Below are 143,631 nucleotides of genomic sequence, written 5' to 3' on the forward strand. Positions count from 1 at the left end.
GGTAAATGAGTCTGTGTGGAAGGAGCTATGCTGTTTGCTGTATTGGCCCAAAAAGAATGTGGGAAGATCAAGTTTTTGTTCTGTTCTCATCACAGTTTGGGACAGAAGCAGCGGGGCTTCTTTCTCCTATGGCTTAGACACCATTTTTTTCAACTGGAAAGAGCTCAGTGAGAGAGGCTTCCCTGCTTCCTCTGTGTATGAACAGAGATTTTCAATGCAGCAGTTAGTTGTCGTGCCTATTATAGACAGGCAGACACAGTAATGTAGTCCAATCTCATTCTTTTCAGTCCAAGATTCATTGTATTTTACTGTAGCCATGGTTCTGTTGCATCCTGTTCTGTCACCAAAAGCTTGGGTTTTTCCACCTATCTATTGTCTTCTTTGTGGAGATGCTGCTAGAAAATTTCCAGCTATTCAGAGGATGACATGAAAAGAGGTGGCATAAGCAGACTTTGTTAATAGAAGCTTCTTTCTCAGGGTTTTGTTAACGGAGTGTGCCCCTATGTCAAGGTGTCAGACTTGTGGTCTTCCAGGTGTTTTGCACTTCAACTCCCAGAAGTCCCACCCAGCTTGTTCAGTGGTCAGGAATTCTGGGAGCTGAAGTCCAACACACCTGTAGGCACACAAGGTTTTTTTTTCTTTTTCATCCTTCTAGGATGCGTCAGCCTTTACAAATTAATAACATTCACAAATATGGCAGTCCGATTGTTCACCTATGATGCTACACCACACATGACAGGGAGCTCTGGCATGGGCTGGTCCATGAGGTCACAAAGAGTAGGAAGTGACTGAATAAACAACAACAAACTATACACAAATGAATTTGATTCCAGCAGTCCAGTATAGATCACTCAGGGAACATCTCTGATGTTGGTCAGCATCTCTGATTGAGGAGGAATGATCATGGTTTAGGCAAAGGAAACTCTTCCCTCCTCAAACGTTGAACATTTTTCAAGTATAACAGATCTTTGGTAAATGTGCTAGTAATCCTTTACTTCAGTTCTCTACTATATTGTGAACCGATATTTTTCTGAACAAGATCATTTGGTGCCTAGTCTTATATTTGTTTTGTTTGGTATTTTATTTGTATAGGTGTGGCCAGTTCCTCATTTTTATAGTCCTACTTTACTGTATGTTTCTGTTTGCCCAGTACCTCCCTTTGTTTCACTGCACACAGTAAAAGAGATCCACAGGGTAAGTGAAGGGGCAGATCCTCCTCCTATCTGCATGTCACAAGTATCTGTTTCACCAGGGAAAGGGAGGTACTGGGTGAAACAGAAACAAGCAGTCAATCTGCCTCCCAAACAGTCACTTCCTAAGACTTAACTGCTCCAACTTTGAGAGTTTGGGGCGCCATTTCAAACTTGTGAATAATTAAAACTGTGGGTGTGAAATCCACTAAAATGGGGAGATGATTGTAAATAAAATAAAAGTATAAATTGAATGTAATGTGTGCTTTGAAGTGTGCAAATATACTTAAAGAATTGATCTAATTTGATATTACTTTAGTTGCCATGGCTTAGTACTTTGGAAAATTGGGAGTTGTCATTTGACAAGGCCTTCAGCCTTCTCTGTCAAAGATGCTGCTGTCTCATCAAACTACAACTCCCATATCTCCATAGCATTGAGCCATGGCAGTTAAAGTGGTATTGAACTGCATTAATTCTACAATGGTAATGCAGCCGAGGATAATGTTTATCCTTCAATTCACATTGTAGGTTATTTCCATAATTCCCTTCCACCCCTAAAATGTAGTATTACCACAGTGTAAAGTGGAAGGGGAATCTTCTCAATGGTTGTGTGGAAGATGGAATTTCAGCAGTTATTGCTTGTTTCACAATTAGGTGACAAAAAACATATCTGCTAAAGTTGTATCTTTCTTACAACCTTGAAAGTAACAGAAGCTCTTTTGGATCCAGCAACTCTCTTCTAAGGGGATAGCATGTGTGATTTCTGTGAAAACATTTTATGTATGTGTTATTCAGCCCTTTCTGCTTCTCTTGTTTTCTTTCAGCTTTCCTTCCTTCAGTAAAATGTTTTAACTCAGCTTGTTCCTTCCTAACCCAGTCTGATGGTCGTAAAAGTGTGAAACATGGAACTGAGCCTCAAGACCTGCATGATAATCCTAAGAAATTCAACAATCCCATGTATGTGCTCAGGCGCAAGGGCGTAACAACAAATGTTTATGCTGAGAGATTTGTTAAGGGAAGGGAGGGAATCTGGCCTGTTGTGGTGGCCACCAAGTCTGTGAGAGGAAAAGGTCATGTTCCTAAGGAATTGATTTGGGCTATGGGCAAGTGGATAGGTAGTTATCCTGATACCAGTCTCCCTTGTTGCTCTGTTCTGTCCTTGAGTGAAAAGACCAAAGAGGTCCAAGGATATCTAAACAATGCTGCAGACCAGGTGGGCTTTTTTGATGTTGAAATGGGAGCCCAGATTGAAGCAATCTTGGAAGTCCCAGTCTCTGGAGTCTCTGTCCAACCGTTCTTTTACGTGTAGGACAAGGGACATCTCAACATCTCTCCTTACAGCAGATAATCTTATTTCACAAGCCTTGTTCTAATTTTGAAATCATTTTTCAATGTATTTAAAGATCTTATATTGACTATATCAACTGAAGGTGGGTTTGAAATAATTCAATAATAAGTAGAAATCATTATTGTTGGCATAAAATAATTCATAGAATCATAGAGTTGGAAGAGGCCTCGTGGGCCATCTAGTCCAACCCCCTGCCAAAAAGCAGGAATATTGCATTCAAATCACCCCCAACAGATGGCCATCCAGCCTCTGTTTAAAAGCTTCCAAAGAAAAGCCTACACCACGCTCCGGGGCTGAGAGTTCCACTGCTGAACGGCTCTCACAGTCAGGAAGTTCTTCCTCATGTTCAGACGGAATCTCCTTTCTTGTAGTTTGAAGCCATTGTTCTGCGCCCTAGTCTCCAGGGCAGCAAAAAACAAGCTTGCTCCCTCCTCCCTATGACTTCCTCTAACATATTTATACATGACCATCATCATGTCTCCTCTCAGTCTTCTCTTCTGCAGGCTAAGCATGCCCAGCTCTTTAAGCTGCTCCTCATAGGGCTTGTTTTCCAGACCTTTGATCATTTTAGTCACCCTCCTCTGGACACATTCCAGTTTGTCAATATATCTCCCTTCAATTGTGGTGCCCAGAATTGGACACAGTACTCCAGATGTGGTCTAACCAAGGCAGAATAGAGGGGTAGCATGACTTCCCTGGATCTAGACACTCTACTCCTATTCATGCAGGCCAAAATCCCATTGGCTTTTTTAGCTGCAGCATCACATTGCTGGCTCATGTTTAACTTGTTGTCCACAAAGACGCCAAGATCTTTTTCACATGTACTGCTTGCGAGCCATGCGTCCCCCATTCTGTATCTTTGCATTTCATTTTTTTCTGCCTAAGTGGAGTATCTGCATTTGTCCCTATTGAACTTCATTTTGTTAGTTTTCGCCCATCTCTCTAAACTGTTAAGATTGTTTTGTATTCTGTTCCTGTCCTCTGGAGCATTGGCTATCCCTCCCAATTTGATCCAGTCTGCAAACTTGATGATCATGCCTTCTAGCTCTTCATCTAAGTCATTAATAAAGATCCTGAACAAGACCAGGCCCAGGACGGGGTTCTATGGCACTCCACTCATCACTTCTTTCCAAGATGAAGAGGAAGCATTGAGGAGAATTACCCTCTCAGTTCATTCATTTAACCAATGAGAGATCCACCTAACCGTAGTTTTGCCTAGCCCACATCTGACTAGTTTGTTTGCCAGAATTACAGTTTAAGATTATGCTGATCTGTTTTAGTGCACCTGGTTAAATTCATCTTGAGAATTGATGGCTTTGCCATTTCTGCTATGCTAGAAATGTTAAAACTATAATAATATATTAAGGTTATTGTTATATATGATGCCAGATCCTGAGAAATCTTAAACAACAAACATGTTATTGATACAGTCCGTGCTGATCACGAGCCCAGCTAAATATTATTACATCTGCATTAGACACAGGTCATGCACATTTTGTCACTGTTTACTTCCATATTAGAAAATAATAGATATATCACACTCTATATAAGTTCTGTAAAATACTGGTTCCTGAAATAAACTTTTATCTATCATGACCAGGGCTGTGAGTAGGTAGAACTGAAAGCAATGCTGGGACTAGTAGATGCTTTGGAAAAAGTTGTCATTTGCTGTCTGTTTGCTGTAGGCCTGATATTTCAGATCCTACCCCACAAAACAGAACTCATATGCACTGTACAATTGATGTGGTCTGATACAACTTTAACTGCCTTGGCTCAGTGCTATGGAGTCAAGGGAGTTGCAGTTCTACAGAGTCTTTAGTCTTCTGTCAAAGAGTGCTATTGCTTCGTCAAGGATTCCACATCATTGAGCCATGGCAGTTAAAGTGGTATCAAATTACATTAATTTTTCAGTGTAGATGCACCCATTAAAGGATGCCCTCCTGTTCTGCTCAGGTGCTTTTGAAAGGGCTGCTCCATCGCCTGGCAATTTCCTTCTCATGTATTTTCAGTTTATAATAGGTCCAGATTATGTGAAAGACTGAGGCCTCTTCTACACCACCATATAATCCAGATTATCAGAGCAGATAATCAGGATTTTATATGGCAGTGTAGAAAGGACCTGAATCTCTTTATGCTGTATGATCACCTGCAGAAGGCTTCTCAAGTTTGTTTGGTGGGAATAAAAGAAACAGGGCCTTTTCCGTTGCTGCTCCCAGATTTTGGAACTCCCTCCTTATAATGGACAGGATGGCTCGGTCCCCGCTTTGCCTTTTGCCAACAAGTGGAAGCATTTCTCTGCCATCAGGGACAGAACAGAGCTAAAAATGAGACAGGTATCCGGATAGCCACCTGTCCACTTGCCCATAGCTCAAATAATTTCTCTGCCAGCATTTATAAATTGGATTGGGCTTTTAAAGATAGTGTGATTATAATTTGAATGTTGCTATAATGTTTTAATATATTTTAATATTTGTTATGATTATTGCTTTTATTAGCATAACTCAGGGGTTCTCAAACTTTTTCAGCCAAAGAGCAATTTTTGAAGCCAACATTTTTCATGGAGCCCTATATATAGAGAGCAAACTTTTGGACACAGGGGCTGCATTGTGTTTTAAAATTTGACAGATGGGCTGGGTCAGTGGCAGATGGATGGACAGTGTTTGTGTGAACTAATTGGAAAAAAAGAGCAAATTCCTGTGCACACTGCACATATCTTGTTTGTAGTGCAAAAAGAAAGAAAGAAAGAAAGAAAGAAAGAACAATACAATATTTAAAATGAAGACCAATTTTAACCAACATAAAATCATTTCAGTGAAAGACTCCAGGGGCCATCCAGACCAACCCCCTTCTGCCCTTCAAGAAAAACATAATAAAAGTACCCAACAGATAGCCACCCAGCCTTTGTAACAACAACACCTAAAGACCTTGGCCTGCACTTAAACACAAACGGCGCTGACAAAATTACCATCTATAAGCTACTGGGATCTGCATGCATTATCCGCTGATATACATCACACATTCTTAGACACCTGGGAAGTGTCCGATGTTTGATCCAATACAACAGCCAGCATAGTGACCTTGTTTGCTGTGTACTAATCTTGTTATATTTCAAATAATAATAATAAGAGCAACCCCACGGACCATCCAGTCCAACCCTTTTCTGTCATGCAGGAAAAGCACAATCAAAGCACACCCAACAAATGACCACCCAGCCATTGTTGTAGTAATAACAACAGCAGTAACAACAACAGAACAACAGTGGTACCAATAGTGGTTGGTACTCTTGGAGGTATTCCAAGAAACCCCGAAAAGCACTTAATTTGGACAGAAATTCAATCCACATACTGCAGAAGGCAACATATCTTGGAACTGCGCACATTCTACAAAAATACCTAATATCTTAGGCCCTTGGGAAGAGCCCAGTACTTGGAGACAAATCCCAGGCACTTGGACCTAATATCATGTGTGCTGTGTTGCTATGTACATGTAAATAAATAAACATAGCAACAGCAGAAACCCCAGAGGCCATCCAGTTCAACTCCATTCTGCCATGCAGGAAAAGCACAATCAGACTTTAATAGGAAGCAGCATGGTGTTGCAAAGCCCTTCACTATCACTCTTGGAGACCCAAGGGCTCTGTGGAGCATGGTTTGAGAACCCCTGATATAAATGGTTATTTTTTTTTACAAAATTCATACTGATATTTTACTCTCTTTCCGTTGTTTTTAATTAGCAGGCTTAGACCTCTGTATGGAGAGAAATGAGACATAAAAATAAAGTAAATAAATTTTGTCAGAACTGAGTTGTTGGATTTGGATTCTTCTTTTACAGCTGTCTTTTCAAATCTATACAGTTCTCATGTGTCCCTGTGTTCTCAGCTGTATATGTGCCACATCAATCCTCTTGGAAAATGTATTCCTATTACAATTGTACACGCGCACACACACCCCTCAAATTTCTCCACCCTTCAGCTGTATTTATTGCCCTGGATGTTGTCATCCTATTGTCACTCTCTGTGTCTTTAAATGGCATTATTGCAAGCTTTTACATATGGCAACCAACTTCTCATGCTTTCATGCTAGTCTTGTGCTTGGACACCTGGTTTTCATACTTCACTGCTAAAAGGAGGAAGAGAACAAGGAAAGACAGCATACTGAAATCTTCTTCCCTTCTTCCCTTCTCCCCAGTTCTCCTTTCTAATATTTCTTACATCTAATTGTATGTCATGAGAGTTATTTCCATTCAGGAGAGAAAAAAAGAAGGGGACGGAAGAAGAAGAACTAATTAAAGTCTTTATAGTGAAACTTACAGCTGCTATCATGGGGACAGAGGCCACCAGTGCTTGACCCACATTGACGATAGTATTTACCATCATGTCCTGGAGGGACATATCTTTTTTTTGGCAAAACCACAGATCTGCTTCATAATGTTGCATCAAACAAGAATGTAGCAATCCCTTTGAAATGAAACATTCAAATACAATGATTCCCAGGGTATTTATTCTTTAATTCACTATTAGCCACAAGAACTACATTGCTCTTAGCCATTGCCTGGTATCTCACAGAATTTACTACAGGCAGCTTTCCACATTTGCAGCTTTTTCAGTTACGGATTTTATTATTCACAGATGGCCTTGGGCTTCAGGGGAAGAAAACACTACCATGGAGATTTCCAGAGGTGGTAGGCAGACTGTTTCTGCTGCTTCACCTCCACCCCATAACTTCAAGATATGTGGAGCAATAGTGATCTCTTTTGCCAATCAATTCTGGAAACCAGTTGGTGTACAGCAGTGGTTCTCAACCTTTCTAATGCAGTGACCCCATTATTTATTTATTTATTTATTTCAAATATTTGTACCCCGCCCTTCTCAACCCCCCCCCCCCGGGGGGGGGGGCAGGGCAGCTTACATCTGGCACAATTCGATGCCATTACATAGAAATAATACATACAGTAATTACATATAAAAACACAGTAAATTGGTTTTAAAATTAGTTTTAAAATAAAAAGTACATTAATAAAAGCGCAATAATACTGGCTGTCTAACCTTATGTAGAAACAAATTCAGCAAGCACAACACAATCGGAAGGCTGTCCATAGTCTATTTTCCATAACATTACAATAATAACAATGGTCAATTAATAAAAATAATAATAAAACTTTATTTATACCCCACTACCAACTCTCCAAGGTGACTCGGAGCAGCTTACACGAGGCCAGGCCCAATTATCTGCCAGCTACCTAAAGGCCTGGTCCCATAACCACGTTTTCAATTTCCTCCTGAAGGCGAGGAGGGATTTTGTTGAGCTGATTTCGCTGGGGAGCGGGTTCTACAGGCAGGGGGCCACCACCAAGAAGGCCCTGTTCCTCGTCCCTGCCAAGCGTGTTTGTGCCAAAGGCGGGGCCGAGAACAGGGCCTCCCCAGAAGATCTTAAACTTCGAGGTGGGACGTAGAGGGAGATACGTTTGGACAGGTAAGCTGTCCTAAATGCAGTTCTTCATGTTGTGGTGAATCCCAAACATATTTTCATTGCTACCCTGTTTCCCCGAAAATAAGACTTACTCATAAAATAAGCCATAGCAGGATTTCTAAGCTTTTGCACAATATAAGACGTGCCCCGAAAATAAGACATAGTGATTGGCGTGGCTATGCAGTGTACAAGGTCCCCCTGTCAGGTCCCCGTCATTCTGTGCGCACTCCAAGCTGAGGCATAGAGGGAGACATAGAAAATGAAAGTAAAAGTCTCAGTGAAGTGAAGAGCAGGATGCTACTTTAAGTATTGTGTGTCCTCAAGAGGAAGAAGCAAAGCTGTGGCTACCGTTTTACTCAGCACTTGTGGGTCTCTCCAGCACCAACCAGCAACAGTCTGTGAGTCTTTCTCACCCCCCACAAACACCAGTAAAGCAGACTTCAATAGTAGGGAGACATAATAGAGACTGAAATAATAATACCAGGAAGGAGGGGAGGAGGAGGAGGACGAAGAGGGAGGAGGAGGAGGAGGAAATTGTTATCTGCTTCTCCCTATGGCTCGAGGTCAGATTCAACATGATTAAAACAGACAAACAAATACAACACGATTAAAATGCATATATCACAACAAAGATCGACACAATATCAATACAATTCAGAATTTAAAATTCACGGGAAGGCCTGCTGAGAGTGGTTTTTAGTTGTGTCTTGAACTCTGACAGCTGGTTTAGCTGTTGAATTTTTTCTTGAAGATCATTCCACAGTCTTGGAGTTGATGATGTAAGTGTCATTTGGGTGAGAGTTGCCAGTTGGGCTCTGGCTGGCTGGCTGGTGAAATCACCACTACTCAAACCTCTAAAGTTACAGAGTAGTGGCTAACTCAGCTGCCAATGCCCCAAGATTTGCTGGTCTGTAGACTTTGGAGGAAGAGGTTGGTGATAGAAATCATCACTACTCTGTGATGAGGTTGTGAAGAGGTTGGTGATAGAAATCATCACTACTACCAACGCTCGGCAGCCATGATTTTAACAGGAGCGGAGCGCAGAGAGCATACAACCCCCCTGTTGTGCCAACTCCACTGGCTACCGATCTGCTACCGGGCTGAATTCCAAGTGCTGGCGTTGGCCTTTAAAGCCCTAAACGGTTCTGGCCCAAGCTATCTATCTGACCGCATCTCTGCCTATGAACCCACCAGGACTTTGAGATCTTCCGGGGAGACCCTGCTTTCGATTCCGCCTGCTTCTCAAGCTCGGCTGGCGGGGACGAGAGATAGGGCCTTCTCGGTGGTGGCTCCTCGGCTGTGGAACGCCCTTCCTACGGACATTAGACTAGCACCATCTCTAATGGTATTCCGCAAAAAGGTGAAGACCTGGATGTTTGTGCAGGCGTTTGAGTAATTTAGTGCATTCTGGTAATGGAACATAGGAATGGAACAATGGACGACGAACCTGGACTACGCTTGGATGATGAGAAGATTGGGTACGGTTGTTTTTCGTAATAATTGTGCATTGTAATTGCTTATTGGTAATTTATGGATAATGTGTTAAGTCAATTGTTATATGTTGCATGGAACCACTGCTGTTTCTACTGTTTGTGAACCGCTGTGAGTCGCCTTCGGGCTTGAGATACAGCGGTATATAAGCAAAGTAAATAAATAAATAAATAATACTCTTGTCCCCGATGCTTTGGGGAATGCACATTGACACTGCCACTATCCAGCTAAACAAGGAAGCCATGTCCCCACCCCTGAATGCTTTCTGTCGAGACACAGACGCCTTAAAGGGCCACACACAGGGTTGGTGCTAAAGCAAAGTTTATTAAATCAAACACAAATAGAGCCCACAGACACTTAACCTCGGTGCCTCTGGCTAAAACTCAAAAAGTTTACCAAACCTGGTGTAAAGAAAGCAAACGGAGATCTAATCCGGATTATCATTAACAGTAACACAGCGACATTTAAAAACCTATGGCTGGGCCAAATGTAATAATTAAAATTTAAAAATAATGCTGAGCATGAACAGATGTTATAGATTTAAATTTCTATAAAATACTTACGCATGGAATAAACTTTAACAGTCTTAACCAGTGATGAGTACATCAGGGACTGAAAGAGCCAGTGGGCTTAGTAGTTCCCTTGGCCAATGTTATTGTTTATTTGTTGACCTTTTGCCTTCCTGCTGTTTCAGGCTCATCCCACTTATGAGGATAACAGGAAGGTAGAAAATTAATTTTCAATTACTGGCTTGCTGTGAGTTTTCCAGGCTGTATGGCCATGCTCCAGAATCATAGAATCATAGAATCAAAGAGTTGGAAGAGACCTCATGGGCCATCCAGTCCAACCCCCTGCCAAGAAGCAGGAATATTGCATTCAAATCCCCCCTGACAGATGGCCATCCAGCCTCTGTTTAAAAGCTTCCAAAGAAGGAACCTCTGACGCCGGACTTAGCGCGGTGGGGCAGAGTTCCACTGCTGAACGGCTCTCACAGTCAGGAAGTTCTTCCTCATGTTCAGATGGAATCTCCTTTCTTGTAGTTTGAAGCCATTGTTTCGCGTCCTAGTCTCCAGGGCAGCAGAAAACAAGCTTGCTCCCTTCTCCCTGTGGCTTCCTCTCACATATTTATACATGGCTATCATATCTCCTCTCAGCCTGCTCTTCTTCAAGCTAAACATGCCCAGCTCCTTAAGCCGCTCCTCATAGGGCTTGTTCTCCAGACCCTTGATCATTTTAGTCGCCCTCCTCTGGACACATTCCAGCTTGTCAATATCTCTCTTGAATTGTGGTGCCCAGAATTGGACACAATATTCCAGGTGTGGTCTAACCAAAGCAGAATTGAGGGGTAGCATGACTTCCCTAGATCTAGACACTATGCTCCTATTGATGCAGGCCAAAATCCCATTGGCTTTTTTTGCCACCACATCACATTGTTGGCTCATGCTTAACTTGTTGTCCACGAGGAAGCATTATCTCCCAGTATATCCATTTGGTTTCAGGCCTCATGATCAGGCCTTAGTTTTTGGTCAATAATTTTAGGGGTATCCATTTGATTTCAGACGACATGATCAGGCCTTAAGCCTTTGCCAGTATTTTTGAGGGTATTCATTCGATTTCAGGCCTCATGATTAGGCCTTAGGCCTTTGCCAGTATTTTGCGGGAGGGGGGTCCATTTGGCTTCAGACAAAATGAGCAGGCTTTAAGCAGTTTCCAATATATTTGAGGATATTAGTTTGCTTCTAGGCTACATGTTCAGGCTTTAAGCGTAGCTACTATGGTAACCATATTGTCTTCTGCTTTGCACTTATTCTTAGGCTGCCATTTTAGGTTCTCTTTAACACTTGATGTGGAGTATCCATATTGTCTCCTTCATTCTTGTTCTTAGGCTGCCATTTTATTTATTTATTTATTTACTTATTTACTTTGCTTATATACCGCTGTATCTCAAGCCCGAAGGTGACTCACGGCGGTTCACAAACAGTAAAAACAGTAGAAACAGCAGTGGTTCCATACAACATATAACAATTGACTTAACACATTATCCATAAATTACCAATAAGCAATTACAATGCACAATTATTACAAAAAACAACCGTACCCAACCTTCTCATCATCCAAGCGTAGTCCAGGTTCGTCGTCCATTGTTCCATTCCTATGTTCCATTACCAGATTGCACTAAATTACTCAAACGCCTGCACAAACATCCAGGTCTTCACCTTTTTGCGGAATACCATTAGAGATGGTGCTAGTCTAATGTCCGTAGGAAGGGCGTTCCACAGCTGAGGAGCCACCACCGAGAAGGCCCTATCTCTCGTCCCCGCCAGCCGAGCTTGAGAAGCAGGCGGGATCGAGAGCAGGGTCTCCCCGGAAGATCTCAAAGTCCTGGTGGGTTCATAGGCAGAGATGCAGTCAGATAGGTAGCTTGGGCCGGAACCGTTTAGGGCTTTAAAGGCCAACGCCAGCACTTTGAATTCAGCCCGGTAGCAGATCGGTAGCCAGTGGAGTTGGCGCAACAGGGGGGTTGTATGCTCCCTGCGCTCCGCTCCTGTTAAAATCATGGCTGCCGAGCGTTGGACTAGTTGGAGCTTCCGAGCTGTCTTCAAAGGCAACCCCACGTAGAGAGCGTTGCAGTAGTCTAAACGGGATGTAACCAGAGCGTGGACTACCGTGGCCAAGTCAGACTTCCCAAGGTATGGGCGCAGCACTTGCTGTGGCATCCTATTTGGAGGTCTCCATTTTGTTTCAGGCTTCATGTTAGGCTTTAAGACTTTGCCAGATATTTAGAATCAGCTATTTGGTTTTAGGCCTCATGGTGGATTGAGGATTTTCCCATTTATTACTTTCTCTGAGGCGGAGAGAGTGTGATTTGGCTTTTTATGAGACAGAGAGTAAATAAAAACATCAGCAGTCCTGGTGTCAGGACGCTGGCGAGTTTTTCATAAAGCCTTATCAGTGTAATTTCAAACAACATTATAAGATCAAATATTACTCCGGATGCTAGGTTATTTATTTATTATTATTTATTTACTTCACTTGTATACCGCTCTTCTCAGCCAACGTCGACTCAGAGTGGTTAACAACCAGTATCAACAATACAGTACAAAATCATTAGTCATTTAAAACAGTAATATCAATTAATTAACATCAGAACATCAATACAACAATACAGGAAAACAACAATCCATCACGTCTCATCAATAGAATCAGCATCCGATCTCGTTGTCCATTAATCCATATTCCAGTAATCAACCAATTGCACTGCTTAGTTGAAAGCCTGTTCGAAGAGCCAGGTCTTCACTCTCTTCCTGAATGCCAATAAGGAGGGGGCCGATCTAATGTCTGTAGGAAGGGTGTTCCACAGCCGGGGGGTCACTACTGAGAAGGCCCTGTCTCTCGTCCCCGCCAGGCGTGCTTGTGAAGCCGGCGGGACCGAGAGCAGGGCCTCCCCAGACGATCTTAGGTTACCATTATTAACGGACACCACGATGTTGAATTTAGAAATGAGTAAGAAAGAATTGGTGATTATTTTGCTCACAGTGGGAAGAATTATAATAGCAAGGAACTGGAAAATAATAACTAATCTAGCATTGGAAGCATGGTATAGGGAGGTATGGAACGTAGCCTTAAATGATAAACTAACAATGGAAATGAGGGTATTCAGGGGGGAAATTAACAGATCGGATTTTGAGGCATACTGGTCAGTCTTTATTAAATATGCTTTAGAGAGCAAAAATGGAAAACAATATAACCCTGTTGGTCAGGAATTTTGGATATGACACTTGATTAATGGTTGATTTATAAATATATGGCGAAGGAAAGGATCCGTGTTCAGGCTTTGGTGGTGGGGGTTTGTGTTTGTAAAATGTTCACTGTTTTGTGTTTTGTTTACACTGTAAGTTGTTATTGCATGTAAATAAAATATTTAATTTTTTAAAAAATAATCTTTGTAATTTCAATATCAATGGACACACAATGACTCCTGGCCCGTGACCTCTTACCCCTTAGGTCAGTGTTTCTCAACCTGGGGGTCGGGACCCCTGGAGGGGTCGCCAAAGACCACCAGAAAACACAGTATTTTCTGTTTGTCATGGAGGTTCTATGTGGGAAGTTTGGCCCAATTCCATCATTGGTGGGGTTCAGAATGCCCTTTGATTGTAGGTGAACTATAAATCCCAGCAACTACAACTCCCAAATGTCAAGGTCTATTTTCCCCAAACTCCACCAGTGTTTACATTTGGGCATATTGAGAATTCGTGCCATGTTTGGTCCAGATCCATCATTGTTTGAGTCCGCAGTGCTCTCTTGATGTAGGTGAACTACAACTCCCAACTTTCAAGGTCAATGCCCACCAAATCCTTCCAGTATTTTCTGTTAGTCGTGGGAGTTCTGTGTGCCAAGTTTGATTCAATTCCATCGTTGGTGGAGTTCAGAATGCTCTTTGATTGTAGGTGAACTATAAATCCCAGCAACAACAACTCTCACAGGACAAAATCAATACCCTCCCCCAATCCCACCAGTATTCAAATTTGTGTGTATTGGGTATTTGTGCCAAATTTGGTCCACTGAGTAAAATACATCCTGCATATCAGATATTTACATTACAATTCATAACAGCAGCAAAATGACAATTATGAAGTAGCAATGGAACTAATTTTATGGTTGGGGGTCACCATAACATGAGGAAGCGTATTAAGGTGTCGTTACATTAGGAAGGTTGAGAACCACTGCCTTAGGTCCTATAATCAATGGGTTAAATAAGATAAAAACAACCCTCATAATGTCAGAAATTAAGCCCTGAACCAGCCAAAGATGTAGAGTCCCCTGGGGCAGACAGCAATGTTGGTAAATGCTGGCTAATATTTCAGAATTATGAATAGTGGCCATAGTGTTGGCGGCAAATGGGAGCAGGTCCAAGCATCGCTAGTGGGAAAGGCAACATGTTCAGGCTTTAAGCCTTGCTAGTATGGCCACCATATTGTCTTCTACTTTGCACTGATTCTTAGGCTGCCATTTTAAGTTCTCGTTAACACTTGATGCAGAGCAGCCATATTGTCTCCGTTCTTGTTCTTAGGCTGACATTTTAGGTTCTCCTCAGCGCTTGCTGTGGCATCCTATTTGGAGGTCTGCATTTCGTTCCGGGCTTCATGTTAGGCTTTAGGGCTGTGCCAGATGTTTAGAATCAGCCATTTGGTTTCAGGTCTTATGGTAAGTTGAGGACTTTCCCATTTATTACTTTCTCTGAGGCGGAAAGAGTTTGACTTGACATTTTATGAGCCGGAGAGTGAATAATTTGACTATTGGGTGCTGAGAGAGTGTGACTTTAATCTGTCTGATGTGAAGAGAGTGTGGCTGACTTTTTCCAAGGCTTCAGAAGGATAACTTGACTTTTTCAGGGGCTGAGAGAGTATGACTTGCTCAAAGATCTGATCTCTTTCCTTCAGGAGTGTAGGCCATGCTCAAAGCACTGCACTATTTGCTTTTTTTTGCTTGAGGGTTCTATAAATCTACCCAATAGGGCTTACAAAATAATAAAACAATTTAAGCAATATTATATTTTTAAAAGTCAGAATTGAGCTGAAGGACAGTCAAAAAATCTTACTTAACTTGTGGTCACACCAAAGCCCGTTCAAAACTCCAAGTTAAATATAATGTAACAATACCCATAGGGGACCTTAGAACCTATGATGCTCTTTTATGCCCTACTCAAACAGAAGGCAGGGGGTCCTTAAATAAATAAAGACAATATTTGGGAAATGTTAATGAACTATCAACAACTTGAAAATATAACACTGTGCACAACAAATATTAACATTGTAATAAATCATCATCATCATCATCTGGCACAAGCCAGTAAAAGTGGTCCCAGTGGTGATCGGTACACTGGGTACAGTGCCTGAAGGCCTTGGCCAGCACTTTGGGAGTTCTGACAGACCTGGATTTTCGAAATCAAAATTCATCGAAATGTTATCAGTTTCCGCTTTTGGGCGTAGATTATTAATGCAAAACTGTAGGTTGTTTGCAATGACCCCAATTCCAAGATTCCATATTTTCAACTTTGAGGTCGGATTCTTGGAGACTTTTGACTGTTTCCTCCAGCTTCTTGGCAATATCTGCCAGCTCAGCATTCTTCCTCTTTAGCTGCTTCACTTTGTCTTGCTTTTCTGAGCAGCTGCTCTTCTTCAGTAGGGTGTTCTCTTTCTTGGGATGAGTGCATCTTGAAACAGATGCTGGGAGGCTATCTGTCAGGGGTACTTAGATTGTACTTTTCCTGCATGGCAGGTGGTTAGACTATTTCTTTAGTTCTTTCTTAATTTCCTATAATTATACCCCATCCTTCTTCCCCCGAAGGGGGACTCAGGGCAACTTAACAAAAGTATCATACGATGCTATCCCTCACTTCCCCCTCTTCACAGCCCCATTTCCATGGGAACCCTCTGCCTTGCTTCAAGTGAGCTACAGGCCAAGGCATGACCTACTTTCATGGTTACCCACAATACCTGGAAAGGAGGTCACGACATATCTCTCCACCTTAAAAAAAACCAAGAAACAGTAAAATTGCAAATGAAAAAAACATTAACAACATGAACTGAAATCCAAGTAATTGTACATATACATATACTACCGCAGCTGGGTATTTTTGATGGAACACCATCCACAAATGTAGGACACTAACACGTTGGCTATCCAGCCACTCTGGCTGGGCAAATGATTTCTCTCAGCACCCAATAGTCAAATTATTCATCATCCGCCTCATAAAAAGTTGTCTCCATCGCTGTTGGTGCTGCTGGAGAGCATCAATACATCGTCTTTGGCTCCCGGCTGAAGCATGGCCGTCTTGTTGACTGGCCACTGGACCCCTTCAGGGATGGCTGGGTTGGGATTGTAGCCGTAATGCCTTTGTGGAGTGGTCTCTTGTGCGGGCTTGCTACCATCTTCAGATCCTCTTTCTTCTTGACCTTGGTCTCTCCCTCCGAGCCGCCAAACATAAACGCCCCGGGCTTCTCACTCTCCACCACTTTGGCCTTTGGAGTGGCTCCCATTTCGTGGAGGCGCAAGGAGGAGCAGCTGTCCCCCATCTTGTATCCCGTCCACCATGGGGTTGGCGATCAGCCAGGACACCACCTTGTTTTTGGAGGTCTCCTCTGAGATGGGGGTCTTGCAAGGCAGGCCCTCCTCGTTGCCAGCCTGCCGGACCACCTCGGAGTCTTTGGAGGCAGTTTCCGAGAGGCCGTTCTTCCGCTCGCTCTGGGTCTGGCGGCAGGTGGCGTAGCTGTGCCAGACGGAGCTGGTGCTGAAGTCCTCATCTTTGCAGAAGTTGTCATCAGAGCTGTCCTCGTTGGACTCATCCTGATCACCCCAGCCCTTGTTGTCGTCCTTAAGGTTGACCCTGCTGCTGTTGAAGGAGCACTTGGCCTCGCTCTTGTAGTTCTCCATGCTCTCAATGTGGTCCAGGTTGTAGGGCTGGAACTTGCAGTCCACCATGACGTAAGGGTCCAGGCAGAACATCTCCAGGAAGAGGAAGTCGCAGTTGGTCTCGAAGAGGTAGTGCTCGATCTTGGCCATGCTGCACAAGCAGAGGCCACAGGGGCTCTTGTAGATGACGTGGAAGCCGGTCTTGTGGTTGATGCACTGGCGGGCGTTCATATGACGAAAGTCATAGAGCAGCAGGACCAAAAGCAGGTTCTTGCTGCGGAACTGGCCGGAGCAGAAAGGGCACATGCAGGAGAGGCAGGTGTAGCTGCAGACACGGGGCAGGTAGAACAGCTTCTCCACCGTAGGAGGGCTCATTGGGCACCTGGTCCAGCATTCCATTGAAGGACTGGGCGGGAACACTGCAGGGCTGGGCACCCAAATAATGGAACTGCGGGGTGAGGCCTGTCCGTCCAGCCGGAGTTGTTTCAGTCAAGACGGGAGATGAGGGTGGTGACAGCCCCGATCCCACAGATCCTGGATGCAGGAAGGAAATGCTTTTCTTGGCCACCTGCTGCTTCTTGGTCTGAGACAGCTGGCTGTCGGGGCTATCCACTTAAATCAAAATGGACCCCTGGTTGTTGAAAAATAGGGACTCTGCTGAGGAAAGGAAGGGGCTATGTCACCATGGTAGTAGACTATATGTTCTACAAAAGTTGCGAGTGAAGGAGTTGGGACAGTGCCACAAAAAGTGACTACACCAAAACTTGGAAATTACTCAGCCGGCAGTTTTGGTGACTGAGAATGCAGAAAGATGTAAAAAGTTATCTGCAAGAATGCCAAATCTGTGCATGGGTTAAACAAAAAGGGGGAAAACCCCACAGGATTATTGCAAACAGTAGCAGAGCCTCACCAACCTTAGAAGCAGATAGTCATGGATTTCATAGTAGAATTGCCAAACAGCAAGTTACAACACTATATGGACTGTCATTGACTTGTTCTCAAAGCAAGCCCACTTGGTCCCTCTCAAAGGCTTACTGCTTGCCCAGGAGCTAGCTAAATTGTTATTACTTCATGTCTACCGCTTCCATGGCTGCCCCGAACGAATAATTTTGGACCAGGGCCCACAGTTCATAGCCAAGTACTGGAGGGCAGTCTTGAAACTGTTGGGGATAGAGCAAGCCCTCAACTCAGCATTTCACCCCATGATGGATCGGACCACCGAGTGGGTGCAGAAAACCTTTCAACAATTTTTGCAGTGTTACAGTATGATTAGGTGGATTTGTCAACAGGGTTGTCCCCTTTTAAAGTGGTACAAGGATGTGACTTCACCCCAGTACCAGAGTTTCAGACGGGGGCGTTCGAGGGGGAGTCAAAGCTGTACCAGTTGACAGGGTGGATAAATTGGTAGCATCTTGGCCATGATTTGGCAATCAATAGAGGTTGCTACAAATGGGTACAAATGGTTTGCAGACAGAAAAAGGCAAAGGGAAGGGCAACGGCAATGACAACGACGGAGGCGGAGAGAGTGTGACTTGGGTTTTTTGAGTCGGAGAGTGAATAATTTGACTATTGGGTGCTGAGAGAGTATGACTTTAATTTCTCTGAGGTGGAGAGAGCGTGGCTGACTTTTTCCAAGGCTGCGTAAGGATAACTTGACATTTTCAGCGGCTGAGAGAGTATGACTTGCTCAAAGATCTGATCCCTTTCCTTCAGGAATGTAAGCCATGCTCAAAGCACTGCACTATTTGGTATGAAGAAAATCTGATATTTAAATCAGTAAAATTCTGATTGGCAGCCAGTTTGCTGCAGACTTCCAGGACAGCTAGCACATTGTAGACTGATTTCTGTTTAGATCATTTCTGCTTGTGTAGCCATTTAAGTGCTTTATTTGGCTTTGGTGACTATGCTGTATTCTCCTTAGCACCTGGTAGCCATTTGTTCCTCATACAGTGCCATCTTCCCTATACTTCTTGGTATTTGTTGTAAGGCAGCCAGTTTGTATGTGCCTTAGGCCATATTGTGTCCTCCAGCATTTGTCCTAGGGAGGCCCTATTGAGTACTTCTTGCACTTGTCTTTAGAGGGTCATTTTGTGACAACTTTAGTACTTGTCATTGAGCAGCCATATTGCCTCTTCCTTGGCATTTGGGGAAACAACTCTTCAAAAGGAGCCTGAGTTTCTACATTTATATTTTACTGCCTGTTGGGTTTTAGGTTTAGGAACGAGTGCCAATAAACCTCTGCTTCGGTTACATCATATTCTTTCTCACTGAAACGGCTGGTGGGAATGAGGGAGAAACCCAGCAGCAATGGTCAGTAAGCGTCTGAAAGAATCAGCCTCCACACACCACGATGGAGATTCACAAGAGCAGCAAGAGGGCATCTGAGCAATCAGGCCAACTGTTGGCCCTGGAGGGAGCGGTCGTTGTCACTGTGATGGTGGCTGATGGCGGCTCAAGATCCGAGGCTATCGGGCTGTGAGAAAGGGGCCTCAGGCAGCAGTGGCGATAACAGTAATAGCCAACTGCCAAGGGATGACCGGCCCCAAAGATGTTCGAAGGTGGAGAAAGGCAGTTAGGAAGAAGACATGGGCCCTTTTAAACTGATCATCAACGATGGTAAAGTTGGTGACTGGTGGAGGCATTGATGGCAAGTTGGTGAATTGTTAAATAGAAAGAGGGAGTGTGATCTAGCCATGATGTAATGGCAGCAACAGCAGTGCTCTATCTCTTTTCTCTCCTGATTTTCTTTTTCTCTTTTCTCGCTAAGATCAGCCCCTCAAGGTATCCTCCAAGACCCTGGTTGACTGAATAAAGCATCCAGGCTGAAAAGGTAGTTCTAGATGGGAGGTTTAGTTCAGATTGATGGTTTCTTCTCGAGCTGTGGTAAAAGCCTTGTTACTTCTCCGCCATCTTGGTTCACTGGTTATCTGGTACTTGTGGTGAAGCCCAGCTGATAATGATGGGTTTAGGAAACTGGCTGATAAGAGTCAGGTTCTGGTCATCACACATTTCGGCTCCGAATTTGTTAGACAAGAGATTAACACAGAGATCTTCATCAGTGTCCGGATCTGTAGCTTTCTGGTGAAATAATTACCTCACAACCAAAGTTGGAAAGATTTAATTCAGAAGCATGTATTAGTGAACACAGCAAAGTCCCATCTGGCAGGTCATTTCCCTCACGCCTCATCTTGGCTTCTTCTCCTCTGCATTGTTCCCATTTCCATGGCAATCATCTCCAAGATTACAAATATACACATGACAGTTCTAAGGCATGGCCTAATTTCCTGGCTCCACACAAAACCAGGAAATAAGGTCATGGCATATCTCCTCATCAACCCCCCCCCCCCCCCCCGAAAGTGTAAAATTGCAAACTCCAACTTTTATAGTGTCAAGAGTGAATAGAAAACATACTGCAAGTCACTTCTGGGGTGAGAGAAGCAGATGTCTACAAAGACGTTTGCCCAGGGGACGTCTGGATGTGTTACCACCTTACTGGGAGGCTTCTGTCATGTCTCTGCATGGGAAGCTATGGCTGACAGACAGGAGCTCACTCCGTCTCATGGATTCGAACCGCCAACCTTCAGATCTGCAGTTCAGCCAGCACAAGGGATTGATCCATTGCGCCAGTCTGGCTAAAATAATACAATTGCATCAACACAGTTGGAGTAACAATGAACACAAGTCAAGCCAAGGGTCCAAGTAGTGCAGACAAGTCAAGCACTGCAGATCCAGGTCAGGAGCAAAAAGAAACAAAAGCCAAGGTTACAGTCCAATAATCACATTCCAGGAGTTCATTCAACAGAGTTGAGAGAATAACAACCAAGAAATCAAGAGTACAAACCGAATTCAGAGTCCCAAAGTCAAGCCAGAAATTCAGGGATACTGTAACGAAGATAAGGGTCTCTTATTACATGTGACAGGGAGGAACCTTTATTTTCAATCCCACCGCTGCCACCAATGTAAAAGAATATATGAGGGTGTTACAGGTGATGAGAGAGAACGGTGTGTATGTAATGGTAGGTTTGCTGCCACCACCCCAAATTACAGTTTGAGGAGTTGTCTTGTTGTTGTACTTGAGGTAAAAAGTCCCTATACACCGGTTCTTCCTTTCGGCTCCCTTTCTGGTAACTGAACTGTAGAGATGTGGAGGCTTAGTGGATCTACCCTTATATGATGAAACAAGGCTGAGGCAGATTAACAGTAAACTAGAGAACAGGTTTATTGAAGTATTTGAAGCAAACAACTGACTACTGAGAGGTACATACACGTAGTTTGTTTCTGAAGCACAGACTTATTAAGCAAATGATTTCTTTAGAAGGAGTAACTTTTCCTTAACATGAGCTACTTTCCTCACACTATCCTGTAATTTGTAACAGTGCGTTTCTTTGACCAGCCGCTCCTGGCTGCCTTCCAGAGTATCTAGGTCTCCCCTGGACCACTCTGAACTTTAGGGAAATAAACCCACTTGTATTCTATCCCAATACAAGTAAACAAGCCTTCACTTTGACTGCCCTAGTCAAACTATACAGACGCACTTGCTCTTTAATTATTCCCTAACAGTCTAATTCCTAGCTCACTAAGAAACTCTCTTCTCCCTGTCTGAAATCCTAATCTTTTCTCTGCTAGATCAAATCCTTCTCCCTCCCTCCTGTCAGAAATGACAGCCTCTTTACACTCTCCTTCAACTCCTCCCCTTGGGGTCTGAACCAATCAGGAGTTAGCTGACTCCTCCCCTTGCCTCTCTGCCTATACCAACATGTCAGCCATCCTGAGCTGCCTTCCCAACATGGAGGCCAGCTCACTGACTTCCAGGCTGTGGCCTACGAAGAAAAGGTATGAGTTCATTACAGATACCAACAAAGTTCTGGTTCATAAACGAAACCAGGAAGTCAGTCCACAATTTAGAGTCAACTATTCAGGATAATAGTTGTTTGATAAGACTGCAATGAATGACTGGATGTATTCATTTTAAGCCATGAGAGAGCTGGAGTCGTACTTTGACTGAGTTAATTATCTCTATTATGGGGGAAGGCCCTACAAATCTAGGGGCCAATTTTTTTGATGGCAGTACAGTTTTTAGAAATTTGGTGGATAAATACACCCAATCGCCTACCCAGAAATGAGGTTGCTTAGCCCTTTTCCTGTCTTTAAACAATTTCTACCCATTCGTAGTAGCCTCTAGTGACTGCCAAATCATTGACCAAGATGCTACCAATTTATCTGCGCAGTCAACCAGTACAGCTTTGACTCTCCCTCCAATCCCCTTTTGTAACTCTGGTACTGGGACGAAGTCACATCATTTTACCACTTTAAAAGGGGACAACCCTGTTGACAAATGGTCCAAATTATTATAAGAAAACCCAGCAAAGGAAAGAAAATCCACCTAATCATACTGTAACACCGAAAAAATTGTTGAAAAGTTTTCTGCACTCAGTTGAGGGTTTGCGCTATCCCCAACAGTTTCAAGAATGCCCTCCAGTACTTGGCTGTTAACTTTGGTCCCTGAGACAAAAAGATTCGCTCAGGGTAAACATGAAGGAATAACAATTTAGCCAGCTTCTGGACAGCCAGTAAGCCTCTGAGAGGACAAAGCGGGATATATATCTATATATAGAAAATACCTTTGTCCATTATGTTATTTTTGCACCGGGATTGTGGCGCAGCTGGCTGAGTGTCAGCTGCATTAAGATCACTCTGACCAAAAGGTCATGAGTTCGAAGCCAGCCCGGGCTGGAGTGGGTGTCCAGCCATTGTGTAGCCCGTTGTCGACCTTTGCAACCCGAAAGACAGTTGCATCTGTCAAGTAGGAAAATAAGGTACCACCTTGTGTGGGAGGCTAAATTTAACTAATTTATGAGGCCATAAAGAAAAAAGACTCCGGGGAATGTGGAATGCGGAAGAACTTCATCGGTGTCGTTGATGGACGATGGAAAGCAGCAGCTCACCCTGGCGGCCAGAAAAAAGTTAAATAGCCTCGGTGTATTTGTCTGTTAAATGTGTTTGTCAAACTGGCATTGAATGTTTGCCATATATGTGTTTACTGTAATCCGCCCTGAGTCCCCTGCGGGGTGAGAAGGGCGGAATATAAGAACTGTAAATAAATAAATAATAAATTGTGGTCCAGTCCGTTTTCTCTGAGTTACTAGATTAAGAACTTTAGCTTGTTTTCTTTCATCCATTCTTTGAACGGCCTCCAATCAGTCCTAAGTTTACTTTTTCCCTGGGACTCGGCCAACCTATAGGACAATTCATCCATATTCATAATGTCCAACATCTTCTCAATCCAGTCTTGTTTCTTGGGTGTATGTTCATTTCTCCATTCTCTAGCATAAACCGTTCTTGCAGCTGTGGTAATACAGTATATGTGAAGAGTTTATCGGTGTTTGTGAGCCACTCTATATTTGTTAGACCTAACAAGAAGCATTCTGGTTTTAGAGGGATTTTGACCTTTAAAATTTTCTGGGTGGTTTTGTGTATTCCTTTCCAGTACTGTTTGGCTTTGTCACACATCCACCAAAGATGATGAAAAGTGCGCTCTATTTTGCCACGTTTCAAGCAGTTGCTATTTAAATTCTTTGACATTTTGGCTAATTTATGTGGTGTTATATACCATTGATATATCATCTTTACTAAATTTTCTTTTAAGTCCTATGAGGATGTGTAATTCATTTTTCTTTTCCAAATTATCGTCCTATCGATCTTCCTATATTTCTCGCCCAATTGTTTAATAGATTCTTTTTCAGTGTTCCATTCCAGTAGTGTTTTATATATTCTTATTATTATCTTCTTATTTTGACTCATTATCATATCCCAGGGTGCAGGCATGTAGCCCGGGGGGGGGGGGGGGGGGCTCGGGGGGCTTCAGATCTGATCACCATACTCAATATATCCCATATGCATGGGGTTATTGGGGTAATGATACAAAAGGTTTGCTAGGCTAGAGCCTCTTTCACTCAGACTCAGCCCCCCCCCCCAAAACTCAGCCCCCCAACCCCCCCTGAAAAAAATTTAGCCCCCACCCCCCGAGATGAAATCCTGGCTACAGGCCTACCAGGGTGTTGACTGTTTCCTCCAGCTTCTTGGCAATATCTGCCAGCTCAGCATTCTTCCTCTTTAGCTGCTTCACTTTGTCTTGCTTTTCTGGGCAGCTGCTCTTTCTCAGTAGGGTGTTCTCTTTCTTGGGATGAGTGCATCTTGAAACAGAGGATGGGAGACCATCTGCCAGGGGTACTTAGATGGTACTTTTCCTGCATGGCCCAAGAGGTCTCTAGTGTTTTGCAGAGATTAAGAACAGGTCCATTGTAGCTTAAACTCATCGGGGGGGGGGGGTGCCTCTGGTAGGGACAGCCTGCTTTTGGGCACCCTTTACAGCAACCCATTAATGTTTCTCAGCAGCTGTTCATCGTCACTGTCTGAGCTGTTAAGCTCCCCCTCAGCAGGTAGTGGCTCTAGTCTCCATGCTGTCTCTGCTCCTGTGTTGGCTATCTCCCTTCCAGCTTTCATTAGTGGGGATCGTCGGGGTTGGCCTTCTCTCCTTTACTTGCTGCCGTGGACTTCCAACACTCTGATGCCACGTGGTCCTTTTTCCCTCTCTCTTACCTCAAACAGACAAGAGTTCTTTCTCCCACCCTGGACATTCCACAGATATATAAACCCCATCTTCCTAGTTTCCAACAGATCTCACAACCTCTGAGGATGCCTGCCATAGATGCAGGTGAAACATCAGGAGAGAATGCTTATGGAACATGGTCATACAGCCCAGAAAACTGACAGCAACCCATTTAAAATATAATCACTAATCTTTTTGTACAAGAAAATATTGGATTCATACCTAATTGATATAATAAATTGTTTGATCCTTGTAATTAAATTGTTCTTTTTATTTTATTTATTCATAGTTTATTAATAAGATTACAGTCCTTCTTTATATCAGATATTCTGACCTAAATGCTGACATACATTGAAAACAAGTCCACATAAGAGACATGCTATAGCTGTTTGTAAAGTCTTCAGCGAACGGGTTGAAAACCCTCCAGGACTTCTGCCATGGTTTTCTTATCTTTTTCTTTAAAGTCTTCAGGGTGGTGCCTTATGTACTCAAAGATGTCTCTGCCTCTTTTTGCATTTGTGTAATTGACTCGTTGCCAATGGACCCCGGATCCGAGGGCGGGCCTCCGGTTGACGGCGTTGTTGCCCAGGGCGGCGACCCAGCCCATGAAGGCTACTGACTCCTGCCTTGTCCTTGGGCCCTTGAGGGAAGCATCCATGGTCTTCCACCTGAGGCTGCCGGACGAGGTCTACTCGCTGCCACCCCCTCCGCTGCTCAACCACGGCTCGGTAATTAAATTGTTCTGAAATTTGGCTTCATGTCTTTTTGTGGCATCCTGGGATTCCACAGAATGGGGAGCTGAATTGGAATGCTGGTATCCCAGAATTACAGTCAAAAACTGCACTAAAGCACTACTTTTAATCTTTGCAGGAGACCAATCCAAATCTTACAGGATGTAGGGTGTATGTGGTCAACTTGTTTTGCTGCCTTAAGGAGAAATTCTCAGATGCCCTTTTTTGTACACATTAAAAAAAGGAAGAAGTGTCTCTCCTATGAATGAAGCCTCAGAGAATGAATGGAGATGGACTCCCGTGTCAGCATCATAAAAGGCCACTTGACCTCCAGCATAGTCCAGAGACACTCGGATTCTTTTAAGCTCATTGTTCAGAGGCAAGGTCAAGTGCTCAGGACTGTTAGCAACTCTATATGCGCCGCCCCACTTCCCTATAGCCCAGATTCCTCCCTTAGGCCCATAGACAATGTCGCCCTTTCTCTCCATAGACTTTCTGGCAACCCCTACCAGCCACTGATCCTCTTCTCCCACACAGATATCCCAGAAATGTCTGCCTGATGTAAATCCATCACATCCCAGGACAGAAGTCATTTTGTTGAACCTCCCCAAGTTGTCTGTCAGGTTTTGAGATTCGTCTCCATATGTTACACTTTTACGATCCTCAGACAGGATAAGGTGCCCATGAGCTGTGTCTGGATCCAGAGTTACATTTGCTGTTGGGAATGTGGAGAGAAGAGGAAGAAAAGATTTAAAAAAGCATCGCCAGCTAGGTGAATTACTAAAGCCCTTTATACACATCCATTAGTTTTAGTCAATCTCAAATCAATAGGATTTCCTTTCTTATTTTTTTTAATGTCAGGACTACTTGAAAAACTGCAAGTCACTTCTGTTATGAGAGAATTGACCGTCTGCATCAACATTGCCCAGGAGACAACCCAGATGTTTTACCATCCTCTGGGAGGCTTCTCTCATGTTCCTGCATGAGAAGCTGGAGCTGACAGGCAGAGCTCACCCTGTTTCCCAGATTCAAACCACCGACCTTTCAGTCAGCAGTCCTACCGGCACAAGGGTTTAGCCCATTGCGCCGCTGGGGGCTCCTTGCAAGGAGAATTTCCATGCATTGCAGTTAATTTTCTTTGATTTATCTACTGCTTTGCTCCCAAATGGGACCCAGACTTGCTTATACTGTACATGCAGTTTGTGGAGGCTCTCCGACTGATACTTAAAATACTCAATGGCAAATCCCAAAATCTCAATGGCAAATCCCAAAATTCTGCAGAATGTTGCCATAGCAGTAAAAGCGAAACTATAGCACTATAATTGTGCAGTTTGAATGGATCCATAGTGTAGACTGACAATCCCCCTTGAGAACACTCCTGTTGGACCCATTGGGCAAGAGCTATGGCATCACTTTCCTCTGTCCAGACGGGCACCATGAGCTTGCTGTACACCATGCTGAGATTTTCCCCTTTCCTGACTTTTTCTTCTTCTCACCCATTCTTAGCTTGTAAACTATTTAACTGTGAGATACTTTGTTGAGGTGCCCTTAGTCAAGGTGCCTTCAACATTTAATATGGGTCAGTTCAGGGCTACAGGTTAATGAAACATGAACAATGTTTAAGGATCCCACAATCCTCTCAATTAGGGACCTTCCACACAGCCCTATATCCCAGAATATGAATGCAGGAAATCCCACATTATCTGAGTGTGGACTCGGATAACCCAGTTCAAAGCAGATATTTTGGGATTTTCTGCCTTGATACAGAGATGTGTGGAAGGGCCTTTACTCAGCTGTTTGTCATCAAATGACTGATGCTCATCTACAGCTTGTAGCGACCTGCTTTTCTTCATGATGCTTTTGAATCCAGGAAATTGAGGAAATTGATCAGGAGCCACACTGGAGCATGTGTACATGCCATAGTACCTCCAATTCTTTGTACCCATGACCGGCAAAGTTCCTGCTCATTTCCCTATTTCTTAGATGCCAATGAAACAGCCAAAGAGGAAAGGAGAGCAAGATGCAGTGAAGGGAGGGGAGGTGGGCCTGTGTGAGTTCATAGATGACCACTTGAAGCACCACAGTGACGAGCAAGCAAAACATGTACTTTAAGTAATAAATACGGGGCATCCATGAAACCTTGGGTGTTGGCTATGTCAAAGTGCATTCTCATCAATATGCCTCCATTGACGGAAATTGTTTGCTTTCTAAACGCAAGCAGGACTGGGGACCTCTAGTAAAAAATCAAAAGCAACTCTCTGAGAAGCCCTCTTCCTTTGTGAGAATTCATGTTTCCAAATCTTACCTTTCTGTAGTGTAAATCCAGATTTTAGCTCCTCTGGGGAAGGAAAAGGAAGAAAGGTAATATGATGCATTGTTAGCTGTTACAAATCCTTTGTCTAAAATGACTGCATAGGTACAACAACATAATGGCTATCTACACGTTTTCGCTGAAATCTTCAAACTGCTTATCCTTGCAAGTATGCAGATTTGTTTATGTGATTTCTAATGTAAAGTTTTTCAACATTCCTAACCATGGCTGCTCTTGGAATTTGAAAACAAAAGGCTGTTTTCAAGCATCACTGAAACTAGCACCCTAAGATAGAGAGCATGCAATCTTAAGACTAAAATGCCCTGTCTACTCTGTATGAGAAGATCTCAAGATAAGACACTGTTGAAGAAATATAAAGGCTGCAACTATCCAAATGTATCGGCATCAAGCTGTGTTGGTTAGTCCAGCCACAAAGCTAACTCCTTCTGTAGCCAAAGACTTTCTACAGTGTGTTGTTGAAGACTTTCATGGCTGGAATCACTGGGATGAAGTATGGGCTGTATGACCATGTTGGAACTGACAGCAACCCACTTTCTACAGTATATAAAAGAGTTGGGTTGTTGTAGATTTTTTTCAGGTTATATGGCCGAAAAAGCAAGGAAGAAACAAGGAAAGTGAGGGATTAACCCTTAAATGCCTACAGGTTCCTTATTCCAGCAGGCATTTTCTTTACCTCTGACTTGCTTCATGACACCTTCCAGAAACACAGCGATATCTCCATAGTCCCAGATCTTCCACTTCAGCTCAAGAGGAAAAAGATCAGATTTCTTGAACTCCTTTTCTGCTTCACACCTGAAAGGACAGTATGTTAGCTTATATCCTGTTATCTCTTCAGTAATGGCTAGTGAAACCTGATATTTTATGTAATGTCATTATGTATGGAATTTTCTTACTTCCACTCCATCACCTGCCATGTGCAAGAATTATGGAAATCTTGAGCATGATGATTCAATATAACATAACTTCTTAGGCCCCTTTCTACACTGTCATATACAATCTAGATTATCTGTTTTGAACTGGATTATATGGCAGTGTAGACGACTTATATTATCCAGTTCCAAGCAGATGATCTGGATTGTCTGCTTTGATAATCTGGATTATATGGCAGTGTAGAAAAGGCCTTATCTTACAGGCAAAATTGTTGCCCCAATTTGAGCCTAGGTGTTATTTTTAAAATAATAATTATAATATATATATTCTTACTCGCCTCTCCTCATAGCTTGAGATGGGTTACAGCGTTGTTAAAACACAAAATAAAAACACATAATAACTTAAAAACACTCTGTAAAATACACATATTAAAATATATTCATATACAATACATATTAAAATACACATGGCAGGTGATGGAGTGGAAGTAAGAAGTGGCTTGGGAGGGAAGCACAGTGGTGAGGGATAGATAATATGTATAAACAGAAAAATAACAATAGATGCCCAAAACTAAAGTATGGTAGGTTGTATTGAATAATATGTATCTGCTGTAAAATAAACAATGTATAGAAGGAGAAAAAAGAAGACATTAGGATCTCAGCCAGATTCTACATCTCTTCTGACTTGTTTTTGTTGTTACTCTGATTGTCAAATTATTAATAACATACCAATTTGGGGGGGACGACGACACACAAACTCACTTCTGCAAATTAGTTCAGGATAAATATTGCTGAGTAAACAAATACAACAAACAATGAGATCCCATTATGACAGTGACACTAGCTATGGGAAAGAGTGCCATAAAGTCCAAAGCAAGGCAATATCTTTATCTGTGACTTTTTAGAAGCTTTCATTTAATTCCACAGAGCATCAGAGGATCACAGTGTCCACCAGTGACGTTTAATAGAAAGTCTTGGGATCCACTTACCTCTGCAAGAGGCTCCTCACATCCTAGAGGGCAGAAGAACAAAAGAGATATGTCATTGTTCATATATCCGACTCTTTGCTGAATGAGAAGGCAGTGTGTCCCTCCAAAAGGACACTTCTGTAACTTCAAAATTGGAAATAGCACATCTAATCCCAATGCAAAGATTACATGTCCTTGAGAGTAACAGAGGAGAAAGGGACCATTAGGGCCCCCTGGTGTGTTCTCCTTTTGATTTGTCTGACATCTCAATTTCGTGCCTACAGATAGACAACCTCAGATTTGAATTCCTTTCTGCCAAGTCCTCCTCAGACTCCTTCTTGAGTGCTTTAAAAAAGCAAAAAGGAAGAGTCGAAATTCAGGACATGCAGGGCTGACAAACAGGAAACAGGTGTTAACAAGTTGTTGTCCATGAAAATACTAAATAAGAGTTTTGATTTCAATTAACTTATCCATGTAATTCTCGGTAAATACAATTGAGTCAAAATCCTAAACATTTCTGAGGAGGTTTAGGTCTCATCCATACACTAGGTGCATCTTGGAAACGCCTATATATGGAATAGAGTTGTCTCTCAGTACATGAGGCTTGGTCATTTTACTCCTTCTGTACCAGGGATGTAGTGGAAGACTTTGGGGGCCCTAATCAAAATAGACAAATCTAATGGTTATTTCACTTTAATTGCTATGGAACCCCAGTATGTTTGGTTTGAAAAAACACCACACTGCTCTGGCTGAGACTTCTACATCCCCCATGCTAAATTGGAAATGCAGGATTCAATAGGATGTTGCCATGGCAGTTAAAAGGAAATATAGTTCTATATTCGTGTTGTGTAAATGGGCCCAGGTCCATTTGCTGTGGCCCCGTCTGGTGATCTGGAAAATAAAGTAATGAGAAAGTGTTGGTTTCTAATATAGGTAATTTATTTATGCTTGTGGGTAAACAGTATTTCTTGTTGTTGCTTTGTCATTGTTGATGTGATTTGCCTACTCTGGAATATGCAACATATCATTGTCCTTCTTTAGGGGTCCCTTTCAAATCTATGATACTATATCTCTGTGTATGAATAATATATATTTAACTCTATCTATGGGTGGATGGCTCTTTGTCAGGAGGGCTTTGATTATGTTTTCTTGCCCTGGTGAAGGGAGTTGGACTGGATGGCCTTAGGGCAGCATTTCTGTTGGTCATGAGAGTTCTTTGTGGGAAGTTTGGCCCAATTCTCTCGTTGGTGTGGTTCAGAATGCTCTTTGATTGTAGGTGAACTATAAATCCCAGTAACTACAACTCCCAAATGTCAAGGTCTATTTCCTCCAAACGCTATCTGTGTTAATATTTGGACATATGAAATATCCGTGCCAAGTTTGGTCCAGATCCATCATTGTTTGCGTCCACAGTGCTCTCTGGATGTAGGTGAACTACAACTCCCAAACTCAAGGTCAATGCCCGCCAAACCCTTCTAGTGTTTTCTAGTGGGAGTTGTGTGTGCCAAGTTTGGTTCATTCCCATTGTTGGTGGAGCTCAGAATGCTCTTTGATTGTAGGTTAACTATAAATCCCAGCAACTACAATTACCAGATGACAAAACAAATTTTTTTTGAGTGATGGTCACTCCTTGGGTTAGTAGGTGTCTTGTGGCCAAATCTGGCGGCAATTCATCCAGTAGTTTTTGAGTTATGTTAATCCCACAAACGAACATTACATTTTTATTTATATAGATCAGAGCAGATTCAAAATGCAGGCAGCTGTGCTTAACCAAAACAATGCCGAGTTCATTCCATAATTACCAAAGAGTAATTATGTAATGGATCTTGTCCATGCCAGAAAAATTACTTCCAAAACATTACAGTTTTGTATCTTTTGTAGCTTTCTCTTGGCCCACATCTAGTTTCTTTTGCCCAGTCTTACCTGCAGCAGTTCTGCTGGTGGCTGCTGACATTTCTCTTTCAACTCCTGGATGAGACTTTCCAGAGAAGATTGTTCCTTGGAAAGGAAGACCAAGTGTTCATCTCTTTTCCTTACAATCTGAATCTCCAGCTCCTCCATCTGGGCCAGGAGATGTTTCTCCTGTTCTTCCAGAAACTGCCGTATTTCTGTGATTTGTGCTATGGCTTTTTCAATTTTTGCTTTTGTCTGCTTCTACAGTGAGCAGAAAGAAAAGCAAATAAATGAGTATCACATTAAAATACAGTTGCTGAAATAAAAAAATAGAGAGGGTTTCTGGCACATCAATGGTTGCGTAGGAGGAGGAATTTCATGACAAACAAACAATCAGGTAAAACTCCCTCTTTTTGTTGTTGTTGTGTACCTTCAAGTCAGTTCCCCCTTATGATGACCCTAAGATGAATCTATCCTGGGGTTTTCTTGACAAGATGTATTCAGAGGGTGAGTGGCCTTGCCTTCCTCTGAGGTTAAGAATTGGTGACTCCTCAAGGTCACAGTATGGGATTCATGATCAGTCTTCACACCATCCAAACATTTATATGATGAAGCTGCATTTTATAACATTTTTTTTACATATTGTTTTAAATTTTGTTCCTTCTGTAATCATATTTACTCCTATACTTACAAGCAGGTCTTGGGCTTCCCTTTCTGTCTCTGCTTGATATTCCAGAATATTTTCTCTCTCCTTCTCCAGACCATCCTGACGAAGGTCCATCAAACGCTGCAGAGAAAGAAACATTCCATTTTCATTGGAAGGTAACAGCCACATTTCACACACACACACACACACCAAGTGCAATGCAATTCTTGACAAGATGTATTCAGAGGGTGAGTGGCCTACATTTCTCTGTGTTGAAATTCATTTTCTTAGTTTTGGCCCAGCTCCCTAATACGTTAAAAGTCACTTTGGATTCTGGCTCTGTCATCTGGGGTATCATCTGCAAATTTGTTACGCATGCCTTTTATTCAGTCATCCAAGATTGAGCCCTGTGGAACTCCCACTAGTTCCTTCTCTCTAGAATCTGCTTTGGTTAGACCACACCTGGAGTAAGGTGTCCAATTCTGGGCACCACAATTCAAGAGAGATATTGACAAGCTGGAATGTGTCCAGAGGAGAGCGACTAAAATGATAAATGGTCTGGAAACAAGCCCTATGAGGAGCGGCTTAAAGAGCTGGGCATGTTTAACCTGAAGAAGAGAAGGCTGAGAGGAGATATGATAGCCATGTATAAATATGTGAGAGGAAGCCACAGGGAGGAGGGAGCAAGCTTGTTTTCTGCTTTCTTGGAGACTAGGACGTGGAACAATGGCTTCAAACTACAAGAAAGGAGATTCCACCTGAACATGAGGAAGAACTTCCTGACTGTGAGAGCCGTTCAGCAGTGGAACTCTGCCCCGGAGTGTGGTGGATGCTCCTTCTTTGGAAGCTTTTAAACAGAGGCTGGATGGCCATCTGTCAGGGGTGATTTGAATACAATATTCCTGCTTCTTGGCAGGGGGTTGGACTGGATGGCCCATGAGGGCTCTTCCAACTCTTTGATTCTATGATTCTAGGAGCCATTGGGAAACACGTTTTTGAAGATGGGGACAACCTTTTCACTCCTCCAGTCTTCTGGTGCTTGTCTTATTCTCTACGAATTCTAAAGTGGTTCCAAAATTATTTCTGCTACTTCTTTTAATATCTTTGGATGTAATTTATCTGGCTTTGCAGACTTGAATTCATTTAGATTAGCCAGATATTCCTGTACTTTACCTATTCTGTGCTGCATTGCCCTCTACTTCATTGTCTTCAGGTAGAGCACTGTTAAGCCTTTGGGGAAGACTAAAGCAAAGAAGATATTGCTTTTTGCCTTTTCTCTATCACCATTAGCATTTCTCCATCAGCTGTATGCAGTGGTCCTACCATTTTCTTCTTCTTCCCTTTTCTTGTAAATATAACTTTAAAAAAAACCCCTTTTATTATTTCTAATTTCTATAGCTCAGACTTTACTTTGGCTTTTCTGGCTGGAGGTTTAGCACAGCTGGTAAATCATCAGCAATTATAAGATCTAGCATCCAAAAGGCTGCAAGTTCGAAAACATAGGTTGGCATGAGCTGCCAACTGTCAGACTAGCTCATTGTTTATCTAAGCAATTTGAAAACAGCTTTAGCTGTGATTAGAGGGGGAGGTGTTTTACGACGCCATAGAGCAGGGGTCGGGAACCTTCGGCCCTCCAGGTGTGGTGGACTTCAACTCCCACAATTCCTTGAGGCTCGGCATTCGCCCCAAAGGCTTACCTTGGCCCAACGAGGTTTGTTTGGCTCTTTTTCATGGAGGACGGGCAGCAAAGGGGGAGAGACGAGCGTAACGTAGCTGTGCAGATGGCGAGGAAGGATGCGGAGCCCACAGACTGGCCTCGGAGGGAGAGAGCGGGTGGAAACCCCTGCGGGCAACGCGCCTCCTCGCCGCTTCGGCCCTTAGCAACCGCCCCTGCTGCCCCGTGCGACCTATCCTCACCCGGAGCTCCATGTGAACACAGGCCATGTGGGGCTGCTCCTCCCTTGGCTGGTTCACACTATCCGTGAGGTCCGATGGGCAGTGTGAGCTAGCCAAGGGAGGCTGCCCCAGCGCTCCATCCAGCCAATTCAAAAATCCATAATCCATCCAGTATTGTCATAGTCCTTTCCTACTCTGGTCGTCATTACTGCCTAAAGCAGACTAGAAATAGGAAGATTTCCCATTCTCTGCTCCTGGAATTTCTGCCTAAAGAGGGCTAGAAAGAACAATTACAAATATTTCTAAAAATAGGAATCAGAAAAAGGAAAAAGAAGAAAGGAGAAGAGAATGAAGAAGGAAAAAGTAGAGAAAACCCAAGGGCCACGATATAGGAGGTTCCAGGTTAATCTATCTTAGGAGAGGATGTGAACGAAGAAATGTATAGCTTCACTTGATGTACCTGGAAGTTTAAGGGGAAATAATATGTGTATCTTATTGATGTTGTTGGTCTGGTTTTTTTTTTTTGGGGGGGGGGGGAGTTGTTTTTTTTTCTCTTTTACTTGGTGGTAGAGTAAACTTGGGTGTGGATACATAGGTCTATTAAGGTACATATATGCGAAGCCATACATATATATGATGTACGGATTTGTTATATATATAGGGAATATTACATATTATAGCTAATGTTGTATTTATTTTTATATTTGCATTGTTACGTTAAGTTTTCCATTAATAAAAATGAATTGAAAAAAAAAAAAGGAAGAACCCCCTCTAAGGGCTCTTCCACACAGCAAAATAAGATATGTGCAGTGTGCATAGTCCGGCCCTCCAACGGTCTGAGGGACAGTGAATTGGCCCCCTGTTTAAAATGTTTGAGGACCCCTGGTCTATACAAAGCAGCACTGAATGTTTGCCATGTATATGTACTGTAGGACTGAGTGGCACTTGGAGTCTTTTCCAAATCTATGATTCTATGGGGAAAAAGTGAGCAGTTGAAACATAAGTTTGCCCACTGCCATCCACTATGTACAGGTAAGAATTTTGAATGCCAGTGCATCTTCATAGAAGTCCCCAGGAAGCTTCCACGGGCATTTCCTTCCCTCATCAAACTCCACAAGGGTTTCCTACCTTGTAGTCTTGAGCAGCCATCCCCAGAGGAATCGTTCTGTGATCTACATGCTCCCTTGATCTGTCGCACAGCACACAAATGAAAGTTTCATCATCCCTACAGAAAAGATTGAGAGGCTCCTGGTGTTTCTCACAGACTCTCTCCTTGCCTTTTGTCTTCTTGGGTCCCTGAAGGCTGAGTATTTTCACTTTTTCGACAATATTGGCTAGCTGCTGATTAGTCCTAAGGTTCTTTTGCGAAATGATTTCTCTGCACTGAGGGCAGGAGGCCTCTGTGTTTGCTGGCTTCTCCCAGGTCTGGGTCAGGCAGGCTCTGCAGAAGTTGTGCCCACATTCCAGGCTCACAGGATCCTTGAAATAACCCAGACAAACAGGACAAGTGGCTTCTTCACAAAGATCCCGAAAGGGATCCAGTGCCCTTAGAGCAGCAGCCATGTCTGACTTACAAAGAACACAGTTGCTTTCACTTTCCTTTGCATTTACTTGCAGAGCATTTCCTGGAATTGATTTGCTCAGCATGCCAATATCAGCTCATAACACATTGGAGAAACAGTTTCTAGATAAAGAACATTCCTTTTTAAAAGCAAGACACAGGCCCGTAGCCAGGATTTCGTTTCGGGGGGGGGGGGGGGCTGAGTTTGTTTCGGGGGGGGAGGGGGGGCTGAGTTCATGCGAAAGGGGGTCTACCCTAGCAAAACTTTTGTATCATTACCCCAATACCCCCATGCACATGGGATATATTGAGTAGGGTGATCAGATCATGATATGAATAAACATAACAGTTTAAATAATGCAAAATTAAGGCCTTTTCGCGAACCATGAGAATTTCGGGGGGGGGGGGGGCTGAAGCCCCCCAAGCCCCCCCCCCCCTAGCTACATGCCTGGCAAGACACCAGGGATTTAGTAAAACTGCAACACTGTGTCTATTTATTTATTTATTTATTTAAAGCACTTGCCTCTCAATCTGCCAGGGTCTCCAATGCCACATGCCATTATAATAATTATATGGTCTATATAGTCTATTTTAATCCTGCCCTTAAACTCCTTTCAAAGCCAGCATACGACTTAAACATTTTAACCTGAGATTGTTAGGTCCCTAAATTTTCAATTTTCATGGCTTATTTTCAGGCAGGAGACAAAGAGGAGAGTCTCCAGGTTAGAGCAGCTCAACTCCAGACAAGATGGAAGGGTTGTATGCAAGTTTCCTGCCCCCTCGATGGATTGTCACCTTGTGGTGAAGGGGCTTGTATGTTCCAATGAACCTGCTGGCAAAACCATCAGAGTCATGTTCCCCTCACATATTTATACATGGCCATCATCATGTCTCCTCTCAGTCTTCTCTTCTGAAGGCTAAACATGCCCAGCTCTTTAAGCCACTCCTCATAGGGCTTGTTCTCTAGACCCTTGATCATTTTAGTCATCGTCCTCTGGACACATTCCAGCTTGTCAGTATTGCCTGACTTTGGGTGCATAATGGATAGGAAAGTGGGTGAATGCCATTCCCCACCTAATTCAGTCTCCTGTTCCTTATCCCAGCCACCCAATATTTTGTAAGTTAAACTGAATTGATCCTGATCCTTTTAAATTGCTCTGTTTCCATGATATTTCCTATTATACATTTCTATCCACCGTATTGAACAACTTATCCTTTAATCAGTTCGCATATTGGCCTCCTTCACCCCCTCCAAAATTTGTTGTTGCTTGATGCTTGTTTACTATTGTTATGCTGTTTTATGCTATTTTAACTTGTAATTTGTTATTGCTCTGCTTTTAATTGTATGTTGCCTGGGCTTGGCCCCATGTAAGCCACCCCGAGTCCCTTTGGGGAGATGGAGGCGGGGTAGAAAAATAAACAACTTCTTCTTCTTCTTGAGAGTATGTAAGAAAGGCATTAATAGTACCCACTTGGGAGGCACTGGGACACAACACATTAGTAAACAGATGAAAAAGCTAAGTTTATTTAGAAAATGTTATCGTTTACCCAAAAGAAAATGCATACTTCTGCTTTCCTCCAATGTACCTGTATTTAACAGAGCTGGTTCTTATTAGCTCTAGCTAAGCCCTTTTTGCAGATAGAGAAGGTGCACAGTAATAACATAGTCATGGGAAGATAAAACTTGCGGGTATGGTGCTTAAGTGACAAGTGCCGTATTAATTATAGTCTTTGGGAGACAAAAAAAGAAAGACATCTGTTGCCTAAATCCAGGATGAGTAGTGTAATTCTGACACTGAATTAGAAATGAGATGTGTGGATTTTAACTAATTTTTAATATAACATGCATGAGGAAACCATTGTTTCTGTTCAATCCACTGTTGACAGACCGGTTTCTCTTTCCAATCTTACTTTATAGCTGTTTATGTGTGAGCACAGTGGGCTGAACCGCTGAGCTGCTGAACTTGCTGACCAAAAGGTCGGCAGTTCGAATCCAGGGAGGGGGGTGAGATCCCGCTGTTAGCCCCAACTTCTGCCAACCTAGCAGCTCGAAAACATGCAAACGTGAGTAGATTAATAGGTATCGCTTCTGTGGGAAGGTAACGGCGCTCTATGCAGTCATGCTGGCCACATGATCTTGGAGGAGTCTATGGACAATGGCTTAGAAATTGGCTTAGAAATGGAGATGAGCATCACCTTCCAAAGTCTGACATGATTACACATAATGTCAAAATCCAGCAAATCTCTTAGGAAAACAAGCAGACAAATGTTAGCATGCTGGAAAAAGCAAAGACCAGCAGCATTGAAGCGATGGTCCTCCGCCATCAACTCCACTGGACTGGCCACGTTGTCTGGATGCCCGACCACCGTCTTCCAAAGCATTTGCTCTACTCTGAACTCAAGAATGGAAAATGGAATGTTGTCCACGAGGACTCCAAGATCTTTTTCACACATACTGTTCTCAAGCTAGGCATCCCCTATTCTGTATCTTAAAGTTAAACATGAGCCAACAATGTGATATGGCAGCAAAAAAAAAATCAATGGGATTTTGGCCTGCATCAATGGGAGCATAGTGTCTAGAATGCTACCCCTCTATTCTGCTTTGGTTAGACCACACCTGGAATATTGTGTCCAGTTCTGGGCACCACAATTCAAGAGAGATATTGACAAGCTGGAATGTGTCCAGAGGAGGGCGACTAAAATGATCAAGGGTCTGGAGAACAAGCCCTATGAGGAGCAGCTTAAGGAGCTGGGCATGTTTAGCCTGAAGAAGAGAAGGCTGAGAGGAGATATGATAGCCATGTATAAATATGTGAGAGGAAGCCACAGGGAGGAGGGAGCAATCTTGTTTTCTGCTTCCCTGGAGACTAGGATGTGGAACAATGGCTTCAAACTACAAGAGAGGAGATTCCATCTGAACATGAGGAAGAACTTCCTGACTGTGAGAGCCGTTCAGCAGTGGAACTCTCTGCCCTGGAGTGTGGTGGAGGCTCCTTCTTTGGAAGCTTTTAAACAGAGGCTGGATGGCCATCTGTCAGGGGTGATTTGAATGCAATATTCCTGCTTCTTGGCAGGGGGTTTTCAACTGGATGGCCCATGAGATCTCTTCCAACTCTTTGATTCTATGATTCTATGATCAGGCCATTTCAACTGACAAAACAAATAATTGTTTTGGATTTTATACCATATAGACTAATTTGTCCCATCATTATTCACTTTCTAATGGTATTTACAATTACAGTCAAGTCTTGGTTGTCTGATTCTATGACATCTTTCCGTACCAGAATTTTCAATGTCAGATGCTCCAAGCGACTACGGATCACGTCCTACAGATTAAAAGAAAGTTGAGGGTTATTTATTTATTTACAGTATTTATTTTCCACCCTTCACACCCCAAAGGGGAATCAGAGCAGATCACAATGCACGCATACATGGCAAACATTCAATGCTGTTTTATAGACATACAAGCTGCCACAGATAGAGGTATTTTTGGCATTTCCACTTCGGCACCTGGAGGTTATGCTCAATTCTGGCCACAGGGGGGACTGTCGCGTCATTCACTATGATGCCAAGACATTTTGATCAGTAAGAAGGCAGTAAGAAGCAACACTTTGAAACTGCAAGGCCATTAAATGCTAACCAAGGTGGCCAATTGAAACATTCACACTTACCTCAAACAGACAGACTTTCTCCCACCCTGGACATTATTCCACAGCTATATAAACACAATTTTCCTAATTTCCAACAGACCTCAATATCCACACAGCTATATAGTCCCCATCTTCCTAGTTTCCAACAGACCTCACAACCTCTGAGGATGCCTGCCACAGATGCGGGCGAAACGTCAGAAGAGAATGCTTCTGGAACATGGCCATGCAGCCTGGAAAACATACAACAATCCAGTGTTTCCCCGCCATGGAACACTTTTGAAAGTTGCCAAGAGTCCGTTCCGGAAGTCCCTTCCGCCTTTTCCAAACGCCGTAGGGAAATTGCCCAGCCCTTGAAAGAAAAAGAAACTGAAAGTTAGCTTTTTGGGAGAACTGAGAAGAGAGCCATGGCTGCGGGTGGCGGGGACCCCGTGGGGGATCTCTGCGAGGAGGCGACCTGCCCCATCTGCCTGGACTACTTCCAGGGCCCGGTGATCATCCCCGGGTGCGGGCACAGCTTCTGCCTCTCCTGCCTGAGCCCCAGCCTAAGCCCAAGCCTAGCGGGTGGGAGCAAGGAGAACCCCCCGTGTTTGTGTCCCCAGTGCAGGCAAGCCTTCCAGCCGGGGAGCCTCTTCCCAAACCGGCAGCTGGCCAACCTGGTCGACATCGCCAAGAAGCTGAGAAATCAGGGGAACCAGGAGGGAAGGCAAGGGCAAGGGGGAGCCTGCCAGAAGCACCAGGAGCCCCACAAGCTCTTCTGCAAGGAGGACCGGAGCCCCATCTGCGTGGTCTGCGACCGGGCCAAGGAGCACCGAGACCATCAGGTGGTCCCACTGGAGGAGGCCGCCCAGGAGTACCAAGTGAGCAACACACCCAGGAGTCTTGGTTTCAGGAAATGTTTCAGCGTATATCTTATTTATTTACAGTATTTATATTCCGCCCTTCTCACCCCGCAGGGGACTCAGGGCGGATTACAATGTACATATACATGGCAAACATTCAATGCCATAGACACACAACATCTATAGACAGACACAGAGGCAATTAATTTAACATTTATTTATTTACTTTACTTGTATACCACAGTTTCTCAGCCCAACAGGCGACTCAACGCGGTTTACAACAAGGATAAGAATCAATCAACGATATACAATTTAAAACCATAAAAGCATAATATACAATATTGACACAACAATAGACAACACAATGCATCTCATAACTAGAGTCGTGATCCAATCCGCCGTCCAAATTTCCATTCCTGTAATCATCACATTCATTGCACTGTTTAACTGAATGCCCGTTCAAACATCCAAGTTTTTAGTCTTCTTCGGAACACCATTAGCGAGGGGGCTGATCTTACCTCCATAGGAAGGGCGTTCCACAGCCGGGGGGCCACCACAGAAAAGGCCCTGTCTCTCGTCCCCGCCAGCCGCACCTGTAAAGCAGGCGGGATAGTGAGCAGGGCCTCCCCAGAAGATCTTAGGGTCCTGGCGGGCTGATAGGCAGAGATACGTTTGGATAGGTAACTTGGGCCAGAACCGTTCGGATAGGTAACTTGGGCCAGAACATTTCAGCCTTTCTTGAGGGTATTCTGGCCACCAGGGGAGCAGTCCCTTCACCGACCATTTGTGACACTGATGAAGTACTTCCTCGTTCTTTGCATGCTTGCTGGAGATTTTTATGGCCCCGTAAATTAGTTAAATTTGCCTCCAGGACTGTGGCGCAGCTAGCTGAGTGTCAGCTGTATTAAGATCACTTATGACCAAAAGGTCATGAGTTCGAAGCCAGCCCGAGTCGGAGTGAGCTTCCGACCAATTGTGTAGCTTGTTGTCGACCTTTGCAACCCGAAAGGAGACTCCATCTGAACATGAGGAAGAACTTCCTGACCGTGAGAGCTGTTCAGCAGTGGAACTCTCTGCCCCGGGATGTGATGGAGGCTCCTTCTGTGGAGGATTTTAAACAGAGGCTAGATGGCCATCTGTCAGGGGTGCTTTGAATATTCCTGCTTCTTGGCAGGGGGTTGGACTGGATGACCCATGAGGTCTCTTCCAACTCTATGACTCTATGAAAGACAGTTGCATCTGTCAAGTAGGAAAATTGGGTACCACCTATTTGTGGGGAGGCTAATTTAACTAATTTATGAGGCCATAAAAAAGACTCCAGCAAAGCACTCCAGCAAAAGCATGCGGGGAATGCAGAAGTTCTTCATCAGTGTTGCAGATGGACGATGAAAGCGACAGCTCCCCTGGTGGCCAGAAAAAGTTAAATAGCCTCTGACTGTCTGTCTATGTCTGTTGTGTGTCTTTGGCCTTGAATGTTTGCCATATATGTGAACGCTGTAATCCGCCCTGAGTCCCCTGCGGGATGAGAAGGGCGGAATATAAATACTGTAAATAAATAAATAGCCTCCCTGCATAAGTGGTACCTAAATTTCCTATTTATTTATTTATTTGGAAGATTTCTGTACCGGCCTTCTCACCTCAACGAGGGACTCAGGTCGGTTTACTACATATATGCAAATACAATAATATATAAGTACAACAGAGTGCAATGTCATTACAGATTAAAATAGTACAATAAAGTACAATAAAAACATCATCATCACAATTACCCAAGCCAAGTCATCAATCCAGTTATATTCATAGTCATAGTCACAGTTCATCATCCTCCTTCCTTGTGGACAGAGGTTATAGATTCAGTCCTTGAATGCCACATTCCAGAGCCAGGTCTTTAGTAGTTTCCTGAAAGTCAGGAGGGAGGGAGCAGATCTAATCTCTAGTGGGAGGGAGTTCCAAAGCCTTGACAGATGCAACTGTCTTTCGGGCTGCAAAGGTCGACAGCAAGCTACATAAATTGGTTGGACACTCACTCCGACCTGGGCTGGCTTCGAACTCGTGACCTTTCAGTCAGTAGTGATCTTAATGCAGCTGACTCCCAGCCAGCTGCGCCACATCCCTACAGATGTGTACAGCAGGCACCAGCCAACCTCAATCAATGGCTGATACTAAATGAGAGACTCCCCTCTGGGCACACAGAGGATTGGGCAACTTGGAAGGCGCTGAACAGACTGCGCTCTGGCACCACGAGATGCAGAGCCAACCTAAAGAAATGGGCTACAAAGTGGAATCCACGACATGCGAGTGTGGAGAAGAGCAAACTACAGACCACCTGCTGCAATGTAACCTGAGCCCTGCTACATGCACAATGGAGGACCTTCTTGTGGCAGTGGAACTCTCTGCCCCGGAGTGTGGTGGAGGCTCCTTCTTTGGAAGCTTTTAAACAGAGGCTGGATGGCCATCTGTCAGGGGTGATTTGAATGCAGTATTCCTGCTTCTTGGCAGGGGGTTGGACTGGATGGCCCATGAGGTCTCTTCCAACTCTTTGATTCTATGTTGTGCCTGGATTATGCTTCAATTTGTTCTCATCCTTTCCATTTCTGACAACCCACACTGAAGGTAATTCCAATCTTCCGTGGAATTAGCTGGAAAAAAGAGATAGAGTTGGTAGCTCTCAGTATACTGCTAAATCACACAAATGTTGTCCTTCCCACAGTCTGCTGAAGTCAGTATTGATAACATTGCTGCTTACAATCTGCCACCTGAGTCAGTTGCCTCAATCTTTCTATGCTTCATAATAGTATTGGCTTTGAATTCAAGCACCAGACTGCATAACAGGGAGGGTGCACAGGCATCATATACAGTCCTTCTCATGTTCTTAAACAAGCTTAACCTTTTGTTTTAGGATCAGGTCTCTATTCAGTTGGAGCTGCTGAGGGTGAAGAGAGAAAAAATTCTGAAAGATATAGCAGATGCGGAAAAGGAGGGCCAAGAGCTGCTCGTAAGTGTCACCAATGTTGGGAAGACTATGACTTGATTAATTTGAGTTAACAGAAACCAAAGTGTAGTTGTAGTATAATCTATTTCTCATTCAAGACTTTAAGGCTGCATCCAAACATGGCAATACTACAGAAGAGCTCAGTCAGAAGAGTCCTGTGGGAACTTTTCCCCCAGTTTTGGACTCAAGACATCTTACAGCAGTTTAAACAAATGCAGTTGATTGTTTTCACAGCATACTAAAGGGGGAAAGTAATTAAACAATCATCAAATTAAAACCCATCCATGAAACAGAAACAATAAATTTATAGCACAACAGACATGATGTGTTTTCTCTTTAAAAGTCAGTTGTCAAAGGCCTGCCAGGACAAAAAAGTTACTGAAAAAAGACATTTATTTATTTATTTGATGCACTTATTAACCGCCATTCTCAGCCCATACGGGCGACTCATGGCGGTGTACAGTACACATAAAAAGACAGTTACAAAGGCCAGTATCAACAACATATAACTATACGACAAATACAAACTACGTAAAAATCCGCTTCGTCTCTTAGTAGAATCATAGCCAGTCTCATCTTCCTTATACCATTCCAGTTCTCATTACCGTAATGTTGTTGCTTAGCACTTAATTAAATGCCCTCTCGAACAGCCAAGTCTTAAGGCTTTTTCGAAAGGACATGAGGGAGGGCGCCTGTCTGATGTGACATCGAGCATAAAAAGCATTTACTGTTACAGATTATCTGCCTACCCCATGTATGCCAATTAGTTTATTTTAATAATGAATTGGGAGGAGCAAGGGAATTTAAGGAGTATCTGAAAATTTAAACTAATGCAGGGTTGAGCTCCCTTGGTCAGATCCAGCTCCCCATACGGGGACATGAGAGAAACCTCCCACAAGGATGGAAAAACATCAAAACATCCAGGTGTCCCCTGGGCAACATCCTTGCAGACAGCCAATTCTCTCACACCAGAGGTGACTTGCAGATTTTCAAGTTGCTCCTGACACGAAAAAAAATCACTAAGGTTTTTCGAGGAAAGGAGTTTCACTAGAAAATCCATTTCCCTATTCAACAGGGTTTTTATCATTTTCAGGAAATTTGTCAGCTCTCAGGCAAATAGATCCCTAAAGAAATTTACCATATTTATATTCCGCCCTTCGAACCCCACAGGGGACTCGGGGCGGATAACAACGCACATATCCATGACAAACATTCAATACCATCGACACACAACATATATAGACACACTTTCCAGCTTGATGAGAGTATGCTTTTGAATTCCGGCCATCGGGGGACCTGTCGCTTCACCGTTCACTTGTGACACCGATTTAGTATTTCCTCATTCTTTGCACGCTGCTGGAGAGCTTTTTTATAGTGTCGTAAATTAGTTACGTTGGCCTCCCCGCATAAGTTGTACCTAAATTTCCTACTTGACAGATGCAACTATCTTTTGGGCTGCAAAGGTCAACAGCAAGCTAGGTGAATGGCTGGAAGCTCACTCCAACCCGGGCTGGGTTCAAACTCATGACCTTTCGGTCAGTAGTGATTTTTAACGCAGCTACCAGCCGTGCCACAACCTGGTTCAAAATGAAGAAATCTGGAAGCTGTAGAAAAAAAGATTTATTGCTTTTAACATTGCTGAACTGCCCCTTTTATGTACCTTAGCATATATTGCAGATAAAAACTAGTAATGCAACTACTTGAATGGGACCATACTTTTTTTCTCAGTATTTTTAAAGGAAGCCTTTTTTAAAAAAATCCATCTTGAAATTCTTCTTTAACATCAGGTCCCTTTCATTAGACAAAAATACCTTTTCTATTAAAAAAATCCTTGATATTTGTTATAATTATCTTTTTATGTTAGTCATACTTGTGTTGTTGTGTATCTTCACGTCATTTTCAACTTACAGTGATCTTAAAGGCTTTCTAAAGCTGAAAGTATGTGATTTGCCCAAAATTCCTAGAGGTAACTAAGGGCCATTCCACACAACCATATAACCCAGAACATCAAGGCAGAAAATCCCACAATATCTGCTTTGAACTGGGTTATCTGAGTCCACACTGCCATATATTCCAGTTCAAAGCAGGAAATGTGGGATTTTATTCAGCTGTGTGGAAAGGGCCTAAGGGTGAATTGTGAGTTATAATAAAAGTGAGTTGTAATATAAGCGAGGGCCTTGAGTTAGAATACAAACACTGGCTTTTTCTTCTTCTCCATCTCTGTGTTGCAGGAATTAACACAAATGGAGAGGCAACAGACGGTGGCTCAGTTCCAGGAAATACGTCAGTTCCTTGAAGAACAGGAGAAACTTCTGCTGGCCCAGATGGAGAAAGTAGAGAAGGAGTTAGCAAGGCAGAAGGAGAAACATGAGGCCAGGCTTTCTGAGGACCTTGCCTCTGTTAAAAAAATCATCTGGGAGCTAGAGAAGAAGAAGCAGCAACCAGCCAGTGAACTCCTGAAGGTAAAACAGGCGGAAACAGTCATGGTTCCTCTCCAGGGGCAGGATGAAACCCAGGATTTGTATGTCTTCATAAAAAAAAGCTACGGAAATATTAGGCTAGTGGTTCTCAACCTGTGGATCCCCTGATGTTTTGGCCGTCAACTCCCAGAAATCCTACCAGCTGGTAAGGTGGCTGGGATTTCTGGGAGTTGTAGGCTAAAACACCTGGCGACCCACAGGTTGAGAAACACTGGGCTAGGCGAGCCACTTACAAATAAAGAGTGCAAGTTATTACTTATACATTTTGAACCTAGATCAGTGGTTCTGAACCTGGGGTCCCCAGATGTTGTTGGCCTACAACTCCCAGAAATCCCAGCAGGTTCACCAGCTGTTAGGATTTCTGGGAGTTGAAGGTCAAAAACACCTGGGGACCCCAGGTTCAGAACCACTGGCCTAGATTATCTGAAAGGGCACATTTACACTCACCACTTAACTCAGGGCCCTTCCACACAGCCATATAACCCAGAATATCAAGGCAGAAAATCCCACAATATCTGCTTAGAACTGAAATATATGGCAGTGTGGACTCGGATATTGTGGGATTTTCTGCCTTGATATTCTGCGTTATAAGGCTGTGTGGAAGAGCCCATATATCGAAGGCAGCTTGAAAATGAGTTGCTGGGCCAAAGCTAACAAAATGAAGAACTGTATGGTACTACACTTTGGCAATAATAACTTTTTTTTGTCGTGTCAGGAGCGACTTGAGGAACTGCAAGTTGCTTCTGGTGTGAGAGAATTGGCCGTCTGCTAGGACGTTGCCCAGGGGACGGTCTTGATGTTTTATCATCCTTGTGGAAGGCTTCTCTCATGTCCCTGCATGAGGAGCTGAAGCTGATAGAGGGAGCTCATTCGCCTCTCCCCAGATTCGAACCTACGACCTGTCAGTCTTCAGTCCTGTCGGCACAGGGGTTTAATCCACTGCGCCACTGGGGGCAATAATAATGAAAAGTGCAGATATAGTATGAGTGACTGACTTGAAAACAGTCCATGTTTTCAGTTCAGGAGTTTTAAGCCCCTTCTACACTGCCATATAAAATCCAGATTAAGTTCTTTGAACAGGATTATATGGCACTGTACATTCAAATCCCACAATATCTGCTTTGAACTGGGGGCACTTTCACACAGCCCTATATCCCAGAATATCAAGGCAGAAAATCCCCCAATTTCCGCTTTGAACTGTGTTATCCAAGTCCACACTCAGATAATGTGGGGTTTTCTGCCTTGATATTTTGGGGTATAGGGTTGCGTGGAAGGGCCCTGGGTTATCTGAGTCTACACTGCCATATATCCCGGTTCAAAGCAGATAATGTGGGGTTTTATTCAGCTGTGTGGAAGGGCCCTATATGAGAGTTAAAAATCTGTTGAAAAGGGTTTTCTCTTGGTTCCGCCACCATCGCAGATACATCTGTTGACAACTTGAGAAAGATCTGTTCTGAGGCTATGGAATTCTCTGCCAAGAGAGGCTTGGCTAGTTCCTATTTTCTTTTCACCATCAGTGAATATAACCTTACAAGAAGCCATTTATTTGATGTATTTGGCACCATAACACAATATGAAAGTGAAATTAATAAAAAAGCACAACCAAGGAACACAGAACATGGCCATATAGCCCGAAAAACCTACAACAACCCATTGATTCCAGCCATAGAATCATAGAATCAAAGAGTTGGAAGAGACCTCATGGGCCATCCAGTCCAACTCCCTACCAAGAAGCAGGAATATTGCATTCAAATCACCCCTGACAGATGGCCATCCAGCTTCTGTTTAAAAGCTTCCAAAGAAGGAGCCTCCCCCACACTCCAGGGCAGAGAGTTCCACTGCCTTCAACAATACATTAAAATATTAAGCTTATAAATGCATTTTGGCTATTGAAAAATATAAGTATGTGTGCTGTAATGTGGAAGGAAGGGGTCCCCAGCAAGCCTCATAGGTAAAAAGAACTGAGAAAAAGAGTGATCCCTTATCAAACTGGACTTGTCAACAAATTATCAGAAAATGAGCCATTCAAAAGCAGGGGAAATCCTGTGTTTAAAAAGGCCATCAGCTTTACTGCATTGGGAATGCTGGATTTTCATAAGTATTAGGTTTAACTGTTCTAGATTTTTCTTTTAAAGTGGATTGTTGCTTAATACGTTCTTTAAAAAATAGTATTCAGATTGTTTTAATTAATTAATTAATTTTAAGCTGATTTAAGCCCCCTTTAGGAAAAAAAGTGGGATGATAAATAAATAAAATAAGACCATCCAAGTGAACTTGGACAGTTTACCTTAATGCAAACTTGAAATTCCTTTTTTTCAATAAGCCCCATATTTGGAAACGTTTGTAAATAAATACTGTAGAGTCTTGCTTATCCAACCTTCACTCATCCAACATTCTGTATTATCTAATGCAGTCTGCCTCCCGCTTGGAAAAATGTCCAGGGAGGAAGAAAGAAGGAACCCTTGTCTGTTTTGGTGCTAAATTTGTAAATATAGTAATTATGATATGTTACTGTGCATTGAACTGTTTTGTCTGTCGATTTGTTGTAAAATACAAAGTTTTGGTGCTTAATTTATAAAATCATAAGGTAATTTGACGTTAAATAGGCTTTTCCTTAATCCCACCTTATTATCCAACATTTTCGCTTATTCAACATTCTGTCGGATAAGCGAGATTCTACTGTACAATGTTATTGTCAGCTCTTTGACATTGTTCCCCTTTGATATATAAAGAGTGATGTCGCCTAAGGGCTGAGAACAGCGGTATACAAATAAAGTAAATAAATAAATACTCCTTGCATGCCAACACTTGGGTTTCCTCTTCTTTTTTTCTCCTTCCAGGATGTGGAAAGTGTCTTGCAGAGGTGTGTATCTACCAATTTCCCTTTTGTCTCTGTGATGTTGGGGATGGGCTTTATGTAAAGGCTGTGGCCCTTCAGGCTCCTGATTGAGAGAATAGAATGAAGACCTCGTAACGTCTAATATTTCACAGATAAAATTGGTGACAGTATTTTGAAATTATTTCCTTTTTATTGTGACAAACAATATCGTTGACAGTTGATCTTTGCTTCCACTCATCACATATAGCAAATCCTATCTATCACCCCCTCGCCTGTAAATCTTTATGTTGCACTATACCAAAATCTAAAAGGTATATATGGTATAGTGAAATGTTTAACCTAGTGCATTTTCATCTCCTTTACACTGTCTGTTGATAACGTTTAGACAGAAGATTCAACAGATGCCCCATCTGCAATGCCATATCATGTAGTTTGGAACTTCGTTGAACTGCATTTTATGAGTCCACACCACTGGTTCCCAACCTATGGTCTGTGGACCACCAGTGGTCTGCAAGAATGGAAATATGGTCCGTGGCCTCACCATTACTACACCGTTGCCTTGAAACCACGCAGCAACAAGAGCAACTGGTCTCGCAAAGTCTTCTTATAGGGCCAAGGCAATGGGGCAGTCAGGAGAGGAGAGGCTGAGTACCCATGAAAGATTACTACTACCACATCAGCTCTAGATGATTAAATATGCTTTTCTGTGGGTGAGCAGATGGCGACTACTGGATGGCATATGTTCTGTATCAGAAACTAGAGATGATGTAGTCTATCCAATGCAGTTTTCTGAATCAGCACCCCAAATAACCAAACTGAATCTAAAGTTGACCAAAAACCAATTCGTAATCCTTTTGGTACTAATGTTGGAGAGCAGTCCCTGGTCAGAAAAAGGTTGGGAACCACTGATCTGCACTAACTATATAATGCAGTTTCAGGCTGTATGAAATGACAGTGTAGATGGGGCCATCGTTGCAATGTATCTTGGACAGATTTTCCTCTTTTCCCAAATTAATGCCATAGTTCACAATGCTTAATCTGCTTTGTCTTTGAAGGTATAAACCAGGGGTCCTCAAACTAAGGCCTGGGGGTCAGATACGGCCCTCCAAGGTCATTTACCCTGCCCTCACATAGGGTCAACCTAAGTCTGAAAAGATTTGAAAGCACACAACAACAATAATCCTATCTCATCAGCCAAAAGCAGACCCACATTTCCCATTGAAATACTAATAGGTTTATATTTGTTAAAATTGTTCTTCATTTTAATTATTGTGTTGTTTTTAAGTGTTTTTTGTACTACAAATAAGATGTGTGCAGTGTGCATAGGAATTCATTCTTTTTTTTTTCAAATTATAATCCGGCCCTCCAACAGTTTGAGGGACTGTGACCTGGCCCTCTGTTTAAAAAGTTTGAGGACCCCTGGTATAAACTGTTGTCATTGAACTACATCATTATTGCTAATGAGAAGAGATTTTACAATACATAGTTAAGTTTCAGTGTCTCTTAAAGCAATAGAACTATATCAAAAAAGAATTTTATTTTCTGTCCATTTATTTATTTTCAACTTTTCATTCAAAATCTCCATGCAATTCTAAGTGACACAACCATTTAACATTTGATCTGCTCAGAAGGTATTTATTTATCATGTCAGGAGCAAACCAAAGCAGTTGTATTGCATTAAAAACAAACAAACAAATAAAACACAAAGTTTGCAGACTTGGTATTCTATTAAATGTCCTTTGACCAGTAGCTGGCCACTTGGAGTGCCTCTGGTGTTGCTGCAAGAAGGTCCTCCATTGTGCATGTCGCAGGGCTCAGGAGGTTACTTTCTGTAACATGGGACAAAGCCACTGTGACACAGCCTTGCCCCACATTACAGAAAGTTGGGGGAAAGCCCAAATTCTGACACAGAATTTCTTGACTTAGGGCAAGTTGACACAGTTGGGCCAGTTCCCAAACATAATCAGCCACAACTTTTTCCACTGTCATCCTGATTGTATGAAATCCACATTTTGCCTGTATTTTGACTCCCTGTGGGATTCTGTTGTGATTAACTTCACAATTCAGCAGCAGATCAGTTGCACAACTTCAGCACTTTCCAGTAGTTTCTTCCTGCACAGTATTTTCAGTCAACTGCTCCCACAGCCTGCAGTCACTCTGGAACCTTTTACATACACTTGAGCACATGCCCGGCCATTGTCAGTTTTACCATTGTCTTTCCCCCAGTCTAGATGATATTACAAACTTACCACAGCATGCAGTTATATCTTGTCTTAGCAGACAGGTTCTTTTAATTACATATAGCCTTCGACGGACAACATCACAGCACAAGGAGAAATATACACTGTACACGACTTCCTTATATACAATTCTATACAATTACACATAGCAATCTCTGATTGGTTCCCAACCTATTAACTTAACTCAGACCCAGGATTACATCATTCACAATCACCTGGATCAGGCCAGAACACATTCCCCAAATATTCCCTATATACAGTTAATGCATGACTCAGCATTTCCAATAGAAGCCCATTAGCAGTGCATGACTCAGCTATATTACATTACAATACATTGTAAAACCTGACAGATTCTCAATTATATCCATGACGCATTTTTTGCACTAGGAGTAAAGAGAAGGCAGCGATGTTTCAGAATCCAGTGACTTTCTCTCCAGACTTGAAATGGAAGATTTGGGACTTCTGTGATATTAATCACTTTCTGAAAGCCATCATGGAACAATTCAAAAGTAAGGGAACAAAATACTATATCTATTATAAAAGTTAGTGTTTGTATGTATGTTTGTATTATGTTTGTGTGTATGTATTTTCCAAGATGACCCAAACGTTAAGAGAGCACTGTAATATCCACCAACAATGAATCTGGATCAAACTTGGCACACAGAACCCCCCCCCCCCCCCCCCAATAACCAACAGAACATACTGGAGGGGTTAGAAGAAGATGGACTCTACATTCTGAGAGTTATAGTTCACCAACAAGATTGCCTTTTCCTAATAAATAGCATTAAAAATTATCTAACCCGGGCATCACTGGCAACCTAAGCTAGTATATAATACAAGTGATTTTGGCAAATGGAATTCATAATCATTTGGAGGTTGTCACCTTTTGAAAAAGCATGATATTTTAGAGGAGAGCAAAAAACTTATTTTAGAATCTTTTCAAGTGGTATACAACCAGATGTGTTTATGCAAGGCAATTTGGCTTTCAGTTGCTAGACTGATAACCTGTCTCTGATCTGTTAGGAAAACTGAGATTATGCCAATGGATAAAAATAGCAGTGCTTCAGAAGTGTTTTTCAGTGCCCCGAAATACATCTTTTATTTATTTATTTATGTATAGTTTTTATATTCCGCCCTTCTCACCCTGAAGGGGACTCAGGGCGGATCACAATGCACACCTACACAGCAAACATTCAATGCCGTGTTTAGACATACAAGGCAGACAGACAAATAGGGGTATTTGGGATTTTCCGACTTCAGCGCCTGGAGGTTATACTCAATTTCAGCCACAGGGGGTTGCTGTCGCTTCATCTACTATGACACCGAGCCCTTTTTGATTGTAGTATTTATTCTTTGTTCTTTGATCGCCGGTATTTTTATGGTGTAGTAAAATACCTCCTTGCTTTTAACTGGTGCCTAATTTCTCTGATCACAGCTCAGCTGTTTTCGAATTGCTTAGGTGGACAGTAAGCAGAGCTTAAGAGTCGGGTGCTCAATCTGACTTGGTCTTCGAAGTTGCCACCTTCCGGTCAGCAGTGATCTATTGCTACTGGCAATTAACCAGCAGTGCTACAGCCTGGTCCATAAAGCAACTTGTTTTATGTCATGCACTCAAGAGACAAAAATGAAGTAGACTTTGGTAAAAACTAACATATTTGGTTTACTCATAACTTAAAGTGTTCAGTGTACACAGGTACACAACTTATCAGTCCAGTTACAGATATGTTTGAGATAGTTTCTGTGTGCAGATAGCACAGGACATCTCTCTTACAAGTGATTTGAGCAGTCCAAAGGCTAAAGAAGTCTGAAGTCTAAAATGGAGTCTGAGCAGTCTTAGAGCTAATCATATGGTCTGCAGCCCCTCCCACAACCCTCAGGAAACATAGAGCAAGGGAAAGCTGCATACCAGAACATATATACAATACAGTAAGCAAGCAACAGGATTATAGACAAAATAAATTACTAGAGGAGGCTTGAAGAAGGTTGTAATTTCCAACAAGTGAAAGCATGTATGTATTTTCGAAGATGGCTCCAACTTCTGAAGAGTACTCCCACCAACAACAGATCTGTTCCAAACTTGGCACACATACCTCCCTACGACCAACATAAAATACTTGGGGAGGGGGGAATAGACACTGGATGATGGGAATTGCAGTTCACCCTGCATCCAGGAAGAAACTCCAGAGAGCACAGTCAATCCCATTGACGATGAATGTGGCCCAAATTTGGCCCACAGATCCACCATGACCCACAGAAAATGCTGGAAGGGTTGCTGTCCTATGTTTCATGCTTCATCCAGAGATCAATGTGAACCTCCCCGGCAATTAATCTGGACTGAATTTGGCACATATATCCATCATGACCAACTTTAACCGGTGATGTGATTTGAGGGGCAGTGACAGGATGATGTTGGATATTGTTCATCCATAATCAAAGAGCACTATAATCTATAAACTCCAAGAGTTTTCCAAATCACAGGTCAGGTATATCTATATTTCAGTTGGAATTCTGTGTCTGCTTCTTTGAGGAATAAATTTCATGGAACACAATGGGATAAACATGATCAAATGTCTAGGAGAGAACTGTGTAGGAATGCATAGGACTCTTTATTTGTGTTAGCTTTTACATCATTTTTGCAATATGTAATCATGGTGCTTTACCCTTCCTTTTCTTTTTCTCATCCAGAAACTCTCTTGAATGGACTACCAATGAAAAAAGGTAAGTTTCTAATGCAGGACCAAATACACTGGGCTGATTTGATGTAGCCAATGCAATTTTTTGAATCAGTGCCCTAGATAAATAACTACAGGCCAAAAAACTAAGACACTAACATTTTCTTTGGTTTGAGCTGTGATTGGATCTCCTCCAAACACATGAAATTATAAGCTGTTTCTATGAATTTCAAAACAAATTGCATCACTTTTCTGCATAGTCTTTCCTTTGTGATTTATTTATTTATTTATTTATTTCGAACATTTTTACCCTGCCCTTCTCAACCCCTAGGGGGACTCAGGGCAGCTTACAATTGGCAACAATTCAATGCCGCTTCATAAAATACAATAACAAAAATAGCAATTAAAACCATGAACATTAAAATAAAAATTAAACGGTATACTTATAATCCATTTAGCTATTGCCAGTCTGGTGGCTATTTATCTAGCCATATACTAATGATTACTCCGCTTCACTTATCCAAATCCACTTCCAAGCCATAGTCAAATATTATCCATTGTCTTTTAACCTGATTGACCGAAGGCTTGGTCCCACAACCATAATTTTACCTTATTTCTGAAGGTGAGGAGGGATGACGACAGGCATGTAGCCAGGGGGGGGGGGGCTCGGGGGGCTTCAGCCCTCCCCGAAATTTTCATGGTGGTTCGCGAAAAGGCCTTACTGGTGCATTATTTAAACTGTTATGTTTATTCATATCATGATCTGATCACCATACTCAATATATCCCATATGCATGGGGGTATTGGGGTAATGATACAAAAGGTTTGCTAGGCTAGACCCTCTTTCACTCAGACTCAGCCCCCCCCCCCCGAAACTCAGCTCCCCCGAAACCCCCCCTGAAAAAAAATTCAGCCCCCCCGAAACGAAATCCTGGCTACGGGCCTGGATGACGATGATCTAATTTCCCCGGGAAGGGTATTCCACAAGGGGGGGGGCTACCACTGAGAAGGCCCTGTCCCTTGTCCCCGCCAAATGTGTTGGAGACAACAGTGGGGCCGAGAGCAGGGCCTCCCCAGAGAATCTTAAGCTCTGAGGTGGGACGTAGAAGGAGATAGGTTCGGACAGGTACGCTGGACCGGAGCCATATAGGGTTTTATAGGTCAAAACCAGCACTTTGAATTGTGCTCGGAATTGGATCGGCAGCCAGTGGAGCTGACACAACAGGGGGTGGTATGTTTCCTGTATGATGCTCCAGTGAGTAATCTTGCTGCCGCCCATTGGACCAATTGCAGTTTCTGAACAGTCTTCAAAGGCAACCCCATGTAGAGTGCGTTGCAGTAACCTATTTTAATGCAATCCATAAACAATGTTTTTGGTTGAAAGCATTGCCACTGATGCATGGCTGCTTTTTTATTTATTTAAAACGTTTATCTTCCGTCCTTCTCACCCTGAAGGGGACTCAGGGCGGAGCACAACATACAAATGGCAAACATTCAATGCCAGGACATGAATTCATTATATGCATACATAAACATTAAAAACATTTGTCTCAATATTAAAATACACTGTTTAAAACTGTCTTGATCATCTGTGTCAGAATATTCTAATTGGCCTGGTAAGGTTTCCTATTGTTGATTTATTGCGCTGTCCCAAAAGCTTGGTCCCACAGCCAAGTTTTTACCATCCTTCTGAAAGAGGTCAGTTGGCTTCCCAGACAGAATAGAATCATAGAATCATAGAGTTGGAAGAGACCTCATGGGCCATCCAGTCCAACCCCATTCTGCCAAGAAGCAGGAATATTGCATTCAAAGCACCCCAGACAGATGGCCATCCAGCCTCTGTTTAAAAGCTTCCAAAGAGGGAGCCTCCACCACATGACACTCAGAAAGCAGGGCCTCTCCAGACGATCTTAAATTCCTAGATGGTTCATAAGTCCAACCCTCTGCCATGTAGCAAAAGCACAATCAAAGCACCTCTGACAGTTTGCTTTGATTGTGCTTTTGCTGTATGGCAGAGGGTTGGACTTATGAACCATCTAGGAACTTGAGATCGTCTGTTAAATTGAGTTTCTATCTATTGGAAACATTGTTTTCTGTGCTGAGTAAGCCTGTGCCTGTCAACACTTCAGTCACAGTCAGAAGGAGGATGCTCTGTTACTGGGACAGAGCTGCTAAAGGAGAGTAACATCCCAAGTCCTGAATGCAATGTATAATAAATTTCTGTGATGTGTTGAGGCTCATGACTCATTCCCCCATTGACTGATGTTTGTCTTTTGTCACCTCCTTGAACTCCACCAGCAAATGTGCACCTGAACCCACTCACAGCTCATCCCCGACTCATCTTGTCTGAAGACTGTAAGAGCGTAGCATGGGTAGAGAAACCCCAAGATCTGCCCGAGAACCCTGCGAGGTTTGACCGACGTTCTTTCGTGCTGGGATGTGAAGGATTCACAACAGGCAGACATTATTGGGAAGTGTTTGTGAAAGGTGAGGGGATATGGGCTGTGGGAGTGGTCAGAAAATCTGTGAAGAGAAAAGGACTTGTGGAGTTTAGTCCTGAAGAAGGTATTTGGGCCGTGGGGAAGTGGAATAATGAGTATAGGGTTGTAAGGACTCCCGAGAACCCCCTTCTGCACCTGAGAAGAGAGCCCTCAAAGATCCGAGTGAGTCTGAATTGCATTGGAGAGCGTGTAGCCTTTTTTGATGCCGATACTGGAGACTTCCTTTATGCATTCTCTGCAACCCCATTCTCTGGAGAAACCCTTCATCCTTACTTTTATGTGATAAGAAAAGCTGAGCTCCATATCTCTTCTTAAGATGCATAGTTTGAAAAAAGAGGAGTTATTTTGATCCAGCTCCTAGAATTTTTGCAAATTTTAGCAGATTGTTGTTCTCTCCAGATCTGTTCTTTTGGGCTCTTCGTAGCAATTGGTTGAATCTGGATTAGTTTGTCAGGTTTTCAACACAAATAAGGGACAGCCAAATTCCATGATATGCAGGGGTTGACAACTAGAAAGTACCCATTAGTACGTTTGTGTTCTGATTTTGTATCAAATAATAATAATAATGAAGAGAAACAACTGGAAAAGCTAGTACGATACGAGGATTTAAAGATCGAACTGCAAAGACTCTGGCACAAGCCAGTGAAGGTGGTCCCAGTGGTGATCGGCACACTGAGTGCAGTGCCTAAAGACCTTGGCCTGCACTTAAACACAATCGGCGCTGACAAAATTATCATCTGTCAGCTGCAGAAGGCCACCTTACTGGGTACTGCATGCCCTATTCACCGATACATCACACAGTCCTAGACACTTGGGAAGTGTCCGATGTGTGATCTAATACAATAACCAGCAGAGTGATCTTGTCTCTGTGGACTGATCTTGTTGTGTTTCAAATAATAATAATAATAATTGTTATTATTATTATTATTATTTACAGCATTTATATTGAACCCTTCCCTCCCCGAAGGGGACTCCGGGCGGATCACAGAACACATACACGGCAAACATTCAATGCCATTAAACAGTCAGGACAGGCAACAGATAGAGGTATTATGTCGGCATTTTATTGAGAAATTGAGATAAATCACCTTCCTTATCTCGGCTGCTTTGACCTTCCAAGTTCTACTTGAAAGGCATGAAGTGGTAAAAACACCGCACTCCTTAATTCAGCTTTCACTGAAAGTGGCACCTTACACAAATATACATTCCATTCTTGGATCATGTTCGATCACATCTTTGCAAGCTGCATGGAGCACATTGCAATGTCACAGAGTTCCTTTCCGTTCTGCACAAGAAACTCCAAACGTGTCACTCTTCCAGTTCTCCACATCTCTATTGTTTTAAACCATGCATTACTGAAACCATCCAGTTTCAACTATAAACAATTTTCACAACAGATGACATTACATACTGACACATTTTTCCCAGCTTTGACGTCCTGGAGGTTGTGCGTGATTCTGGCCACAGGAGGGTGCTGTTGCTCCATCCTCTATGACAAAGAGCCTTGATCACAGACTTCTTCCTTTGATTGCCAGCATTTTCTGGTATTTCTTTTATGGTACCATAAAATACCTCCCTGCTTAAGCGGTGCCTAATTTCTCTACTCACTGCTTAGACTGACAGTAAGCTGGGCTGAAGGTCAGGTACTCACCCTGACCCAGGTTTCAAACTGCAAGCCTTCTGATTGGTAAGATCTATTGGCTGCTGGTGATTAACCAACTATGCTAAAGTCCGACTGTGCTAAATCAAGTATTGATTTCAGTTCACTTAACTATATTTTTCTCTGTGAAATTACTGTCCACATTAATGAAATTCTGTAATGTACACATTTCTGTCTTTATGAAGGAAAGGCAGTTGAATCCATAGATGGGGAATCTGTGGCTACAGGGGCCGACTATATTTTTATTACATAGTCGTCAGTGTTCTGTAGTCTTTACACAATTTGGATCTCCAGATTTTATTGAACAACAACTCCCATCACTTCTGATTACCTACCATATGGACTGTGGGTAATAGGAACAGCAACCCATAAGAACTTACGGCTTTGAGGCTAGGGAAAGATTAAAGAAAATGTTAAAGTCAAGCATCATATCCACAAACTTTGTATCTAAATTCAAATCTCACTATTTTAACTAAACAGAACAAACTGCCGCCTTCCAGATGTTCCTGTATCACAACTCCAATCAGCTCTAGTGATGATGTGTAATGATGAGGAAAACATAAGTTGTAATTGTCAGAATAGTTGTAGTTATTTCATATGTATGTTTTTCAATGTGTTTGTATGAGCATTGCAATGTATTAGTATTGCTTTTCAAAGATGGATTCAGTCATGTTCATTTACTGTTCAGCTCACATATGTTATTGTTACAAAGTTACAGGCCAGACAGTGAAACTGTGATAACACGAAATTCCTTTGCCCTGAGAGAAATTAAGGAGTGTACCAGCCAAGAACATAGATAAGACAGAAGGGCGGATCTCTTGTTTGCTGTGTCTTCTTGCTATGCTTTTGTTCGTCGCCATCTTTTCAGTTCCATCATGTAGTCCTTTGTGTATAGACGCTTTAAGTAAAGCTACTTTGAAACTTTAAGAAGAATGCTGCCTGAGTTTGTTTATTTTGAAACCTCACGCTTGCTGTGCCGAGACTGGAGAGTCTAACTCTGACAGTAGTCTAGCATCTGGAAGGCCACATATGACATGGTGGGTTAGATTTGGCCAATGGACAAATGCGCCTTATAGTAAGGGGTATGTTATAATCCTATTTGCACTGCAGGTCTTCCAATGTTTCTTTTTAAACATAATCGTATGGTTACTGTTGTGCTTACATGGCTTTAAGGGCATTTCCCCTTCTCTGTAAAGCACAGCTAAACTACATTCAGCATTTGCAGATTTGATAGTTTTACATTGACACATTTTTGAGGGTTGATATTTTGCATAAAATGTCTAGACTTATGCATGCTTATATATATAGTAAGTGTAGCGGTTTCAGTGTTAGCGTAGGACTCAGAGGTTCAAATCCCTGCTCAGCTATGGAAGTGGCAATCAGGCATGTAGCTGGGGGGGGGGGGGGAGGGCTTGAGGGGCTTCAGCCCCCCCCCCCAAAATTCTTAGGGTGGTCCACGAGAAGGCCTTTCTGGTACATTAAACTTACGTCATATCATGATCTGATCACCATGCTCAATATATCCCATATGCATGGGGGTATTGGGGTAACGATACAAAGGGCTTGCTAGGGTAGATCCTCAGCCCCCCCAAATCAAACTCAGTGCCCCCCCCCGAATCAAACTTAGCACCCCCCCCCGAATCAAAATCCTGGCTACGGGCCTGGGCAATGTGAACTTTGCGCACTACCTCAGCTTAAGAGAAGAGGAAAGTAGTGCTAAAACTCCGGAGAAACCTTGCCAAGAAAACTAATTCAAATTCCCCATCTCCCTGCCCTCAACTATGCCAAGACAGATGTAACAGATACAATGCCCAGAGCTTGTGGAGCAACACTTTTTAACTTAGAGTCTAAGTTAAATCCTTAGTCTCCTATGTAATACAGAGTTAAAAAAGAACCAAAATTCTTCCATCCTATTCTACAACTGTCCCGTTTCATATAAAGCACAAGAGGAAAACGTCCTGGGATCTGTGTTAACTGCAGCCTAATACACTTCTTGTCTGTCTTTACACATAAACTGTTCACATGCTGTATATAATCATTCTGTATTGCAATTAAAAACTGTATGACTGAGCCTTTGTTTTTGTTTTCTTTGACATTTTACTATGAAAACCAATCTTTATACACATATTTGCTGAGTGTTTTATAAGATCACTGTACCCAAAAAATTAAAGCTCATTTTGTATGATAAATTGCCCCACTTGTTTTCACCAAGTAATAGTTTTGACTGCTTGTTCCTGACATGATGGTGCTCATTTCATCCAAATTTATTTAGCTTTCCAAGCTGATTCAAAGTCCATCCCTCACCCCATTATGTCTCCACGGGATGATATTATTTATTTATTTATTTATTTACAGCTTTTATATTCTGCCCTTCTCACCCCGTAGGGGACTCAGGGCGAATTACAGTGTACACATATATGGCAAACATTCAATGCCAATTTTGACCTACAACATATACAGACATAGGCAGAGGCTATTAAACTTTTTCTGGCTGCCGGGGAACTGTCGCTTTCATCATCCATCTGCAACGCTGATGAAGCACTTCCGCATTCCCCGCATGCTTCCTCGCTGGAATGCTTTTGCTGGAGTCTTCTTTATGGCCTCATAAATCAGTTAATTTAGCCTCCCACACTTTTAAGGTGGTACCTTGTTTTCCTACTTGACAGGTGCAACTGTCTTTCGGGTTGCAAAGGTCAACAACAGGCTACACATAATTGGTTGGAAACCCACTCCAACCCGGGCTGGCTTCGAACTCATGACCTTTTGGTCAGAGTGAGCTTAATGCAGCTGACACTAATATTTCAGATTTGACCCAACAAAATCAGTTGGAGGAAATGAGAGTGTTGGCACTAAAAAAAGGATCCTGATGTTTAACAACAATGTTGTTAAAGCATTATATTAGTACACTAGCTGTCCCCTGCCATGCATTGCTGTGGCCCAGTCTGTGTATATGTGTTTGGTGTGTGTATTTATTTATTTATTTATTTACTTTGCTTGTATACCGCAGTTTCTCAGCCCGAAGGCGACTCATGTATATATGTTTATGTGTGTGTTTATATTTGTGTATATGTGTGTGTGTGTGTAGTTTTGTTCATGCATTGCAATGTATTTTTTATGTTTTGGCTTTTAAAGTCTCTTTTGTTGGCCTGATAGGTGTCTTGTGTCCAAATTTGGTGTCAATTCGTCCAGTGGTTTTTGAGTTATGTTAATCCCACAAATGAACATTACATTTTTATTTATATAGATTTGCACTGACCAGTTAATGTGGAGGGACTCTGGATCGGCTCTGTGGTGGCCAAATACTTCACACAGCTGATCCAAGGTAACATGGAGAACATTAGGAAGAATGTCGTACCTGTGAGAGCTGTTCAGCCGTGGAACTCTCTGCCCCAGAGTGTGGTGGAGGCTTTTAAGCTGAGGCCGGCATGCTCCTTCCTCTCCTCCTCTCTCGGTGCAGTGCACACCTTCCTCTTCTCTCAGTGAAGCACGCTCCTTCCTTTCCTCTCTTGCCGCAGCACACATCTTCCTTTCCTCTCTCAGTGCAGTGCACACCTTCCTCTCCTTCTCTCTCGGCGCATCTACCTCTCCTCTCTCGGTGCAGCGTGCACCTACCTCTCCTCCTTTCTCGGTACAGTGCGCACCTTCCTCTCCTCTCTTGGTTCAGCACACACCTTCCTCTCCTCCTCTCTCAGTGCCAGTCTTTCCCACTTTTCCTTATTCATTTCCCCCAAAATGTATAGTTAAAATAAACTACAGTGATTATTGGAAGGATACATAAGCACATTTACATTGAAGAAGGTTAGAATAATGATTTAATCAGAGCTGGACAGTCTTATCTTAAATTACAGTTTTATGTAAATATTCAAAAACATTTGACTTACTGATGACTCAATTAATGTAGTTTTATTGGTATCTATTTTTATTTTGAAATTCACCAATAGCTGCTGCATTGAGTCAATAAGTTTTCCTGTTTTTTTGTGTGGTAAAATTAGGTGCCTCAGCTTATATTTGGGTCAGCTTATACTCGAGTATATATGGTAATTCATTTTCTTTTTTTGAAGTCATATTTTGATTCAGCAGTTTTGGTTTATCTCATGGTTCACTTTGAATTTGAAACATATCCCAAACACATCATCATCATCATCATCATCATCATCATCATCATCATCATTATTATAAACAGAACTATCTCCTTGGAGTCCAGTGCTTCTTTGGGTCATTATCACAAGATCACCCATAGAGGCCCTCAATGTACACTGCTCATTTTTCAGCCTCACTTCATGGTTTTTGACATCTTGTCAGATAGTTCTCAATAAAGTTTACTATGCCAAAATAAACAGCAAATGCAAAAGGGGGAAACTTCTAGTTTCCTTTGTATCTCAGTACTTGATGGTCTCCCTAATATGCTTCTTTTTGTTTCTTCCTTATATAAACTGGTGGTTGTTCAGTGAGAAAATACAAACAGATTCTTAAGGGTTGTTGTGCCCTGTCTAATAGGTTTCAGACCAACATAATTTATGACTCTTCATATATTACTGTCTCTTAAAAATCAAGACATAGATGGAAAAGGGAACCCTAAAAGAAAGGAAATACATTTGGAATGACACCTGTAAAGGAGCAAGTTTGAGAGACACTGAACAAACCTCAGTGGAAGCCTTTACAAAACTGGAAATGTAGACCTTAAGGAGTTTGCATTAAGGAGAGACTATAAGGTGGGCTTTTCCATGCACACGAAAGAAGGGCAGAAGAGTCTCTCCTGCAAATGTGAGTTCAGAGAATTCAAAGAGATCAAGTCCTGTGTCAGCATTGAAAAAGACTATAATTCCTGCAGCATAGTTTAGATGCACTCTGATCTTCTGGGGCTCATGCTTGATGGTGAGGACAGACTTGTAAGGAGAGGTTAGTGCCATATATTTACCTCCCCACTTCCCTAGAGCCCAGAATCCCCTGTGAGGGATAAGGATACAAAAGCCCTTCCTGTCCACGTCCTTTGAAGCAACTCCCACAACCCACTCCTCCTCACTTCCCACAACGACTTCCCAGAAATGTCTGCCTTCCGTAAATCCTTCACGGGCCATTACAATAGGATATTTGTCAAATCTCTCAGGATTGTCTGGCAGGTCTTGATAATTCTCGTTCCACGTCACACTTTTAAGGTCCTCAGAGAGGACGAGTTGAGGATGAGCTGTGTTTGGATCCAGTGTTATATTTGCTGTTGGGGAAGAGGGAAGAAAATAGAAGAAATACCATTGACTAAGGAAGGAATGACTTAAATGCTAACTATACGGATGCTTCTGGGCCTGCAAGACTTGATCAGGATTGTTGCTGATAGTGATGGAGATCTTTCATTCATATGGTAGCCATAAGTCAGAATTAACTTGACGGCAATTAACAACAACAAACACATGACCCAGGAGTCTCATTCCATATATAGGATTTCAATACATAGACTATCAAAATAACATAACAGTTTGACGGACACTGAACATACCTTCTGAACAATGAGACATGTTTTTGTAATTGTTGAAAGTACATAATATTTTCATCATTTGTTATTTGTCCCCAAGACAGCTTTAACTTGTACAGGTGTGAGAGCTCTCAGGTCTCATCAATATTGCTACTCATGTCTTGCAATGCTGAGGCAGTAACTCCCTTACTAAGGTCTTTATTGCACATGGCAGTCACACCATCAAAGATATCAGATGTATACCAGGATGAGTAATTTCAATATTGCACCTTTCTTCATTTACATAACTGCACCAATTCAGCAATCCATGCCCTCACAATTTTACGTCTGCATATCCACATAACCCCACCCACCTGCACTTCCACTGCTCTGTAATTTTAAAATTATTTATTTTTAGAGCAAATTTGCACTTTCAGCAATGGAAAACAAAAAAGAGACAAATATAACTGTAAACTATGAAATAGAAAACAGACAGCTCGGAAATAGCAAAGTGGAGTATGAGAGGAGGAGATCCACCCCCAATATCACTTTACACCCAACACGTCAGGGAAGAAGCAGACCAGCAGTAGAATATCCACCTGATAGTTCCCTATATTAAACTAACTGAGCCAACAATGTCATGTGGTGGCAAAAAAAGCCAATGGGATTTTGGCCTGCGTAAATAGAAGTATAGTGTCTAGATCCAGGGAAGTCATGCTACCCCTCTATTTTGCGTTGGTTAGACCACACCTGAAATCACACTGTGTCCAGTTCTGGGCAACACAATTGAAGGTAGATGTTGACAAGCTGAAATGTGTCCAGAGGAGGGTGACTAAAATGATCAAGGGTCTTGAGAACAAGCCCTATGAGGAGCATCTTAAAGAGCTGGGCATGTTTACCTTTGGAAGAGAAGGCTGAGAGGAGACATGATGAGGGCCATGTATAAATCTGTGAGGGGAAGTCATAGGGAGAAGGGAGTAAGCTTGTTTTCTGCTGCCCTGGAGACTAGGACACGAAACAATGCCTTCAAACTACAGGAAAGGAGATTCCACCTGAACATTAGGAAGAACTTCCTGACTATGAGAGCTGTTCAGCAGTGGAACTCTCTGCCCCGGAGTGTGGTGGAGGCTCCTTCCTTGGAGGCTTTTGAACAGAGGCTGGATAGCCATCTGTTGGGGGTACTTTGAATGTAATGTTCCTGCTTCTTGGCTGGGGGTTGGACTTGATGGCCCACAAGGTCGCTTCCAACTCAATTAATCTATGATTCTATGCAATAGTTAGTTTAGGATTTTGACAATATTTTTTAAAACAAAAATCTCACCAAATTGGTAAACTGACATAGAAATCTGAAAAGAAATATTCTAAGTTTTATCTGAGCAAGGAAAAGAGAGAAGGAAACAAGAGCAGGGCTAGGGAAAGATGCTTTCATGCTTCCAAGACATAGCTCTGTCTAAAATGGAATGCCTAGATGGCCAAGGGAGCAAAGATCTGCCATCATGATGCATTCCCCTTATAGTCTAGATTAGAATCATAGAATCATAGAATCATAGAATCATAGAGTTGGAAGAGACCTCATGGGCCATCCAGTCCAACCCCCTGCCAAGAAGCAGGAATATTGCATTCAAATCACCCCTGACAAATGGCCATCCAGCCTCTGCTTAAAAGCTTCCAAAGAAGGAGCCTCCACCACACTCCGGGGCAGAGAGTTCCACTGCTGAACAGCTCTCACAGTCAGGAAGTTCTTCCTAATGTTCAGATGGAATCTCCTCTCTTGTAGTTTGAAGCCATTGTTCCGCGTCCTAGTCTCCAAGGAAGCAGAAAACAAGCTTGCTCCCTCCTCCCTGTGGCTTCCTCTCACATATTTATACATGGCTATCATATCTCCTCTCAGCCTTCTCTTCTTCAGGCTAAACATGCCCAGTTCCCTAAGCCGCTCCTCATAGGGCTTGTTCTCCAGACCCTTGATCATTTTAGTCGCCCTCCTCTGGACACTTTCCAGCTTGTCAACATCTCTCTTGAATTGTGGTGCCCAGAATTGGACACAATATTCCAGATGTGGTCTAACCAAAGCAGAATAGAGGGGTAGCATTACTTCCTTAGATCTAGACACTATGCTTCTATTGATGCAGGCCAAAATCCCATTGGCTTTTTTTGCCGCCACATCACATTGTTGGCTCATGTTTAACTTGTTGTCCACGAGGACTCCAAGATCTTTTTCACACGTACTGCTCTCGAGCCAGGCGTCCCCCATTCTGTATCTTTGCATTTCATTTTTTCTGCCAAAGTGGAGTATCTTGCATTTGTCACTGTTGAACTTCATTTTGTTAGTTTTGGCCCATCTCTCTAATCTGTCAAGATCGTTTTGAATTCTGCTCCTGTCCTCTGGACTATTGGCTATCCCTCCCAATTTGGTGTCGTCTGCAAACTTGATGATCATGCCTTCTAGCCCTTCATCTAAGTCATTAATAAAGATGTTGAACAGGACCGGGCCCAGGACGGAACCCTGCTGATGGCACTCCGCTCGTCACTTCTTTCCAAGATGAAGAGGAAGCATTAGTGAGCACTCTCTGTGTTCGTCCACTTAACCAATTACAGATCCACCTCACCGTAGTTTTGCCTAGCCCACATTGGACTAGTTTCCTTGCCAGAAGGTCATGGGGGACCTTGTCGAAGGCCTTACTGAAATCCAGGTACGCTACATCCACGGCATTCCCCGCATCTACCCAGCTTGTAGCTCTATCGAAGAAAGAGATCAGATTAGTCTGGCATGACTTGCTTTTGATAAATCCATGTTGACTATTAGCGATGACTGCATTTGTTTCTAAGTGTTTGCAGACCACTTCCTTAACAATCTTTTCCAGAATCTTGCCCGGTATCGACGTGAGGCTGACCGGACGGTAGTTGTTTGGGTCGTCCTTTTTTCCCTTCTTGAAGATTGGGACCACATTGGCCCTCCTCCAATCTGCTGGAACTTCTCCCGTTCTCCAAGAACTCTCAAAGATGGTTGCCAATGGTTCCGAAATGACTTCCGCTAGTTCCTTCAATACTCTGGGGTGTAGTTGATCTGGCCCTGGGGACTTGAACTCATTAAGAGCGGCCAGGTATTCCTGGACGACTTCTTTCCCAATTTGGGGTTGGATGTCCTCCAATCCCTCATCCACTCCATCTTGCTGAGGTTGAAGACTCTCTTTTTGTGAGAAGACCGAGGCAAAGAAGGCATTAAGTAGTTCTGCCTTTTCCCTGTCCCCTGTCAGCATTGCCCCATCTTCTCCTCGAAGAGGTCCTATCGCCTCCTTGTTTTTCCTTTTTCTACTGACATAAGAATAGAAGCCCTTTTTATTGTTTTTAATGTCCCTGGCAAGTCTGAGCTCGTTTTTTGCTTTAGCCTTGCGGACCTTTTCCCTACAGGTGTTGGCTATTTGTTTGAATTCTTCTTTGGTGATTTCTCCCTTTTTCCACTTCTTGTGCATTAGAATGTTAGTACAGATTGATGGCCTTGGTCTGCATCAGATGAAGATAGTAACCACATCAGAAGAAACCCAATTGAGACCCCTTCCACACAGCCATATAACCGAGAATATCAAGGTAGAAAATCCCACAATATCTGCTTTGAACTTGGTTATCTGAGTCCACACTGCCATATAATCCCGTTAAATTTGGATCTTATATAGCTGTGTGGAAGGGGCCAGGGTTTCCGACCAGTCTCCACTTCTCCTTAGCATTTGATTCTGTTAAGGAAACTCACCTTGCTGCTCCTGCTGTCCGGACAAGAGTGAATCTGTGAAGCAAAAAGGTGCAACATTTGAGCATCACACACCACGTTTGTGTTACAAATGTGCAATCTATTTTTGCAACTATCCTCTTGTTACCTTTGAAATCTGCTATGAGACCCTTCAAGAAGTGATTTGTACTACAGACAGTCCAGCTCTTCCACTTAAGCACTAGAGGAAATGAAAATTTGAGATTTCTACATGTCTGTCTTTCTTCAATCCTGGTGAAGAGAAGCAATATATTAGGTTACCATATATACACATGCAGATGTTCTCAGTGGAGATGAAGAAAAACTGTAAATAACAACAACAACACTTTATTTATATTCCGCTCTATCTCCCTGAGGGGATTCAGAGCGGATTACAGTATACACAGGGAAACATTCAATGCCTTTGATAAACTGAAATAACAATTGCACACAATTACACAGAACAAAGGTAAAGGCTTCCCCTTTCATCTCCGGCTTCTGGAGGCGGTGTTCAACTCTGGCCATGCAGATGGCAAGTATAATGGGAATGGAAAGAATAAGGTATAATGGAGTGATGTTACAGAAAGAAGGTAGATTTCAACTGAACATTAGAAGGGTGTTCTTGAGAGTGAGAGTAGTTTGGCAATGGAACCAACTGTATGGTGAGAGGGTCTTCATCGTAGCTTAATTAGCTACAAACTGACAAACATAAAGCAGTGAATCTTAAATTACTTGACAGACATAGGAGCTCTGTAACTATAGATCAGCTGTGACCAGCAGTGCTACAGAATTTGAAGAGGCATGAATGGAGAGCAAAAGGGAGGATGTGCCAAGAGGAAGGCATATCAAGCCAATCCTGACTGAGACCGTCTTCCACCTGGAAACCAATGTCCTCACTGTGGGCTAACATGTGGGTCAAGAATAGGGCTCCACAGCTACCTACGGATCCACCGCCGAGACTATTGTTGTTGTTGTTGTTGTTGTTATTATTATTATTATTATTATTTCAGACATTTATATCCCGTCCTTCTCACCCCCGGAGGGGGACTCGGGGCGGCTTACAACCGGCAACCATTAGATGCCAACAACAACAATAAAAACACAGTTAAACATTAATTAAAACCTCATAAGTTAAAAAGACCATTTAAAAGAGACAAGTCCAAATACAGAGTCATAATCCAAAATCTGTCAATCACTACACTTTGAGGAACATCGTCCTTGGACTATGAGGGATCACCTAAGTAAGTAAGTAAGTAAGTAAGTAAATATGTAAATAAATAAGTAACAGAGACAGGGAAGGGGAAACCATATAATCTCAGCCTTCCAAAATGTGTCCCTATTATAATCCATGAAATATGTGCATTTACGGAATCCTGTACCCCAGTATCCTGTTTGGGTTGCAGCTTTTTCATGTAGTATCTAATCATGGGCTTAAATGTAGGATTCACTTACCTTTGCATGATCCTTTGAACACCCTACAGAAAAAAAGCAGAGAAAGAAAAGACAATTCAGTGAATACCACAGGCCATAGTCTGAAGACTCTGTATTTCCTCTAGTCAGTTCATATGCAGCTGAACAAACCAAGTACACAAACATACCCTTGATGACTGGAGCTTCTCAAAACGAGCTACTCCAAGTGACGGATGATGAATTTCTTGGTTTCTTGTGTAGAAAGTCTGTGCACGAGTTAAAAGTAGAACCATTCCAGCTCCAGAAGAGAAGGGGATTTTGGAAAATGGGAAATTTTTAGCTTGGAGAAGAGAAGGTTAAGAGTGGACACAATAGCCACGCTTACTGAAAGGATATCATATTGAGGATGGAGCCAGCTTTTTTTCTGCTGATCTAGAGAACAGGACAAGGAGCAGCAGATTCAAATTATAGGAAAAGGGATTCCACATAAACATAAAGAAAAGCTTCATTATAATAAGAGCTGGATGACTGTAGAATATGCTACTTTGGGATGTAGAGGTTTTTAAACAGAGACTGTCAGGAGTGCTTGAATTGTATAGTTCTGCATGACAGAATGGGTTTTGCCTGGATAGCTCTTATTGCCCCTTTCAAGTCTATGATTATATACAATTGTTACCTTCCCGATGGAGTGATACCTATTGATCTACTCACATTTGCATGTTTTCAAACTGCTAGGTTGGCAGAAGCTGGGGCTAACAGTGGGAGCTCATCCCACTCCCCCAAAGCAGCTTACAGTCTTCTTAATGTTTAGGTGAAATCTATTAGGGCTGGGCGGTTTCGTTTCGTTAATTCGTAATTCGTTAATAATTCGTTATTTTTTTCAATTACAAAACGATAACGAACCATTCTGGAGCAATTATTAAAAAAACGAATTTTCAAAAACGTTTTGTAAATGCTTCATATTTCGATATTGTATTCGTTTCGTTATTGTTTTGAGGTCGTTTCGTTATTATTTCCGCATGTCTGGGCCAGTTTTATGGTTTAATTAGTGAAAAAAAATTATAATATCACACCAACAGTCAACAACAGAGGGAGAGGGAAGCTTCAGAAGGTTTTGGAGGTTTTTTAGCGTATTTCGCGGTCGCGTCCGCCATTAACGAATCGATTCGTTATTGTTTCGGAAATCGATTCGTTAATTTTTTACCATTTACGAAATTTCGTAAATATCAAACTTTTTAAAAGGAAAATTTTGTAATTATTTTAAATATCAAAAAAAAAACCCCAAATACAAATCGATTTTAGAAACAAATTTTTCCGTTGTTACCCAGGCCTAAAATCTATTATATTGAAATTTATATCCACTGGTTTAAATTCTGGTCTCTGGACATCATGTCTCATCTCATTCTTCTCTTCTCCAAGCCAAAACAAACCCAGCTCCCAAAGCTGTTCATTATTGGGATTTGTTTCCAGATTTTTATTACCATCTGGACCCTATTTAACTTGTCATTGGCTTCTTGATTTTGCTATAATCCTACCTGCAGAAATTCAATGGTAGGCAGTTGCTGCTGCTCCTCCAACTCCTGGATGAAACCTTCAATATAAGAGAGTTCTTCCAATACTCTAGACAAGTGTGCATCGATTGTCATTTGAAACTCCTTCATCACATCTTCTATCTCGGCCAGGAAAAACTTCTCTTGTTCCTTTAGAAATTGCTGTAGTTCTGCAAACGTGGCAAGTGTGCTTTGCTCTTCTGCTTTCATGAAATTCTGCTAACCAAGAGATGACCAACAGGAAATGAATGATCAATTACTGCAACATTCAGTGGGAAAGTACTCTAGGAAGGGCATATCTGACTTTGAAGTAACCTTTTGGGAATTCCAGTTTTCACAATGAGGAAGGTATACTGAGTGTACTTTGTACTTTGCTACTTTCAGGATCCTGGTGCCATGGCCTCTGATCACATGAATGCATTTTCTGAATATGTCTGTCTAGAGCGGATCTTGGGACAATGGCAAAAAGTATGTCTTAGGCGACGTGAAATCAAAATATGACATTCACACAGAGCTCACTAAAATGGGAACGTTGGTGAACACACACCAATCCAGTACACAATTAGCTGGGAAATAGCAAAATGAGATAGGCATGGTTCCCCACCCCAATCTTTTTCAATGAAGGTATTGATGATTCTTTGTTTATTTGCTTATTGCATTTGTATGCTGCCTTTCTCCCAGAGTGGGATCCAAAGTGGCTTCCAAAACAATTAAAAATACTGACAAGAAAATTAATTTTATGTGCTTTTAAATCAATTAAAAGCACATAAAACTAGTTAAAAACATTTTAAAAAACATACACAGGTTCAAAAAGTGAATATATATGACAGACCATGGCAGAGTATTGTTTGTACAAATTTGGCATCTTAGACTAAAGCTTACAGTCAGAAGTTGCCTCTCTTCTATGTCTGCTTGACGCCGGAGAATAATCTTTTTCTTCTTTCTCATGTCCTCCAAGCACTTATAAATCTGATCCTGTAAGAGGGAATAATAATTCTGGTGAATTTATAAGAGGGAAAGTGAGAAGTTCACCCATGTGTTTCTTTCAGGTCCCATTTATCAGTTCTATTTTTCAGGAAGTAATGGAGAGGCAGTACCAGTAACGCCTCTCTCTCCTCTAGAGTAGAAACATTTAAGAAGCCTCCTTAAAGCACATGGTCTCCTATAGAGTGAAACAGCTTAAACGCCTAAAATGATGAGAAGGGGAGCCTGGGGAGCCTCCCCCCAAGTGGGCTGATAGAAAATGCATATTTTGGCACCCCAGAGATGTTGTTGGACAAAACATTTTGGGTTTTTGTTGTTTTCTGTGTGAGAAGGCATGGGATAGGTGCAAACCCAAGGTCTCCTAGGTGGCTAGTGGGTGCCTCATAGCAATTCATAGTTGCACACTCTTGTTCTATATTTGTTACACACACACATGTATATAAAAAAACAAGAAAGATATACAATCACAATCATGTCTTACTTTGCACTCTTCAGCAGCCTCCTCCAATGGGATCACATTGTGATCTCGGTGCTCCTTGGACTTGTCGCACACCACGCAGATGGGAGTTTGGTCCTCTTTGCAGAAAAACTTCTGGGGCTCCTGGTGCTTCTCACAGACTCTCCCCTCACCTTCACCCCTCTTGGCTCCTTGATTTTCGAGTTGCTTTGTGATGTCTACAAAGCTTGCCAGCAGCCAATTGCGCCTGAGGCTTCCTCTCTGAACTTCTTCCCTGCATTGGGGACAGGCAACTTCTTTGTCTGAATTCCCCCAGTGTAGATCGAGGCAGCCTTGGCAAAAATTGTGCCCACAATCTGTGATCACTGGTTTGTCAAAATAATCCAGGCAGATGGAGCAAGTGGCTTCCTCACAGAGTTTCTGGAGGGGATCCTGAGGAGCAGCAGCCATGGCTCCTTCATGAAGAAGAAGACAGAAAGAGGAAAAACAGAGCTAGTTTCACTTTCTTGGCTTCCAGTAACTTATTTATGGCTCAGGCTAAGTAGTTATGGTCATAAACTCATCATTATGAAAGAGCTGGAATAAGCTTTGTAAAACTCACTACAGTACAGTTTTATTATCTGGGCGGAGGCCACTAGGGTCTGCTAGAGACAGAAGGATAGTCCATTTTATGGGAGTGGAGGGTGGGTTGAAAGAGTAAAACTATTTTCTCTTGTTTTCCTGTTATCCCCCCCCCCCCCACCACCACCACCCATTTCCCTGTGGTGGAAATAATAGTAGTTTATGGGAAGTGAAGAGGGGAGATAACTAGCAAAAATGGGGGAAATGTTTTTCCTCTTTCAACTCTACCCCACAGCAGTAAAATTGACTATCCTTCGGTCTCTAACACCCCCTTGTAGCCTCCACCCGGATAATGGAACAGTACCCTTGGAGCAGTGGTTCTCAACTTGGGGTCCCCAGATGTTTTTGGCCTACAACTCCCAGAAATCTTAGCCAGTTTACCAGGTGTTAGGATTTCTGGGAGTTGAAGGCCAAAAGCATCTGGGGACCCCAGGTTGAGAACCATTGCCTTGGAGTTTTAGGAACTGATAGCATCCCCTTTCTTACCAAAAGGGACCTTTCTAACATTTGCTTTCTGTACTGCTGCCCCAATGTCATCTGGACCCCTATCTCTACAGCAGTATTTCTCACCTTGGAGGTCGGGACCCCTGGGAGGGGGGTGTTGTGAGTGTGTTCCAGAGTCGCCAAAGACCATCAGGAAACACTGTATTTTCTGTTGGTCATGGGGCTTCTGTGTGGGAAGTTTGGTCTAATTCTAGCATTGGTGGCATTCAGAATGCTCTTTGATTGTAGGTGAACTATAAATCCCAGCAACTACAACTCCCAAATGTCAAGGTCTATTTCTCCCTAAACTCCACCAGTGTTCACATTTGAGCATATTGAGTATTCGTGCCAAGTTTGGTGCAGATCCATCATTGTCTGAGTCCACAGTGCTCTCTGGATATAGGTGAACTACAACTCTAAAACTCTAGGTCAATGTCCACCAAACCCAATATTTTCTGTTGGTTATGGGAGTTCTGTGTGCCAAGTTTGGTTAAATTCTATCCTTGGTGGAGTTCAGAATGCTCTTTGATTGTAGGTAAACTATAAATCCCAGCAACGACAACTCCCAAATGACAAAATCAATCTCTCACCAACAAACCCACCAGTATTCACATTTGGGCATATTGGGTATTTGTGCCAAATTTGGTTCAGTGAATGAAAATACATCCTGCATATCAGATATTTACATTACATTACATTTCATAACAGCAGCAAAATGACAGTTATGAAGTAGCAATGAAAATAATGTAATGGTTGGGGGTCACCACATCATGAGGAACCATTGCATTAAGGGGTCATGGCATTAGGAAGGTTGGGAGCCACTGGTGTAGATGTACCTGTGCCTTTCTATCACAGAATGGAGTTTCTCTACTAAAGTGTTTAGTTTCTCTAAGCGGTCCATACTCTTGTTACATCCCGAATAGATTACTGCAATGCACTCTACGTGGGGTTGCCTTTGAAGACTGTTCGGAAACTTCAATTAGTCCAACGGGCGGCAGCTAGATTACTCACCGGAGCATCATACAGGGAGCATACCACCCCTCTGTTATGTCAGCTCCACTGGCTGCCAATCCAATTCCGAGCACAATTCAAAGTGCTGGTTTTGACCTACAAAACCCTATACGGTTCCGGCCCAGCGTATCTGTCCAAACGGATCTCCCTTTACGTCCTGCCTCGGAGTTTAAGATCTTCTGGAGAGGCACTGCTCTCGGCCCCACCTCTATCACAAGTGAGATTGGTGGGGACAAGGAGCAGGGCCTTTTCAGTGGTGGCCCCTCACCTGTGGAACTCACTCCCTGGGGAAATTAGGTCATCAACTTCCCTCCTTTCCTTTAGAAGGAAATCAAAAACATGGATTTGGGACCAGGCCTTCGGGTAATCTGGCGGGTAGATAAGGCACAAGCGAAGACTAGAATTGCTGGATTGGACAATGTGGATTTTGAATTTACGGACTCTGAGCTATAAACGTTGAGCACTAGATTGTTTTTAGGGATTGTGATATGTAATGGACTGTTTTAATTGTTTTAATTGTTAATTGGTTAATTACTGTTTATATGTTGAATTGTTTTACCTTATTGTTGTGCCGGCATCGAATTGTGCCTTTTTGTAAGCCGCCCTGAGTCCCCCCTCAGGGGTTGAGAAGGTTGGGGTAGAAGTGCGAGAAATAATAATAATAATAATAATAATAATAATAATAATAAGCCACCTGTATCTTCACTCCTAAATCAGGATTTCTAACTACAGCACCTACTCTCTACTATGACATTACACAGAGTCCAAAATCCATTTCACTATTGTTTTGCAAGGCTGGGTCTGTTTGAGAAGTGAATCATTTACCCAAAATAGAAAGGCCTAGCCTCTGAAAGCCAAGAAAGTGAAACCAACTCTGGCTTCCTTGAAGCAGCTATGGAGGCAGCTTTGGGAGATCCTGTTCAGGAGCTCTGTGAGGAATCCACTTGCTCAGTCTGCCTGGATTATTTCAGGGATCCAGTGACCATAGAATGTGGGCACAACTTCTGCCGGGGGTGCATCGCTCAGTTCTCGGGAGAATCGGACCAGGTGCCCACCTGCCCTCAATGCAGAAAACCTTTCCTGCAGAAGAACTTTGTGTCAAATAAACAGCTGGCAAATTTTGTAGAAATAACTAAGAAATTGACGCCTTTGGTGGGAAAGAGGGCACTGGCCACAGAGATCGCCTGTAAGAAGCACCAGGAGCCCTTTAAGCTTTTCTGTAAGGATGATGAAATCCCCATTTGTGTGGTTTGTGACCGATCCCGAGCACACAGAAATCATGCCGTGGTTCCTGCCGAGGAGGCTGCCCAGAAGTACAAGGTAGGAAGTAAATCTGGCATCTTGAAGAGAAGGGCGTTGGAATAGTTTGGCATTCTTCTTTAGGTTTTGGTTAGCATTTTGTTATGGTGTTCTGACTGTGGAAATCCAATATAGACCATCACCAACTCACTTAAATGCATGCAATATTTAATGTAAATGTTTATGTATCAGTTACAGAAAAAGGATGTTTGACTCCTTCTACACTACAGAACTGTGCAGTTCACTATCATTTGGATTGCCATGGCTCAATGCTGTGAAATTCTGGGATTTGTAATCTGCTGAGGCACTTGAGGCTCATTGGCCAAAGAACATGTATACCAGCTGTTATGAATTGTGGGAGTTGAAGTTCGAAACACCTAGAGGGTCGAAATTTGCCCATGTCTGTTCTAAGGCCAAGGTCGTGACAGTTGGAGGGACTTTCATTTGCAACTGGGCCTAAGCATATAATAATATTAATATTAATAATAATAATAATAATAATAATAATTAATATTTATTACCTGCCTCTCCTGATATCTCAAGGCAGGATACAACAAATTCAAAAACATATGAACATAAAAATACAATAAATTACATAGATACAAACACTGTGTGTGTGTATGTATATATATGTTTGTGTGTGTGTATACACACACACACACACACACACTGTATCATAGATGGATGGTATCCTTGAAGTGGCTGACTTGACTCTGAAGGAGCTGGGGATGGTGAAGGCCGGCAGGGAGCTCTGGCGTGGGCTGGTGCATAAAGTCATAAAGAGTCAGAAGCAACTGAACGAATAAGCAACAACATAACTGTATCAAATGCAGATACAAAAATGACATATAGTAGCAATAGGATGGAGCCCCAGGTGACACAATGGGTTAATTCCTTGTGCAGGCAGGACTGCTAACCGACAGGTCTGTGCTTCAAATCGGGAGAGTGGGTGAGCTCCCACTGTCAGCTTCAGCTCCCCATGCATGGACATGAGAGAAACCTCCCATAGGATGGTAAAACGTCAAACATCCAGGCAGCCCCTGGGCAATGTCCTTACATGCAACCAATTCTCTCACACCAGACACAACTTGCAGTTTCTCAAGTCACTCCTGACATTAAAAAAAAAACAACAGATGTAAATCAAAACTCATGATTGAAAGTTGACTGGGTAGGCCTGATATAGGCTGACAGTTTAAGACCTTCAACTCCCAGAAATCCTAACAGCTGGTGAACTGGCTGGGATTTCTGGGAGTTGTAGGACAAAATACCTGGGGAACTACAAGTTGAGAACCACTGGTTTAAGACAACAGTCCTGCAGCACCTGAAAGACTAATCCAGTGGCTCCCAAATCCTGGCCCTCAAGATGTTTGGGTCTTTAGCTCTCAGACTTCCTGACTGTAATGGTACAGGTTTAATCAAGTTTGATACTGCCTTATGCAATCATGGGATTTGTAGTTTGGTGAAGCATCCAGCATTATTTGATAGAAAAGGCGAAAGATCTTGCAACGCTTCACCTCTCATGATAATATTCATCCCTGACAGTTAAAGTTGTGTTAAACCACATTAAATTTGTAGTGTAGATGCACCCTAGGCAGAGCTGGCTAGCATTCCTGGTCATTAAAGCCCTGGAGGACCAACATGTGAGAGCCATTGCACTAATTCATTTTATGATCACTACTTTTTAATTGTCACCCCACACATCATACATTTCAATTGTCCCTTATTGCTGTTTTGAAGAGAACCCCTGTGAGGTGTCCGGAGATGCCTGGTGCAGTGTGTCAAAAGCTAATAAATAAATAAATAAATAACTGGATGCATTTCTGCAGCACCCCTTGATCTTCTTCAATACGGAAATTGTTATGTAGATAAATGGCATCATGGTGAAGCCTGAAAAGCTTACTTTGGAGCTACACGTAAGAGAAGGTGTAATACTCTCTCAACCAACTTCCTTAAAACAATGGGAGTTGTCCTCGAAACAAAACAAGTTGTTTTGGACTGAATATATTTTTTGTCAAGGCCTGCTTTTTGATATGTTGGCTTTATAGATGGCCTTGAATTTTGTGGCAGAAAAAGTGGCTATAAGAATTCTTCAAAAACATCAAAACGAAGCAGAACTTTGAGGAACATCATTGTGTTGCCTGAGCCGTCGCTGCCTGTGGGCTATAGTTCTTAGTGAAAGAAACATGGACGTGGTATCTTTTCCCCAGGGGATTGCTTCTTGCCTTCCTTTAGAGAACTGGAACTCTCAAGGACCAACAAAACACTACAGATAACTCGAAATAGGCTTTATTGTTTACAAAGAGTTATCTTTCTTAGGCACTAAACTTGATGTTCCAAAAAGGGTAAAGAAAATATACATTACATCTCTAGAGTCTTGGGTCCAATGAGTTTTCCAAGTTCCCTCTTTCTCAATGGCTGTGAAAGTCGGAACATTCACAACCCCAGTCCGATGACCTATATTGAAGGCACAAAGTATTCCTCTTGATGCCAAAGGACTGGTTTGAAGGCGCTTACCTCAACATCGTCCAGGTGAGCTGGGCATGAAGTATGAATCTTAAGAGTATAAACTTAAGAATTGGTGGTAAGAGATGACTTGACTAAGAGCATAGAGCCAAGCCTTTCTCACCTCCATCTGTTAAGCTGATTGATGGTGGAATGAAAAAGAAAGCACTACCCTTTTCCCTAGGAAGGGGTGGAGTCAAACAATTGAGCTGGGAAAGCAATTCAACCAATGCAAAACAACATTGATTGACAGCTGCAGATAACCAAACAATTCAATTATATATTTACATGCAAGTGGCGCCAGTCGCGCCGTCACATCGCCACTATTGTGCCCCTCAAAATAAATGCTCACATTAGATATATCAATCTATTTAGGAGAATAGTAGGCCAAAATACTGGTCTGTAGGAACCCAGTCCTGGAATCCTAAAACCAACCAGGTTCAAGGATCTGCCAAAATGAGATGAAATCACAAGTGGAACAAAAGGAGGTTTACCGATTACACAATGTTGAAAGGGATGCAGCAATAAAACCTAAACCCAAGGGTAGCTCATGCCCAACCTCTTCAAGCAGAGTTTGGTCACACTTGCTGTTCGTTGTAGTCTTTCATAGATGTCACTTCATATATTGGGTTCCTGGGCTTCACTGCAGATGTATAATGTATTTATAGCATTTATAGTGTGACTGCTAAAGCCATCTAACACTCCTTGTCGTCCTTCCTGAAAGGAAGCAACAATGTTCTCTTCCTCTTTGTTTCCTTTAGCCAAATATGAATGTCTACTTTCTTTTTAGGATCTGATCTGTCATCATCTGGACTTTCTGAAAAAGCAGAAAGAGAAAATGCTGGAATTTAGAGCTCAAACAACAAAGGAAAGCCAAGACTTCATTGTAAGTGGAAATATTCCTGAGAATATTACTAAGAATGACTAAAGATGAATCCACACTACATCCCAACCGAGTCCACTGCTGTGACTTGACCCTGTTAAGGTCACACCTGTTTTAATCTGAAGCCCAATTTATCTTGATTGCACACTTCCCACTCCTTAAAGATCATTTTATATAATAGGAGATTTCTGGCATTATATCAGCAGCAGCAGTAATCCCTTGTAGCCAAGTATGATTGTCTTATGAGGGTAAAGTCTTGGTGGTGGGTCCATAAGTGTCTATGGAGACCTGTTCTGGATACACAGAGTCTTTTACAATGAGGCTAGAGATTTCCAGATAGAAGGCGGTCCCAACAAAGGTTTGTTTGATGTGCTTTCTTCTCAGCACCATTCTCTCTTTCCCTTCCCTTGCTAAGTCCCGACCCTCTCCTGTCATGCCTGAGTGATAATAGAATCATAGAATCCTAGAGTTGGAAGAGCCTCGTGGGCCATTCAGTCCAACCCCCCACCAAGAGGCAGGAAAATCTCATCCAAAGCACCCCTGACAGATGGCCATCCAGCCTCTGCTTAAAAACCTCCAAAGAAGGAGCCTCCACCACTCTCCGGGGCACAGAGTTGCACTGCTGAACAGCTCTTACAGTTAGGATGTTCTTCCTCATCTTCAGGTGGAATCTCCTTTCCATATCCTAGTTTCATGAGCACCAGAAAACAAACCTGCCCCCCTTTCCCTATGACTTCCCCTCACATATTTATACATGGCCCTCATCATGTCTCCTCTCAGCCTTTTCTTCTGCAGGCTAAACATGTCCAGCTCTTTAAGCTGCTCCTCATAGGGCTTGTTCTCCAGACCCCTGAGTCATCCTCCTCTGGACACATTCCAGCTTGTCAACATCTCCCTTCAATTGTAGTGCCCAGATTTGGACACAGTATTCCATGTGTGGGCTGACTAAGGCAGAATAGAGGGGTAGCATGACTTCCTTGGATCTAGACACTGGATCTAGACCTATTGATGCAGGCCAAAATACAATTGGCTTTTTAAGCTTCAGCATCACATTGTTGGCTCATGTTTAACTTGTTGTCCATGAGGACTCCAAGATCTTGTCCACACGTACTGCTCTTGAGCCAGGTGTCCCCCATTCTGTATCTTTACATTTCATTTTTTCTGCCTAAGTGGAGTATCTTGCATTTGTCACTGTTGAACTTCATTTTGTTAGCTCTGGCGTATCTCTCTTATCTATTAAGATCGTTTTGTATTCAGCTCCTGTCTTCTGGTTTATTGGCTATCCCTCCCAGTTTGGTGTCATCTGCAAACGTGAAGATCATGCCTTCTAACCCTTCATCTAAGTCATTAATAAAGATCCTGAACAGGACCGGGCCCAGGAGGGAACCCTGCGGCATTCCAGTTGTCACTTCTTTCCAGGATGAAGAGGAAGCATTGGGTTCATTCAATTTACCAATTACAGATCCACCTAACCATAGTTTGCCTAGCCCACATTTGACTAGTTTGTTTGCCAGAAGGTCATGGGGGACCTTGTCAAAGGCCTTACTGGAGTCCAGGTATGCTACATCCACGGTACTCCCTGCATCTAGCCAACTTGTAACTTTGTTGAAAAAAGAGATCAAATTAGTCTGGCATGATTTCTTTTTGATAAATCTGTGTTGACTATTAGCAATGACCGCATTTGTTTCTAAGTGTTTGCAGACCACTTCCTTAATGATCTTTTCAAGAATCTTGCCTGGTATCAACGTGAAGCCAACTGGACAGTAATTGTTTGGGTTGTCCTTTTCCCCCTTCTTGAAGATTGGGACCACATTGGCCCTTCTCCAATCTGCTGGGACTTGTCTTGTTCCCAAGAACTCTCAAATACTCCAATACTCTTGGATGTAGTTGATCTGGCCCCGAGGACTTGAATTCATTTAGAGCGGCCAGGTATTCCTGGACAACTTGTTTCCCTATCAGAGCAGCAGGTGTACTTTCCTCTGCCCTCCCTTCCCCTTTTTCATTTTCTTCCCCTCTTCTACCCAAATGAACAAGTGACTGACTGGGGGAATGCACATATGCTCCCAACCTCCATCTGATTCCCTTCCCTCAGTCCTCCCTCAGCAAGCGAGAGTCCACAAGTGGCAGGCTAAAACCCAGAACCTCAATCAATGGCTAATACCAAATGAGAGACTCCCTCCTGGGCACACAGAAAACTAGGCGACTTGGAAGGTGCTGAACAGACTGTGCTCTGGCACCATGAGATGCAGAGCCAACTTTAAGAAATGAGGCTACAAAGTGGAGTCCACGACATGCAAGTGCGGAGAAGAGCAAGCCACTGACCACCTACTACAATGCAGTTTGAGCCCTGCCATATGCACAATGGAGGACCCTCTTATAGCAACAGAGAAAGCACTCCAAGTGGCCAGCTACTGGTCAAATGACATTTAATAGAATGCCAAGCTTGCAAACTTTATGGGGGGGGGGGTTGCTTGTTTTTAAAAATACAATACAACTGTTTGGTTTGCTCCTGACATGGTAAATAAACAAATAAGTCCTCCCCACATAAGTGACTGATTGAGACAAGGGTGCACATGCCCATGCCTTTGTCCAGTCCCCTTCCTAACTCCCACCTGCGTAATCAATGCGAAATCCTTTAATGGAATATAACATGCATAACCCAGTGAAAATAAAATCTCAGACCTTTGAAAATGGCAGGTGGATCAGTTAATAATGGGAAAAGGGCCAAATGGCATCCATATCCAGCCAGCAAGGCATCAGCATTTCCCCATCTTCAGTGTATGTATGTACAGTTTCCCCTTCACATGTGCAGGTTTGACTTTTGTGGATTTCATAATTTGTGGATTTGATTAAAATGTTCTCTCTAGGTAAGTGCTACTATGGCCCAATCTGAGCAATCTTTTGATTTTTATTTCCTTGGAAATGTGAAAATAAAAATCTTTTTTCAGTAATTCTCTGAATATCTGAAATCTGATAATTGCATTGAAGCTGGGAAGGTGGTTCACAGTAGCAGCCAATAGTGAAAGGACCAAGGCAGAGACATCTCCAGCTCATCCCTTGTTTGGGTGTCAGGCAGCACGTCAACGACTTAAATCAAGAAATAGTTTTCTTAGATCTACAGAGACACTCGCTGGAGCACCTCAGCAAGCAAGAGTTCAAAAGTGGCAGGCTCAAACCCAGCACATCAATCCGTGGGTGATACCAGATGAGAAACTCCCCCCTGGGCACACAGAGGACTGGGCGACCTGGAAGGCGCTGAACAGACTGTGCTCTGGCACCACAAGATGCAGAGCCAATCTTAAGAAATGGAGCCACAAAGTGGAATCCACGACATGCGAGTGCGGAGAAGAGCAAACCACTGACCACCTGCTGCAATGCAACCTGAGCCCAGCCACATGCACAATAGAGGACCTTCTTGTGGCAACACCAGAAGCACTCCAAGTGGCCAGATACTGGTCAAAGGACATTTAATCAGCTACCAAGTTTGCAAAATTTGTGTGTGTTTTTTTAATCTGTTTGTTTTGTTCTGTTAGAAATGTAATACAATGTTCTGGTTGCGGATGACACGATAAATAGCTGGGAAGGTTGTGTTCCACATGAAAAGCTCATTCCTATCTGTTTATTGCAGAAGCTCATGAAGACAGAGAGGGAGAAGACAGAGGTAAACTTCAGACAATTATACCAGATTTTGGAAGCTCAAAAGAAGCTTCTACTGGCCCAGATGGAAAGAGTGGTGGAGGAGATCACAAGCGAGAGGGATGCAGTCTTGAGTAAAGTTTCAAAGGAACTATCCTCTCTTGAAAATTGTGTCCGAGAGATGGAATTAAAATGTCAGCAACCACAAACGCACCTCCTCCAGGTAAGATGTTCTCTGAATTCTTAATCTTTATGTGCCTCCCTTATTTGTTTAGGAATGGAGGAGCTCAATTCTGACATACCACAAATGAGCTTTAAATACACAGGAGTATCCAAAGGAAACAGAAGTGGTCACAGTTGTTGTGAAAACAAGGATTGGCGCTAAAGCTTTAGTGAAGATACCCAGAGGCGGCCCTAGGTAATTTTCAATGGTAAGCAAAGAGTATTTTGGCGCCCCCCCCCCAAAAAAAACAACAACAACAATTGCACACACACACGCACAAATATATGGGCATGGACAAATTTTGGTCCTCCAGGGGTTTTGGACTTCAACTCCCACCATTCCTAACAGCCTCTGGCCCCTTCCTTTCACCCTTTTCCTGCTTAAGCGGCTGAGGGGGGAAAGGAAAGGGCCTGAGGCTGTTAGGAATGGTGGGAATTGAAGTCCAAAACCCCTGGAGGGCCAGAATTTACCCACACCTGGTGTAGAGCCAGCCTATATCTTTGCATACAAACATTAGCATGACTCATGGAAATGGGGTGTTTTGAGTGTGTCATGTTCTTGCGAGTAACACTACAATTCCAAAAATCTGGTGATGCACTCTCCACTGTGAGTGAAGGAGAGGCCAAAGAGCAATGGAAAGCCAAGACTTTGTCCTGAGGTTCTCTCTTCTTGGAAAGTCCAGTTTTGCACTAACACAGCCGCATGACCTGCAGCATCTCCTGAAAGCCTCGTTTTACAAGGCGAAGGAAGGCTTGAGAAAGGGTGGGGTGGGGAAGAAAGCAGGGTAAAGGCACGCAAGAGCACTCACAAACTGCCCAAGAAAAGGCTGAGGACAGAGGCCAGACACTTTGTAAAAGTCAAAGGGTGCATCTACACTGTAGAAGCAAAGCAGTTTGACACCACTTTAACTGCCGTGCCTCAATGCTCTGGAATCCTGGGAGTTTAAGATTTGTAAGGTCTTGAGCCATCTTTTCCAAAGACTAGTGTCTCACCAGCCTACTGGGTGCATATACACTGTAACCTTAATGCAGTTTCATAGACTCCTAGAGTTGGAAAAGACCTCATAGGCCATCCAGTCCAACCCCCTATGATGAAAATAGTCTCATCCATGCACAGAGGCACTCACTTAAGGACCTCAATTGGATGGCCATAAAGATACTTGCTACGTCTCTGCCATACTTGCTTTTTAAAAAAAAATTTGTTGTGTCAGGAGCAACCGCTCCTGTTGTGAGAGAATTGGCCGTCTGCAAGGACGTTGCCCAGGGGATGCCCGGATGATTTTGATGTTTTATCATCCTAGTGAGAGGCTTCTCTCATGTCCCCGCATGAGGAGCTGGAGCTAATAGAGGGAGCTCATCTGCCTCTCCCCAGATTTGAACCTGCGACCTGTCGGTCTTCAGTCCTGCCAGCACAGTGCTTTAACCCACTGCGCCACTTGCTGAATGCCTTGGTCCCTCACCAAACTACAATACTTTAGCCTTCTTTGTAAGTGCTGGTGCTCCACTAAACTACACTTCTCCAGGATTGACTCCTGGCACCTAAAAGTGGGGTCATAATGCATTAACTTTACAGTGTTAGATGCACCCAAGGTTTTTAGCCTTTCTTACTAAAATGCTGCCTCACCAAAAAAAAAAAAAATTACGTGTCAGGAGTGACTTGAGAAACTGAAATTCCTAGTATTGAGCCATGGCTGTTAAAAGTCAGCCAGACTACATTCATTGGACAGTGGAGATGCACTCTGAATTGCAATGAAAATACAGTCTTACCTATACAGAGAGGGTAAGACTCTTCCTTAGGACCTCATTTGGATGGCCATAATGATTGCAATACTTGTAACAAAGTGCTGGTGCCTCACCAAAACACAAGTCCTAGCATTGAGCCATGGCAATTAAAAGCGAGTCTCAACTGCATTAATTCTACAGTGTGGAAGCACCCAACATCTCTCAGAATTCCCTAGCATTGAGCCATGGCACTTAAAAGTGGTGCCAACTCAGACATGGACAAGTTTTGGCCCTCTGGATGTTTTGGACTTCAACTCCCACCATTCCTAACAGCCTCAGGTCCTTGAACAGCCTTTTCCCCTTCAGCCGCTTAAGCAGGAAAAGGGAGGAAAGGAAGGGGCCTGAGGCTGTTAGGAATGATGGGAGTTGAAGTCCAAAATGCCTAGAGGGCCAAAGTTTGCCAATGTCAGGGCTAACTTCATTAATTCTAAACTGTTGATGCACCTAAGATCTTTAGCCTTCTTTACCAAAGCGTCCTGGTGCCTCCAGGATTCCCTGGTATTTATTTATTTATGGTATCAGACCAAACCAAGGGTACCTTTGTACTGGATTTAAAAGAAAACATGCACACAATCAAAGTTTGAAAACTTGGCATTATATTATATAATTTATTTATTTACGGCATTTATATGCCGCCCTTCTCACCCCGAGGGGGACTCAGAGTGGCTTACAAGATATATATGCATACAATATATTATAATATTATTAGTAATATTAAATGTAATATAAAATATATTATATTTTATATTACTGGGAGCCCCCGGTGGTGCAGTGGGTTAAAGCACTAAGCTGCTAAGCTTGTTGACCAAAAGGTCGCAGGTTTGAATCCAGAGAGTGGCATGAGCTTCTGCTGTTAGCCCCAGCTTCTGCCAACCTAGCAGTTTGAAAACATGCAAATGTGTGTAGATCAATAGTACTGCTCCGGTGGGAAGGTAATGGTGCTCCATGCAGTCATGCTGCCCACATGACCTTGGAGGTGTCTATGGACAATGCCAGCTCTTTGGCTTAGAAATGGAGATGAGCATCAACCCCCAGAGTTGGACACGCTGGACTTAATGTCAGGGGAAAACCTTTACCTTTACTATAAAATATATAATTATTATTTTGTATTATTATTAGTAGTATTATATTATATTACATTATAATATTATAAATATTATATAAACACACAATATTAAATATCCTGGACTGGCTGGAAAGCCTGGGGTTGGACTTCAAGCCTTTTGCAGAAACCACAGCTTGTGGAGAGGGAAAGGGAGAGGAGGAGAAACTTGGGAAACTAGGAAACGCTCCATATTCCCCAGATCTGATGCTTTACAAACCTCGAGAGCTTCGGGGGAAGATCTCTACGGAAAGTCTCTCCTTCCACGGGAGAAAAGGACGCGGGAGGGAGAAGGGAAAGGAAGAGAAAAGAAGGGGAGCCTGCTCTTGAAAAGGATGAGGGGGGGGGGGGGGGAGAGAGAGAGAGAGAGAGAGAGAGAGAGAAGGGGAAAGGAAAGGAAAGGAAAGGAAGGGAAGGGAATCCTGCTCTTGGAAAGGCCGGGGGGAAGAGAGAGAGAAGGGAAGGTTAGAGAAGGGAAGCCTGCTCTTCGGGCAAACCATTTGCTGCAAGCCAAAGAGAAGCAGGCGGGAGCAACAACAGAGTTCAGTCCCTGAAGGCAACACACCCACACCTCAGGACTCCACGCGACACCAGGGAGAAATCTCTGCTCGTCCCAAAGTAGTGGGAGGAGGAAGAGAACGAAGAGGAGAAGCCATATTCCAAGCCTTTCCTCCCCAAAACATTGCAGAAAAGTAACCAAATGGGAATGAGTTTCCCACACCAAGTCACGGATTGTGGCCAAACTGAGACTCCAACTCCCGAACCCAATGGAGGGGAAAGACAGGCAGAAGAGGGGTCTGTCCCTTTGCCCCTCCCACGGCTCTCTTTTTGCCCACTTTGCTCCCTTCTCTCGCCAGCCCTCCCCAGGCCAGAAGCGCCATATTGATCTTCCTCATGCTCTCCACCGAGTCCCCCGTCAGTTCTCGTTTCCCCCGGAGGCCATGTGTGGGAGCTCAAGAGCGCCCCCCCTCCCCCAAGACGCACGCTCTAAGCAAAAGTGTAATTTGCCTTGAGCCACCTCTGGAGACAGAGAAAGATTGCAACTCGCAACTGTGGAGGGGCATTTACAGAGGCGCCTCGGCGCCCCTGGAAAAACAAACTATTCCGCAACCGCTTACTTAGCGTAATGGAAGAACCGCCCCTGAAGATACCTTTTTGCCAAGATAACCCTTCCCCTGGTGAATTTTCCTTCCGAAGTGTAGATTTCCTCTCACTCCTGTTGTCTCACCTCCGTTTGTGTAACCTATTCATCACACTAGGGAAAAAAATTGACTTAAAATCCGGTTTCTGCCTCTTGCAGAATTCTGGGGTTTGTAGTTTAGGGAGGAGCCTTTAACAGCCTCACTAAACTACGAACCCCAGAACTCTACAGGAGGCTGAAACCAGATTTTGAGTTTTCTCTAGTGTGATGAAGTGGTAAGTCAGATATTTGTAATGCAGGGACTGCTGGTATACTCAGGTATATATTGAGGCCAAAATTATGGATTTTGATATGACCCATGGATGAGTCAAGGGTCATTCCATGGAGGTGGGGGTGGGGGGTAACCCTGAAGCAATAGCACAGCACAAAGAATAGAGGGAGTTGATACCTTTCTTAGATTCTTATGGGATGGACCTTTCGCTCCCATACGAAGATGGTCCCTTTTTGATAAGTACAGTACTTAACTTAGCTCATACATTTATATGTGAATAAGTCAACCTGGGATTTTTTGTGTTGATTTTTTGACTAAAGGTTCTAGACTATAGAATGAGTAGCTCTACCTTGTTCTAAATCTTCCTCCTTTAACATACATACACAGTTTCTTTCACATGTGGAAGTTCACAATATGGGCTCTCTTTGGCTGGCTTGTATAATTCTACATCTATCCTCGTCAGTCCTTATGTTTCCTTATATTATGGCATGTAACAAGCACTCACGTTCATCTTCTCTTTTTCTTTTTTCCTCTAGGATGTTAGAAACATTTCTCTAAGGTAATTGGATCCATTTGTTTCTACTAATGCTACATAATGGTGAGAGCAGTGTGTATATAGTATGTGTCTCCAGATGTGAGCAATCAAGATTGTAAAAGGTCTGAACTGGGTGCTGTGAGTTTCCCGGGCTGTATGGCCATGTTCCAGAAGCATTCCCTCCTGATGTTTTGCCTGCATCAATGGCAGGCATCCTCAGAGGTTGTGTGGTGTGTTGGAAACTAGTCAAGTGAGGTTTATATATCTGTGGAATAATGTCCAGGGTGGGAGAAAGAACTCTTGTCTGCTTGAGGCAAGTGTGCCTGAGTACTCTGTCTCTGTTTACAAAAGCCTTGCTTTCTATCTACATTCCCATTAATACAATGGTTGCTGATGACACGATAAAAAAAAAAACTTCTGCACCTGACAAATCATCTTCAGACAGTTCCTCTGAGAAATACAATGGAAAGCCTCTCTCGGGAATGTGACCTTGTGAATCTTCCTGAGACAGCTCGGGTCTCTCCTCTGAGCTTAACTCAGGCCCTGGTAAACCCTCACCCCCATTGCCAACAGACCCACGCCCACCATCAGGAACATCATCTGTAGTCCCATCATGAACATCGGACACAAACACAGGCTTTACAGGCTGACTTACAACAGTTCATTTCTGTTCTCTCCTACCTGACTTTGGAAATTAATGGCCACTGTTATGATGAGCAAAGCATCCCACAAAGGGCTTGTGTCTTCTTTGTTTTTTTTCCCACCAGCACTAAAGAAAAGAATGCATTTGAAAATCCAGTGGCTTTTCCTCCAAAGCTGAAATGGAAAATTTGGGACTGCTGTGATGTAAATTCCTTTCTAGTTGGCATCATGAATCAATTCGGAGGTAGTAAGGAACCTATTTTATACAGAATAGTTCAGAAGTGAACATGATATTATCTTAATAGTATTTTTATTATTTTGTTAATTTATATTCCACCTTTGTCCTAATAATGAGACTTATAGAAAACTTCAGTGAAAGTGTAAATATAATATGAATAGCATCTCCTATTATACCCGTCATGTGGTGCTTTTTAAAAATATTATTATTACTCCTGCCTGTCTCCCAGTTTGGTACTGAAGGTGGCTTGAACAGTTACTATATATCTAAAAATTTAAAATATAATGAACTCTAGAACAGTGTTTCTCAACCTTCCTAATGCCACAACCCCTTAATACAGTTCCTCATGTTGTGGTGGCTCCCAACCATAACATTATTTTTGTTGCTACTTCATAACTGGAATTTTGCTCCTGTTATGAATCGTCATGTAAATGTATAATATGCAGGATGTATTTTCATTCACCGGATCAAATTTGGCACAAATACCTGATACACCCACATTTGAAGACTGGTGGGGTTGGGGGAATCAATTTTGTCATTGGGAGTTGTAGTTGCTGGGATTTATAGTTCACCTACAATCAATGAGGGTTCTGAACCCCACCAATGATGGAATTTAACCAAACTTGGCACACAGAATTCCCATGACCAACAGAAAATACTGGAAAGGTTTGGTGGACATTGACCTTGAGTTCTGGAGTTGTAGTTCACCTACCTCCAGAGAGCACTGTGGACTCAAACAATGATGGATCTGGACCAAACATGGCACAAATACTCAATATGTCCAAATGTGAGCACTGGTGGAGTTTGGGGAAAATAGATCTTGACATTTGGGAGTTGTAGTTGTTGGAATTTATAGGTCATCTACACTCAAAATGCTTGAACCCCAACAACGATAGAATTGGGCCAAACTTCCTACACAGAACCCCCATAACTAATGGAAAATACTGTATTTTCTGATGGTCTTCGGCGACCCCTCTAACACCCCCGTCATTACCCCCCAGGGGTCCCAACCCCCAGGTTTAGAAACACTGCTCTAGAAGGTTCAAATATGCTTGTTAAAACTTATACAACTGTTAGGTTATCTTGTGAATCCATATCACATGCATATGTTGTTAGTAGTGTATTGAAACACATCGAACACTTGTGGTATAGGAGTCTATCCATATTTTTTCCTGCGCTATTTCTGCACTGGTATCATGTTTTCTGCTAAGGAAGCAATGCTGAGGAACACCCCTACTTTGATGATACAAGATGTATTGTAGGCAGACTAGTCTGATGTTTAATCTTTTTCTTTATTTCCCCAGATGCCCTGATATCAGGACAAAAGTGGCAGAAAGGTGTGTGTTTAATGAGGGACCAAGTCTGTGGGAGGAAACAGGGGAAAGGGAGTGTGACGATGGAAATGAGATTTCTCATCCAAATTTTCCCATCTTCTCCTTTTCCGTGTCTTTCCCCCATCCTGAACAGCAAATATCACTCTGGATCCAGACACAGCACACCCACAACTCATCCTTTCTCGTGCCCATAAGAGTGTGAGATGGGGAGAAGAATGGCAAACGTTGCCTCAGAAGGCAGAAAGATTTGAAGAAAAATATATTGTGTTGGGCCGGGAAGGGTTCACAACTGGGAGACATTTCTGGGACATTTCTGTAGGAAAAGAAGAAGAATGGGCTGTGGGAGTCGCCAGGAAATCTGTGGAGAGAAAAGGTGCCATTGAATTTTCTCCCATGGGAGGAATCTGGGAGATGGGGAAATGGTCAGGGCGATACAGGGCCCCCAATCTCAATTTTGACACTCTTCCCTCTCTAGACAAGGAACCCAAAAGAATCCGAGTGTGTTTAAACAGCACGGGTGGTCAGCTGGTGTTTTATGATGCAGACACTGCAACCCAAATCCACACCTTCTTATCACCTTCCTTCTCAAGAGAGACCCTCCTCCCCTTCTTTTGGGTGAGGAAAAATGGTTACCTCCACATTTTGTAATCTAAGGTCTTTTTTTCTTTAAAAATTGCATAAATGGGTGATGTTTAGAAACCCTTTACTGTCACCAAATTTTCATGAGTGAAGGGAACCACATTTGTGGTCAGGAACCGTAGTTTAAGAAGCAGTGTTATATATAACCTAAAGCTCCAGGTATGCATTGATGGTTTCTCATCCAAGCACTGACTAGTGCTGACCCTGCTCAGCTTCCACTGTGCTTCCTTGTTGTCTTATTGTGCAATATGAAATGAACAGTGTATTGTCGAAGGCTTTCATGGCCGGAATCACTGGGTTGTTGTAGGTTTTTTCGGGCTATATGGCCATGTTCTAGAGGCATTCTCTCCTGATGTTTTGCCTGCATCTATGGCAAGCATCCTCAGAGATTGTATAGTACAGTCTCGCTTATCCAACAGGCTAGCAGAATGCTGGATAAGCAAAAATCTTGGATAATAAGGAGGGATCAAGGAGAATCCTATTAAATGTCATATTACATTATGATTATACAAATTAAACACCAAAACATCACTTTTTACAACAAATTGACAGAAAAAGCAATTCAATACATGGTAATGTTATGTAGTAATTTCTGTATTTAGGAATTTTGCACCAAAACATTGCAATGTATTGAAATAGGTGTGAATCCAGGCGGGAGGCAGACTGTGTTGGATAATACAGAATGTTGGATGAGCAAAGGTTGGATAAGTGAGGCTCTACTGTAACTATTTATGCGAGCCCAAGAAATAAAATGGTGTAAGGCAAAAGACAAGCGGGGATAATAAGCAAGGTCCTTTCCTTTCATATCTTGTTGGAACACCTTCCATGTGTACTACTTTCTTCTGAAATGAGCATTCAAATGCACAGCCCCTTCCTCAGTTGGCTTTTGCCAGTTTTACATTGTCAAGTACTTTGAGGCCAGGACCTGTCTATACTTTCTCCCCTTTCAAAGAGAAACTGTTGTTATATTGATAACAATAAATAGATACTTACTTTACTTACTTACTTAGGCGATCCCTCATAGCCTGAGGTGATGGTCCTCCAAGTGTAGTGTCTTGGTGGTGAGTCTGTAGGTGGCTGTGGAGTCCCATGTTTGATCTGCATATTCTCCCGCAGTGAGCACATCAGTTTCCAGGTGGAAGGTGGTCCCCGTCAGGGTTGGCTTGATGCACCTTCCTCTTGGCATGTTTCTCCCTTTCACCCTCCATTCATGCCTCTTTGAATTCTGCAGCACTGCTGGTCACAGCTAACCTCCAGTTAGAGCACTCAAGGGCCAGGGCTTCCCAGTTCTCGATGTCTATGCCACAATTTTTAAGGTTGGCGTTAAGCCCATCTTTAAATCTCTTTTCCTGTCCACCAATGTTACCTTTCCCGTTCTTGAGTCAGGTCACTGCTTTGGGAGATGGTGAACTGGCATTCGGACAACGTGGCCAGTCCAGCGGAGTTGATGGCATAGGAGCATCACTTCAGTGCTGGTGATCTTTGCTTCTTTCAGCATGCTGACATTTGTCCATCTGTCTTCCCAAGAGATTTGCAGGATTTTTCAGAGGCAACGCTGGTGGAATCATTCTAGGAGTTGAGTGTGACATCTGTAGACAGTCCACATTTCACAGGCATAGAGCAGGGTTGGGGGGACAAAAGCTTGGTCTCCCTACGGATGTAAATAGATAACAGCCATAATGCTTCTTGCTACTACTGCTAATATTCTTAGACTTTCAAATGACAGACTCCTTCTTTTGAAAAAGAGGAGCGCTGGTTAACAAAAAAGTTAACATGGTGAGAAGCATTTAAGACCGCAAATATACCATTTCACACATTGTTCTCTCTGTGTAAGAAGCCATGGCAATATAATTGAATTTTGTTTATTTTGATGATCCACCACTCTATGGTGCGGAATAGAATCCGTTTTATTGAATAATCTAGTGCAACATTGAAGATAGTTTTGGTTGAAACATTGAGCTTTCCTTTGGTCAGAGGCTTCACATGTTCACTGAAGCACATGGCAAACTGACTATCTGTGAACTGTATCAACTATGTACCATTAAAGACCATATATTTTAGCTAAGATGTCATGAATATCTTAAAATGAAAATACACTATAAAATGGGTATAGGTAAAGGTAAAGGTTGTCCCCTGACATTAAGTCCAGGCATGTCTGATTCTGGGATGTGGTGCTCATCTCCATTTCTAAGCTGAAGAGCCAGCATTGTCCATAGACACCTCCAAGGTCATGTGGCTGGCATGACTGCATGGAGCGCCGTTACCTTCCCGCCGGAGCAGTACCTATTGATCTACTCACATTTGCATGTTTTCGAACTGCTAGGTTGGCAGAAGCTAGGGCTGACAGTGGAAGCTCACACCGTTCCCCAGAATCAAACCTGCCACCTTTTGGTCATCAAGCTCAGCAGCTCAGCACTTTAACCCATGGCGCCACTGGGGTATAGTTGGTGCATAATCAAATGTACAAGTGTGCTTCCTCGATAAATACTAAAATAGAGGCGGGCCCTGGTGGCGCAGCAGGTTAAACTGCTGCTGAACTTGCTGACTGAAAGCTGTTGAACTTGCTGACCAAAAGGTCAATGGTTTGAATCCAGGGAGCAGGGTGAGCTCCTGCTGTTAGTCCCAGCTTCTGTGAACCTAGCAGTTCGAAAACATGCAAATGTGTAGATCAATAGGTACCGTTCTGGCGGGAAGGTAACGGCGCTCCATGCTGTCATGCCAGCCACATGACCTTGGAGGCATCTACAGACAACGCCAGCTCTTTGGCTTAGAAATGGAGATGAGCACCAACCCCCAGAATCGAACACGATTAGACTTTTACCTTTACCTTTCTCAGAAGGCTAGATATATCAATCGATAGATAGATCGATAGATTGTAGGGAGCACTTTGATTGTAGACAGCCCTAGACATAGACTAAATTACTCTTTAAAGTCTTTCTGTTTCTTGGACTATCTTCCCAACACTGTAGGAAAGAGGTAGACTGGGAATCCCTTCTATTACATTGTGTTATGAGACTTGTTGTTTAATATGGTGGGAGGAATGGATACTACTTGGAGATGAAAGAGTCATGAAAATGGAAAGTAATGATTTAGATTTGGATGGCATAATTTTCTTTGGTATGATAAAGTTAAGGCACATGCCGAATATTAAAGGCTCTACTATGAGTTTGGTATACATAGTAGCAAAGACTTTATCTAATCAGCCTCTTCAGTGGAGGAAGCTTAAGTTGGGGTTCAAAATGGGATAAGTTTATTTTTGATTACCTCTTTTTACTGTTTAAATTAAGAGAGAGGCTTCTCAAGGAAGGCAAATATTTCAGTTTGCTTATATGCAACTTCAGAATAGATTAAATCAAGATAAGAGAACTCTACCTATAGGAATGGAAGGAAATTGGGTGTTTTGTTTTTGTGAAAAGGCGAGAAAGCAGAGGTAGAAGATGAACCTATAAAAGAGTATATAATGAGATGGGCCCAAAACATTGGTCACAACGCTGCAATGGAAAATATACGAGCCTTCACATACTCCAGTTCTTTGAACTGGATTATATGAGCCTTCACTGCCATATAATCCAGTTCAAAGCCGATAATCTGGATATTATATGGCAGTGTAGAAGAGACCATAGTCAAAACTCTCCCGACAAATGGCCATCCAGTCTCAAAACCTCCAGAGAGGTTTAATCCCTATAGAAGTGGGACGCTGGTACTGTTCAAGTGTAGATGCTGTTGCCACTTTTTGCCCTGCACCAGACTGGAAAGACTGAATCTGCATTAGGCAAGAAGCTTGGTGTGAAGAAATCAACTGTGGGAGCAATAATTAGAAAATGGAAGAGATACAAGACCACTGATAACCTCCCTCGGTCTGGGGCTCCATGCAGGATCTCACCCTGTGGGGTCAAAAGGATCACAAAAATGGTGAGCAAAAATTCCAGAACGACACAAGGGAACCTAATGAATGACCTGCAGAGTACTGGGTCCAATGTCACAAAGGCTGCTACCATCAGTAACACACTACTGTGCCACCAGGGACTCAGATCCTGCAGTGCCAGATGTGTCCCCATGCTTAAGCTAGTACATGTCCAGGGCCGACTGAAGTTTGCTAGAGAGCATTTGGATGATCCAGAAGAGTATTGGGAGAATGTCATATGGTCAGATGAAACCAAAGTAGAACTGTTTGGCAGAAAGACAACTAGTTGTGTTTAGAGAAGAAAGAATGCTGAGTTGCATCCAAAGAACACCATCCCTACTGTGAAGCATGTGGATGGCAACATCATGCTTTGGGGCTATTTTTATGCAAAGGGACCAGGGTGACTGATCCGTATACATGAAAGAATGAGTGGGGCCATGTATCATGAGATTTTGAGTGCAAACTTCCATCAGCAAGGACACTGAAGATGAAACGTGGCTGGGTCTTTCAGCATGACAAGGATCCCAAGCAGGGGCAGCTCAACCCATTACGCAAAGTAAGCATTCGCAGTATAGTTGATTTTGCCCAGGGGCGCTCTTGAGGCGCTCTTGGGTGAAAATAGACCTTGACATATGCGAGTTGTAGTTACTGGGATGTATAGTTCACCTACAATCAAAGAGCATTCTGAACTCCCCCAATGATGGAATTGAACCAAATATGGCACACAGAACTCCCATGATGAACAGAAAATATATATATCAATGATTGGTTGGGGGGGGGGGGCAAGATACTGTTTGCTTACCGTTGAAAATTACCTAGGGCCGCCTCTGATCCCAAGCACACCGCCAGGGCAACGAAGGAAAGAGTAGCTTCGTAAGAAGCATTTCAAGGTAATGGAGTGGCCCCAGGCCCGTAGCCAGGATTTTGTTTCGGGGGGGGGGGGGCTGAATTTGGTTCGGGGGGCTGAGTCTGAGTGAAAGAGGGTCTACCCTAGCAAATCTTTTGTATCGTTACCCCAATACCCCCATGCATATGGGATATATTGAACATGGTGATCAGATCATGATATGAATAAACATAACAGTTTAAATAATGTACCAGTAAGGCCTTCTCGCGGACCACCCCCAAGCCCCCCCCCTCCCCTGGCTACATGCCTGGGCCGAGCCTATAGAAAACCTTTGGAAGGAGTTGAAAGTCTGCGTTGCCCAGCGACAGCCCCAAAACATCACTGCTCTTGAGGAGATCTGCATGGAGGAATGGGCCAACATACCAGCAACTATGTGTGCCAACCTTGTGAAGACTTACAGAAAACATTTGACCTCTATCATTGCCAAGAAAAGACAAATAACAAATAAAGGATATATAACAAAGTACTGAGATGAACTTTTGTTATGGACCAAATACTTATTTTCCACCATAATTTGCAAATAAATTTGTTAAAAATCAGACAATGTGATTTTCTGGATGTGTTTTCTCATGTTGTCTCTCCTAGTTGAGGTCTACCTATGATGTTAATTACAGGCCTCTCTCGTCTTTTTAAGTGGGAGAACTTGTACAATTGGTATCTGACTAAATACTCCCCCCCCCTCCCCCACTGTATGGCTATAACCTCAGTTGTTGAAGCCTCAGGACTATACCAAGAACCTCAACAAATAATAACAACAACAACAAAAATTTATTTCTTACCCGCTTCTCCTCAAGGTTTGAGGAAGTATAACTTATTTAAAGCATACAGATGAAACATAAGACCATTAAAAGACATATTTTAAAAGGCATAAGATAAAAACATATTAAAACCATTCATAGCAATGAGATCCAATTTATTATGTACAGTTTACAATTGACTGAGAAGGCCTGTCAGAAAAAACAGATCTTTAATAACATCATTATTTCACATCTGGCTATAGAGGCATAGCCAGATTTATTTATTTATTTACTATGCTTCAATACCGCCATTCTAACCCCAAGGGCGACTCATGGCGGTTTACAAAAACAGCACAATTCGATGCCCACAAAAATACAAAAATAATTTAAACATTAAAAACATTTAACACAAGTAAAAATTCATTACAATTGACATCAGTAACGCAATAAAAACCGTAAGTCCTCTGCTTTTCATTACCAGTCTTTATCCAGTCACGTTGTCCAACCATTCTGAGATCAGAGTTTAATAGCTACACTGCGTTTGGGAAGGCCTGCTCATATAGCCAGGTTTTAACTTTTTTGCAAAGCGTTAAGAGGGTAGGGGCTGATCTAATGTCCCTGGGGAAGGCATTCCACAACCGAGGGGCCACCGCTGAGAAGGCCCTATCCCTCATCCCTGCCAATCGAGCCTGTGAAGATGGCAGGGCCGAGAGCAGGGCCTCCGCAGAAGATCTTAAATTCCTAGAGGGTTCGTAAGGAGAGATACGTTCAGACAGGTAAGCAGATGCTTGGATACTTATACTACCCGCCACTGCTCCCTTTCAAACTGATTTTTTTCATGTCAGGAGCGACTTGAGAAACTGCAAGTTACTACTGGGCTGAGAGAATTGGCCGTCTGCAAGGACATTGCCCAGGGGATGCCCAGATGTTTTGATGTTTTACCATTCTTGTGGGAGGCTTCTCTCATGTCTCTGCATGGGGAGCTGGAGATGACAGAGGGAGTTCATCCGTGCTCTCCCCAGATTCGAACCTGTGACCTATCGGTCTTCAGTTCTGCCGGCACAAGGGTTTAACCCATTGCACCACCTGGGACTCCTTTTCAAACAGATGACCAAAGGAAAAAATATAATTGTTACAAATAATTATTTCCATGTTCTCCTCTCGGCATCATAACTGTATCTACAGTGCCCAGGCTTTCAAAAAGGAAGTGCTCTCACATGTCCTTGATTTTTAAACAGTGGTTTCAACTATCTAGTGTCGGAGCTTGTGTAGGAAATCTGGCTGGGAAGCCTAAATTGGGATTTCCCATTCAGGAAGAAAAAAGGGTATACTGGTTCCCCAAGGAACTGAGCACCTGAAAAGGCAAAGAGCAACCGTGCCGTCTTAAGGTCAAAGAAGGCTATCGTGCCCCCAATATAGTTCAGGAATACTCTGATCTTCTTGAGCAGCTCGCTTGAGCGCACTATGTTGAAGTCAGGATGGTTGAGAGCCAAGTAATGATACCCCCACGTTCCGAAGACCCAGATCCCTTCTTTGGCACTAAAACCAACCGCACCCTTTCTCCGCACAGATTTCCGGGCGACCCCCACAGCCCATTCCGGCTCAAGTCCCACTTCGACATCCCAGAAATGTCTGCCGGAAGAAAACCCTTCCTTCGCCAGAACAGCAGGGACTTGGTTGAATCTCTCTGGATGGCTGGGCAAATCTCGGTATTCCTCTAGCATCTTCAGTTTTTTTTCATCCTTTGACAGCATGAGACAGGGATGAGCTGTGACCGGATCGAAAGTCAAACATTCTGTACAGGAGAAAAAAGGGGAAAGAAGAGAAACAATATCAGTCAGGACTTAATGTCATGGATCTCCAGCACTTTATTCCCAGCCCCGGCCTTATAGGTTGCATTGGCACAAGCCCTTGATCCGCCCTATTAGTCTCAAATCTGCGCATGCCCACTCTTCTAGGCTACTGGTTGTTTGATGTTTAGTCAGAGGCGGCCCTAGGTAATTTTCAACGGTAAGCAAATGGTATTTTGCCGCCCCCGCCCCCCAACCAATCACTGATATATATTTTCTGTTCGTCGTGGGAGTTCTGTGTGCCATATTTGGTTCAATTCCATCATTGGTGGAGTTCAGAATGCTCTTTGATTGTAGGTGAACTATACATCCCAGTAACTACAACTAGCATATGTCAAGGTCTATTTTCCCCCAAGAGCGCCTCAAGAGCACCCCTGGGCAAAATCAACTGTACTGCAAATGCTTACTTTGTGTAATGAGTTGAGCTGCCCCTGTGTTTAGTTTATGTTTGTGATGTCTTACATTTTATTGGTTTTACTGTTTTAATACATTTTACTGTTATATGTTTTTATTGTGTTACTTCTTGTTGTTGTTTATTCATTCAGTTGCTTTTGACACTTCATGACCTCATGGACCAGCCCACGCCAGAGTTCCCTGTCATCTGTGGCCACCCCCAGCTCCTTCAGAGTCAAGTCAGTCACTTCAAGGATGCCATCCATCCACCTTGCCATTGGCCGGCCCCGTTTTCTTTTTTCCTTCCATTTTCCCAACATCATTATCTTCTCCAAGCTTTCTTGTCTTCTCATGATGTGGCCAAAGTACTTCATATTTGCCTCTAATATCCTTCCCTCCAGTGAGCAGCTGGGCATTTTTTCCTGGAGGATGGACTGGTTTGATCTTCTTGCGATCCAAGGAACTCTCAGAATTTTCCTCTAGCACCACAGTTCAAAAGCGTCTTATCTTATCTTCTCTCAGCCTTCCTTATGGTCCAGCTCTCGCATCCATAGGTTACTACGGGGTATACCATTGCTTTAACTATGTGGATCTTCATTGCCAGTGTGATGTACTTGTAACCTTTGTTCATATTGGGCTTAGTCCTAATGTAAGCCACCCCGAGTCCCTTCCGGGAAATGGAGGCGGGTGACCTCACTACCTCTAAGGATGCTTGCCTTACATAGATGCAGGTGAAACGTCAGGAGAAATGCCTCTAGAACATGGCTATACAGCCCGAAAATACCTACAACAACCCAACTCTATTTTTTTAGACTTCCCTCACTTTTCAGCAATGATTTTTCCTGAAATCTTGGGAAATTTTGGTGGTTTCTATATTTTTTTGACTGACAAAAATTCTGAGGACAGCAGAATGACAGGGAAATAGAAGAAGAAGAAGAGGAAGAAGAGAAAGAAGAAGAAGGCGGCCTTGGCCGTCACTTAAACACAATCAGCACTGACAAAATCACGATCTGTCAACTGCAAAAAGTCCACCTTACTTGGATTTTCACGCATCATTCAAAATACATCACACAGTCCTAGACACTTGGGAAATGTTCGACTTGTGATTTTGTGATAGGAAATACAGCATATACTGTGTTTTTGTGTCAGTAAAATAACAACAGCAACAACAACAACAACAACAACAACAATAATAAAGAGAAACAACTGGAAAAGCTGACACAATACAAGGATTTAAAGTTCAAACTGCAAAGACTCTGGCACAAGCCAGTCAAGGTGGTTTCAGTTATGATCAGCACACTGGGTTGCCAAAAGTTACCTTTATGAAGCGCAGCTCCATCTAACAAGGAATCTGTAGAAGGAAACAAAATGTAATCACCTCTGAGGATGCTTGCCATAGATGCAGGCGAAACATCAGGAGAAATGCCTCTAGAACATGGCCATATAGCTCGAAAAAACCCACAAGAACCAAATGTAATCATTTCATTCAAGTGTTTTTCAAATATTGTGAAATAATCTCAAATAACAAAATACAAGAATCTAAAGCAGGCATGGGCAATCTTGGGCCCTCCAGGTGTTTTGGACTCTAACTCCCACAATTCCTAGCAGCCTGTTAGGAATTGTGTGAGTTAAAGTCCAAAACATCTGGAGGGCCCAAGATTGCCCATGCCTGATCTAAAGTAATGTCAAGAAAATATGAGAGAACAGTTATTATCTGAGAATTATTCACTGTCCCGTTTTGATTCATTAGTTTTCATCACAATCGCATACAAAGGGTACAACAGAGAAAGTGGACGCCTAACAGGGACTGTGAAGGAGGCCATTTGCATGAAAAAGGAAACCCCATGCAACTGGCCCTTGACCTGTGGGGCCCCACAAGGTTCCATTTTTTCCCTCATGCTCTTCCACATGTACATGAAACAGTTGGGTGGGAACATCTGGAGTTTTGGAGTTGGGTGTCATATCTATGCAGATACACACAACTCTACTACTCTTTCCCACTGAATTCCAGGAAAGCTCCCCGGATCCTAAACCAGTTCCTGGCAGCTGTGATGAACTGAATGAGGGCCAACAAGCTGAGACTTAATCTAGACAAGACAGAGGTCCTCCTGGTCAGACGCGAGGCAACCTATGCTCAACGGGATTACACTCCCACAGAGGACACAGGTCCCAGTCTGAGGGGCCTCCTGGACTCATCACTGACGCTTGAGGTTCAGGTGTCAGTGGTAGCTGGGAGGGCCTTCGCACAGTTAAAACTTGTGAGCCAGCTGCTACCATATCTTGGAAATCCTGACTTGGCCATGGTGGTCCATGCCTTAGTTACATCTAGATTGGATTGTTACAATGCTCTCTACGTCAGCTGCCAGATTACTAACTGGATTTAGCTACAAGGAACATACCACGCCCCTGCTGAAGCAGCTCCATTGGCTTCCGACAAGTTTCCGGATTCAATTCAAGGTGCAGGTGATTGCCTATAAAGCCCTATACGCTTCGGGTCCAACCTATCTTTGAGACCACATCTCTTTCTATGAACCAGGGCAGGCTCTGAGATCGACAGGGGTGACCCTTCTCTTGGTCCCACCACCGTCTCAAGCTCAGTTGGTGGGGACGATAAAGAGGACCTTCTCTGTGGTGGCCTCCCAGCTCTGGAATACCCTCCCAAAAGTTAATCTAATCTCTTTACCATTTTTGTGGGAGGTTTTTCTCATGTCCCCGCATGGGGAGCTGCTGCTGACAGAGGGAGCTCATCTGCACTCTCCTCAGATTCGAACCTCGGACCTGTCTGTCTCCCCCTTAAAAGGAAAGAATGTCATCTTTTATATATAACATTACTGCATTTTCTGATAGTTGCTTCTATTGATTTTATCACCAGAAAAAAAAGTCAATTGCAGAAGAAAAAAATGCTTTTTTAATATATATTGGAGCTCTAGCGCTAAGATTACTTTGGAGGCAATCCTCCAAGATTATTTCTACTGGAGCCCCCAGTGGCACAATGGGTTAAACCCTTGTGCTGGCAGGACCAGCAGGTCGCAGGTTCAAATCTGGGAAGAGCATAGATGAGCTCTCTGTCAGCTCCAACTTCTCATGCGGGGACATGAGACATGAGAGAAGCCTCCCACAAGGATGGCAGAACATCGGGATGTCCTTGTAGACGGCCAGTTCTCTCACACCAAAAGTGACTTGCAGTTTCTCAAGTCGCTCCTGACACCCACAAAAAAATTATACTGTTCAACCAAGATAACATCCGCTGTGAAATCCTCACCGCCATTCCTCCTTACCTTTGAACTGCTTTGTGATGCTCTCGAGGTAGACATTATCCATCCAGGAGCTACAGACTATCCACTTCAAAGTGGAAGGAAAAGGCAGGGGCATCTCCGACTTCTCCTTCATTTCAGACCTTGTTGAGAAGGGAAACCATCATTACACACCCACCATATCCAGAAGATTTAAAAAAAGAGATTGAGTGGTCATCTATTAGGAGTGCATTGATGGTGTATTTCTACATGGCAGAATGGGCTTGAACTGGATGGTCCTTGATGTTTCTCTAGGGTTCTAATTCTTTCCCTTTCCAGCAGTTCTGAGGAATATGTTGTAGTGAAATCATACCTTTGCTTTGTAGGCCGTAGCCTGGGAGTCAGTGAGCAGGCCTCCATGTTGGGAAGGCAGCGCAGGATAGCTGACATTTTGGTAAGGCAGAGAGGCAAGGGGAGGAGTCAGGTAACTCCTGATTGGCTCAGACCCCTAGGGGAGGAGTTGAAGGAGTGTGTAAAAAAGGCTGTACTTTCTGTCAGAGAGGGAGAAGAGGGGAGGGAATAATAGAGGGCAAGTGCTTCAGGGTACTTTGGCTTTGACAGTCAGAGAGAAGGCTTGTTGACTTGTATTTGGAGAGAATACAAGTGGGTTTATTTCCCTACAGTGCAGAGTAGTCTAGAAGGAACCTAGTTACTCTCGCAGGCAGCCAGGGCGGCTGGTCTAAGAAACACACTGTTACTTGTTATAGAATAGTGTGAAGAAAGTAACTCATGTCAAAGAAAGGTTACTCTTTCTTAAGCAACAATTTATTTTATAAGTCTGTGCCTCAGAAACCAACTACGCATATGTACCACTCAGTAATGAGTTGTCTGTTTCAAACATTTCAATAAACCTGTTCTCTAGTTTACTTTTATTCTGCCTCAGCCTTGTTTTGTCATATAAAGCCAGATACAGTAAGCCTCTACATCTCTGCAGTCCAGTCACAAGAGAAAGGAAGCCAAAAAAGAGGAACCGGTGTATAAGGACTTTTTACCTCAGCTACAACTACTAGACAATTCCTCAAACAGTGATTTGGGGTGGTAGCAGCAAACCTACCATATACACACACCTTTCTCTCTCATCACTTGTAACACCCTCGCATATTCCTGTCACACAGGAGCAATAAGAGACCCTGATCTCTTAACCTCCCTTTACATATGTCTTTCTCGCCCCCTGCACTGCTGTTGCAGTTTTCCCCCACAACCTAAATAGCAGTGTGTATGTTGCTGAGGGAGAGAGAGGGAGGCTCTTTTTCTTTCTGTCCACAGAAGACAATGCAAAATGGAAACGTATTTAAAAGACCATTGTAGTATCCATGAAAAGAAGCAGGAGTGTAGTTATGAGTGGTGCAAAATGTCAGGGTTGCTCCCGGAAACAGTAATTTTGCCATGAAAAGGAATTTTCTCCCCTTCAGGCTGAGTGAAACATGGAAAATCATCCATACCTAGAACTCTGCTTATCCGACCTGCGCTTATCCAACATTCTGACTTATCCGATGCTCTTTTCCAACGCCCCCCTTTTCTTCCAGCATTTCTCCTTCAATTAAAGGAGTGCTCCCCAACTCTTTCTCCATTTCCAATAAGTGAAAAAGACAAGAGGAGGAGGAGGAGGAGGCAGGAGGAAAGAGGGAAAAGAGGCCGGATCGGAAGTGGAAGCGTACTTCTTACTTCTGTGATTTCCATGCTCCTCTTCTGTATCCAGGCACTTCCTGCTGGGTCTCTGTTCTGGAACAGCTGTTCCAGGAGCTCCAGATTTATTTGCTGTGTTTAAATGTTTGTGTGCAATCCCATGCTTGGGATTTTGCAGCAGGGGGTTTCCTGTTATAATTTGCATTTATAGGGCAAGCCACCTGCCAGTTATAGTTAGGTTCCCTGGTCCCGCCCCTCTGTGAGTTTTGGAGGGAACAGGAGCCTTTTTGAGTTCAGTTCTCACAGAGAAGCCTTTCGCACAGGACATAGAACGAAGTGGCTCCTGTAGAAAAGCTTCATCTTTTACAGCTTGGCCGGGAAACATACAGCCACAGCTTGGCTGAGGGACTTCAGCCGGCCATCACAGCAATCTGAACTCCTTCTTTTTTCCTGGAGGTCTACAAAGCTCTGTTGGGGCAAGGGTCGCTCGCGGAAGCTAGACGCAGTTGGTACCGGGTGCAGGGGCTCCACGTCAACAGAGGCAAGTACAGACTGCCCAGATTAGAAGTTAGGATTTCCCCATTAGTTAGTTATAGTTAAGAAGATAGTGCCTGTTCCCAGTGAACAAGATTGAAAGAGCCTATAGACTGTTACGAAACCTTTAAAGTACCTGTTTGTTTTCATCAATAAAGAACTTTGTTGTACTTTAAGCCTCTACAGAACTTTGTTTGGGGGAATCTAAGGGCCTTTAATCTGAGGCAGCCCCGGTGTCCCGTTGGGCACATGGAATTTATGTCCTGTCTACAGTCATGCGCACAGGCCTAGCGTGCGACAGAATTCTTATTTGTGGGGCAATACTTTATTTTGTGCCCTACACACAACACATCCAGACCCCATAGGGGAATACCATTGAACTATCTTGGGGTAAGGAACAATGTATGTTGCAGAGGGAAAGTGCATTGAGATGAACACTGGAATGATATGGAGGCATCTGCTACACTATGCCTTTGTTGTGTCAGGGGGAGTTACTGGAAACAAGTGGGCTTTGCTCACCTTTGCAAGATGCTTCTCACATTCTAAAAGGCAAAAGAAGAAGAAAGAAGGAAATTAGTGTCCATCATGGGCTCACACTGAACCGCCCTCAGCCACCAGGGACTTATGGAGTGGAGGGCGATCTGGTAGCAAACCGCTATGTACACAATAAGCAGTTTTCAATTAGATAGGTATTCCTCATACGATGATAACACAATATAAACATCAGATTGTATGTGAATGAACTGCAATATAAATAAATCTCTGAAAAGTTAACTTCTTGGGGCAACAGCAATATGTTACGTTGGGTGGAAATGGAAGGAATGGCAGATTCATGAAATCAGCCAACCCTGGCTACCAAAGTGTCATCCTTTATTTGATCCACTAAAGATTCTTCTATCTCATTCAAGAAATGCATGAAGTCGGCCTCACCTCCAAAAGTTCACTTGCTGGCTGTTGGCATTTCTCCTCCATCTCCTGGATAAGTGTCGTCAGAGAGGAGAGTTCCCTTGAAATCCTGGCCAGGTGCTCTACCTTTTCCTCCTCAATCTCCTTCTTTGTATTGTCCAGCTGACCCAGAAAAGCTTTCTCTGATACTTCCAGAAGGTCTCGCAACTCTTTGAAAATATCCACCATCTTTTGTCTGTGTTCTTCTGCCTTTTCCTGGTAGAGGCAAACAGAGGGAAGGGGAAAGCAAAAAATGGTTAACCTTATTATTATTATTATTATTATTATTATTATTATTATTGCAGTAGCAGCAGCAGCAGCAGCAGCTGAGGATGTGATCTATTGTTTCATTTGCTTCCTTGCAGAGTTTACATTTGGGATCTGTCATCGACTTTTCAATTCTGGCTTTGATGGCATTGGTTCAAATGGCTTGTTCTTGGGCTGCCAGAATTAGGCCCTCTGTCTCCTTTTTCAAAGTTCCATTTGTGAGCCACAGTCATGTTTTTAATTGTCAATTTGGCTCTCAGTTTTTCCCAGGAACTGTCCATGGAGAGTCTTCTTTTGCGATTTTTTTGCCAGTTTTTTCCATTATTATTATTATTATTATTATTATTATTATTATTATTATTAGAAACACAACAAGATGAGACCACAGCAGACAAGATCACTATGCTGGTTGTTGTATTAGATCACATGTCGGACACTTCCCAAGTGTCTAGGACTGTGTGATGTATTGGTGAATAATGTGTGCAGATTCCAGTAGGGTGGCCTTTTTCAGTGGGCAGATGATAATTTTGTCAGCGCTGATTGTGTTTAAGTGCAGGCCAAAGACTTTAGGTACTGCACCCAGTGTACCAATCACCACTGGGGCCAACTTGACTGACTTATTATTAATATTTGATAGACAACAAGATTAGTACACAGCAAACAAGATCCCTGTGCTGGCTATTGTATTGGATCACAGATCGGACACTTCCCAAGTGTCTAGGACTATGTGATGTATTGGCGAAAAATGTGCGCCTTTTGCAGCTGACTACTTTATTTATGCTACATTTTCCTTCCTAAGGGGATTGGATTCCAAGCAAATAACAATCACACATTTTGATCAATTTAAAACAAAGTAAATACAAAAATTTAAAAAATAATGGCAATTTTTAAAGCCTAAGTCTATCTGGGGGAAGGTTTTTTTTTTAATGAAGAGCCCAACATCAAACTCTCTCCACCTGCTAAAGTAGCTCTGTGAATGGATGAGAATGATACTCACCGGGATTGTGGCGCAGCTGGCTGAGTGTCAGCTGCATTAAGATCACTCTGACCAAAAGGTCATGAGTTCGAAGCCAGCCCGGGCTGGAGTGGGTGTCCAGCCATTGTGTAGCCCGTTGTCGACCTTTGCAACCCGAAAGACAGTTGCATCTGTCAAGTAGGAAAATAAGGTACCACCTTGTGTGGGAGGCTAAATTTAACTAATTTATGAGGCCATAAAAAAAAAGACTCCGGGGAATGTGGAATGCGGAAGAACTTCATCGGTGTCACTGATGGACGATGAAAAGCAGCAGCTCCCCTGGCGGCCAGAAAAAAGTTAAATAGCCTCGGTGTATTTGTGTGTTAAACGTCGTTTGTCAAACTGGCATTGAATGTTTGCCATATATGTGTTTATTGTAATCCGCCCTGAGTCCCCTGCGGGGTGAGAAGGGCGGAATATAAGAACTGTAAATAAATAAATAAATAAATACTCAAAGAGGCCCTTTATGGAGCAGTTTAGAGAGCTGGGCATGTTTAGTTTGAAGAAGAGAGGCCAAGTACTGCGAGAAGCAGTTCAGGGAGCTGGGAATGTTTTGAGATTCCACTTAAACATTGGGAAGAGCTCAAAAAGGACAAGAGGTGTTCAAAAGTGGAATATGCTGCTTCGTAGTATGGTGGCACCTCCATCTCTGGAGGTTTTTAAATAGAGTCTGGCTGGGCAGCAGCCGAGAAAGCTTTGATTGTGTATTCCTGCATGGCAGAATCCCAGGCAGGTGGCAGAATCCCATTATAAGGAGAAAGGCAGGATATCAATGAATAAAATTAATTGATATCAATGAATAAAATTCATCCTTGGGGAAAACTGCAAGGATCATCCAGTCGAACCCATGCCAAACCTGGTTGAGGTTGGCTTAGAATGACATTGTGTGATTGGGAGCATTTCCGTTGATAGTTTTGGAATTTCTAAAGCACACCTCAACCCTCATGTAACAATCTTCTAAGAGGCATGTTGATTAACTTATACAGAGCAAATTTAAGGTATATTACTCAAAAAAAGTTGAGTTTTGTGTGCTTTCATCTGCTAGCTGGAATTAGGTTACAGTCTAATTCAGTGTCCTGGGCAAGGTAGTTGTCCCTAAGTATCACTACCGTAATTTTGTGATAATATTTTGGGTTTTCGTTTATCAGGTGTTCTTGCTATTGTTATTGTTAGCTCCTGGGTACCATCCACCATGAAGTGCCCACCACTTTTGACCACCAAATTCAACAGGCATGGCAGTAGTCACTGAAGTCATTGTGGTTAAAGTGGAATCACATCGTATTGTCAAAGGCTTTCATAGCCGGAATGACCGGCTTGTTGTAGGTTTTCTGGGCTATATGCTATGTTCTAGAAGCATTCTCTCCTGACTTCACAATCTCTGGAGGATGCCTGCCACAGATGCAGGCAAAATGTCAGGAGAGAACGCTTCTAGAAAATGGCCATATAGCCCAAAAAAACTTACAACAATCCACTGGAATCACATCATTATGACTATGTTTTCAGAGAGGGCCCATACCCAGTAGGAATAAGACTCACAAGCAGATGTTGACTTTCCTGAACAGTGTCTTCTTGAGATGACAGAAGTTTCTCTTCCACCTTCCTGAGATTAGGTATGCAACAACAGATCTGATTCTAGACAGAAAAAAGGTAAGGTTAAGTTTGTCTCATTTTTAGAGATTCTAGAGATAGAGATAAAGATAGAAACAGACAGATGCAGAGACAGAGGCAGAGACACAGACAGAGACAGAAAAAGCAGCAAAAAAAAAAAAAACCCCTATGGTTTTCAGGGTGTGGAAGACAGGTCACAAAAGAGTGAAAGAAATATCCTATGTACTGGTATATAAGTCTATAAATTTTAGTTTAAAAAGCAACCATAAAACCGTGGCGTGCTGTACCTTAATTTATATATATGCATACATACATAAACACACACTATCTCCTTCTCTGAGTAAAGGGATGCAAAGGAAGAGACCCTAAAAGAAGCATCAATCCCTTCTGCTCTCTTCATTGTAGCATTACCTCTAACCTTTTGAATGACCGTAAAATGGCTGTAGTGCCCAAGGGCAGCTAGCCCCCTGAAGCAGTATTGGTGCCTTCTCCTCTTCACAGAATGTCCCTTAACATTTACATGAGTATATACCAGGCATGGGCAAACGTCGACCTCCCCCCCCCCCCACCTCCAAGTTTTTTTTTATGTTATTCACCTATGGGGTCTGGCTATGTTGGGTGTAGGGCACAAAAGTAAAGTTAAAATATATGTCCATTTGTTGTCCTTATATGTGAATAAAGGCAACCATCAGCCTTTCCTGGTGAAAACCCCCTTTCAATTAACATTTGGTTCAATTTCTCATTCCAGGTTCTGGCTGGCTGTTTTAAACCGTAAGGGGTCTTTTGTAGTTTGTACACAAGATGTTTGTTGATCTCAAATCTTGGTGACTGTTCCATGTAGGTTTCCTCTTTTAAGTCTCCATGGAGAAAAGCTGTCTTTATGTCTAAATGCTCCATATTTAATCCTCTGGAATACTGCAATCGTTAGCAATGTCCTGAGTGTACTATGTTTCACAACAGGTGCAAAATTTTGGTTATGATGTTATCCAAATTCTTGTGAATATCCTTAAGCAACAAGTCTTGCTTTGTATCTTTGAATTTATCCATTTTCATCATGTTTGGATTTGAAAACCTATTTGCATCCAATAATGTTTTTGTCCTTAGATGCAGGAACAAGTTCCCAGGTTTCCTTTTGATGTAAAGAGTGTAGTTCCTCCAATGCTGCATTCTTCCATTTTTCTTTCTCACACTTTGGCAACTTTTGCACTTCATTCCAGATTAATGGTTTTTTAAGGTATTTTGTCTTAGCCACACAAGCCAAGCAAATTGAGGGAACTTCCTTCATTCTTTGTTTCTGATCTTTGCAGTGACAGTGCTATTTGGCCACTGGGAGGTAGTGTTTCCACATGTTCACTTAATGGCTGGTCTGGAGTGAGTTGAGTCACAGTTATACATGTCTTTTCATCATAGAATTACCCTTGAGATTGCCCATCAGAAATCTGGAGGGTGACTTTTTGGTGGAATCTAAGGTGTCTTACTTCTGAACCTGTTATTCCTGTGGGGGATAACGAAAGTATTCCTCTTGATGATGGGAATGTTTTGGTTAGATCTGTTGCAAGGGAAACAGAAAGTGGTTTTCATGAGAATCTGCCAGGGATTGACTCTGACAGGAATGTGGAGGAGACAAGAGCTCTGCCTATAACTCAATGATTACAATTCCGAAGAAATTGTGTGAGGCAGAGTCAAATTTGTTGTTCCCAGAGGCTGAAATATAAGCAATGGAACCCAGGTGTGAGAAAGAGTGATATCATTAGTAAGAATTAGAATTCTTAGGTGTTTTGAGATGATGGTTGTTGTGAGATCACCACTGGATTTTCATGGGTCAAGTTGTCTGTCTTGGGAGCTCCAAGTTAGGAGTTCTTATCTTTGGTCCTGTATCTTGCTTTCCTGTTTAAGATCATTTTGATTGGATTACAATTTTTGTTTCAAGTTTTCAAGCCTCTGGATTATAATTAGGTACAAGTTTTTAAGCCTTTGGATATAGTTTTGATTGACGTGTTGAAACCCCTGGATTATAGTTTCTTGTTTTTATCTTTGAGATTTTGGATTCATATTCATAGTTGATCACTACTATTTGTCATGCCCAAGAATATCAAACTTATGGATGTAACTTTGAAAATGCTTTTACAGTCTGTTTTTTTTTTATTTTACTTTAGTAATTGTTGAGTCTGCTGATTTTTTGTCATTTTTGAAACTTTCTTTTCTGTTATATCCTCTTTTCTTAATAAATTTATTACTTATTGTTGAACTGTGTTTTGTTTGGGTGAAAAAGAGTCACGCAGGCAGCTGGGCTACAACACAAAAAGAGGAAAAACCTTCAAACACTACGTGTCTTCAAACATACAGAGTAGAGAGAGTTCTGCAGGCAAAGATGGAAAAAGCAGAAGTGAGATCCTGAGGTTGAGTTAGAAAATGGAAGGAGAAAGACAGAGAGAGAACAAATAGATAGATTAACAGACATTCAGGAGCCGGGGGTGGGGGTGGGGGAGTGGTGTCCAACTCTGGGGGTTGGTGCTCATCTCCATTTCTAAGCCAGCAAGCCGGCGTTGTCCATAGATGCCTCCTAGGTCATGTGGCAAGCATGACTGCACGAAGTGTCGTTATCTTCCCACTGAAGCAGTAAATAGTGTGGACCAAACTTGGCATGGATACTCAATATGCCCAAATGTGAACACTGGTGAAGTTTGGGGAAAATAGACCTTGACATTTGAGTGTTGTGGTCACTGGGATTTATAGCTAACCTACAATCAAAGAGCATTCTGAACCCCACCAATGATAGAATTGGGCCAGACTTCCCACACAGAACCCCCATGACCAACAGAAAATAGTTTTCTGATTATCTTTGGTGACCCCTCTGACACCCCCTCATGACCCCCCCCCCCCCCAGGTCCCAATCCCCAGGTTGAGAAACACTGATCTGGAGGGAAACATAAAATGAGATGGTGGGCCAGATTGGACCTGCAGGGGCTTGAGCTTGGCACATGTGCTGTAGAACATACCTGCTGTCTTGCTTTTTTCATCCTTATTCCCTAGCTCTATGTAATTCAAGGTGTTCCTATCTTCATTTAGGGATTATTTTCTCCTTCTCTTCTTAAAAATCTTTAGTTTTTAATGCCCTTTGTTTTGAGAAAGAGCATTATGATACCTTACACACAGACATGACCGTAGCATTAGGGAGTCTTCTATCAAAGTTAGGTAACCCTTTGAGCTGTATTACCTGACAACAATAGAAGTACGTTATGAAAATTTTAAAAATCCTTACAGAGCATCCTGCGTATGTTATGGTATCTTTCATACCATAAGAACTGGCTATGCTGCACTCTACTCTGCTATAGACACCAAATATTCCCACAGAAGAAGTCATGACTGACACAAACGATCTCTCCCCATTTTTAGTAGTTACCTACTTTGTACTCCTGGGCTGCCTCCTCCCTGGGAATCACTTCGTGGTCCTTATGTTCTTCAGATAACTTGCACTGCTCACAGACGGGAGTCACATCATCCCTACAGAAAAGTTTGAGGGGTTGCTGGTGCTTCTCGCAGACTGTTTTTGGTCCTTCTGCTACATTTTCCTCTTGGAGATGATATTCCTCAGTGGGCAGTATTTTCACAATGTTAGACAATGGCCGATTGGGGATGAGGTTCTTCCGCCGACCTGTTTCCCTGCATTCGGGGCAGAGACCGACTTCAGCTGACTCCCCCCAGCACATGGCCAGGCAGGCTCGGCAGTAATTGTGCCCACACTCTGCGATGGTCACCGGATCCTTGAAATATTCCAGGCAGATGGGACAAGTGGCTTCTTGAGCAAGATCCTGGAATGCAAATCCAGCAGCCATTGCTCTCTTCTGCTGCTGGTGCTGCTGCTGCTGCCTGAAACTATGTTAATTTCACAATATACACTTTTATCTTCTCCTTTCAGCAACTGGGCATTTCCCAGTGCTTGGAAATCACTTCCTGGAGATTGGGCGTTTCCAGTTTATTGAAAGAAAATAAACTCAAATTGCTGTCCTTTTAGTTCAAAGGTTGATAATCTGAGACCCGCCTGCTGAAAAGCAAATCCCATTGAGTCAATGAGTCTGACTCTCAGATTACCTGATGAGAGTTTGGAAAAGGGTGATGCAGATGAAAAGAGGTACCAAGAACAAAACTTGCAGTATGAGAGACTGAAAGAGATGGGCAGGTTCAGCCTAGTGTGCTCCAGATGCGCTCATACCTTGGGAAGTCTGACTTGGTCACAGTAGTAATGTAATGTAATCTAATCATGCTCTGATTACATCCCGTATAGTCTACTGCAATGCTCTCTATGTGGGGTTGCCTTTGAAGACTGTTTGGAAGCGTGATCACACTATTTTAAAACCTTGAATTAATGTAGTTTGACACCAGTTTAACTGCTTAGTGTTGTGGACTTGCGGGATTTGTAGTTTTACAAGGTCTTTAGTCTTCTTTCTCAAAGAGTACTAGTGACTCACTAAACTACAGCATCCAGGATTCCATAGCACTGAGTCAGAGCAGGTAAAATGGGGTCAGACTGTCTTAATTCTGCAGAAGAAATGTTCCCACAAATTTCATATACCTTTGGCTCTCTTTTACCATGTTGAAAATTCATTGATTTAACAAGAAGTGGACTTATTTCCTTGTTCAGTTATGGAAGTATTTCCTCCCCATATTTTTGAATTTCTGGTTGTACATGGGGTTTTTTGGATTCCTCATGGTCAGCGACTGTGGCTCTGTTCAGGGTTTTCAGTCTTTAGACATTGTCTTTGAACAATGGCTTCAAACTACAGGAAAGGAGATTCCATCTGAACATGAGGAAGAACTTCCTGACTGTGAGAGCCGTTCAGCAGTGGAACTCTCTGCCCCGGAGTGTGGTGGAGGCTCCTTCTTTGGAAGCTTTTAAACAGAGGCTGGATGGCCATCTGTCAGGGGTGATTTGAATGCAATATTCCTGCTTCTTGGCAGGGGGTTGGACTGGATGGCCCATGAGGTCTCTTCCAACTCTTTGATTCGATGATCCTATGATTCTTTTAACCGAGTGGTTCGCAACCTTTTTTTGACCAGAAACCTCTTGACCAGAAACCTCTTTTTTAATATATATATTTTTATTGTTTTCTTAATATTTACATAAAACAGGTGGGAACATTAGGAGGGGGAGGTCTCTGCCACTAGCAGAACCGCCTTTTTTCACCTGCGGCAGGCTAGACGGCTGGCCCCCTACCTGTCCAGAGACGACCTAGCTACGGTGATCCAGGCTACGGTCATCTCAAGACTGGACTACTGTAACGCCCTCTACATTGGCCTTCCTCTGTCGGTGATCCGGAAGCTCAAGCTGGTACAAAACGCAGCTGCTCGGCTTCTTGCGGGAACTCCGATGAGATGCCACATAACACCAATCTTACTGCAGCTGCATTGGTTACCAATTGAGCACCGGATCACTTTCAGAGTGATGGTACTCACCTTTAAGGCCTTGCATGGTCTGGGGCCAATGTGCCTGAGGGACCACCTCACCCCCTACCAACCCCAGAGATCCCTCCGTTCTGAGGACCAAGATCTATTGGATCTCTTTCACTTCATATAAGCCAAGGGCTTAACAGCACTGTTAAGTGGGTGTGTGCCGGTGCACTTTCAAAAGGGTTTTTTGTATTCGGCCAGGCAGAAAGTTGCCACCCTTTCTATATCATATCAGCTTTTTGATTTTTGGCTTTCAAATACCAGAAGATCATTTTAAAGTCTGCATCTCTAATTAAATTTTCAAATTAAATAACCCTCACCTTTATATTGGTCATACCTCATGGTATGAGGTGTTTGAAGGCCAAATTTGATGTCAGTTGGCCCCATAGTTTGTTAGTTTTTAGCCTACTCAAGAAGCACAGAAGCTTTTTATATATTAAGATAGAGAGAGAGAGATTCCTAGGAGCCCTCGTTGGCACAGAGAGTTAAAGCAGTGAGCTGCTGAACTTGCTGATCGAAAGGTCACAGGTTCGAATCTGGGGAGCGGCGTGAGCTCCCACTGTTAGCCCCAGCTTCTACCAACGCAGCAGTTTGAAAACATGTAAATGTGAGTAGATCAATAGGCGGGAAGGTAACGGAGCTGGTAACCTCTGGCGGGAAGGTAACGGAGCTCCATGCAGTCATGCTGGCCACATGACCTTGGAGGTGTCTATGGACAATGCCAGCTCTTCAACTGAGAAATTGAGATGAGCAACAATCCCCTGAGTCGGACACGACTGGACTTAATATCAGGGGAAAACCTTTACCTTTACTAATCATAAACTCCAGTTTACTATCATTTCTACCTATTTTAAAAAAGCCTTTTTTTGTGGCCATGACTTTCCCCAGAAAATGTTATTTATATAATTTCAGAGAATGTCCCAGAAAGCATCCACAGGAGTTGCCTTCCCTCATCTTACCTTGTAGTCTTCAGCAGCTTCCTCCACAGGAATCACAGTGTGATTTCTATGCTCCTTGGATTTGTCACACACCACACAGATGGAAGTTTCATCATCTTTACAGAAAAGCTTCAGAGGCTCCTGGTGTTTCTCACAGACTCTCTCCCTGCTTTCAACCCTCTTTGGCACCTGGGAGCTAAGTTCCTCTGCTATTTCTACAAAGTTGGCAAACTGCCTATTTGGCTCAAGGTTTCTTTGCAGAGCTTCTTTCCTGCAGGGAGGGCAAGAGGTTCCCATAGTTTCCAACTTCCCACCATACTGGATCAGGCAAGTTTGGCAGAAGGTGTGCCCACATTCATAGAGCACAGGGTCCATGAAAAATCCCAGGCAATTAGAGCAAGTGGCTTCTTCACAGAGATTCTCCACAGGATCCTGTGCAGCAGAAGCAGCGGCCATGTCCATCTTAGAAATAACACAATTTCTTCCACTTCCCTTGCATTCACCTACAGAGCTTTCACTTCCCTTGCATTCACTGACAGAGGATTTGTTTTCCTGTTCATGAATTGAGCATAAATGAGAACATGAGCGCCTGGGAATTTCCCTCTTGGCACAAGAAGAAATTGAGACAGCAAAGATACAGAATGGGAGGCTATGCCTGGCTCGACTGAAGTACGTGTGAAAAAGATCTTGGAGTCCTCATAGACAGGAGTTAAACATGAGCCAACAACGTCATGCAGTGGCAAAAAAAGCCAATAGGATTTTGGCCTGCATCAATAAGAGTCTAGAGTTAAGATCCAGGGAAGTCATGCTACCCCTCTATTCTGCCTTGGTCAGACCACACCTGGAATCACACTGTGTCCAATTTTGGGCACCACAATTGAAGGGAGATGTTGACAAGCTGGAATGTGGCCAGAGGAGGGTGACTGAAATGATCAAGGGTCTGGAGAACAAGCCCTATGAGGAGTGGTTTAAAGAGCTGGGCATGTTTAGCCTGAAGCAGAGAAGGCTGAGAGGAGACATGATGAGGGCCATGTATAAATTTGTGAGGGGAAGTCATAGGGAGGAGGGAGCAAGATTGTTTTCTGCTGTCCTGGAGATTAGGACGTGAAATAATGGCTTCATACAACAGGAAAGGAGATTTCACCTGAACATTAGGAAGAACTTCCTGACTGTGAGAGCTGTTCAGCAGTGGAACTCTCTGCCCCGGAGTGTGGTGGGAGCTCCTTCTTTGGAGACTTTTAAACAGGCTGGATGGCTATCTGTTGGGGGTGCTTTGAATGTGATTCTCCTGCTTCTTGGCAGGGGGTTGGACTGGATGGCCCACAAGGTCTCTTCCAACTCAATGATTCTATGATTCTAATTCTACAATCAAATCAGACATGAACAGGATGAAAGCAAGGATCAAAGATTTGTTCACTTCGACCAAAGGTATATGCCGGGGAGATAGTCCCCTCTAATCAGACATGATGCAATAGAGACATACAGAAACATTTATTGGGACTTGACCACTATTCAAAGAATGGACTTTTACTACTCTGGGCACTGTTTGGTGAGTGTTATGATCCGCAAGTGGGTTGGTCAAGGTGTGCCTGCTGCATCCAATTGGTTTCCTTGTCTGGTGAGAAATGTAATGAATAGTCATTGCTCAGTTTGAAGCTTGTGATTGATTTCTGGGTTCACCTTTTTTGGCTGCATGGGGAGAGGAATGTGGGCAGGGTTCGGGGTTGATGGTGTTCGATGGATTTTAATCCTCTCAACCGGAATTTCGCAATGGGTCTTGGCTAAGGGAACAATGTAAACACCTCAATGAGTTTCCAAGGAGAGACAAAGAGCTCCGTGACTCTATGACCTTTCAGGCTGGCCAGGGTTTAATACATTGTTGGCCTGGAAAGGATGGACATCAGGTTGGTACTATCTTCAAGTGGGTGTACCAACCACCTGAAGGAGTAATGGGATTAGCCTTGTGTTCCCCTCAACTAAGGATGATCTTCTGGGGGAAAGTTCATCCTTAGATGCCAGCCAGTGGGACACTTCATGGCTCCTTTCTTGGCTTTAGGTTTTGAGGTCCCGGGTTTCAATAACAAGTGGAATATCTTTAGGAGGCTGCCATAAAGAGGGAGGCATCCCTTTTCTTTGTTGCCTCGGGGGATAGAACTAGAGTTGCATCTACACCTTAGAAGTAATGCAGCTTGACATCACTTTAACTGCCATGGCTCAGTGCTGTGGGATTTGCAGTTTGACAAAGTCTTTAGCCTCCTCTATCAAAGATTACTAGTGCCTTTCCAAAGTTCTGCACAGTTTGCTATTTCCTTCTTTTGACTTGCCATGAGTTTCCACGACTAAGTAGGGATTCAAAGAAATGGCACTGTCTCTTTAAATGAACTTCCTTGCTCCCAAGTTTCCTATGGCAAGCCAGGAAGAAAGGCCTCATGACATACTTTCCTCCCAACTTGTCCATCCTTGTCACATGCTGAGTCACATGCTTTACTGGAAGTGAGTTGCTTTGCCAGTAAAGGCATGGAAAGTGAAAGTAACTGCTCTTTGTAAGAGGAAAATGCTTAGCTACTTCTGCTATTTGGGATCCCATCCAGGAGCTCTGCGAGGAAGCGGCTTGTTTTATTTGCCTTGACTATTTCAAGGGTCTTGTGTCCTTCAAATGTAAGCAAAACTTCAGCCAAGCTTCTCTGAGTTATGAAAGAGGTCAGGCACTAGAGAGTAGGGTTGCCAGGCATCCTGGATTTTAAGGAGCAGTCCCCTATATGAATGAAATGCCCTGTGTCCCATTACACTCTTTCCTGGGACATTAATTGTTCCGTATTTCCCAATGAATTGCAATGGCACCCATCTCTTAGATGAAATCTCCCTTAACCCTTCCCAAACCAGCAGCTGACCCCAGCCCTACGAAGTCTGTTTCCCTTCTGTTTACACATTTTGGCTTAGGTCTGGATCAGCACATATTCAAAGAGGGTTAGAGTCTCCCCGGTATGGAAGGGCTTAGTGTGGGTCACAAGGGGCTAAGACCACCCGGGGGTTTCCACCAACGACCCCAGGTTTTCCAGATGGTTGCCTCAATCCTAGTGCTGCATCAATAAGGGGGAGCCCCTGGGCTCCTTGGCTAGTAATAGGTCCACATCAGCAGTTGTCGAAAGGACCCTGGCCCTGGTAGAAGTCTCTCTAGGGCAATGGTTCCCAACCTTTTCTTGACCTGGAACCACTTTGACCACAGACCATTTGACCAGGAACCACTTTGATGAGGGACCACTTTGACCAGGGACCACTTGACCAGGGACCACTTGACCAGGGACCACTTTGACCAGGGACCACTTTGACCAGGGACCACTTTGACCAGGGATCATTTGACCAAGGACCATTTGACCAATGACCACTTTGTCCAGGGACCACTTTGACCAGGGACCACTTTGACCAGGGACCACTTTGACCAGGGACCACTTTGACCAGGGACCACTTTGACCAGGGACCACTTTGACCAGGGACCACTTGACCAGGGACCACTTTGACCAGGGACCACTTTGACCAGGGACCACTTTGACCAGGGACCACTTTGACCAGGGACCACTTTGACCAGGGACCATTTGACCAATGACCACTTTGACCAGGGACCATTTGATCAGGGACCATTTGACCAAGGACCACTTTGACCAGGGACCACTTTGACCAGGGACCACTTTGACCAGGGACCACTTGACTAGGGACCACTTTGACCAGGGACCATTTGACCAAGGACCATTTGACCAATGACCACTTTGACCAGGGACCATTTGACCAGGGACCACTTTAACCAGGGACAACTTTGACCAGGAACCACTCTCCAACATTAGTACCAAGAGGGTTACGAATCAGTTTTTGGTCAACTTTAGTTTCTGTTTGGGGTGCTGATTCAGAAAATTGCATTGGATAGATCACATCAGCTCTAGTTTCTGATACAGAACTTATGCCATGGTCAGTAACAGGGAAGGAGTAGCAGGCCACACAAAAGAAGCAGAAATAAAATAAAGAGGAAAGAGACTTGAGGACTGGATTTTCATCCTCGCAGCTCACCAGTGGTCCACAGCCCACAGGTTAAGAACCACTGCTCTAGGGACATATAAAGTTAAAACATAATTTATGTGATGATACGTCTTTCAGGCTTCGCAAATACTTTCTTCTCCAGTCCTGTACTCTGTATCTTATGCTTTTCTCCTTCAAACCTCCACGCATACACAGAGAAGAAACAAATAAAAGGGAATAACTTTCCTATCTCTTGTGCAGCCAAGACAGACCCCCACTTCTTATTTCCAAAGAATATGAACCCATGCTAAAACGTCACTTGATTCTTATATATTTCAGCTTATAATGCACCAGCACAGTGGTAACTTCTCCCAACTCAATGCATCGCTCCTCTTCCCACAGGAGTGCCGCAGGGTTCCATCCTGGGCCCGGTCCTGTTCAACATCTTTATTAATGACTTAGATGAAGGGCTAGAAAGCATGATCATCAAGTCTGCAGACGACACCAAATTGGGAGGGAGAGCCAATATTCCAGAGGACAGGAGCAGGATTCAAAACGATCTTGACAGATTGGAGAGATGGGCCAAAACTAACAAAATGAAGTTCAACAGTGACAAATGCAAGATACTTCTTCTTCCTTCCCTTTTGTCTTTCCCTCCTTCTCTTTCCTCCTTCTCTTCTTTCCCTTCCACCCTTTCGTCCTTCCTTCCCTTTAGTCTTTCCTTCTTTTTCCTCCCTCCCTTCCTTCTTCTTCCCACCTTCCTTCCACCCTTTGTCCTTCCTTCCCTCATCCCATCCTTCCTTCCCTTTTGTCTTTCCTTCCTTTCTTTCCTCCCTCCCTTCCCTCTTTCTCCCTTCCTTCTTCCTTCCTTTCCACCCTTTCATCCTTCCTTCCCTCTTTCCCTCTCTCCCTTTCTCCTTCCTTCCCTTTTGTCTTTACCTCCTTCTCTTTCCTCCCTCCTTCCTCCTCTTCCCTTCCACCTTTTTGTCCTTCCTTCCTTCCTTCCTTCCTTCCTTCCTTCCTTCTCTTTTCCCTTCCTTCTTTTCCCTTCCTTCTTTTCTTCCACCTTTTCATCCTTCCTTCCCTTTTGTCTTTCCATCCACCTTACCTCCCTCCTTCCCTTTCTTTCTTCCCTCCCTCTTTCTCCTTCCTTCTGATGCCAAGCATCCCCCCCCCCAAGTATTTATAGTTCGCCAAGGGCCGGACAATGGATTCTGTTGCTTCCTGACCCAGCACACATAACTGGGTTCCTGTTTCCTCTTTGTGAATTCTCTGGCTTGTGCACTGGACTATGGACTCTGCTACTACCCAACCCAGCTCCCCCTTCAGCTCCAGCTCCTGTTCCTAGAAGGAGCCAATCTTCTGTTGACCAACCCGGACCTTGGACTGATCTTCTGGTGGCCAGCCTGATGCATGGACTGGCCCCTGCACCCAAAACCCTTCCGTCCAGACTTTGGGACTTCTAGTTCTTTCCTCTCTCTTTTTATGAAATGAATAAAATATTTTCTTATTACTGTGGATTGGGGTTGGGATGGGTGGTGGGTGGTGATATATGGAATGCCTGTATACTGGTGATGCCTATGGTTTATGAATATAAAATATGTAACCCCTATGAACTCCTCTGTATCCTCACCCCCTTGACTCTCGCCCCACAAGAAAACCAGCGTGACCAGGAACTGCCTGGGGACAGAGCCCAAGCCTCTTTCCCCCAAATCACCCATTGATTGACTCATTTTGCATGGACAATGCTGCTGGCCCCAACCCTAGCCCTCGGAGCATGGCCAGCGAAGGAACAAGGGTCAGCAGAGCTTCGGAAAAAGAGACTGATTAATTCACCCAGATATTGTTGACCCTCCGGGTGGTCCAATATCGATCTAGCCTATTCAAATTCCCTGCCAGACTCATCAAGGACAGGAAAGCCTTTGTTTGTCAAACATCTGGAGACATTTTTTCCTTTGTTTCGCTGAGCACATGGCATTCCTTTGTCTGCAGATTCCTTTCCCAGATTCCTTTGTGCTCCCTCATCCCGCCCCCATTTCTCCTGATTGGCTGTCGCCACCATGTGGCAGAGGTCTCCCCATTGGATCCTACAGACCACTGGAGCTTCCTGATTGGTACAGAGGCGCCAGGGGCGGGAGGGCTGCTTCCCAGGTGTCCGCCCATCACCCAATCACAGCGGGGAACATCAGAGGAGCCGGGGCAGAAGGGTTGAACTCTGGGTTTTCAAAAATTGTATAAATATGCCTGCATCACTGTACCCCGACATGCTTTGCAGTGGAACGATTCCTGTAAATCATCCGTTCAGCTGAATCGCAAATAAACGCCTCGGTCACTGGATACCTCTTCAGCCTCTGGTGAGATTAATTCTTAATATTCTTGCGCTTTGGATTGGCTTTCGCTGGCTGCTCACCAAGGTCAAAGACCCCATTAGCGGTCTTCTGGGATCTCCCTCGCTGGGAGGACCCCACAAAAGAGCTCGATAACACTTCCATGCTTCCCTATCCACCCTTTTGTCCTTCCTTCCTTCACTCTTTCCTTCCTCCTTCCCTTTCTTCCATCCATCAATCACTGGGCAGCCAGTCCTCTTAGCAGGGAATGCTAGCATGCAGCCCCAAAGTTAGAAAGTTTGCCCATGCCTTCTGTACTTTATTCTCAGCTCATGAATGGAAAACAGAATGTCGGTGGACAGCAAAAGAGATTTAAAGATGGCCTTAAAGCTAATCTTTTAAAAAATGCGGAATAATCACCAAGAACTGGGAAACCCTGGCCCTCAAGCATTCAAACTGGTGATCAGCTAACAGTGCTGTGGATTTTGAAGAGGCAGAAATACAGAGTGAACTATCTGGAGTCAGTGCCAGGACAGGAAACGCCCAGTTCAGCTCATAGAAAGTGAAACTAGCTGAGGGGCTGCCTTGCTCTTTCTTGCCAGGAAGAAGCCATGGCTTCTGCTGAAGATCTCCTTGATGAACTGACTTGTCCCATTTGCCTGGGCTATTTTGAAGACCCTGTCACCTTGGCAGGATGCGGGCACAATTTCTGCCAGTCATGCCTGACTCAGTCCTATGGAGAAAGAGAGAGACAAGCTGCCTGTCCCCAATGCAGAAAAGGCTTTCAAATAGAGAGCCTCACTGCAAACCGACAGCTGGGGAATGTGGTGGAGATTGCCAAGAAAATGCAGGAAGGGAGGGAGAAGAGAGGAGAGGGCCACCTCTGCCAGAAGCACCAGGAGCCCCTGAAGCTGTTCTGCAAAGAGGATGAAGTCCCCATCTGTGTGGTGTGTGACAGAGCCAAGGCGCACAAGGGCCACGAGGTTGTTCCTCTGGAAGAGGCTCCCCAGGACTACAAGGTCAGAATGAAAGCACTGCAAAGCCACAAAGCATTTTCAGGGGTGCATCTACACCAGCCCCCGGTGGTGCAGCTAAACCACTGAGTTGCTAAGCTTGTTGACTGAAAGGGCACAGGTTCGAATCCGGGGAGCGGCGTGAGCTTCCGCTGTCAGCCCCAGCTTCTGCCAACCTGTTGTTGTTGTTCATTCATTCAGTCGTCTCCGACTCTTCGTGACCTCATGGACCAGTCCACGTCAGAGCTCCCTGTCGGCCGTCACCACCCCCAGCTCCTTCAAGGTCAGCCCAGTCACCTCAAGGATGCCATCCATCCATCCTGCCCCTGGTCGGCCCCTCTTCCTTTTGCCTTCCACTTTCCCCAGCATCATTGTCTTCTCTAGGCTTTCCTGTCTCCTCATGATGTGGCCAAAGTACTTCAACTGCCAACCTAGCAGTTCAAAAACATTCAAATGTGAGTAGATCCATGGGTACCGCTCCGGCGGGAGGGTAACAATGCTCCAAGCAGTCATGCTGGCCACATGACCTTGGAGGTGTCTACGGACAACGCCGGCTCTTTGGCTTAGAAATGGAGATGAGCACCACCCCCAGAGTCTGACACGACTGGACTTAGTGTCAGGGGAAAACCTTTACCTTTTATTTACACTAGCATTTCTCAACCGGGTGGTCAGGACCCCTGGGGAGACCATGAGGGGGTGTCAGAGGGGTCACAGAAAACCATCAGAAAACACAGTATTTTCTGTTGGTTGTGGGGATTCTGTGTGGGAAGTTTGGCCAAATTCTATCATTGGTGGGGTTCAGAGTGCTCTTTGATTGTAGGTGAACTAGCAATCCCAGCAACTACAACTCCCAAATATATTCAAAACTCAGCATTTTTGCCCACCAGTATTCAATTTTCAATATATTGTGGATTTGTGCTAAATTTGGTCCACATCCATCATTGTTTGGGTTCACAGTGCTCCTTGGGTGTAGGTGAACTACAACTTCCAAACCCAAGATCAATGCCCACTAAACCCTTCCAGTATTTTCGGTTGGTTATGAGAGTTCTGTGTGCCAAGTTTGATTCAATTCCATTGTTGGTGGAGTTCAGAATGCTCTTTGAGTATAGGTGAACTATAAATCCCAGCAACTACAACTCCCAAATGACAAAATCAACCCCCTAATCCCATCGGTATTCAAATGTGGGCGTCTTGGGCATTTGTGCCAAATTTTGTCCAGTGAATGAAAATACACCTTGCATATCAGATATTTACGTTACGCTTCATAACAGTAGCAAAATTACTGTTAAGAAGTAGCAATGAAAATAATTTTATAGTTGTGGGTCACCACAAAATAAGGAACTGTATTAAGGGGTTGCGGCATTAGGAAGGTTGAGAACCAGCATGATTATGGGCAATATCAGGTGGAGGTTCTCTAGAAGTCTTTGGGAGAACATTTTCATCAAAGTTGCAAAAGTCAACCCCACAAATATGGAGAGTAGATTGTATATAAATAGACACCTCAGATCTCTCATGACCAGTTTTTGGTTGGGTTTCCTCTGTGATATTTTTCCCCATTAAATAATAAGTAATTCTATTAACTCAGGGGAACTGGGTGGCAGGCAATGCCATGATCTTGGGAGTTTGACAATGTGAGCATTGCTGCTTTAAGTTGTTTTTTTATTACCAAATTGGAACTTCTATTTTGTCCTTAGGAAAAGATTGCAAGTTATCTGAAGAGTCTGAAGAAATTACAAGAGGAAATATGTGCGTTTAAAACACAGACAGACACAGAAAGGAAAGTCCTGCTTGTAAGTTGTGTCAGGAACTGAAAGTGATACTATGAATACTGACCACAAGATACCACCCTATGCTATGTAACAAGGGAAGGCTCAAGTTCTGAACAAATGCAGATGGCCCTGGCTTGCCTTTCTGAGTTTACTAGGGCCCCTTCCACACAACTAAATAAAATCCCACATTTTCTGCTTTGCTGGAATATATGTTAGTGTGGACACAGATAACCCAGTGCATATCCAGACAGCCCCTTTCATTGAATCATAGAATTGGAAGAGACCTCATGGGCCATCCAGTCCAACCCCCTGCCAAGAAGCAGGAAAATTGCATTCAAAGCGCCCCCGATAGATGGCCATCCAGCCTCTGTTCTAAAGCCTCCAAAGAAGGAGCCTCAACCACACTCTAGGGCAGAGAGTTCCACTGCTGAACAGCGCTCACAGTCAGGAAGTTCTTCCTAAGGTGGAATCTCCTTTCCTATAATTTCAACCCATTGCTTTGACACCTAGTTTCCAGGGCAGCAGAAAAGAAGCTTGCTCTCTCCTCCCTATGACTTCCCCTCACATATTTATACATGGCTATCATGTCTCCTCTCAGCCTTCTCTTCTTCAGGCTAAACATGCCCAGCTCTTTAAGCCGCTCCTCATAGGGGTTGTTCTCCAGACCCTTGATCATTTTAGTCACCCTCCTCTGGACACTTTCCAGCTTGTCAACATCTCTCTTCAATTGTGGTGCCCAGAATTGGACACAGTATTCCAGGTGTGATCTAACCAAGGCAGAATAGAGGGGTAGCATTACTTCCCTGGAGCTAAACACTAGACTCCTATTGATGCAGGCCCATTGGCTTTTTTTGCCACCACATCACATTGTTGGCTCATGTTTAACTTGTTGTCCACAAGGACCCCAAGATCTTTTTCACACGTACTGCTCTCGAGCCACACGTCCCCCATTCTGTATCTTTGCATTTCATTTTTTCTGCCTAAGTGAAGTCTCTTGTTCCTGTTGAACTTCATTTTGTTAGTTTTGGCCAATCATCTCTAATTTGTTAAGATCTCTTTGAATTCTGCTCCTGTCTTCTGGAGTATTGGCTATTCCTCCCAATTTGGTGTCATCTGCAAACTTGATGGTTATGCCTTCTAACCCTTCATCTAAGTCATTAATAAAGATATTGAACTTCTGCAATAAAAAAGGGATGTCTAGATGACATTCTGAGCAAGCCAAAATTAATTAGCCACAAACCAGGAAAACCCTGGTTTGTGGTGAATTAATTAGATAGTGGGTTTATTCCGCGCCTTCTTGTCCAGTCTCTGGACTGCAGTCCAGACACCATTCCCACCGTTTTCTGCACTAAGTTAGCCCGGAAAACTGTGGAAATCCCAACCCCCTCCCCAAAAGCCATAAAATACCTTTTAAAAGTAAAATGAAAACTTACCTGGCCTCCAGCAGAATGTTGCCCGAGCTCCCGGCGTGTCATTACTACATGCCAGGAGAACTCTGAAAACTCTCTACTGGAGGCTGAGTAAGTTTTCCTTACTTTTAAAGGGGTGTTAGAGCTTTGTGGGAGGGGGTTATGGTATCATCTAGACACCCATCCCAGAAAGTGCACTTTTTTTTAAACGTGGATGCTCCTGGGATAACAGCTTGTCTGGAAAGGCCCCCTGTTCAAAGCAGATATAGTGGGATTTTCTGCCTTTATATTCTGGGTTATATGGCTGTATGAAAGGGCCCTGGGACTACATCCAAAAGACTCTTACCGGGTGGGAGGTGGAAAATTTACTCAGAATTGTGTAATTATTTTTTTTTTTTGCCTATGTCGTTACTTAAGAGTAGGCAGAACAATGAGTCTTTCCTCATTTCTGATCACATTAACTCAGAAACCTATGATATCTGAGGTCTATCCATCATCCAGCCTATATCACTGCTGGCACATCTTCTGTAACTAAGGTGAATTGCAGAGTCCACAACACTGGGCTGAAAACTGAAGCTGATTGTATTGAGAGTCCTTTCCATCTCACTGTTCAATAGTGAAACCAAAACCTTGATAAAATTGCCAGCCCTGCCAGCCAGAAAATGTTGGCCTCTTGTTTTATCTTTAAATCTGTTTACAGAAACAAACAAAGGCAGGTAGAAAAAAGACTGTGGCTGCATTCAAAGAGCTGCATCGGTTTTTGGAACAACAAGAGAAGCTTCTGCTCTCTCAGATAAAAGAGGTGGAGAAGGAGATTGCAAGCAGAAGAGACAAGCACATGGCCAACTTGTCAGAGGAACTCTCTAGTCTTGAAAATATCATCAGAGAGATGGAGCTGAAGTGTCTTCAGCCAGCAAGTGAATTTCTGCAGGTAAGAGGAAAGGTGACTTTTAAACTGTGTATGCTTCTGTGTGCCATGGATAGGTCTGTAAACGTGATGGGGCACTGAAATGGAACACAGCAATGTATTGTCCTCACAGCTCTTCTGTGCCTTGGGATAAAATAGTGGGTAGATGGGAGACATACGGCAGAAGTTTTTTAAATCACTCAATTATGTGCTGATGCTTATATGTGCACACGTGAATATCCTAATACAAATATGGTGAGATTCCTATGTGTGCATATAAGCCTCAGTGCATAACGGCGAGAATTTATTTTTAAAATGCCGCCAGATTTCCCTCTTTCCTCAATTGTTTGTTTGTTGTTCATTCGTTCAGTCGTCTCCGACTCTTCGTGACCTCATGGACCAGCCCACGCCAGAGCTCCCTGTCGGCCGTCACCACCCCCAGCTCCTTCAAGGTCAATCCAGTCACTTCAAGGATGCTATCCATTCATCTTGCCCTTGGTCGGCCCCTCTTCCTTTTGCCTTCCACTTTCCCCAGCATAATTGTCTTTTCTAGGCTTTCCTGTCTCCTCATGATGTGGCCAAAGTACTTCAACTTTGTCTCTAGTATCCTTCCCTCCAGTGAGCAGCCGGGCTTTATTTCCTGGAGGATTGTTTATTCATTTGTTTATTCAATTGTTTATTCATGTTCTATTTAATATTATAAAGTTTAAAATAAACACTTTCAGAGACCTCTAATGGCCTTCTGTCTTGAAACCAGCTGGAAATCAGCTGTGTCTCCATGGGAGCCTGAACAGCTGATCAGTTGCTTGGGCTTTTTAAAACCAACACAGGTTGGGAAGCAGTCTCCACAGGGGGTAAAGAGGGAAATCCCAAACTTTACATGACTGCAGGGCCACACAGTCTTGGGAAAATCCACTTTTTGTGCCCAGAACTGGGATAAAGGAGGACCTTTTTGAATCAGGTTTTCTCTCCATTGCTATGATAGAGTGCGCATTTAGCACAAACATCATCTGGTCACCCCCTTTTAACCTGTTCACTCCTGAAATATGGTACTATGTGGAAACACCCTTTGATTGCCATGGGATGCTGGGATATGTAATTTGGTTATGGGATCCTGGGATATGTCATTTGGTGAGGCACCAGCACTTTTTGGCAGAGAAGGTTCACGGCCTTGTAAAACGACAGCTGCCATGATTCCATAGCATTGCGCCATGGTAGTTCAAATGGGACCAAACTGCATTCGTTCTGCAGTGTAGATGCACCCTCAGACACTTATTCAGTGTAATGTAGTTGTCTGGGTTCTCAACTATAATTCTGGGAAACTAACGTTCAAATTCCAGCTTGCCGTTCCAACCCACTGAATGGCAGGTCACAGTCTAAGAATGGCCATGACAAATTTTATTTATTATTTATTAATTAATTTGCCATACATGTACCCCACCCTTCTCTACCCCGACAGGGGGGGGTCAAGGCGACTTACAATGGCACAATATTGTGTCTCAACACAATCACCTAAACAGAGTTAAAACAGATTTTAAAAGTTAAAAAAATATAATCTTGGCAAGGAGATCCCATGGTAGTGTCACCGTATAGTCAGAGATAACTTGAAGGCATGCAGCAACACAAACAAGAATAGCAGGGGCTTTCCTAAATATCTTCTGTGGCAAGCAAGGCTGCACATTAGATATTGAACAGCAAGGCAAATATCTTGCAAGCAGAAATTTAAACCAGAGTGGGGGTGAGTTGAACCTCTGAATTGCAGTCTGGGAGAAAGGCAGGATATGAACCCAATAAACAAACAAATAAGTGTATCTCCACCACAACAAAAACATTTTAGCTTGGGAACCACATCCATGTAGGGTCATAAGTAAGAAACAGTCTTACATGCAGCTATCTTGCCTCAGCCACAGTGATACATTGCTGCTCTTTGAGAAACAGTAACATTATTTAGCTGAAAAGGAACAGTTACTGCTTTGCAAATTCCATAATAGGGCTCCTTTTCCCTTCATTGAAATGTCCGTGTGCGCATTTGCCTTCCTACTACATTTAATATTGCATATATTACCATCTGGTTTTTACAAATGCATCTTTTCTCTTTCAGTTTTTGAGTGTTTACAAGTAGAGGGCTATTCCAGCAATTGCAATTTTGCTTTGTGATTCATTCCAGTTGATCAGCTATGCTATCATTATGTTTCATTAACACTGTAACCAAATCAACAACATAATTTGTCTCTTTCTCTCTCTCCTTAGGACATTAAAAGCACACTGCAAAGGTAAGCAGATCCCACGTATTTCTCTTCAAGGGGTATGCTTGTGTCGAGAGGCGGGCAGATAACAGGCAAAAAATGCAACAGCCATATATATACTTCTCAGGAGGTTCTTCCTAATATTTAGATGGAATTTCTTTTCCTGTAGTTTGATTCCATTGCTTTGGTTTTTATTGTTTGCTTTAGCAATATATAATTATTTGTGCCTCATTTTCCATCAGTTGTGCTTCAAGGAGAGCACATCCCAACCCAAAGACTCCCCCCATTCATCCAGCAATTCAGAATGTTATTGTCAACCAATGGATAGTCAGGGTATTATTTATTTGGAAACCCAATTGTACCATTGCCTGTGAGTGGATGAGGGACCCTCTCATCTAAAGGGCTGAAATGTTCCTGTATTGTGTACCATCTGTACCATCATTAACCACCATTGAAGTACAGTGTTCCCTCACTTATCGTGGTTGTTATGTTCCAGGACCACCCACGATAAGTGAAAATCCACGATGTAGGGAAGCCCAGGCTGGATGAGAAGAAGAGCAAAGGAGAAGGAGAAGAGCATCCCTGAGCACTTGCAACAAGCGGTGACAGCGCACCAGCAGCAACTCCTTCCTCCTCTGCCTCTTCCTCCTCTTTCTGTATTATTTGGATCATCCTCCTCTCCTAAAGGGCCTGGTCTAGGAGATGCTGGGAACTGTAGTCCGGAAGAGAGTGTGGATATGCTTTTGTGTGTTTTGTTTGCCAGGGGGAGTCATTTTGTGCATGTGCTATAGCATCTTTTCCTTTTTTGGCTTTTGAAGTCTCTTCTGCTGTGTTTTTCAGCGCTTTTATGAGTGATGGTCACTCATTGGCCTGATAGGTGTATTGTGTCCAAATTTGGTGTCAATTCATCCAGTGGTTTTTGAGTTATGTTAATCCCACAAACTAACATTACATTTTTATTTATATAGATTGTTATAATAAGAATACCTATGCTCAAAGAGGCTGTTATGGAGCTCATGTGGTCTCACATTAGGGCAATAATTTTGTCTCTAAGAGTCCCCCTTTGGGGGTTAAGAAGGACGGGATACAAATGCTCTAAATAAATAATAAAATAATAAGTCCTCTTCTACACTGCCATATAATCCAGATTATCAAAGCAGATAATCCAGATCATCTGCTTTGGACTGAATTATATGAATCTACACTAACATATAATCCAGTTCAAAACAGATAATCTGGATTTTATATGACTATAGAAGGGGCCAAAAACGTTATGTTATATTGAATCATCATGCTCAGGATTTCCATAATTCTTGCACATGGCAGGTGATGAAATGGAAGTAAGAAAATTCTATACATAATGGCATTACATAAAATACCAGGTTTTACTGGCCATTACTGGAAAGATAACAGGATGTAGGCTAGCTGTTCAGAGTGGTGAGTTAACATCCCTTCCTTTCAGGTGTGAAGCAAAAAAGGAGTTCAAGAAACCTGATGTTTTTCCTCTTGAGCTGAAGTGGAAGATCTGGGACTCTGGAGATATCGCTGTGTTTCTGGAAGGTGCCATGAAGCAAGTCAGAGGTTAAAAAAAATGCCTGCAGGATTAAGGAACCTGTGGATATTTAAGGGTCATTTAAAGAAATACTTTCATTTCTCTTTGGGAAGGGCTCAGAACAGTAGTATTGTACACAAGTGTATTCTGGGGTAGAAGTTTCAAATGCTCCTCTTCTTCTACTTTACTCCTGTAGAAAGATATGTACAACCAACATGGCCATACAGCCCAAAAAACTCACAAAAGCCTTTAACAATAAATTGTAGAAACTGTTTGGCTCCAGAAAGAGTTAGCTTTGTGGCTGGACTAACCAACACAGTTTGATGTTGATATATTTGGAAAGTTGCAACCTTTGTATTTCTCCAACAGTGTCTTCTCTTTCATACAGAGTAGACAGGGCATTTGAGCCTTAGGATTGCCTGCCCTTTATCTTAGGGTGCTACTTTCAGTGATGTTTGAAAACAGCCTTTTGTTTTCAAAATCCAAGAGCATCCACAGTTAGGAATGTTGAAAAAAAATCCACATTAGAATTCACACAAACAAATCTGCATACTTGCAAGGTTAAGCGGTTTGTAGATTTCAGCTAAAACATGTAGATATCCATTATGTTGTCATCCATTATGCCAGTGGTTTTCAACCTGGGATCTCCAGATGTTTTTGGCCTACAACTCCCAGAAATCCCAGCCAGCCTACCAGCTGTTAGGATTTCTGGGGACCCCAGGTTGAGAACTACTGCATTATGCAGTCATTTTGGACACAGGATTTGTAACACCTAACAATGCATCATATTACATTTCTTCCTTTTCCTTCCACAGATGAGCTAATATCTGGATTTAAACTACAGAAAGGTAAAAAGAGGGCTTCTCAGAGAGTTGTTTGTTACTTTTTCACTAGAGGTCCCCAGGTCTGCTTGTGTTTCCATTTAGAGTTCAGAAAACAAACAATTTCTGTCAATGGAGTCATACTGATGGGATTGCACTCTGGCATAGCCAGCACACAAGGTTTCGTCAATTCCCCGTATTAATTACTTAATGTACATGTCTTGTTTACCTGTAACTGTGGTACTTCAAGTAGTCATTTATGAACACACACACAGCCTTATCTGTTCTTCGCTCAATGTGTCTTGCTCTCTGGCTGCTGCATTGGCTTCTAAGAAATAGGAAATTGAGCAGGAACCTTGCCAGTCATGAGTTCAGAGAATTGGAGGTACTATACCATGTACCCATTATGTCATATTTGAAGAAATGAGGGTTGAGATAGGGATGAAGCAGCTTTTAACCCATGTATTTCTTGTATGTGCAAAGAGTAAAAAGGGAGGAATGAGGAATGCAGTTCCTATGCCTTACAAAAGCACTTGGGAACTATCTTGCAAACTCATGCTAAACCTACTATTATATTTCCAAACATCTTTACTTATTCAAATATTTCTATCCCAGCCTTTTTTTCCTTTCCTTTCCTTTTTTGAGATATGGTATCACACATCCAACCATCTCAGGATAAGGTGCCAGCAACAGAAGTAATTATTTTATGAATATTTTAGATTTATAAAATAAATTAGATGAAATAATTTAGATTTATAAAATAATTTATGAACAATTCAACACTGGTTGATATCCTGCATGGGACACATGGAAGCCTAAATATCTAAAACGCATCACATCCCATTTGGCATTAGAAGCTAAGCAAGGCCATCAAGCCACCTGTGAATCCCATGAGAAGGAACTGGCAAAACTACCAGTTCCAAAGGGCGGTGGGGGGGAGGGCCCTATCCTTAGAAAAACAAAACTGTCTGCTCCTACATCAAAGGATTCATGTGGGATGCTGGAAGAGCACTTGAGAGGATTGTGGGATCCTTAAACATTGTAAATGTTTCATTAACCTGTAGCCCTGAACTGACCCACCTTAAATGTTAAAGGTGTCTTGGAATCATAGAATTGAAAGAGACCTCGTGGGCCGCCCAGTCCAACCCCCTGCTAAGAAGCAGGAAAATCACATTCAGAGTCTTGACTAGGGGCAACTCAACAAAGTATCTCACAGTCAAATAGTTAGAAAGCTAAAAATGGGTGACAAAAAGAAAAAGACAGGAGGGGGGTGGGGTTGGGCATGGTTCCCAGCAATCTCATGATGCCTGCCTGAATGGAGCAAAGTGATGCCATAGCTCTTGCCCAATGGGTCCAACAGGAGTGTTCTCAAAGGGGATTGCCAGTCTACACTATAGACCTATTCACACTGCACAATTATAGTGCTATGGTTCTGTTTTTACTGCCATGGCAATATTATGCGGAATGTTGGGATTTGCCGTTGAGATTGAGGTCTTTTGACGTATCAGTCGGAGAGCCCCCACAACCTGCATGTATGGTATAAGCAAGTCTGGATCCCATTTGGTAGCAAAGCAGGAGATAAATCAAAGAAAATTAACTGCAACACATGGAAATCCTATTGATTTGAGACTGAGACTAATGGATGTGTCAAGCATGTGTTAGTAATTCACCTAGCTGGTGATTCTTTTTTTTATCTTTTCCTCCTCTTCTCTCCCCATTCCCAACAGCAAATGTAACTCTGGATCCAGACACAGCTCATGGCCACCTTATCCTGTCTGAGGATCGTAAAAGCATAACATGTGGAGACAAATCTCAAAATCTGCCAGACAACCTGAAGAGGTTCGACGAAGAAACTTCTGTCCTGGGATGTGTTGGATTTACATCAGGCAGACATTTCTGGGAAATCTGTGTAGGAGAAGAGGATCAGTGGCTGGTAGGGGTTGCCAGAAAGTCTATGGAGAGAAAGGGCGACATTGACTATCGGCCTGAGGGGGGAATCTGGGCTATAGGGAAGTGGGGCGGCGCATATAAAGTTACTAACAGTCCTCATTACTTGACCTTGTCTCTGAACAGTGAGCTCAAAAGAATCCGAGTGTCTCTGAACTATACTGGGGGCCAGGTGGCCTTTTACAATGCTGATACAAGAGACCATCTCTATTCATTTTCTGGGGCTTCATTCATAGGAGAGACACTTCTTCCTTTTTTTAATGTGTATGAAAAAGGCTATGTGAGGATTTCTCCTTAAAGCAGCAAAACAAGTTGATCACATACACCCTACATCCTGCAAGATTAACACTTTGGATTTATCTCCTTTAAAGGGCAGAGATGGTGCTTTAGTGCAGTGGTTCCCAAACTGTTCTGTAAAACCCTAGGATTTGACAAAAGCATAGTAGGGCATAAAGCCAAACTTCAGAACAATTTAATTACAAATATTAAACAAATTTAATATATCAATTCTTTTTGAATCCAATAGTTTCTTGTACAAAAAATAAAGATTAGTGATTGTATTTTAAATGTGTCCTCTTCATTGTCAAACCTAGTACATTACAGAAAACACTCAGTCAATAGGAATAATAAAAGAAGAAAAAAAATCTTAATATATTCTGACTTAAAAACAGGGATAGAGTAGACTTCTAAAGGGGAGTGAGTCTTCTGAAAGGTTCCATGACTGAAAACATTTGGGAACCACTTCTTTCTTAGTAAAAATGTGAGTTCTTCATTCATTCAAAGAGGTAAATAACAGAATGTTAGAGATGGCAAGACAAGGAGGGTTCCTTCTGTTAATATGTCATGGACTTGTAGTAGATGGTCAAAACTTAGTTTGGTTATACAAAAAAATAAAGTTAGATCTTGTAATGGCATCAGTCATATATTGCTGGACATTAGTGATAAAACATAAGAAAGTAAATATATGTTAAGTTTTCACTACATGTAACAGCAGCAATAGTATTGTTTGCTCAAATGTGGTAACCGACTGAGGCACTGACAATGGAGGAATGAATTGTTAAGTTTGTAGAGGCAGCTGAAGATTTTTTGAACAACTGGAAACTGTTTATAGTTTGGGTTTTTTTAAGTAATAAGAAATCTAACAATGAAATCCATGGCTATGGGTGTTAAGTAATTTTAGTAAGATTGTTTATTTTTCTAGATCTATTATATGATTTTTTGTGTTGTTTTCATTACAATCAGGATGGAGGAGTAAGAGCCCTATTATGTACAAGTTATTTTTCTTTTCCCCCAGTTTCTCTTTATTTTTTGAATGCATGCCATTCTGATTGCAAATTACACTGCTTGAGTTAAAAATCAATTAAAGAAAGAAAGAAAATCTTACATGGTGTTCTGTTGAATTGTGTATGACGCCACTGGGAGAATATGGTCACAACCATCAAACTCATATGCATGGAGTGTCAGACGCGCCATTTTCTCCTTTGTGATAAGGCCCTGGGTTCCACTTCTCTTGGTTATTGGAGTTATTTGGAGTTTTCTATCTCCTTTTAGTAGCCCATGAGATATCTACCCCCGGTGGCACAATGAGTTAAACTCTTGTGCTGGCAGGACTGAAGGCTGACAGGTCGTAGGTTCGAATCAGGGGAAAGCACAGACGAGCTCCCTCTGACAGCTCCAGCTCCCCATGCAGGGACATGAAAGAAGCCTCCCACAAGGATGGTAAAACATCAAAACATCTGGGCGTCCCCTGGGCAACATCCTTGCAGGCAGCCAATTCTCTCACACCAGAAGCGACTTGCAGTTTCTCAAGTCACTTCTGACACACACAAAAATCTGCATGGTTTGGATCCAGGCTACCCACAGTATCACCTTATCCCATACAATCTGTCCCAAACACTCTGAAGGGCATTGACTCCATCCTGCCAGAATCCTTCTGGTGACCATCACTCAAGAGGACCTTTTCATCGGATGCCCCAAGACTGTGGAATGACTTGCCAGCAGATATTTGACAGGTAGCACAGCTGTCAGAATTTAAGACACAATTGAAAACCCATTTCTTCCAGCAGGCCTATCCAATCAGTTTTAAGATGTGAGTTTTAATCTGGATTTTAACTTGCAGTTAAACTCTTATGTGTCTTGTTTTATATCTTTTAATGTCTTTTAATAGTGTTTTATGTCTTATTTTAATGTTGTTGTATCCTGTCTCAAGCCATAGGGAGAGGCGGCTAATAGTAGTAGTAGTAGTAGTAGTAGTAGTAGCAGCAGCAGCAGCAGCAGCAGTAATGCTTGGACAGCCCTTCTCTCTATTCCACCACCTTTTCAGATTTATTTAGTGGGAACAAGAGAAACAGAGTTTTTTCATGTTTCATCCCCAGATCTTGGAAGTCCCCACCCCCACCCCGAGACATAGATGGCCCTTGGAATCTCTTCCAATTAACGTGATTCTATAATTCTATCTATGGTATGTGTGTCCATTGTCAGATCTGAGGTCTTAAGGAATGGCTTAAGGAGTGGGAGCAATAAGCACACATGCTTTAAAAGCCAAGTCCTAGGAGTACACCAAAATTGCAAAGCTATGTTCTCAGGGAGAATATAACCCCATCTAACACAAGCTGGATCTCTATGCCCTGATCTGCCTTCTATAATAATAATAATCATCATCATTATCATCATCATGTTTATTTATACCTGCCTCCATCTTCCCAAAGGGGACTTGGGGCGGCTAACATGAGGCACACCCCCCCCCCCCAAATACAGCAAATAAAGCAACAAAAATTACATCAAAATAAAATACATGAAATAACAAAATAAAATAAACAGTTCAAAGGAAAATAATGAAAAGCTAGAATGCAATGGGCGGGTCAAATGCAATACATGATAAAAATTATAAAACCCTGGGTGAGATAGTAGAGGGAAAGTTTATTTTTGAGGGAGGGGCTCATAAGGGACCAGGATTTCCCCTCTCTTATCTGGATTGCATTCCTCATCCAGTCTATTACTGGTGAGAAGTACCAGTTTAAAACCAAGGTAGCCTCCTTAGATTGAGGTGGGGAAAAAGTAGTAATGTTAGGTATCATCTACATATTTATTTATTTATTTATTTGACTTGTATACCGCTACTCCTAATTTGGCTCGGAGTGGTTTACAGCAGTAGATTAAAACAATACAAATAACTTTAAAATACAATAAAACAAGAACAGACATAGTCCCGAGTTATTCATCCATCGAAAGCTTGTCAGAAGAGAAAGGTTTTACAGGCTCTCCGAAAAGCAAGTAGGTCTCGGATAGTCCGGGTTTCAACTGGCAAGGCATTCCAGTATTGATGGTACTGCACCCCAAGACTCTGTACAACCTCTCCCAGGGTTTCGTGTATATATTCAATCACATGGGAGACCAAACAGAATCCTGAGGAACTTTGTAATCTAATGGCGAGGACACCAAACAGTAGTCCCCTAGCACCACCTTCTAGGTTTTCCCCTCTAGAAAGTAAAGAAGCTGTTGTCCAATACGACAACAAAAAAATGAGCCGAGGTCCAGAAATAACCACAAGGTATCCTGCTCAGCTTGAAAGACCGAGTGAGAATAACCCACTAACAGCTCGTCATTCCTTTCCCAATATTTCATAAACATTGAAACGTGTGAACTACAGCCCTTGGCCAAATATGCTCTGAGAGCATCACATTTTCTCTCCTCATAATATGTGTCTCCCTTGGGACCTAAAACCGATCAGTTTGGAAATATCACCTATTGTCCTACCTCAAGAACCTTGCCCTTTCCCAGCTGATGCTTTTCAACAAGCATCATTTATCAAGATACTCTCATCCTGAACTAATGTTCAACCCGGACTGAAATGGGCCGTGTGGATACAGGAGACAGATTCAGGAATTCTTCCAATAAGAACTTTAAGTTTCCTGTCAGACTATGCATCAATCACAAACTGTAAAATAAATGCACATTTGAACCAATAAGATTACGGATCATAATTTAAACCAATCACATCAAATGTCTATTCTTTCAAATGTCTTTCAAATTTACATAAAACATCAATGCTTGTAACTGTGATATGCATCTGATTTGTGAGATTTCCCATAACATCTTGCTTTGGTGAATGAAGCAATAAATTGAATTCTGATCCTGCCCTCTGATCTCTGCCTCCACGATCCTGGACCAGTGCCTGGCACCTGTGATGGACTGGATGAGGGCTAAGAAGCTGAAGCTTAATCCAGACAAGACAGGGGTCCTCCTGGTCAGTCATGAGGCCGGGTTCTGGGAAAAGCTGACAAGAATTTGGGCGGAAATCACATACCTCAAAGCTGCTACTCAGGAGCTAAATTACAGTGTTGGAAAAGAGAAGTCAAAAGTGGATTCTGATTTTACTGTTGAGGCGCTGATGATTGTTATACGCTAATGTTTGTTATACTGATGTTTAATTATTTATGTTACAATTGTTTTTAATTGCCCTATACTTGTCTCGTGATGTTTTACATCGATGTTGTTCACTGCTTTGAGTTGCCTGAGGGCTGAGAAAAGCAGTATATAAATAAAGTAAATAAATAAATAAATAAATAAAAGCGCAGGAGATTTATCTTAGGTTGCGGTTCAGTTTGGAAATACCATGAAAATCTGGCAACAATTGGGGATACCTACGTGTCTACAAGAGCAGAGAAAACGTATGAATTATCTGGGGTGTTCTGACTTAACTGAATACAAATTTTGTTTATATAGGATTCACTGACTTAACTGAATACAAATTTTGCTTATATAGGTGTAAAGAAGTATTAATGCCACCAAATACTGTAAGGAACCTCCGTCAATGCTAATTAAACTGCCACCATAATGTATAGAGACGCTGGTATTAAAGTCTCTGTTAGTCTCTGTTTATGTTGTGAGGTAATTTTGGTAGAGTGGAATGCACCGAACGTAAAATCAATGGAGATGAGGCAGTTTTTAAAATAACAAAGAGAACAAGTTTATTGTTGAACAAAGCTTGTGGTTGCAATATAAAGATGTTCAGCTTGGCATATACTTGATGGTTACAATATGGAGAGGTTATGCTTGACATATACTTGATGGTTACAATATGACTTGGTATAGATACAATTCAGCCTTTGATGTTACAACTTTTAAACTCTTGCTCTGGTGCAGGTGTCTATTATTCAGTGTTCCCTGCTGTGAATATTCTCACTGTTTGATCTATACTGGATCAAATAATAGAACTCCAGTCTTCCACCGACTGGCAATCGTACAAAGCCTCTGTTAGTTCTTTTTAACTAAAGAAATCTAACAAAGTTTTACCCTTCAGCTCCCTAGCTGAAGAAATATTCACGAACACTAACTAACACTACACTTCTTCACTCCTCAGAGTCTCTTCCCTGACTCTGCTACTCTCTCAGAGTCCTTATCTGACTCTGCTACTCTCTCTCAGGGTCTCTTCCTCCTGACTGAAACTTAACTGTCACTTTCAAACCTTTTTCTCTCTAAGCTCCTCCCACCTCCTCTTCTGTCTTGTTTCCATGGCAACAAATCTCTCACAGCTGGGCCGCTCCAGCCATAGGCAACCAAATGTAAAACACAAATACAGTTTTAAACACATTATAATAAACACTTCTGTACAATAGGATTTATATAGGATTCACTTTCAAGAGTATCTTTCAGTTGAAGAAAATAACTCAAAATATGAATTTTCGTGATTCAAGTCTTATTCAAGACTGTATGAGATGAGATCATATTACTTAATAATTTATTTAATTAATAAATATTGGTCTTTGGACCATAATAAAAACATTTGTTAATAAATGTTCAATAAAAATCTTTTTATATTCTGAAACCAAAACCCTCAGTTGAACATCTGTAAACATAATTTAGAGATCCAAAAGAAGTGGGGGCAAAGTGACCATGCCACACAAGCACAACACATCTAAAGGTTGGATTTATTTTCCGTACTTTGAACATATCATGAGAAGACACGTCTCACTAGAAAAGACAGTAATGCTGAATAATTTATTTTATTTATTTAAAACATTTATATTCTCCCCTTCTCACAATCAGGGCAGAGCACAACATATATACAGCAAACATTCAATGCTGGGACATAAAACCATAAATATATACAAACATTAAAATCACTTATATTGACATTAAAAGTTGCTTAAAAGACATCTCAGGATACCATAAGGGTAACCCAGAAGACATTATGAAAAGAGGAAGGCTACATTACAAATAAAGAGAACCAATCTGAGAAGCAACAGCCTTGAGTTTGCAAGATCCAAGCAGGACTGTCACAATTTGGGCATTATCAGACTGAGTCTTTTATAGGAATATTCTGCTGATGTAGTCTCAATGTTGTAAATGAATGATAGTCGTCTTCCATCCTTACATCACAGTTTCCTGGCCAGATGTTGATTCTTCTTGATTGGTGTTGATCTTATGTTGACTTCCTTCTTAACATTGTAAACATTTATGTTATCACTGCCCCAGTTCTTATCAGAGTTTACTTTTCAGTTCTTATTAGTAACTTTTAATTAGAGTCCAGTAAGAAGGTAGTTAGTCATTGCAGGCCTTAATATTTTTCTCGTGTTTCTAAAATTATTAACACCATCCATTCATCCTTCCATTCTCCCATTCATTCCTACATATCATATTAAATTAACATTTATCAAATCTGCAATGATATTTTCATGGCATGAACATACTGAGAATGCTTATCAAGAACAGTTTTGCCATCATATTATAACTATTCCAGTTTAGAGAACAAGGTCTGTAAGAGGAGATTTTAGGAAGGGGAAGGGAAAAGGGAGTTTAATGGACAAATTAAGATAAAGGTTTCCCCTTGACATTAAGTCTAGTCATGTCCGATTCTGGAGGGTGGTGCTCATCTCCATTTCTAAGTCGAAGAGCCAGCGTTGTCTGCAGAAGCCTCCAAGATCATGTGGCCAGCATCACTGCATGAAGCACTGTTACCTTTCCACCAAAGCGGTACCTGTTGATCTATTTACATTTGCATGTTTTCGAGCTGCTAGGTTGGCAGAAGCTGTGGCTAACAGCGGGAGCTCACCCCACTCCTGGGATTCGAACTGCTGACCTTTCAGTCAGCAAGTTCAGCAGCTCAGCAGTTTAACCCACTGCGTCACTGGGGGGCCCTATTATTATTTGTATTCATTCATGAAAACAGTTGAAACCTACTCTTCTCTCAACAATTCTCAGATCTGCATCCAGTCAATAAAATAATCTCAATAGCATTCAAAATAAAATGAGTAACAATTTTAAGAACCCTTTTCAGAAACAATTTACCAATTACATTTTTAATCATCCCAGTTTAGAGAACAAGGCCTGAGAGACAGGCTCGGCTGCCTCAAGGTGAGATTTCAAGGGGATCTTTGCAATAGACCAGCAATCTTTGCTGGTGTAAAAGAATGGGAAGACGGTCTCTTTGGAGAATGGGACTCCTGATAATACGTAGTTCTGGTCTCCTGTATCAGCATCATAAAAGGCCACCTGTTTTGAAGCACAATTCAGACAGACTTGGACCCGCTTGGTCTTTTCACTGGGAGACAGAACAGAGCTAGAAGGATGGCTGGGATCAGGACAGCCATGTATACATTTACCCACAGCCCATATCCCTTCCCTAGGATCAATATCAACAAAGCCTTGTCTTCTTACAGCCTTCTTGGCCACTCCCACTGACCATTCCTCATCACGTCCCACCACAACTTCCCAGAAATGTCTGCCTCTTTTGAATTTCTCATGTCCAAATACATAAGTTGGGTAGCTGAATCTCTCAGGATTGTCAGGGATCAGTTCACACTTGGGAGTCAAATCTCACACTTTTGTGATCCTCAGACAGAACAACACAGGAACCCGCTGTGTCTAGATCCAGAGTGACATTTGCTATTGGCCGCAACCCAGCCGAGGGCTCTCCTTGCACGAAGTCTCGCTCGGCTGGGCCGCGGTCCCGCCTTCCGGCAAGGCCGCAACCTAGCCGAGGGCTCCTAAATGCGAGGCCTGGTGTCACACGAAGCCTCCCTCGGCTGTCTTGGTGTTTTGCCAGCCGGCAAGGCCATGAGCCAGCCGAGGGCTCCAAAGTGCGAGGCCCGGCCCTCGCCTGGCTCTCGCCACTTGCCAGCCAGCAGGGATGTGAGCCAGGCAAGAGGCTCCATGTATGGCCAGGTGGCATGGTGGGTCCTCCCACGCCCGGCTCTCACTGCCTGCTGGGCTTGTCGGAGGCACGAGCCTCCCTGTCGGATGTGGGTCATGGGAATTCTGTATGCCAAGTTTGGTTCAATTCCATGGTTGTTGGAGTTCAGAATGCTCTTTAATGGCATGTAAACTATTCAGCCAAGCAACTACAACTCCCAAATGTCAGGGTCTATTTTCCCCAAACTCTGCCAGTGTTCAAATTTGGGCATATTGAATATCCGTGCCACGTTTGGTCCAGATCCATAGTTGTTTGGGTTCACAATGCTCTCCAGATGTAGGTAAACTACATCTCCCTTAAATCACTGTCAATTCCTCCCAAACCCCTCCAGTATTTTTTGTTTGACATGGGAGTTTTGTGTGGAGGTCTCAGTGGTCTATGGAAGTCAGAGCTGAATCGGTTGAAGGTACTGCAAATTCCATCATCTGTTTTCCACACTCCCCCGAACATATTTTTTCTTATTAATCATGATGCTTTAATTATGCTGAATTTATAACAATGAAAATATATCCTGCATATCAGATATTTACATTACAATTCATAACAGTAGCAAAATTACAGTTATAAAGGAGCAATGAAAATAATTTATGGTTGGGTGTCACCACAACATGAGAAACCATATTTACGGGTCATGGTGTTAGAAAGGTTGAGAACGAGATCTATATGCTGGATTTCGTATCACAAAATCACAAGTTGAACACTTCCCAAGCATCTAGGACTGTGTGATGTAGACGCTTGGGAAGTGTTCGACTTGTGATTTTATGATACGATATCCAATCCAGGACATGTGGTCCTGCTGAAGAGTTAGATGGTGAATTGTAACTGAAGGGGCATGCAAAAGAAGCTGAGTCATGATCATGTGATGGGGGTTGCATCATAAATATTATTACTACCTCCAAAGAAGGCACATCCCCAACTCTCGACAGGCAAGGTCATGCTCACAGTATTTTGGGATTAGCACAGAGTAGTATTGATGGATTTCCTAGCAAAGGAAATCACTGATCACTGAGGCATACTATGCTTCACTGATGCAGAAATGGCAGGAGGCCATCAAAACCAAGAGATGTAGCATGCTCGCCAAAGGTGTCTGCAAGCATTTTTCAGGTGATGACTTTTGTGACTTTTGGAGCAACCTGTCGACTTTTACAAGCAAGGTGTTTAGAGTGGCTTAAAAAGATGAAAGAAGTGTGTACGCAAGACATTGGAGACAGAATATAATACCAAAAAAGGAGGAATTGTTCTGTCTCCCAGGAGCCTGGTTTGCTTTACCTTACAGTTGCTTGAAGTTGCTTCCCCTTGCATTTTTCCCAGGGATGCTGCAGCTCTGCAGAGCCCTGAAAGTTAACAGTTTCAGAGGCCGGAAAGCCAGTCTGCAGGCCTTTTGCAGCTATTTTTTCATCTTTTTGGGTTTAGAGACCGCCCTTTTTCCCAGGGAAGAAATCTCCATTTTGGAATCTCCCTTGCCTTTTTAGTTAGAGAAGGAACTTTAGATGTGCTGGTGGTTAGTCAGGGTAGCTCTGGGAAAATCATTGTAAGTACTATTAAGATATTAAGACTATTAAGATACTATAGATAGCTAAGCTTGATTGAGTGATTGAGATAGCTGATTGAGAAATTGAAGATTGAGATATTATAGATAGATATTGAAGATTGAGATTGAGGTACTATAGATAGAGAAGCCTATTGAGAAACTGAGTTATATAGATATATAGAGAGAAACTTCATTGCTTTATCTCCAGAACTAACCTTGAGCATAGATAGGGAAAGACCTGGTCTTTCTAAAAAGAAACAGCTTAGGGTTAGGGTGAAAAGATTCCAAGATCTTCTCTGCCTTCTGGGGAAAAGTTAACTCAGTGACTGGAGGAGAAGGGAAAGAAAAAATATCTCTGTGGATTCACTATTGACTGTTCTGTTTGTAACCTCGATAAGCTGTGCCGAGTCTGCAAGGACTTTGAAGAATAAATATCATTTTTTTAATGCTCAAAACCTTTAATAGCCTCAGTTGTTGAATATCTCAAGCTTCTAAAGAAAGACACCAGCAGTTCACTCAGATATAGAGAGAAGCACATCTTAGTTTATTTTTATAGGGTGTGACGGCACAGGAATGGATACAAAAGAGATTAGATATAATGAACATGGACCAATTGACCACCCTACTAGCAAAGTCACAGAGCAAATATATTAAAGCATTGAACTGGACTTCCCTCAAAGAATGGATGAAAAGCCCAGTTCGGAATGAGAATCCGACCAATTTGTGTAGCTTGCTGTCTACCTTTGCAGCCTGAAAGACAGTTGCAGCTGTCAAGTAGGAAATTTAGGTACTCAGCTCAGTTTTATAGTCAAAATCTTTAGCACGTGTACAGCCTATTTTTATTTGAACTCTGCCTTGTCTTTATCTCTTCCTTTGTTCCTCTGTGGCACCAGCTCCTATCAATATTTTCTTAGCAGCTGTTTCCTCTTTGTGCACTTGTATGTCACTAGGCAGTGCTTTCTAAACTTTCCCCCTTTGTCTGAACCTTTTACTTTGGCTGGTAATTTTCCACTCCAGTTCCAGTCCTAGTTCCTTCAGTTTGGTGAGGCATCAACATTTTTTGGCAGAAAAGTCTGAGGACTTTGAAAATCTTCCCTGATTCCAAAGCATTGAGCTATGGTAGTTAGAGATGTTTTACACTGCATTAATACACAATATAGATGCAACCTTAATGGTCTTCATGATCACCTTCATGAAGGCTTCTACTATAACAATGAATTGTTTTGTGAAATGAAGATGCAATGTAGTTTTTGATATATGTGAATTTTCCATTAAATCATGTTATTTCACACATTGGTTTAAATTTGTCTTTCTTCCCCAGTAACATTTTGACTTACAAACATGTCTTGGGTTTCCTTTTCTGTACTTGTTTTATTTGACTCAATATTCTTTTTCTTCTCCTTCACAATAGCTTGACGATTACTTATCAATTTCTAAAGAGAAACACAGAATCAGGTTTGGTTGGGGGTAGGTGGAGGAGGGAAAGGGGAGAGAAAGAGAGAAGAAAGAGAGGAAAACATGCAAATAATCTTAAACACAATTGAATACTACGAGTATCATCACCAAAAAGAACTCGCTCTGGTAGCAATCGACGCCGAAAAGGCATTCGACAACTTAAAGTGGGAATTCTTACAAGAGAATTAGACATAGGACATGACTTTCTTAACACGATAGAAGCTATTTACAGCAGACAAATGGCGACCGTCTGGATATACAGACAAAGGTCAGAAGAATAGAAAAAGGGAAAGGTTCTTGACAACGCTGCCCCTTATCCCCCCGATCTTTATCTTAGCCATGGAAATTCTGCTGAAAAGTATGAGACGACAACAATTTAAAAGGCCTTAAAGTAAGCAAACACGAATATAAATGTAGAGTATTAGCAGACAACCTGATATGTATCATCGTAGATCCCAGAGAGACCATCACAAAATGGCTAGAGAAAATTGAGGAATTTGGTAATCTGGCAGGGTTTAAAATCAATAGAAAAAAAAGGTGCTAATGAAAAATATATCAAAAAAGAAACAACAAAGTTTCGAAGAAAAAACAGGCCTTCAAATATCCTCAAAAATAAAATACCTAGGGATTCAAGTAACAGTAAAAAATAATTACGAAATAAAATGGTCAGAGATTTAAAAAAAGATCTTAAAACTTGGAATAATTTAAACCTATGGGAAGGATAGCCACCGTTAAGATGAATATCTTCCCCAAAATGTTATTCCTCTTTCAGAATTTACCCATATTAAGAAACAACAAGCTGTTTGTGGTATAGTCAGAGAAGGATAGAAAAAAAAATCAAAAATCATTTTATTAGGGCAGCACTAATAAAGATCTGGGGAAAATATAAATGAAAGCTTTGTATTAAGATTCCGATGTGGATTTCCCCATTGGAGGCAGGACATAGAAGACTATTGGGTTGGTCAAAGTGGCCCACCTATCGAGATGTTCTGATCAAAAAGGAGAGAGCCTTCCAACTAAGATCTAAAGAGGAAATAACACAACAATTTAATACCTTCTCCTGGCTTCAATACTTTCAATTAAAATAATATTTTAATAAAAAAAATACCGAAAAAGACAATTTTGGGGATAAGATCATACTAAAAGAAAAGAAAAATATAACACATATTTACAATCTACTTCTCCAATGAACCACAGAAACTGAAACAGTGAAATAGTGCATAACCAAATGGGTGGCCAATATATTATTTATTTATTTATATATTTATATATTTACTGTATTTGTATACTGCCTTTCTCAGCCAATCGGCGACTCAAGGCGGTTTCCAACAAATCAGTATACATAAAACATAATATAGATTTTAAAAAAGCATTAGACAGTATAAAACATCACAAAAGCAGTAAAAACAACATCATCAGCGTCTCATTATTCTCAAGTATTGTCCAGTTCCATTGTCAGGTCATTCGATTTCCTATATTAGCTACTCTGTATTTGTAAATGCTTGCTCAAACAGCCACGTTTTAAATTGCCTCCGAAACATCAAGAGGGAGGGAGCAGATATGATCTCTCTGGGGAAGGGGTTCCATAGACGAGAGGCCACCACTGAGAAGGCCCTGTCTCTCATCCCTGCCAAACGTGCTTGTGACAAAGGCGGGACCGAGAGCAGGGCCTCACCAAATCATCTTAAAGTCCTCAGTGGTTCGTAAGGAGAGATACGTTCGGACAGGTAAGTTGGGCCAAAACTGTTTAGGGCTTTATAGGTCAAAACCAG

At 42.8% G+C, this 143,631-nt stretch overlaps 6 protein-coding genes across 7 annotated transcripts; 3 read left to right on the forward strand and 3 right to left on the reverse strand.

Annotated features, from left to right (window-relative positions):
* Positions 1–24,788: 24,788 nt before the first annotated feature.
* Positions 24,789–35,501, reverse strand: LOC137096340 (E3 ubiquitin-protein ligase TRIM7-like). Its single transcript, XM_067465498.1, has 7 exons — positions 34,983–35,501; positions 32,004–32,099; positions 31,343–31,573; positions 29,441–29,463; positions 28,256–28,374; positions 27,556–27,588; positions 24,789–25,965 (listed from the first exon to the last, which is right to left on the reverse strand). The coding sequence occupies exons 1-7, from the start codon at positions 35,499–35,501 to the stop codon at positions 25,448–25,450; spliced, it is 1,539 nt and encodes a 512-aa protein (XP_067321599.1). The 3' UTR covers positions 24,789–25,447.
* A 3,954-nt stretch (positions 35,502–39,455) lies between these two features.
* On the forward strand, positions 39,456–57,037 carry LOC132765699 (E3 ubiquitin-protein ligase TRIM7-like). Its single transcript, XM_067465378.1, has 7 exons — positions 39,456–39,922; positions 42,804–42,899; positions 45,128–45,358; positions 48,217–48,239; positions 50,843–50,964; positions 53,141–53,173; positions 55,426–57,037. Exons 1-7 carry the CDS (start codon positions 39,470–39,472, stop codon positions 55,941–55,943), a joined length of 1,476 nt encoding a protein of 491 aa, XP_067321479.1. The 5' UTR covers positions 39,456–39,469; the 3' UTR covers positions 55,944–57,037.
* A 4,480-nt stretch (positions 57,038–61,517) lies between these two features.
* LOC132765254 (zinc finger protein RFP-like) lies at positions 61,518–71,324 on the reverse strand. Its single transcript, XM_060759512.2, has 7 exons — positions 70,899–71,324; positions 70,316–70,408; positions 69,419–69,652; positions 67,926–67,948; positions 66,604–66,725; positions 66,480–66,512; positions 61,518–62,500 (listed from the first exon to the last, which is right to left on the reverse strand). The coding sequence occupies exons 1-7, from the start codon at positions 71,322–71,324 to the stop codon at positions 61,983–61,985; spliced, it is 1,449 nt and encodes a 482-aa protein (XP_060615495.2). The 3' UTR covers positions 61,518–61,982.
* A 2,559-nt stretch (positions 71,325–73,883) lies between these two features.
* LOC137096163 (zinc finger protein RFP-like) lies at positions 73,884–90,592 on the forward strand. Its single transcript, XM_067464749.1, has 6 exons — positions 73,884–74,309; positions 81,302–81,532; positions 86,364–86,386; positions 87,130–87,248; positions 88,547–88,579; positions 88,710–90,592. Exons 1-6 carry the CDS (start codon positions 73,884–73,886, stop codon positions 89,222–89,224), a joined length of 1,347 nt encoding a protein of 448 aa, XP_067320850.1. The 3' UTR covers positions 89,225–90,592.
* Positions 90,593–95,909: 5,317 nt separating this feature from the next.
* Positions 95,910–113,136, reverse strand: LOC132765270 (zinc finger protein RFP-like). 2 transcript variants are annotated; one of them, XM_067465374.1, is made up of 7 exons: positions 112,702–113,136; positions 106,223–106,318; positions 103,390–103,620; positions 102,979–103,001; positions 100,285–100,403; positions 98,325–98,357; positions 95,910–96,558 (listed from the first exon to the last, which is right to left on the reverse strand). In XM_067465374.1, the coding sequence occupies exons 1-7, from the start codon at positions 113,134–113,136 to the stop codon at positions 96,011–96,013; spliced, it is 1,485 nt and encodes a 494-aa protein (XP_067321475.1). In that variant the 3' UTR covers positions 95,910–96,010. The 2 variants fall into 2 exon arrangements, with proteins under 2 accessions (XP_067321475.1, XP_067321476.1); XM_067465375.1 differs by lacking the exon at positions 112,702–113,136 and adding an exon at positions 109,702–110,143 and having other exon boundaries at positions 95,916–96,558.
* A 6,457-nt stretch (positions 113,137–119,593) lies between these two features.
* Positions 119,594–132,062, forward strand: LOC137096345 (E3 ubiquitin-protein ligase TRIM39-like). The gene is made up of 7 exons (XM_067465504.1): positions 119,594–120,034; positions 121,723–121,818; positions 123,907–124,137; positions 126,364–126,386; positions 127,822–127,940; positions 128,727–128,759; positions 130,460–132,062. Exons 1-7 carry the CDS (start codon positions 119,627–119,629, stop codon positions 130,975–130,977), a joined length of 1,428 nt encoding a protein of 475 aa, XP_067321605.1. The 5' UTR covers positions 119,594–119,626; the 3' UTR covers positions 130,978–132,062.
* The last annotated feature ends 11,569 nt before the right edge of the window (positions 132,063–143,631 follow it).

Source organism: Anolis sagrei, chromosome 2, assembly GCF_037176765.1.
Source record: "Anolis sagrei isolate rAnoSag1 chromosome 2, rAnoSag1.mat, whole genome shotgun sequence".
Lineage (NCBI taxonomy): Eukaryota > Metazoa > Chordata > Lepidosauria > Squamata > Dactyloidae > Anolis > Anolis sagrei.

Coding starts and splice junctions, on each gene's coding strand:
- LOC137096345 (XM_067465504.1), top strand. CDS start 119,627: ATGGCTTCTGCTGAAGATCTCCTTGATGAACTGACTTGTCCCATTTGC. Junction 126,387..127,821: donor ATTAAAAGCACACTGCAAAG/GTAAGCAGATCC, acceptor CCTTCCTTTCAG/GTGTGAAGCAAAAAAGGAGT. Junction 127,941..128,726: donor TGCCATGAAGCAAGTCAGAG/GTTAAAAAAAAT, acceptor TTCCTTCCACAG/ATGAGCTAATATCTGGATTT.
- LOC137096340 (XM_067465498.1), bottom strand. CDS start 35,501: ATGCTGAGCAAATCAATTCCAGGAAATGCTCTGCAAGTAAATGCAAAG. Junction 29,464..31,342: donor CACCAGCAGAACTGCTGCAG/GTAAGACTGGGC, acceptor TCTGCCCTCTAG/GATGTGAGGAGCCTCTTGCA. Junction 28,375..29,440: donor GTGAGGAGCCTCTTGCAGAG/GTAAGTGGATCC, acceptor CTGTCCTTTCAG/GTGTGAAGCAGAAAAGGAGT.
- LOC132765254 (XM_060759512.2), bottom strand. CDS start 71,324: ATGGCTGCTGCTCCTCAGGATCCCCTCCAGAAACTCTGTGAGGAAGCC. Junction 70,409..70,898: donor AGGCTGCTGAAGAGTGCAAA/GTAAGACATGAT, acceptor TCCCTCTTACAG/GATCAGATTTATAAGTGCTT. Junction 69,653..70,315: donor AAGAGAGGCAACTTCTGACT/GTAAGCTTTAGT, acceptor TCTCTTGGTTAG/CAGAATTTCATGAAAGCAGA.
- LOC132765270 (XM_067465374.1), bottom strand. CDS start 113,136: ATGGCCGCTGCTTCTGCTGCACAGGATCCTGTGGAGAATCTCTGTGAA. Junction 106,319..112,701: donor AAGCTGCTGAAGACTACAAG/GTAAGATGAGGG, acceptor TTTTCTGTCTAG/AATCAGATCTGTTGTTGCAT. Junction 103,002..103,389: donor CAGCAAGTGAACTTTTGGAG/GTGAGGCCGACT, acceptor TTTGCCTTTTAG/AATGTGAGAAGCATCTTGCA.
- LOC137096163 (XM_067464749.1), top strand. CDS start 73,884: ATGGAGGCAGCTTTGGGAGATCCTGTTCAGGAGCTCTGTGAGGAATCC. Junction 74,310..81,301: donor AGGCTGCCCAGAAGTACAAG/GTAGGAAGTAAA, acceptor TGTTTATTGCAG/AAGCTCATGAAGACAGAGAG. Junction 81,533..86,363: donor CACAAACGCACCTCCTCCAG/GTAAGATGTTCT, acceptor TTTTTCCTCTAG/GATGTTAGAAACATTTCTCT.
- LOC132765699 (XM_067465378.1), top strand. CDS start 39,470: ATGGCTGCGGGTGGCGGGGACCCCGTGGGGGATCTCTGCGAGGAGGCG. Junction 45,359..48,216: donor CAGCCAGTGAACTCCTGAAG/GTAAAACAGGCG, acceptor TTCTCCTTCCAG/GATGTGGAAAGTGTCTTGCA. Junction 48,240..50,842: donor GTGGAAAGTGTCTTGCAGAG/GTGTGTATCTAC, acceptor TTTTTGCACTAG/GAGTAAAGAGAAGGCAGCGA.